The following is a 116,878-nucleotide window of genomic DNA, read 5'->3' on the forward strand; positions in this document are numbered from 1 at the left end:
AGGAAACTTGGCATAGGACAAACCAAGATGTATGCACTGAAAGAAAAGATGGCTTATATCATCAGCAATCTCAAAGGCATGGTAAAAGCAACGGAAGAAGTCTATACTGACCTGTACAGCACCCAGAGGAGTCAGCATACCTCCATTCAAAGCAGTAATGAACAGGATGCAGAAACTCCTTCTGTAGCTAGCGATGAGGTCAGAAGGGTCTTGCAAGACACGAAACGGGGAAGAGCGGCCGGAGAAGATGGAATAACAGCCGATTTAATCAAATGTGTAGGAGACATAAGACTTCGAGAACTGGCGGCTCTCTATACGAAGTGTCTATCGACTGCAAGGGCCGGTTTGTCTGCTAAGGCAAGAGAAGCTCATGCATGCTATAGTTACTGCCGCACCGAAAGGCTACGCAATGGTGCTTCTACGACCTCGTATGAGTTGACATTGCGCAAGTTTCACGGAAAACGACCTGAAACATCTCCAAATGCTTCCGCACCACGCGAGCGCAACATATTCAAGCAGCACCACGCCGGCTCGCACAAGCCAAAGTAGGAAAGGCTCACCGCGCGGCCTTTCGTCCTAGCCCGATGAAATGGTCAACACACAACGCAATAAAAAAAGTGAGAAAAGGACGGCGCAAACGAATGGTGCTGGTTCCTTTACGACGTATATTTATGGTGTTGGGCGGAGTGTCTTAGTGAGAACCCTGTAGATATTGTAGCGACTTTATACGAAAACCTAGGCGAACGTGGGTTTTCGTGTAATCATGGTACCATTATCCGTGGGTAACAGTGGTATGAGCCTGGCCGTGATTTCTGGGAAACCTTGGCATCCACGATCTATAATGACAGAGGATGCCACATATTGGATACCTCGATTGGCACTGCGGGGCGTGGGGGGGGGGGGGGTATTCTGTAAGAGTCCAACTGTCCATTTCGGCCACCGCTGATTGGCTAGGGCCGCTCGTCTCCACCTCGTTCGTATAGCTGCATCCAATCAGCAGCGGCTGAAATGGAGTCTACTAGGTGGACTCTTGCAGAATACCTCCCCAGTACTTTTTGAATAAGAAACTGTCCGAAGCTGTCACGGCAAAGAAAAAAATAAATAAGCCGAATGGTTACATCTGCAGTGCGTGGCAGCTTTTATAGAATAGAAGCAAGGAAAGCCTCCGAAACAACATTGCCCACGAAAGGTTGCCATCTGGCTGGGAATAGTAGACTATCTTCTTATTTTCTGAGTGTGTACAGACGAAAAAGTTAACAATTGAATTACGTTCGGGCCCTGCCTTCGTACGAGCCCAGTCTATAGCTTTCTATCGCAATATTGCGGTGCAGTAAATAGCTGTGTTTCCAGCAGTAGCTTCAAATCATGACTTCCCATATTCAAACAACCGGTTTAAGTAGATTGAAAACATTGATGAGGCCTGGCTGGTGACTGTACATTTCTATTAATCACGCGTCGTCAGTTCTTTGTCGGCACAGTGTTGCTGCCACCGACGCAAAGCGGTTTGCGCAGCTGGTCCCGAAATGCGCTAAACTGCCAACTGCGAAATGCTGGTCACGTTGTCCGCAGCCCACTCCGGAAATTCTCCCACGTCGAGAACGAGATGACCGAGGGTGCTCGTAAGCAGTACGGTGATGCTGACGCAGATGACGGTCAGCTCAAACCCGGGCCAGATCTGATAAGTGAGAGAAAGGATTGCAGACACTTTTTTCACTGAGTTCAGCTGGAAGTTGGGCTAATTGACGTTGGTGGATCTTGTAATGCATTGAGCACTGCTCAGCTGACTTGAAAAAATACAAGGTGACTCGCAATATTTGTGTTTTAAATGAGGAGCTAAGCAACCTGGCGACGTGTAATGATATGCTGTATTGATTTCTCGTCGCCCACAAGTGCATTCCTGTATGCCGATTTTTTTTTAGTTTTCTTCGCTTTTAAACCTTGGTAAATGAGGCATCTACACATACTTTATTGAGTGCTGCCCATATGAGGGGAACGTTTCTGCGACCAAGGGCCGCTGACACCAAAATATGAAACTCGAAATGTTTGTATTGTTTAATTTCTTTTCTGCAAGGACAGCTACCTCTGATCGAGTACCAATGGCGAACGTTGCCTTGGACATATTTTAATATGGCGTTAAAGTGAGCGGAGCGGCTCATTTGAGCAGGCGGCGCCACTCCCCATCCCCATCAATATGACCCGCTTAGTGGCTGCTCGGCCTCTGTGGGACGTTTTGACTGCTCTGCAAATATTGTCGGCCTCAATAGACATCGAGCGCGACGGGTCGCTGCTGCCTCGCTTCCACGTCGGGCTGACCATCGGTTCGCAAGAGACGCGCGGTACGATCGGGCGACCAATCAGCCGGCCGCCTTGTACGAACCACACAGCACCCAACCAATCACAATGTTACGACAGAACGCGACGTTGGATTGGACGCCGTACGAACCGACGCCCGGAAGGCGAGCGCTAGTTTTACGGCTTGAAAAGACATACGCGAGCCGAGACGTAGTGTAGTATAGGATTAAGCAAAGTAGATGTGGTTGGTTCGCATTTTTTTTTTTTTTGGCAAGCACTAGCCTTTTGAAAAATAAAAATAGAAAGGTCAGCGGATGGGAAAAATCGCTTCGTTCTGGTTACTCTTTTTTTTTTTTTTGCCTGCTCCTTTTCTTCAAGCTTGAATCGGCCACATCGCGGGAACTGGCTTCCGGCGTGCCTCCGGCGGCCTTGCCTCCGCACAGCGTCGCCGAAGGACAGTTCGGCTCGCGCCCGGTGACCTGTCTCGCTTGTCGCGTTAAGTCTGAAAATGGGGGAGATGGGACAGAGAAGTTCGACGGTTTTCAAGGGCGGGAAGACGAAGGAATGCAACCCAACCGAGCATGAGACGAACATGGGTCAAATACCGGCATCATGTGCGCGGCTCTGTGGCGTTCGAGCACCAGGAGCTGTAGTTCTGAAAAGTTCTTTTGGAGTTCTGAAAGACCACAGGTAAGCGAAACTCATTTACGAATACTGTCAGCAGGTACTCGTTTTGCACGATTCACCGGTAATGTTCTGCGAAAGGATTGAGTGACATAAGGGCGCTGTCGCTCGCTCAGTTCATTCATCATGACGGTCACTATATAGTACGCGTGTTGCCGGTAAAATACTTGTAATGACGGACTTCAGTTCGAGTTAGTTCAGCTACACTTGTCGTTCGCAGTTAGTTTCGTCCACGTATATTGTCTAGACTGAAATCGATAAAAAAAAGCACGAACGACCCATTTTATTTATTTTGAAAATCAGAGACGAGGAAATTGTTACGCAAACGTGATTGCTAGCTCAGTTTTCATGTACCGAGACTGCCGAAACGGTGCTGATGTAAGTAACACTTTTTGCTAATTTTGTAACGCTGACGGTTGAGGGGGTCATTAAACAAAAGACAGCTTGAGCAACTGTTATCGATAGCTACTGATTGTCGCACAGCGTCTTTTTTCAGGCTGTAGAACGTCGAGAAAATTTAGTGTTCGCGGGTACATTCCGGCAACTTTGCTTTCTATTCGTAGCTCTGCACCAAAAGTAGACATCGCACTTCTGTCAACTGAATCTGCTAGAATATATAAAGCGGACATATTTGGTATATAAATTTACACCTTACAAGAATTTATCTTAAAAAATTATTACAGTTTTGCAAAAGTGGTACTTAGATAAGAACAGCAGATTGCAGAACGATGTACAATAAAACAATTTTCTCCTCTTTGGATGTAATATTACATGCATTTCGCGGAATTGCGACATTTTTTTATTGCTGAGTTACAAAGATGTAAACTTGATAGTGCCGTTTTATGAAAATTTGCGATATTCCGTAATATTTATTAATGCGACTGACAACTGGCCAGATTGTGTTGAGACGTTGATGTAAATGAAGTGACCATGATTTATAGTGATAGAATCTTTTAAATTGGCAAAGAAAGTCAGAAAAACAAATGAGGCTTGTCGGTGAAATCTTGATACTTCGAAATGTAGTCAAGAGATTACTGTACGTAAGTCGACTGTCATTAAGAACAGTATGGGTATTGCTTAAAATTGCAGATAGTATGTTATCACAGTCGGGCTTTATTCTATGCGTATTACGAAGTAAAGAAAGTCTACGCTAACGAGCGGCGCTCGCGTCTTCCCATATGCATGGTGGCGCACACGGTGTTGCACGTGCGCGAGTATAGCACGCGTTTGCAAGTACCCAGAGCTCTATGATCTCCCTGTGATACAAGATGCCATCGACGAGTTCTGCCCTAAATGAGTGCGTTTTTTTTTTTTTTAGCTTCGTGTCGGCGCCTCTGTCACACTGTACCGACGCCGAGCTCTCCGCCGACCGTCGGCAGATTATTCAGTAATAATAATATTTGGGGTTTTACGTGCCGAAACCACTTTCTGATTATGAGGCACGCCGTAGTGGAGGACTCCGGAAATTTTGACCCCCTGGGGTTCTTTAACGTGCACCTAAATCTAAGCACACGGGTGTTTCCGCATTTCGCCCCCATCGAAATGCGGCTGCCGTGGCCGGGATTCGATCCCGCGACCTCGTGCTCAGCAGCCCAACACCATAGCCACTGAGCAACCACGGCGGGTGGAGATTATTCAGCGTCGGTACTGTGTGACAGAGGCGCCGACACGAAGGAAAAAACGCTGTCGCCGACAGTCGGCAGACCGAAATCGGTGCACGGTCGGCCTACTGTGAGAGAGCATTTGCCAGTCGGCATTCTCCAGGCGCGCTGCTTGCGACGGGGACGGTGGTCTATCGTGCAAGTCGGATTCGTCGCTTCCGCGGCCGCCTTCGTCCATCGAAGTATGACGTTCGGGTGCTACTTCGCGAGGATCTAAATTTTGAGCGCGCATGCGAGCCAAAATCCTTTGTTCCACCTCGCTCAGGTCTTCGAGAGACGACAACGGAAATCGGAGACACACGCTTGGCTACGGCAACACGAACCACGTAACACGTGTAAACGTTTCGTTTTCGATGCACTTGGTTTCGTTTGACTAGTCAAATACCAAAGCATTTGGACAGGAAGCCTCGAAAACACGTAGCTATTATCGCAGAAATACTTTAACGCTTTGAAAACATGAATCGCAAGAGCATCGACTCACTAAACAAAATAATACTTTCTCACACCTACGGCCGCACTTGTCGTCTGCCTCCCACTATAGTGCCTGCCTATAATCGCTATCGTGCTCACTTATCACAGTTTTCAGCATGCTTCCTGTGAACGACTTCATCCTTACTGCAGATCAAAAAATTCTGATAAAAATATTCCGCGCCGTTTTTCGCGTTATTACTTCATGATTAGACGCTCTGGCCGGTAAGCTTTCATTGCACTAGAAAAAGTGAGTACTATGAAAATTGACCCGCCGTGGTTGCTCAGTGGCTATGGTGTTGGACTGCTGAGCACGAGGTCGCGGGATCGAATCCCGGCCACGGCGGCCGCATTTCGATGGGGGCGAAATGCAAAAACACCCGTGTGCTTAGATTTAGGTGCACGTTAAAGAACCCCAGGTGGTCAAAATTTCCGGAGTCCTCCACTACGGCGTGCCTCATAGTCAGAAAGTGGTTTTGGCACGTAAAACCCCAAATATTATTATTATTATTATTACTATGAAAATTGGTTGCCAGTCTCTTTTAAAAACATCAGTGGCATAAATCGTAAATTCGCTGCCATCAGTCACTCGAATATAACATCATATCATGAGAAGCCAACAAACACTGACACCAAGGACAACATAGGGGAAGTTACTTGTGCTTAATAAATGAAATAAAGAAACCATAAATTAATGGAAAATAAAGTGGATAATAAAACAACATGCCGCGGGTGGGAACCGAACCCACAACCTTCGCATTTCGCGTGCGATGCTCTACCAATCGAGCTACCGCGGCGCTGTTTCCCCATCCACTTCCTTGGGTATTTATCTGTCCTAGTAGATCCCTGGGAGTGGTAGCCAGCGCCACCACTCACAGACCTTGGCTGCGGACGTGGAACGTCCTTTTTGCCGCAGGCGTCACGAGAACGTGATCTTTTTGGGTGAAGGAAATTGGTCAATAAACCTCGATATGCTACCTGGAGGCATCAATGTAGCCGGATTCGAGACCCTCGTTATGTAATGAATGAGAAGAAAGGGGGTTAACCGAGGCGCCCGATTTTTATTAGTCATATCATGAGAAGCCAACAAACACTGACACCAAGGATTGTTTGTCAGTGTTTGTTGGCGTCTCATGATATGACTAATAAACATCGGGCCCCTCGGTTAACCCCCTTTTTTCTCGTTCATTAGAATTGAAAATGTTATTTTAAATGCGAGAAACCTCGCCAAATTAAGTGCAATGGTTGCCGAGAAACAGAAGCTCTCCTTTTCAATGGGCGTAGACAGGAACCACTGAGCCAAAGCTTCATTTTGGAGCCCTGCACCACTTTTAATGCGATAGCACTATGGAGGCCGTGTCGCCGAAAATCCGGTGCCTTCCCCGAACGTCGCTTCGGCAAAAAAGGTTTTTAGATCATTCATAACCAGGCCCTCCATGAGGCGCAAGGAACTTACAGAACAAATTGTATTTCTCAACCTAAAATACGTATAAGAATCGTAAAGTACAACTTGCACACAACCTACAGATATGACAGCTCACGGATTGTAATTTTAATATACGAGAAAATATAATTATCTGATGTGAAAGCTCAAACAAATCCCTTTTCCAGAGTTTCTACACGACATAGACCGCCGACGGCGTCTGCGATTTGCGCATGCTGGCGCGTTAATATCTCAGAGTCCACATGAGGGCACGTACGCTTCCTTGAAACAATTCCAGATGGCGCTCGGCTCCGCCGCATCGCGGCCCACGCAAGACGCCGTGTTTCTACCAGAAAGCTGACCTTCTTGCATAGCGTTCGGCACGTGCTTTTCCCGGTGAACATTAAGGTTACATAGGCTGCAGTTGCCGGGAAGCGTGAGAAGGAGTCAGGGATCTTTCAATGCTATCGCGTTCCACTCTGAATGGCGAAACTTAGGCGTCCTCCAAATTTTTTACTTAAGTCGAGAAATGAATATGACGTTAAAGAAATCCACTATTTCAGGAATACTTTGCTGCGAAGAGGACTTCGGCGAGTTAAGCGGAGTTATTGGCAATCAACTCCCCTATCCGGTGCTTCTGCTCCTTTTCTATGACTTGCACTGCGAAGGCTATGCCGGAGCGTGGTGTGGCGACAACCCTCCGCCTACTGAACGTCACCGTCGCGAGCAGTTCAAATTTTATTTGGATGTTCACGTAGAATCTGGTACTTCCGATTTCGGCGCCCACAACACGCCAATCGCGCTTGTCCTCAGTGAGCAGCAATGCGCTCAGCCCAAGGAGGCAACGTTGGATATAACCTCCTTGGCTCAGTCAGCGGACTCGCCGTGGTACCTCGCGTATCTACGCAAGGTAGGAGACTGCAGCTACATGCAACTGTAGCGCGTATGCGCAGCATTTGATTTGTACACGACAGGGCTGGAGTGCGCGCTCGCGCTCACGTGCTTCATTGTAGAAGTGCTACGTGGTGTGGAGCGCTTTCCTCCTGCACCAGCTTGACCGATGGATGTTGCAGCCACATCAAAGTTGCGCATTTTGATGCCCTATCAACAGCTCAATACGAACCGAAGTATGCCAAGGCGTCTAAACAGCAGCGGCCAGAAGTGAGCGCGCGCTGGCAAGCGTGTGTGTATTCTAGTTAAGTGTTAAGTTAAGGCTAGTTAAGTGTTCAAAACTAGCCGACATAAGCGAGACCCAAAGCTATGACACCGATGAGCAGAGTGGCCAAGGTTTAGCTCGTACGCGGGCGACGAGGGCCGGGCATTAGCAGACGATAGTCGGCATCTTCCAGATGTACGTAATTATCATCGAAATTGGAAAGGAGATTTTCGCTTTCTTCAGCCGGTTTAATAAACGTCAATAAATATACTCAGTAACAGTAAGAAGAAGCGCACTCATCCAGACACCCTTCTTAAATGATGTCAGCTATTGGCCAATAATGTTGTCGCGGTACAACGCGGACAGAACACAGGGAGACGTTCTTCACGAACAACAGGACAATCTCTTCAAAAAGAAACAGAGAAGAGACACATCTTCTTCGTCCTCATCCAATCTCACTCCGACCCACTAGGCGGAGTCCGTTAGTGCTCCCATCCTCGTCGTCGTCGTCTGCATAGAATACAAGCGTAATTTGTCCCTCCCAAGGAGAGCATCGTCCCGATGCTGGACCAGAAATGTCTCTTGCGGAAGAAAAGGCCGCTAGCATAGTTATTCGCTCACATACGGCTTCATGCGGACAACGTGCACAAGTTCAGGACGTTGCGTGCGGCGCCGCATACAGTTAGGATTATCGGGAACGATCTCGTAGGTAACATCACTGAGTCGCCGCAATACCCGATATGGTCCGAAGTATCGCCTTAACAGTTTCTCGGAGAGGCCTCGTTTTCGTATGGGTGTCCAAACCCACACTCTGTCGCCGACTTCATAGGTAACTATTCTACGGTGAAGATCGTAGCGGCCTGCGTCGTAGTCTTGCTGCTGGCAGATCCGCAAGCGCGCGAGCTGCCGAGCTCTTCTACGCGCTGCGTAAACACATCGGCGTCCGTATCAGTGTCGTCAAAGTCGTGTGGAAGCATGGCATCTAGCATTGTTCTTACATCTCGTCCGTGAACAAGGGTGAACGGAGTCATGCGCGTCGTCTCTCGTTTCGCCGTGTTATACGCGAAGGTAATATAAGGTAGAATGTCGTCCCAATTTTTATGTTCAACAACCACGTACATTGATAGCATATCTTCAATGGTTTTGTTTAGGCACTCTGTTAACCCATTGGTTTGTGGATGGTAGGCGGTTGACTTTTGATGGGCCGTTCCACTTAGCAGCAAGACGTGATCTAAATGTGCAGCCCTAAATGCGGTTCCTTGGTCTGTCATTACGATGGTTGGTGCGCCGTGTCGCAACACCACATGCCCAATGAATAAGCGCGTTACCTCGGCTGCTGTGCTACTATGGATTGCCTTTGTTTCAGCGTAACGTGCGAGATAGTCGGTTGCGACGATAACAAAGCGATTGCCTGCAGTTGAAGTAGGAAGCGGGCCCAAAATATCCATTCCGATTTGATCAAATGGTCTTCGAGGGACCTGGACGGGTAGTAGGAGGCCGGCTAGTTTCGTCGGAGGCGACTTGCGCCTCTGGCAGTCGAGACAAGTGCATACGTGATGTTTCACGGCGGTGGTAAGTCTCGGCCAGTAGTACCTTTTGCTGCAGTCTGGCTAATGTTCATGTGTAGCCTAAGTGACCAGAAGTCACCTCGATGTGGCAAGCTCGAAGTACTTCCGCACGAAGAGCTGCAGGAATGACAAGCAGATAGGGAGACCCGGTCGAAGAAAAGTTTTTTTTTGCAAAGGACCTTGGCCAGTAAACAACACGACAACAGTCCTCTTTCGAAAACTCTAGGTGGTTTCGCAGACCTTCCCTCCAAGTAATTAATTAGTTCAAGCAACTCAGGGTCGTCCCGTTGTTGTTTCGCGATGGCGGATGTGTCCATAACACAAAGAAATGCTGAGTCTTCTTCTTCTGGCGCAGCAGCTGACTCTATCGGTGATCGAGACAAGCAGTCAGCATCCGTATGTCGTTTCCTCGACTTGTACGTGACAGTCATGTCAAACTCTTGCAGCCTTAGGCTCCAACGCGCCAGTCGTCCAGAAGGATCTTTAAGGTTTGTCAACCAACAGAGTGAATGGTGGTAGCTGATAACCAGTGGCGGCCATACAAATATGGGCGAAATTGCATAACCGCCCATACCACGGCAAGGCATTCTTTCTCAGTTGTGGAGTAATTAGCCTCTGTATGTGAGAGTGTTCTACTTGCATATGCAAGCACTCTTTCTGTGTCGTCTTGCCGCTGCACAAGAACAGCTCCCAAGCCAACATTGCTGGCATCAGTGTGGAGCAATGTAGGAGCGGTCTCATCAAAGTGAGCAAGCACTGGAGGTGTCTGGAGACGTTGCCGCAAGTCGCTGAATGCACCTAGCTCTTCGTCGCCCCATAAAAAAGTAACGTCGTCTCTCGTCAGGTGAGTTAACGGCGACGCAATGCACGCAAAGTCTGCAATAAACTGCCGGTAGGCACAGAGCATGAGGGACCGCCTGACAGCCTTTTTATCGGATGGTACGGGAAACCGTGCGACGGCTGTAATTTTTTCAGGATCCGGCCAGACACCTGCGTAGCTGACGACGTGACCGAGAAATTGCAGTTCCGCGAACCCAAAGTGGCACTTCTGCGGCTTCAGGGTTAGACCGGCGGACCGTATGGATTGCAGAACCACTTCAAGCCATTCGATGTGTTCTTCAAACGTTGCGGAGAAGACGATGACGTCGTCGAGTTACACCCAGCAGGTTTTCCACGTCAGACCCGACAGTACAGTATCCATGAGGCATTGGAACGTAGCCGGGGCAGAACACAAGCCGAAAGGCAAGACTTTAAATTCGTATAGGCCATCTGGCGTAACGAAAGCAGTTTTTTGACGGTCTCTCGGGTCTACTTCGATTTGCCAATATCCGCTTTTTAAGTCCATTGAAGAGGAATAACGTGCCTGTCGAAGCCTGTCGAGTGAATCATCTATAGGGGAAGCGGGTATACGTATTTCTTTGTCACCTTATTTAGCTTTCGGTAGTCCACACAGAAACGCAAGCTGCCGTCGTTTTTCTTGAACAGAACTACAGGAGATGCCCAGGTACTCATTCATGGTTGGATCACGTCGCCTTCCAGCATTTGTGTCAATTGTTGTTGTATGGCATCACGTTCTCTAGGATCCACACGATAAGAATTTTGGTGAACTGGTCTTGCCGTATGCCCTGTAATTATTCGGTGCTTTTTTTAGAGGCGTCCGACCGACGCTGGACGTCGACGCGAAGCAGTCGTTGAACTTGGACGATAGCGTACGAAGGCGCTCTCGTTCGTGCTGCGACAAAGCAGTGCTAACGTCAAGTACAGGAGATGGGTCTTGCGTAAGCGCTTCTTTGAGCACTGAATAGCAGCCACGAGCAACGCCGTCAAAATAAGCCACAGCCGCGCCCTTGGGAAGGTGCCGTCATTCTGTGCTAAAATTTGTTAGCAACAGGTTTGCGCGCCCGTCGGTAACATTCACGATTCCTCGTGCGACCAAGATACCGTGAGTAAACAAAAATGTGGTTATTTGGTCGGCAACTCCTTGCATGCTACTCACATGCTACCGAAACAAGGGCACACGATCAAGGGGGGGGGGGGAGGTGACGACGTCGTCTTCTGTTAGACGAAAGGAGTTGTGTTGCGGCGATAAGCAATGGACTAAACCGGAGCTCTTATAAAACGTCACCGTGCGGTCCGGGATGTTAATTACGGCGCCATATTCTTTTAGGAAGTCCAATCCAATAATCAAGTCTTTGCAGCATACAGGAAGGACGATGAAAGCGGCCACGAAAGAAGAATCCCCGATGTTAACTCTAGCAGTACATCTTCCAGTAGGCATCAGTCATTGGCCGCCTGCCGTCCTTATGTGAGGTCCCGTCCATGGCGTCTTTACTTTCTTCAGGCGGAGGACGAGTTCCTGACTCGTCATGGAGAAGTCGGCACCCGTGTCGACTAACGCTGTCACCGGCTGCCCATCCACGAAAACATCAATGTCGGCGCTCACAATTTCTTCAGTGTTTATCGGCTTCACGTCGTTCTTCAGCGAGAATGTTGGGGGCTGTTTAGTGTCTTGCGGAGGGCCTGCAACCTTGCCCCAGAGGTCGCCGCCTTCAGTTTCCCCGACGGGGTCTGGGAGACCTTCGTCCTCGGAGCCCCGCAAAAGCACGTCCAGTAGATGAAGCTATCTGACGTGCATAGAGGGGTTGGAGAGCGCGACCGACGGCCGAAATCGGACCGATCATTCGGCACGGATTCGTCACTCGGGTGCGCTATTGGGGGTCCCTGAAAAGCAGCGTCGTCGCGGCGTAGCATGGCGTCGTCATTTGCACGTCGACCATAGGACCACGGACGAAGAGGTCGAAATGATGTGTCACGATGCCAGCAATGACGCGAATATGGCCGGCGCCTCCGCAGTGAAAACAGAGTGGGCGCCTATAGACAGTGCGCCATACGTCGGTTCTCTGAAGTTGCGGCCGTCCCGTAGCACGTTGTGCGGAGGTGACCAAGACGCGGCGAACGACGGCTGGCGGTATGACTGAAGCGGCATAACTGCTGCGCGCTTCGAAGCCTCCTCTTGTGGCCGCGACCAAGGAGCGGCTGTCGGAGGCTGGTGGTACGGCGATGTGGTTGCAACCGGTGGTGGACATCGGACAGCGGCGGCGTAACTCAGGGGTCGCTGGTGGTCTTGAAGATCGGTTACCGGGAACGCCTGCCGGATTTCGCCACACACCACTTCGGCGATTGATGCGACGGATCTATCTAGTGTCGGTGTTAGAATCTTTTGAATTTCCTCTCTAATGAGATCCCTGACCAACTCATGCAAGGAGTTCTGATACTCGGCAGTCACTGCGGCGGCATTGATTGTAGTGCTGGTGGACGGTCGATCGTATTGCTTGCATCTTTTAAGAAGGGCCCGCTCAACAGCCGTATCCTCTATGACAAACTCAGCGACAGTGACCGGCGGATTGGGCACAAGCCCCGCGAACAAGTGCTCTTTTGCACCTCGCATGAGGTAGCGCAACTTTCTTTCTTCAGTCATGTTCGGGTCGGCTCTACGAAAGAGGGAGGCCATGTCCTCGGTGAACATTGTGACCGACTCATTAGGTTGTTGTACCCGTATCTCCATAATCTACTGGGCGCGGTCGCGTCGGTCGGCACTCGCAAAAGTACACGTAATTTTCTGACGAAAGTCATTCCATGTCATTAGGCTAGCTTCGCGTTTCTCGTATCTAGTTCGGTCACTGCCGTCAAGGGCGAAATAGACGTGCGAGAGCTTTTGCTGCTCAGTCCACTGATTAATCTGTGCGACGCGTTCATACTTGTCCAGCCAGTCTTCAATGTCTTCGAAGACTGCACCGCGATAGCGATCGGGAACCAGATGATACAGAACTGTTACCTGTTGTGGACTGGGAAACCGACTGCTTTGGGGTGCTTGTGGTGGACTGGCTTCGGCCATTGCGAGATGTGTGCAGCTCCTGGAGAGAGGCGGTTGAAGAGCGGAAAACTCCGGGACAAGGCCTAGCAGTCGACGATTAAAGCGATGCACGGGTGTCGTAACTGGTGACAGTGTGTCCGGGCTAGATGAACGACTCCCAGAAAGACTTCAACGCATCAGACGCGGTCAGTACACAGCACCTCCACCAGTGTCGCGGTACAACGCGGACAGAACACAGGGAGACGTTCTTCACGAACAACAGGACAATCTCTTCAAAAACAAACAGAGCAGAGACACGTCTTCTTCGTCATCATCCAATCTCACTCTGACCCACTAGGCGGAGTCTGTTACTGCTCCCATCGTCGTCGTCGTCGTCGTCTGCACAGAATACACGCGTCAATATGCTATATCACGAAATAAGGCGTCTAGAAAATAGCGAGTAGCAGGCTTCCGTTGAAAAAGAACGTTTGAGAAAACAGTGACTTCGCGCTCCATTTTCGAGCTGGGCATGCCGCGCACGACGGCAAAATTTGGCTAAGATGTTCACAGCAGAGTATGTTACTTGCGGACTGTGTTCTTTCACCAAGCCCGAAAGTGGTTCAGGACTAATTTAAGGTCAACCTTCAAGTGGTGTTAGGCTGCTGAGTACAAGGTGGTGGGATCAAATCCCGGCTACGGAGGCCGCATTTCGATTAGGGCGAAATGTGAAAACACCCGTGTACTTAGATTTAGGTGCACGTTAACGAACCCCAGATGGTCGAAATTTGCGGAGTCCGTCACTACGGCGTGCCTCGTGATGAGAAGGTGGTATTGGCGCGTAAAACCCCATAATTCAATTACAATCTTCAAGTAAAGGCTACCGCCTTGCCAGCTTTCTAGCATAGCCTTTATTTTGATCCCAATATGAAGACGGTGGCATTCAGGTGTTGAAGATAAGGGGCGCATATGTACCCATGCTTGAAAGCTATGAATGAGGCGCACGCAGTAAATGACGTACCATGTCGCGAACACCCATGCTTGCCATGTCGTAGACGAGCGCGTTGGGTGGTGTGGATGCCGGTAGCATGAAGGAAAACGAGCACGACAGCGTCACGGGCATCGCCAGTGACATCGGGTGCATCCTGAACTTCACGGCCTGCATCGTGGGTGTACAAGGCCGTGCTATCTCAGGGCAAACGCCTCGTTCGCTATATATTGAAGCACTCACAACCGCATAAGTTTGCAACCAAGGCCGAGAACTCGACCTCTAGAATATCAGTGTTACGATCTAGTCTATCCCTTGTAAATAAACACTCAAAAACACATCAGTTGAGCTTACGCTTCTGGAAATAGCAAAAAAAATCCAATTTCACGTGAGGAGAAGCTTTATAAGTGAGAAAAAAAAGCACTAAAACAAATGACGGGTGGCGACGCCGCCTTTAAGTTGCCGCACCAACTCACCATGACGTCAGTAATTCTGACAGCGTCTCTTCGGCTCTAGTCATTTGCTGATTGGTGAAATTGCACACGCTTATACATTAGAAATGAGCGAAAGAATAAACCCGGCTAGTTTTCTGTACGTTTTCGGCGCCAGCAAAGCAGAAATACAAGAAAAGAATGCTTCAACTGTATGACGTTACACTGACGTACTTACGCTGGGGTTCCGGCGCGAAATTAGAGAAATGCTCGCTTGATCTCCACTTCCGCGGCAATCAGTCGCTTTGCGCAATATTACCGAAAAATAGATTTTTCAAACACTACTTTCATTACTGTGAACTGACTGAGTGTTTTTCTTTAGAGATGTATCAGGTCGAAAAAAAAAAGATTGACAGTTTCGCGCGAACGACGAATCATTGCAGGCGAAAGAAAAGTCTAGCGTTGCTGTCGAGTTCCTCGGGCGGCAATCGCACGTGGGGACGACATACTCGCACAAGGCAGCATGCAAGGCAGCTGCGGCTGCGCGGAGGAAACAGTGACCCGACAGCTGCGTCTCAAAACGCCGCCGTTAGGAGGAGCACGGCCAGCGGTGTCGCAGTCGTCACACGGCGATGGTGCACGAGATGAGGCCAACGGAAAAACGTCGGCGCGTTTTGAGTACTGCTCACTGTAAGCTGGCACGCAGTTCTTACGTCTTGCTGGCTTAGAAGAGCCTACTGAAGCCAGAGACGCGAAAGTGTTTAATTACATACACTGAATGGGTGGCGTTGCGCACGCAGTAGTTGCGTGACTAGCGTTACGATTCTCTTTGTGCAGCAATGGATGGAAAGAACTCCAAACACGTGGGACACGGTGCGCCTAACCGTCGCGCTCGTCAACGTGAACAGACTTGTCCGCCACATGTGTGCGACGGGATTATGCGCGGATAGTGGAAAGCGCGCTCCCCTGTTTAGGAGGCTCAACCCCTCCACGCCAGGAGGTGCATTCCCTTTCATACCCCGCCCTCTGGGTTGACCCGACGTGTCCTGACAAGGCCCAGGGGCAGCAGAGAAGGTGGATGCCCGGATGGCGGAGAGTATGAGCCAGGGACCACCACGTGTGGTCGTATGTTCTCTGTCCTTGCGTCCTTCTCTGTCCTAGCTGCTGTAGCTGCTATCTAGCTATATAGCTGCTCGCATGCTGATCTTTCCTACATCTTTTTTTTTTCCTTTGGGCTCACCATTCACCCGCAATGATGTATTAAACTTGCGTTGTTTCCTTTTACATGTCCTCGTCTTCCCTGCCGAACCCTCTCCGATGGTCAACCTCGTTCAAGCTCCAAGCTGACGCTGTTGAAGGTTCACTAAAGCCCCCTTAACACTAGCGGTTGTGCCTCATAGCGGAATTAAATTCACGGCACGGGATAGCACTGGTCATAAGTTTAGCGTGGCCGTGCGCCTTGCACTTCTTGCGCGGTCGCGAGCAAAGGATTGCAGCTATAACCTGCACTGGAACAAGGCCCTTATGAATACATACTGTTTCCAGAACAATAGGTATCAGCATTGATGCGACAGCCGCATTGCTGAAGAATTCGGTGACTGTTGCCGCCAGCAGAGACAGAATAATCACTATCAAAGGTTGGTCGAGGCCCTCGAGTTTGTCAAGCCAATGCAGTATGACCTCAGATAGCCCGGATGCCTGCGAGAAAACCAGGGTAAGTAGGCAAGAATTAAAAGTGATCTCAGCATCACTCTTATCACCCGAACACATGAGCGCGCACGCACACACGTTCATATTTCCTTTATGTGCAGGGCGCTTTTAAATGCAATTACAATGGCAGCAGCGCCCTTCCATTACCATACTTCAATATTTTCATTTCGTCTGCACCCAGAAGAGTTCTTGTACCCATTAAGCACCGCCCGGAAAGCACCGACAGCAAGCTTCATGGACACGTAGGGCACAAAAAGCAATGTTTTTAGATAGGCACAGTAACAATATAACCTAGGGACAGTAGTAATATCTTAGCTGTAGCACCTGCGTGACAAGCTACACCTATAAAAAATAAAGGAACGCTACCTTTCTTGAAGGGGTTTAATGCCACCTGGCGATAAAGGTTGTAGAGGGCTCAATAAGGTCACGAGCTACAAGATTTTTTTTTATTTACAACCCCGAAACCTAAGACAGAGTGAAGCCAAAGAAAGCATAAGGGAAATTTCCGTGTTTCCAAATAAAATGCACAATTAATAAAGTCACATGACATTGGGCTAAGAGACCACTTGCTGCCGGAGGTAGCCGAACCCCCATCTTCTACATTATGCGTGGGCTGTTGCAACATAAGCAACCGGCGGCGCCATTTTACCGTCGACTTTCTGGGGTATGTGTGAACGCGCACTAAATATATTCCAGGCACTGTTCGCCAGCGCCCCTCATGGCAGTGACGGCGCATGAGAAACCTCCTCTTTATTTCCAGGCGTCACGCAGCACGTTAACCTAAAGGTAGACAATTCCATGGCTAATAAACAATTTCTACGCATCACGCGTGAATCACCTTCAGCTGAAAATTTTTTCTAACTCCGCCTCCTCAGACACCGTGATCTTCTTCGAACAGCAGGGCGCGGCCTTTTCAGTTTTAAAATATTTTCCTTTCTATTTCATTTTATGCTCGTTAATATTGTCGCAGTACAACGCGGACCGTAGACAGCGAGACGTACTCGAAGAACAGCAGGACAAGTTGTTCAAAAGCAAACCGGCCAGAGACACGACTTCTTCGTCCTCGCCGAATCTCACTGACCTACTAGACGAAGTCCTTTAATGTCTCTATCTTCGTTGTCGTCTGCATATAATACACGCGTCATTTGTCCCTCCCTAAGAGAGCATCGCCCCGATGCTATACCAAAAGTGTCGCTTTCCGAAGTAAGGGTCTCTCGCATTGTTATTCGCTCACATACGGCTTCATGAGGACAACGTGCACAAGTTCATGACGGTGCGTGCGGTGCCGCGTACAATTGGGGATATCGGCAATGACCTCGAATGTGACATCACTGAGTCGGCGCAATACGCGATATGGTCCGAAGTATCGCCTTAAAATCTTTTCGGAGACGCCTCGTTTCCGTATGGGTGTCCAAACCCACACTCTGTCGCCGATGTCTCAGATTACTACTCGACGGTGAAGATCATAGCGCCGTGCGTCGTATAGTCTTGCTGTTGGCAGATCCGCAAGCGTGCGAGCTGCCGAGCCTTTTCTGCGCGTTGCGTAACCACATCGGCGTCCGTGTCAGTGTCGTCAAAGTCGTGTCGAAGCGTCCCATCCAACATCGTTCGCACGTCCTGTCCGTGAAGAAAGGTAAACGGAGTCATGCGCGTCGTCTCTCGTTTCGCCGTGTTATATGCAAAGGTGATATAAGCTAGGATGTCGTCTCAATTATTCTGTTCAGCATCCATGTACATGGAAAGCATGTCTTCAATTGTTTTATTTAGGCATTCTGTTAATCCGTTGGTTTGTGGATGGTAGGCGGTTGACTTCCGATGAACCGTTCCACTTAGCAGCAAGACGTGATCTACATGTGCAGCCGGGAATGCGGTTCCTCGGTCTGTTATTACGACGGTAGGAGCGCCGTGTCGCAACACAACATGCTCAATGAAAAAACGCACTACATCGGCTGATATATGCTTCTATGAATTGCCTTTGTTTCAGCGTGACGTGTGAGATAGTCGGTTGCGACGAGAACAAAGCGATTCCCTGCAGTAGAAGTAGGAGGTGGGCCCAATATATCCATTCCGATTTGGTAAAATTCTCCTCGAGGAACCTGGACGGGTTGTAGGAGACCGGCTGGTTTCGACGGAGGCGACTTGCGCCTCTGGCAGTCGAAGCAAGTGTCAACGTGATGTTTCACGGTGGTGGCAAGTCTCGGCCATTAGTACCTCTGCTGCACTTTGGCCAACGTTCTCGTGTAGCCTAAGTGACCAGAAGTCACTTCGTTGTGACTTCCGTACGAAGAGCTGCAGGAATGACGAGCAGATAGGGGGCCCGGTCGAAGAAAAGTCTTTTTTGTAAAGGACCTTGGCCCGTAAACAAAACGACAACAGTCCTCTTGTGAAAACTCTAGGTCGTTTCGCAGATCTTCCCTCCAAGTAATTAATTAGTTCAAGCAACTCAGGGTCGTCCCGTTGTTGTTGCGCGATGGCGGACGTGTCCGTAACACAAAGAAATGCTGAGTCTTCATTTTCGGGCGGAGCAGCTGACTCTATCGGTGATCGAGACAAGCAGTCAGCATCCGTATGTCGTTTCCTCGACTTGCACGTGACAATCATGTCAAACTCTTGCAGCCTTAGGCTCGAACGCGCCAGTCGTCCAGAAGGATCTTTAAGGTTTGTCAAGCAACACAACGCATGGTGGTCCCTGATAACTGTGAAGTGGTGGCCATACAGATATGGGCAAAATTTCAAAACCGCCCATACAACGGCGAGGCATTCTTTCTCATTTGTGGAGTAATTAGTCTCTCTGCGGGACAGTGTTCTACTTGCATAGGCAAGAACTCTTTCTGTGCCCTCCTGCCGCTGCACAAGAGCAGCTCCTAAGCCAACATTCCTGGCATCAGTTTGGAGCAATGTAGGAGCGGTCTCATCGAATTGAGCAAGCACTGGAGGTGTCTGGAGACGTTCCCGCAGGTCCCTGAATGCACCTTGCTCTTCGTCGCCCCATACAAAAGTAACGTCGTCTCTTGTCAGGCGAGTTAATGGCGACGCAATGCGAGCAACGTCCACAATAAACCGCCGGTAATAGGTACAGAGGCCCACGAAGCGCCTGACAGGCTTTTTATCGGATGGTACGGAAAACTGTGCGACGGCAGCAATTTTTTCAGGATCCGGGCGGACACCTGCGTGGCTGACGACGTGACCAAGAACGTGTAGTTACGCGAAGCCAAAGTGGCACTTCTGAGTCTTCAGGGTAAGCCCGGCAGACCGTATGGACTGTAGAACCGCTTCAAGCCGTTCGAGATGTTCTTCAAATATTGCGAAAAACACGATGACGTCGTCCAGGTACACTAAGCAGGTTTTCCACTTCAGACCCGAAAGCACAATATCCATGAGACACTTAACCTAGCAGGGGCAGAGCACAAGCCGAAAGGTAAGACCTTAAATTCGTATAGGCCGTCTGGTGTCACAAAAGCAGTTATTTCACGGTCTCTCGGGTCTACCTCGATTTGCCAATATGCGCTTTTTAATATCCATTGAAGAGAAGTAACGTGCATGTCGAAGCCTGTCGAGTGAATCGTCTATACGGGGAAGCGGGTACACGTCTTTCTTTGTCACCTGATTATAGGTTTCGGTAGTCCACACAGAAACACAAGCTGCCGTCTTTTTTCTTGGCTAGAACTACAAGAGATTCCCAGGGACTCGTTGATGATTGGATCACGCCGCCTTCCAGCGTTTGTGTCAATTGTTGTATGGCTTCACGCTCTCTAGGAGCCACACGATAAGGATTTTGGTGAATTGGTTTTGCCGTATGCCCTGTAATTATCCGATGCTTCGTTAGATGCGTCCGACCGACTCTGGACGTCGACGCAAAGCAGTCGTTGAACTTGGACAATAGCGTAAGAAGCCGTTCTCGTTCGTGCTGTGACAAAGCAGTGATGACGCCAAGTGCAGGAGCTGGGTCTTGCGTAGACGCTTCTTCGAGTAGTGAACAGCACCCGCGGACATCCGTAACACCGTCAAAATAAGCCACAGCCGTGCCCTTAGGAAGGTTCGGTTGCTCTGTGCTAAAGTCTGTTAGCAACAGGTTCGTGCGCCCCTCGGTGGCACTTACGATTCCTCGTGCGACCGAGACGTATTGAGTGAACAACAACGAGGTTATTTGGTCGGCAACGCCTTCGCAATGAAACCGTATGTCACATGCTACCGAAACAAGGGTACATGATCGAGGTGGGATGACGACGTCGTCTTCTGCTAGACGAAAGGAGTTGCGTTGCGGCGATAAGCAATGGAATAAACCAGGGCTCTTATGAAACGTCACCATGCGGTCGAGGATGTTAACTACGGTGCCATATTCTTTCAGGAAATCCATTCCAATAATCAAATATTTACAGCACACAGGAAGAACGATGAAAGCGGCCACGAAAGAAGAAACCCCGATGCTAATTCTAGCAGTACACCTTCCAGTAGGCATCAGTAATTGCCCGCCTGCCGTCCTTATGTGAGGTCCCGTCCATGGCGTCTTTACTTTCTTTAGGCGGAGGTCGAGTTCCTGACTCGTCATGGAGAAGTCGGCACCCGTGTCGACTAACGCTGTCACCGGCTGTCCATCCACGAAAACATCAATATCGGCGCTCACAATTTCTTCGGTGTCGGTGTTTATCGGCTTCATGTCGTTTTACGGCGGGCCTGCAACCTTACCCCCAGAGGTCGCAGCCTTCAGTTTCCCCGGCGTTGGCTGGGCGACCTTCGTCCTCGAAGGTCAGCAAAAATACGACCCGTAGGGGAAGGCATTTGACGTTTAGGGGTTGGAGAGTGCGACCGACGGCCGAACACGGGCTGACCATGCGGCACGGGTTCGTCATTCGGGTGCGCTATTGGAGGTCCCTGAAAAGCAGTTTCGTCGCGGCGTAGCATGGAGTCGTCATTTGCACGTCGACCGTAAGACCACGGACTAAAAGATCGAAATGATGTGTTGCGATGCCTGCAATGACGCGAAATGTGGCCGGCGCCTCCGCAGTGAAAACAGAGTGGGCGCCTATCGACGGTGCGCCATGCGTCGGTTCTCCGAAATTGCGGCCGTCCCGTAGTGTTTTGCTGCGTTGACCAAGGCGCGGTGAACGGCGGCTGGTGGTATGGCTGTAGCGGCATGCCGAGTGCGCCCCTCAAAGCCTCCTCTTGCGGCGGCTACCAAGGAGCGACTGTCGTAGGCTGGTCGTACGGTGGTGTGGTTCTAATGGGTGGTGGGTATCGGAGAGTTGCTGAGTAAGTCATGGGACACTGGTGATCTTGAAGATCGGCTGCCGGTAACGTCTGATTGATTTAGTCGCGCACCACTGCGGCGATTGACGCTACGGGTCTATCTACAGGTCTGTGTCAGAATCTTTTGATTTCCTCTCTGACGAGTTCTCTAATCAATTCACAGAAGGGGTTCTGATACTCGCCAGTCACTGCGGCGGCATTGATTATGTTGTTGGTGGACAGTCGATCGTACTGCCTGCATCTCTGATGAAGGGCCCGCTCAATAGCCGTAGTCTCTTTGATAAAATCAGCGACGGTGACTGGTGGATTGCGCACAAGCCTCGTGAACAACTGTTCTTTTACACCTAGCATGAGGTAGCGCAACTTTCTTTCTTCAGTCATGTTCGCGTCGGCTCTACGAAAGAGGCAGGCCATGTCCTCGGCGAACATTGCGACCGACTCATTAGGTTGTTGTACCCGTAGCTCCATAATCTGCTGGGCGCGGTCGCGTCGGTCGGCACTCGCAAATAACACGTAATTTTCTGACGAAAGTCATTCCATGTCATTAGGCTAGCTTCGCGTTTCTCGTATCTAGTTCGGTCACTGCCGTCAAGGGCGAAATAGACGTGCGAGAGCTTTCGATGCTCAGTCCACTGGTTAATCTGCGCGACGCGTTCATACTTGTCAAGCCAGCCTTCAATGTCTTCGAAGACTGCACCGCGATAGCGATCGAGAAACAGAGGATGCAGAACGGTTACTTGTTGTGAACTGTAAAACCGGCTGCTTTGGGGTGCTTGCGGTGGGCTGGCTTCGGCCATTGCGAGATGTGTGGAGCTCCTGGAAAGAGGTGGTGGAAGAGGGGAGGACTCCGGGGCAAGGCCTAGCAGTCGACGACTAAAGCTGTGCACGGGTGTCGCAACTGGTGATAACGCGTCCGGGCTAGATTAACGACTCCCAGAACGATTCCGGAGCATTAGGCGCGGTCAGTACCCAGCAGCTCCACCAGTGTCGCAGTACAACGCGGACAGTAGACAGCGAGACTTTCTCTAAGAACAGCAGGACAACTTGTTCAAAAACAAGCCGGCCAGAGACACGTCTTCTTCATCCTCACCGAATTAACGAAGTCTGTTAATGTCCCTATCTTCGTTGTTGTCTGCATATAATACACGCGTCAATATGTGTAGCTACGTAGCTGGCTTCCTCTGCATTTTACGTATTCATGATATTGCTTCAGCGTTTCCCAGTTTACGTTTAAAACCTTACTCTCTGCCACTGACGACTACGTCTACGTAATCTTGTTGGTTAGTTAATAGTGTCTTGCTGTTGTTAGACGCATGCTCTCATCACAAATAACTAGACATGTCGGCGGCTTTGCATCACGAATATATCTCATTGTTCGACATGGACAACCGTCCCCCGAAGGTTTATGTTTCATTTTTGCGACCCTAAAAGTCATGGTCGAGGTACCGGGTTATCCCTGTAACACACAATGGCTGCTTGTAACATCTCACTCGAACCCTCGAAAACATGCTTCGGATGAATTTGCCGCCTGATCAGGGCCACAAACAATGCCAAGTGACGTTCAAGTCAGGACCGTAGGAATTGTGAAGAGCGTTGCTTGCGTAAACACACGTTCGGTTGCATAGCTGTGGCTTATAGGCCATGCGAAAGAGTAGTGCGCAATAGGTAGTGCCTAGACCATGTGGTCTATGACGTGTTTTAGGCTCCCGCATGGCTTCCGACGTGTGCAGCCATCAAAAGCACTGTTGCTGATTTAGAGAAAGCCATTGCTGGGGCGTGTATTTTATTCGGGCACCACGTATAAGGCTGCTTAGCACATGAATAAGCTCATGCTGCTGAGGCTACGCCTTCTTTTCCAACATAGGAAACAATCCCCCTCCCCCCCCCATTCCCTCCTCTTCGCTTCTACAGGGAACCAGCGCTGCCCAGGAGACGCTACGGCATCTTGAGTCTGTAACTAAAATATGCTGACACCGTATGGTAGGGAGGCCACGAAGAGTGCACGGCGCATTTAACGATAACAGAAGCGCGCCTGTACTAACGTTTGCTTTGACCGATGCGCCCAGCCGAGTTCTGTGCATGACTATACGGATTCCGAGCAGCGCGTGCGCTGCTACGTTCTAGGACGTCAGGGTCCAGACAGGTCACAAGCTGGCCACGTGTGCTTGGAAATGAGCAGTGAATCTGCTGATGCAAAATCGTAGCACGTGTTACTCTAAGCTGCGTCCACGGCTCGCTAGGTTTTGTGTTACGGCGCTGATGTTGACACGCGAAGTAGCAGCGCTGGTTGCCCGTAGACCAGATTTGTTGCATTTGCGTTTAGGCCAGGTCTTCACAATCTCTCAGCGCGGGCTGTGCAGAGACTGCAGAACGCGCGTGTGACAAGAACATGCTGAACGGTGCATAGTTTGCCCCCATTCGCCTGTTTCCGCAGTCCCAAGGAGAAGTCCCTATGCAAGAGCTGGAAATTCTGGTCTCTAGTGGCAGCGAGCTGGAAAGTGCTTGGCGCTGGGGCTGCAACTGGCAAGTCTTGGGACTTACCCGCGACGCCTTGGAAAACGTCAGACTACCGGAGATGAGAAGCATGAGATTCCAGTGGCACATGGAACTTATCTCCTTCCACGACAGTATAGGGTCGTACGGACGCAGCGGGTTGTGGCGGGCAGAACGCTGTTGGGTGCGAGGGATGGCGAACAAGGGCAACACCACCATCAGCAATGCTGTGCTCGCACTGGGTTTGCTGCGGGGGAAAAAGAGCGAGAAAACATCGCGACACTGTGTTCTGTGCCCGTCAGCACTGCATTGAATAAGACGGCAAGCAAACTACGAATAGCATAACCGCATTTCGATTGTTTGGTTCTTCCATTCGCACCTTGCATGCGCCCAATGTGCGAACTGAATGACATAAAATAAAGGAAAAATAAGCGATCGTTTACGCATTCTATGCAAGTCCAGGCGCTGTTGCAACAGTTATAGATTATGGGTTCCACAAGTAACGTGCTTACAGTAAGAGGCCTAATAATTACAGCGCTTACAAACATTCTGAATTGATTGGGCGTAGTGTGGCAAGACAAGAGCTACAAGAACGGCCGTAGCTGACGTTCTTTGGATACAGTTTCACCATCGAGAATTTTTTTTAATGCGCAGCTCAAGTCTGGTGCACGAACAGCATAACAAGCCGCATCATCATCATCATCATAATCATCATCATCTAAATCATCATCATCGTCATCATGATCGTCATCATCATAATGATAATCGTCATAATCATAATCGTCATCATAATCGTCATCATAATCGTCATAATCATAATCATAATCGTCGTCGTCGTCGTCGTTGTTTCATTGGGTCCCTATCACAATGCTGCCACTGCTTCTGTGGTTTCAGTAAAGATTGGACCTTGTGCAATACAGCTTGTATTACACAGATAGCGTGCTGCAGCGGTCGGTATTTAGATAAAAAAGCTCGCGACGATCTCACGGAATGGGGGTGGCGGTCGGCGAGAGCACTCGTGCCAGCGAACACTACCATTCTCCTAGTCAAGGTTCGCAGCTGCGCGGAAAGTTTAGCCGTAGAACGCCAGCAGTGATCACTCTGCGTTCCCGAGTTATATCACATCAAATACTCATACCAAGTCCAAGGCTACTCAGAATCACTGATCCAATGAAAATTACAAAGGAACGACGCGTCATGGGCGACAGCCATATATCTACTTAGGAGCGCGCTAATATCGTATAGCCACATCAAGCCATGCGTCGTAAACCTAAGAATATCCGTCTGTTATGACGAATCTTGTTTTGAGCTAAAGTCAGTTGTTCATGTCGAAAGGGACGACGCTGCGGAAAACTATGCGAGCAAGAACACACATTTTGACAAGGCGTACGTGTGCGCGCGAGAGAGAGAATGGTTGTATTGAGGGGAAAAAAAATTTTTTTTTTCGTGAGGCGACGTCCTGTCGCTCTGTGCTCCCGTCTTTGTAACATTCCGTCGCCCAGTGTCTCCTCACTCCCTGCCTTCCCTCTGTTTATTCTCTTTACCGGCTGACGTGCCTACTTACGCGTCTAAGGGAAGAAGCTTCGTCCAGCCCAAGATGGAATCGCGGGACTTGAAAAACCAGAGGTAGACCAGCAGCACGAGCAGCAGCATTACGGCGATCTCGCCACGTCTGCGATCAAAGTGGCGCACGGCGTCATTACAGCAATGATCAAAAAAGTCAAACATACTCAGGCTTCATTCCAAACTATGTAGGCAAACCATGCGTCCTTGAGCTTTACATGCGTCGTCTGTTTTAAAGTTTAGTACACAGCAGACGCTCCTATAGGAGCATGGAATTTCGAGGATCTACGACTCTTGTTGTAGCTGCCCTCTTTTGGTACTGAAAATGCTCAAGAGGGATAGAAAGAGACAGAGAGAGAGGTTAAGCGGAAGCGAGCCTGCGGTTTGCTACCCTGCACGTGTGTTGGGGAAAATTGCATAATTCCTGCCAGTATCCGCAGCATTTTGCACAGAGTCCAATTACTGCTGTACTCAATTAACAAGTTCGGCCACCAACCGACTTTTGTTGGAAGAGATCAAACTCGAACATAATAAGACTGGTAAAGCATACTTGTGCTTTTTGTAATCTGCCAGATTCAGTAAACGCCTATAGTACTTCCTGTATAGATGCTGAACAGGCTGCACAAAGCTCCCATGCTTTCAAGTTAGGGCGGTGTCATAAAAGCGCCAAAATCGCTATACAGTGCGTCAAATGCTCTCCCCCCAAGGCCAGTGGCGGCCTCGCAAGACCTCTAAGGCCACGGACGCTTCGAACAAGTGAGCGGATATTGCCAGTGTTGTGTGCTGGTGACAAGTGATGATGGTTAACTTTCATGTTCATATCGCGCACCATAACACAGCGCCTCGCCATTCTGAAGCAAACCTGTAGGCGTTGGCTGATTGACTGGTATTCGTTTGCCTCTTATGGGCTTTTTTTTTCTTCATCTGCTTCAACAGGGCTTTCTTACTTTTCAGTCATAGTTCATTATTCTGCCTAACAGGAACCTCGTCTAGCCCTCTGGCTGTGCGCTTAGGAAATTTGTCAGCACCAGCTCCTTTTCCATCTCGTTCTGTTTCGCCCTCTTTTTTTCCCTCAAATACAATTACGTCATTGCTTTAGAAAGATTCGGCTGTTATTTCTCAAATGTAATTAAATGCCGCTTCCCTTTCCAGTTTGTTTCCATCGTCGTCTAGGATATGTTGTTGTATTGTTCTAGACTTTCTGCCTAACAAGTTTATATGGTTACAAACTATTGTGGGTGCGGCGTTCTTTTTCTCACGTATTCGTGAAAACCAACGTTCACTTTGACATTTTATTTTTGCTTGAACCCGTACTGAACCATTGATTCTTTGCTCCCAGTACATTTCCCATTTTCCTGCTACTTTATCCTGCGGCAACTGCGCTTTTTTTTTTTTCTTACCCGCCTGCGCTCTCGTGATGCTTCCTGTCGTTCGGCGATCGCTTCTCGTGCCTTCCTTTTCCACCGGCTTTTTGATTTGCTTTTTTTCCTTTCCAACAAGAATGTCGCTTCTTTTACCGTATTTCTTTCCTAATTACACTTAGAAGCTCACTATATTCCCTTTCATTGCTTGCCAATTTGCAAAGTTGTTCCTCGACTCTTTGACTACATTTGTTATTTGTTCAGCGTTCAAATTCGGACTGGCCCTTCTTCGCTCCATGCTCTCTTTCCCAACTGCACATCCCACTTTGAAAATGATGCGTTTATGGTCCCTCCCTATGCTGCTATAGCCTTACTCGTTAATCATCATTTCTCTCAACGTATGTTGAATTTCTCCTGTCATCAGGCATTATTCAATGGTCGATTGCCGGTTTCCCACTTCCCACGTGGTCTGACCACCTCACTAAGGTCCTGTATTCACGATAGCGAGGATATGTTGCCCATAAAGACCTACCATTGACTTCCCGTTGTCGGTATTGCCATTTAGATCCTGTATGTGGGCATTCATGTCACCTAATAGGATAATTTGGGCGTCATCCCCGAAACCCGCAAAATCAGCACTTTGGAATTCCACAAATTTTTGATTATTTTCTCTACAATTATTTCCGGCCCACAAATAAGTTACGCGAAGCCACGTTTTCTTTCCACTCATTGTGCATGATAAAAAAAAAACACTGACATATTGAATTTACTCTTTTCCATTTGGCTCTCTGGGAATGAGCATTCCGACTCCCCCTCCCTTTCTTTCACACTTATTTCTGTTGCACCCTTCCCAAACATAATTCTCAATCAATGGCGGCTCCTCCGAATCTCTTTACCTCCTTACGCTTTACCGTCTTTCTCGCCATTTTTTCGCACTTAGCTTTTTTAATGCAAACGCCGAACCTTTAGGAGCACATGCCTACTAGCGAAGGCCTGTACGCATAGAACCCAAATCCTACAAATGCCGACACGCAATTATCACCAATGTTTTAAAAGAAACGCATGCCGTACAGACTTAAGGTATGACACGTATTCGTACGTGTTCAAACACGCGGCCACGTTCTGATTGTCCTACCAAAGCAATATTCCTGTTAGGAATGCACACACACACACGCACTAAAACCACTAATAGCTAATAGTCTTGCCACTTTCAAACCATTATTTAAAAGCTGTACACATTTGAAGCACCACACGGTTGCACGTATTGAAACACGTGGTACGAACGGACGCTCTGACTAAACTGTAAAGGCAAACTTACACGAGACATACCCGCGCACATGAAAAAAGAAGAAAAAAAGAAAACTAGCAAACTGCAATTTAAAGTCTACAAAAATAAGCAAATCAATAAACAGAAGGAAGCTCAAAGCATGCAAATAAAGCTTGTTTTCGTCGCCGCCACGGAGCCCTGCGAGAACACGTCCGTTCGCCACAAACATCAACACCTCAAACCACCTCTCCGCCATCACGGATGTTTAGCGTTCCTGTATATGCTCCCGCTGCAAATACACAGACACTATACGGACGGTACTCGGTCGCGCCATCTCGCGGATGATTTGCTAAGCAGGCGTGTCACGCTGGTCCTGTTTGCGAATGGATGGCGCTGCTTACAACATGCCTACTGCTGTGTACAAGCTCAGTGCGTCTTTAGTTTACCCGGAAGTCTCTTAGCGTTGAGCAGAAGTTCATCCGGTGCCACTCATATTCTCTCAGTGGTTTCCAGCAGTGGATTGCTCGCAATAATTGTAATCAAAGAAATCAAAGTGTCACTGGAGTCTGGCGATAATTTTTCATCAGGTGGTAGATCCGCCAACAACATTTTTCCGACCGGGTGACCTGAGCTTTCAGCAACGGCACATGGCTTCCAGAATAAACGCCTAAATCTAAAAAAATATTTGAGCTACCGGGAGAATTTCAGGGCATGTACCTCAAGAACCCGACAGCCGTCTTGCTATCACTGTAGCTATGCAGAGGGGCGTGCGCGTTTCGCTCAAAATGTTAGAATAAAACGCAATTTTGCTCTTACTGCTACTTTTTTCTTGCTTGCATTCCACAGAAAGACAGCATTTTATGGTTTGGATCGTTCCAAGTAACACTTGGCACAGTTACTTGCCTGGGTTTTAAGGATATATCCGAAGTTGCTTTCGTCTGTGGAAAAGCCAATAGGATAATTTCATGCTAATAATCATGCTATGCAGCCAAGGCGCGTAGCATGAACTAGTGTCGCCGCCGGCCAGCAGCTGCGGGCAGCAGCTGTTCTGAGAGGGTTTCCGCGTATTGCCATCTCCTCTATAACACGCAACAACCTCTCAGAGCAGCTGCGGACAGGTGGCGACACAAGTTTATGCTAGAGAAGTCTTGCAAGAAGCTAGCTTCGGCGTAGACGAAGACAACTTGGCATTTAATGGCGTTCGCATTCTCGGGGTACTTCGCGCGCTTTCTAGGAGTTATCTATCTATCTGTGTTTGTTTCTATGTTTGTATCTAACCGTCGTTCCGCCTACATGTGTCATTGGGTAGTCCGTAGTCGAATGGATAGTGTATCCTGCGGCTGTGCTGAGGTAAAAGGGTTCGAAACCAACTTGGACCTCTGTGCATGCGGCAATGGGCACATACGCACAGCTTTTTAACGAACGTCTTCCACGCCGACATGGGTTACTGTAAGGTGCGGGACCGGGGAGGTACCGCTGTTCAAAAAAAAAAAATGGCAGTGGCTTAGCTCGGCTATGTCAGGATATACGTAGCGAAAGTTAAGGCATAGCATGGTTAGCCTTGGTTAATCTTGATTGTAAGTCCAGGCTAGTCTGGTTGTGTAGCTATGTTAGGGCGTTTAGCGAGTCGTTCGGCGCGCTGTTCGTCTGTTTCCTGGTCGATTCGTTTCCTCTTCATCTCGTTCCGATATCGACTCCAGGTATCATCCTGCTTATCAGAATTGTCGCCGTCCCTACTGCCGCCTCAACTGTGGTTGCGGCACACGTGAGCTCTCCTTTTCAGTCCTCCGACATGTTATCAGGCATGCGACGCAGCTGGCGAAGCGAGCGGAGGAGAGCGCAACGACGTGGAACGTGGTGTGACGTCATACCAAACGGCGGCGACGGAAAGGGGCTGCGCTGCGCAGCAGCGGAACACCTGTGGCTCGGTGCTATAGTGGTGCATGCGTAGTAGTGACTAGGGAGCGAGCGAGAGAGAAATATTCGCGGCAAGGCGCGCATTGTGACGTCATGTGCCTCCTCGGAGCACCGCCATGGCGAAATCGCAAGTTCGCGGCCAGTAAAGCTTTCGCTTTAAAACTATTTCACTCTGACTTGGAGCTCTCTTAATATGCCACTCGGTCTGTGCTGGAATGAACATTTTTGATGCAGGCTTGGCTTACCTGGTATCTGCCAGAAGGTATGTGCCGCTCTATAATGAGCGTCTTTGACACTAACGTAGGGAACTAGGTATGTGCCCATGGGAATTTGCCGCTCTACAATGAAGAAAAAGATCCCTTAAGTTTATCTGATCATGAGCGGGATCAAACCCACGTCACAGCGGTTCCTCAAGGACAGCAACCCTACACGGTAGCAGACTACGGCGCTATTGCAATGCATATGTGCCGCTTTTCAGAGAACGCCTTTCAAGCCAACGCTTTAGCGAGCTGCGTCATGAATGTACTGGTTATGTGCCACTCTTCAATGAACATTTCGCCAACTTGAGGCACGGGGCGGCGGCGCTAGATGGCGCCGAGTGTTCTTAGCGAATCCCGCTACAGTACACGCATCATGCATTATTCATTTCGACGGGGGCAATACTTTGTGTAGCTGCATTAATTCAATGCTAACGTATTTCCGATGACAGGCATCGCGAGATACGTTCTGCCGCACTTTTTTGTCTTTAAAACCGGCAAGTAGCTATCCTAAATGTTACGCTAAACGATTGGCATTGTGAAATGCCATTTTCTTGGATAACTTGAGACAGGTCAAAGCAGTAACAAGAGTAAAATTGTTTTTATACAATTTTAAGCGAAATATCCGCGTCTGTGTGAAGGCGAGGAAATATAGTTTTCAAACCATAACGAATGGCCTTGAAAATGCTTGCAGTAATGCATTATGATACGTCTCAAGCCTGAAAATGACGATAAACACAAGATTGTTCCTACCCGATCCTACCCAGTTCCCGGTTCCGGCGTTCCACCTCGCGTTGAGTCTTTTCCTGCGTCGTCTTTAAATAATCTGCCTTGTCGCATCTGAGGAGCAGCGGTAAAAAAAAGTTGGTGGTTAAATGCACTGTAAACAAGAGGGACGTTAATGGGAAGATCGAGGCTTTAGGCGATTCACAATGGCCGAACAAGGCACGTTGCTGGAGCCAACGTTTCGACACGCGAACTATTCTACAGAACACCAAGGGCATTTCGTAGCTGCACGGGTGTGTGAGCCTAGCTCACTCCCTCTCACCGTCAATGGAAAAAGGGGTGGAAAATAAGCCGGTGCGTATTGTTAGGCAACAAAATTCAGTGCTCCAAAAAAAATAGAGAAATATGGAGAGGAAAAAAAAAGCAGTTTCACCCTAAAGGCGAAACAATGGATGAGATAGCAACATTTTAGAATATTACAAGTGTAAGACTCGTATATAGCAGTAGCGGCAACATGAGTTGCAGTAAACGTAAGATGGCCAACTAAACACGCGTGGTGTGGCTTGTGTAGGAACATCAACAGAGAAAATTCGATGACCACGAGCAAGGTCGGTTAGAACTACAGGGTCTTGCCGGCGTTGTCGCCTTGTGTTGCCCTCGCAATCTCGTATAGTGCAGTGCGCCCACGGTGGGCAAGATGTGTGCGCCCGCTTCGGGCTTTTTAACTCCGTCGGCGTTGTCGCTTAGCCTCATGATCTCCTGTTCCCGCAGCGTCATGTCTTGGCGCCTCCGGCGTGGAGCTACAGCGTGCGCGGCACACGCAACAGAACGCTGTTTCTGCATCCGATTACACCGTGGTCTGAACTAACGGAGTGGTCTTTGCGCGCATACGTGACCGCCTTGCTTCTGTCCGATTAGGGTTTCGCAGGACCTTCTCCGCCGGTGCGGGTGCATGTTTGCGCCATTTGAGGAATGCGGTGCTTTGCTGCGCAAATCACGCATTGGCAGATACTTTTCTAGCTACCGTACGCTGGCTAGCACGCGTGGGAAAACGATGTCGCAAGCCTACAGGGCCTGCGTGGTCTGCTTAGTCTGCGTAGGCTGTATTGCAATTCGTTCAAGCAAGCGAGGTTTTTTTTTGACCTGACGTCTTAAAATACAGTTTCTACTCTGCACCGATGTCTTCGATTGCAACATGAACAGGCCTAGACATATATCGCGCCCTAGCGTTGATATTCTGAGCCAAAGGGAAGTCGTGCAGTTAGTGTGAGTAATGTCCTCCAGAAAATTTAATGAAACTGAATGAGTGAGGATATTTATGTGTCACTATTGACGACGGTGAAAAATCGCGCTCAGTTTTCGTAGGAGGTGCCAAGCATCTCATCACGTTGGCTTGCACGGGGAAAATATATGTACTTAAGGATGCTATATATCGTTTACTGAGGCCCGCTCCCATGGCCTAATGATCAGATAGTCGTGCTGTTGTGCTAGACATCCACTGCTTGAATACTGCCGTCGGGCAATTTGAGTTATGTTTAATAATTAAATATATCATCTTTGTTAGCGACTTTGCCACCACTTTTTCGTATCATGTACGTTTCAAACCTATTTCGTGGGCCGATGTTGGAGATAGTTCAGCCCATCCCGCCAGTAAAATTACATTGCTTTCAAATATGAGCCTCGATATTCCTTCGCTCTTTTAATATTCAGTAGCCTGAGAAGATTTAAGACAACAGGCATGCGCTCTCAGTGCTATGTGTCATGACGTCTGTTTGCGGGCTGCCATTCTGAAAATTCTGAGGAACAGTGTCGTCTACCACGTAATACCTGGTATGAGCATCTTTAGTGATAGAATAGTTTTGCGATATAAACCGCATATAAAGCATTTCATACAGAGTGCCGTGACATTTCGTATACATGTACCTAAATATATGAGGAGCCTCACGCCGACGGCGACGGCGGAAAAGTCGCTTGGAGTTTTTATATTCGCAATAATAGAGGAGCGCTTTGGTGTTGCGATAAAAAATTATTTGATTCATTATTCAGACGAAATGGTCGTAGCACGAAAGTGAAACCTATGTATTTACGAGCCGTGACATATTTATTGCACAGCCACAAACATAAGTCCCTAAATTTGAACATTCTATTAAATGCAGTTTCACTCGAAGGGCGACGCAATAAAAGCAGTAGCCAGCAGGTCAGGTCCGTGCTGCTGTGCAGCATAAACAGCACCGCGGAGGCTACCGAGTGTCACAGGTATTTCTGACACAATGTCGAGCGTGTATGTGGCAAAACTGCGTCGCGACAGCTTCGGCGGAATCGCGCGCGCGTAAGCACACGCGCGTTCGGCAAGCGCGCTTATCGAGTTAACGTTTCTGGGTTGCAAAGCGCGCGACCGGGCGGGCGCAACGTTTGTTTGCGCCGTCCCCTTTCCCACTGCTCCTCTCGGTCCCCCACCCTCCCACGGGCGACGCCTCCCTCTCCCCTCCGTGTCGTCCGACCCTTCTCCAGACGTCGCCTTTAGTTCCTACCGCTTCACGATAGAGAGCTTTTGAATAGGGGCTCCAAAGAAATAGCGTCGAAGCCACTGCGCATGCGCGAGTCGCAAACAGCGTTTGGGTTTTGCGTTGGGAACGCTATTTCACCGATTTAGCGGGAACCGAAATAGCGGCCCCAAAAGCTTTGCGTCGGCAAACATGGCGGCACCCATCGAAGCGGCGGCTCTAACCTAGCACAAAACTGTGTTCGATTCGCGGTAACGCGTGAAGTTCGCAAGCTAGGAGAAGTGACTGCGGTTATCGCTTTCTCTCAACTAGCGTGTGTTATGAAGATTGACTCATTAGACGCCGCTGATTTTGAATTCGATTGTGGATTTTATGGCTCGTAGGCCTAACACGGCTAAGCCTGGCTGGTGAAGGCTAGTAAAGTTGGTTTGCTCAAAACTAAGCGCAACTAATTGTTTGTTGCTTACAGAATAACCTCTAAATCGTAATTAAACGCGAATACACGCAAGGCAAAATTACTATTTCTATCGTAAGACAGTATATTTTATTTAATTATTTCTAATAGCTTTTCTTTGACGCCGTAGTGGCGCTTTCGACCCAAGTGACGCTGTCATCCTCAAGAACCCCCCCCCCCCTTTTTGTCTTCTTGTCTTTCTTCTATATTTAAAGGGCTAAGACTTCAGTTACCCTAATCTACGCACCGGCGCATTTTTCTCCAGACATGTTGAGAAAGCAACGGGTGGGGGGAGTGACACTGCTAAGGAAAGTAGCTCATGCCATGATGAAGTCGAGTCCTCGTGTTGAAACATCGGCTCGAGCAACACTCCTTGTTTCACCGCTGTTCATGACTGAAAAGTACGCTCTCGTTTTAGCTATTGGTTCTGCCAGGGCGAACATCTGTATGATCGAAAATAAAGTTCTCCCAGTTTACACAGTATATAGCACTCGCACCACCTCATAAGGCACCTAATGACAGCAAATAATGCGGCGAAGCACTATCGGTGAGGAAAAGTTTGTCTTATTCTCCACTCAATAGTTAATCAGTATATTTTTTACAACTTGACAAGTATGGACAATAGGGAACCAAGTTATTCTTGTCGCTTTGCGTATCGTACTGAACCTATAGTACTCAGAAGTGTTGAGCCTCCTGGAAAACCATATTTTGATCTTTTGGTTCTTCTCTCCTGGCTGCTGCATCTTCTTTTTCTTTTGCGGCCCCGCTGCCCTATGGACCGTTATTGAACTTAACAACTTTCTTGCGTTGTAATAAATACTGGCAGTCTTGCAAAGTGCGGTAAGCTATGGCCGCCCAGATGAGGTCATCTAAGCTAATTAACGTTATTCTACTAGTAGCCTAGTTACAACACTCATTCCCCAGCCGTTCTGTGCCGCCGAGCTTACATTATACGTTTCAGTCGCCGATAGGAACATAACCAAGCTCCAAGCAAGCAGGCGAACATCGTAGGTATGTTGGCCAACATCCATGACACTGGTGTTAAGCTAGGAGCACTGGGGAACCGACTGCGAGACACACGAAAAAACAAACAAAGCGACACGTGCTTGAGTAATGGAACAATATTAAATGTTTATCTTTTACTGATTTCTATGCTTTGTGGCATTTAGCGGTAGACGGGGCAGTGATATTAACCATAGGTAAGGATTAAGCAAATAAAAGAGAGAGAAAGCAGACAATATATGTCGCGACTGTATAATTTTTATAGTCCTAATATTATATAACTCCGTTTGGCTAAATTGATGGTGTTGAAGACCGGAAAATTATTCTATAGGAGAAAGCGTGGCGGATGGCTATATATGTATGCGTGTATGTACCGATGGCTACGTGTGACTATGTAGTCTAGTGCTTGAGGTACTGATTCCACCTCTCGTAGTCGTTACTAGTTAGCTTGAATGCGTGGATAACTGGTGGCGCAATCCTCTCCCCTTGCAGTTTATTCAGTTGAGAAAGAGTCCATGCATCGTCACTCTGGAACCAAAATGGACATTTTCCTGCTTTCTCTAGCCTTGCTAAGCTAAGCTGTGCCTAGATGTAGTCTGAACTGGTGTTGGCAGAAATGACTGGTCTAGATAAGCTACAATTGAGCGAGGTTATTGCGACACTCCCGTTTACTACTACCTAGTAACTGCGCTCCAAGCTGCACGCTTAAATGGTCGAAAATATTAACAAAGCAAGCACTTCGTAATAAGTTTTCACGTGTGCGCAGGTCCGCGCGTACGCATACTTTGAAACAAAGCTCTGTTAGAGTAGCTACCTTCGCAATGCAAATGCATGGCAACACGAGAGACCGTTTGTATCAAGAATTTCGCGACGACTGAGCAAGTTTGTTGGCGTTCTTGTGGAAATTGGCGCAGCGCTCACAAGTTGAACGAAGAACAAGTAGTACACGTGACATACGCTGCCTATCAACTGACTTTGATGCAGTAACGCAAGAAGAAACAAAAATAACTGGACTTATTTAAACCACGTGACAAAAACAACACAAAGAAACACGTGAAAGAAAGACGTACTTCTTGTCACGTGTTTTAACTAACCGCTAAAAAATGTACATTTTGTCATGTGTTCAACTAAACGCTATTAGTTCTCTTTCTTCATATATATAGCGCATATCCCGTGTACTTTTCATGTCCTTCCTCCAACTATGAGCACTTTACATACTTAATAGTTATTGGCATGCAGGAAGCAGGAGGAACTTCATTGGTAGATTGAGGAGTGGCATATTCATTTATTGCGCATTTATTTATTAGTGGATGCCTTGGAATCGCTCGTCGTCAAGTGCTTGAGAGGAATGATGAATCGAAATCAAACAACTCGACATCAGACAGCACAAAAGAATCGCAATGAAAAATAGTTCAAGACCGATTATGTGCCCTGCAATAACAATTATCATAACGTCGTCTTTTATGTGCAGTATTACGGTGAAAGCGAGGAGGAAAGGTAAAAGATGCCGCAACCTTCGTAACAGAACCTCCTGTAGAAAGAGACTGTGGCAACATCTCGACTAGGCTAATGAATTGTAGATTTAAAGCAAACGTTATTAATTAACCTTCGTCATGACATACACAGCCATGTGTGGAAGCTTTCAGACCTTTCGGGCAGCAAGAAAGGCCCGCATTCTGGAAGAAACAGAAGAACATGTTCCGTCATGCGAGTACGTTTTCAACGCTGCTGCTTCGATACAAAAGCCTTAGAGACACAAGTCATTAGTCGCGCCGTTTCCCTCGCTAAGTCATGCTTGCCTCTAGAATGCTTGAATACAGAAATGTACCAGTCTGTAGCCAGATTTAGTATTTGCCTCAATTGTGCATCACGTGCTCCTTAGCTCCGCGCTCGAACCTGTAAGTGGTCACTTTGCCTTGTATCACGACTGCATACCTGTAGGGATAGCAACTCCGTAGTGTCGCGCCTTTACTGAGAGCTAGAGGTGTCCCCGGCGTTTCATATAAAGCCGCGCGAGGATATTGTTTTTCAAGGAGGAATTGAATACTTTCGCTTCAAATCCGAAATAATCAATTGGAACATTGTTGTTCGTCATGTGAAACATTAGGTTAAATTGAAATGTTTTTCGAAATTCGATGGGTAAATATTGTTTGACATTTTATAGGAGGAAAACCCAGGAGAAGTGGAAGGTTTTGTAGTCAGCCAGCCCAATGCTGGGATATCTTATAGTCACCATTAAAGACAATTGCGCCAGCAATGGTCTCCATTCGCACGCAAACAGTGTATTTAAAGAAATGAAATTGCTCACAGGAACATGAAATCGCAAGTAGAGCTGCGAGAAAATATACATCTCTACGGATCCTCGTTGCGACACATTAATCATAAATTGAAATGAAACGCCACTGACAAAACCAAGAAACAGAGACGGCTGGCTGTCTTGTGTTATTGAATGTCGTTGACTTTTTTACTTTGTGATCTTCACTTTTTAGCATAACGGTAAAACAGCACGCACGGGCATGCTACAGGAAGTGTGGCTCTCTTAGTAACCTTACAAGTCCTTGATGACGTACGTTATTATGTGTATTGGAATGACTCGGTGTCTATCATGGGGAGGGGGAGTGGAAGGGGGGGGGTAAAAGTGACCTGTCGAGCCGACCGTGCTTGTCCATTGTCCTCCTGCTATACTGGTTCTCTATTAGCTCCCTCCCAGAAAGATTAATCGAATACCAACTAGGCCAATTATCCGGTCTTTGAACGTAACGTAGTTTCGTAAACATCCGCTGCACGTCACAGCTACTATTTGCAATACAGACACACGTCAGAGCTGCGTTAGGCCTCTTCCTAATACATGACCGTCGTTTACATGAATGAGACGTGCGGTACATGCAACGCACAGCGCGATTAATTGTCGTATTTGTGTAATATCAACTGCTAAACACTATGCAGCCATATTTCGTTCACTCAAGGCTGGCAAGGGCTGAATATATTTTTATAAATTCCGATTTTCGGGCGAGTCCTGGGTAAAAATGAGGGATATTTTATATTATGCCAATAACCAACATAATATAATATTTCTTGACCGCTTGCTCTCAAACAGTGAGCAGCCTTCGTTACTTCTCAAAGACCTGCATTCATCTTTATCTTTTACGAAGGGTGAAACTTGCGGGGAGAAATCTGGTTTAATACAGTTTTCATAAATTTTGCTCGGGGTACAAAAATAGGGAAATGTCGGGTTTATCGGAAAAGAAAGAAGCTTAAATATACAGCATTACCCCGTTTCAAGTTATATGAAATGTGCTGGTGCCCACCGCCTGGCAGCCACTTCAAGGGCCGATTGCGAGCAAACCGGAAGATTTGGTGACACTTCAGTTTCTTGCTAGTCTACAAGACGTCCATCAAAATGAACTTTTAGGCACCAGTGTGCTACTTGAAAATTAGGTTGAATTTTGTGCAATACTTAATCTTCCAGCACGACTTTGCTTTTGTTCATTCAAGTTTTTAGTTTTACTCGAAAACATAACACAAAGATATGGCATAGTCATAAGGGTCTTCAGCAGCATTGCTATGTCCCTCGCCCATGACAGACAACGTTATAGTTATAGCAAATAGTGCAGCTCAGGGAGACAGATACAAAGAGAGATTATACAAGGCATGAAAAATGTGCGGTGAATAAACTCAAGAACGACAGAAAGCTGAGCTAGTTGGTAAGGATTCATTATGCAAAATAGAAGTGAGGCGTGCAGACAGGACACAAGAGTAGAGAAGTGGCGTTCGTGTTGTCCACTTCTCTACTCTTGTGTCCTGTCTGCACGCCTCCCTTCTATTTTGCATAATGAATAAATTCAATCGGGAACGTTCACTATCAAACACCCTGCAGATGCAGTTACAATGGGTGACGACAGAGAGCGGGAACGAGTCATCGTCTCGCTTCCCGGTGAACGGCGTCGTACTTTTCGTACAGCTGCTTCATGATGATGTTTCCCGGCGTACCCGCCAGGGTACCCGTGCCCCCGATGCTGGACGCGTAGGCCACGGACACCATGATCTCTCGGCGCAGTTCTGTCAAGGACTCGTCCCCAAGCCTGTCATGAGCGGAACGTAAAGATAGGCTGCTGAACACTTCATCCGAAGACATTCTAGCGCGTGTGTTACGCGTAAGAGCTGCAGGGCACGCTAAAGTTGACGGAGGGGATGGTTGAAGAAGACCTACTGCACGTGACCTAGGTTGTACTATAGTGTGCTCACAAATTAGCCTTAATGAAGCTGACACTCAAGAGTGCTTCCGTATTTTGAAGCTTCACAAGAGCACACAAGATTTGGCGGAACTTTTGTGTAAACAGACCTAGGCAGTGTGTGTTATAGACTATAGACAACTTACAGGCTAGTAATTGCGTTTTTCAAATTATTCATTCGGTCGGCATAGGGATGTAAAAGCATTCAGAAACGTTACTCTATTAAGCTTCATGCCCGTATGTCCATAGACTGTCCATAGAAGCAAAGGCACTTCACGAAATCTATGACCGCATACTATAACGATTTCTATTCAAATTTAACCTTTTTTTCCCGTTTCGTCAGTTGCTTGATTGGTGCGCTTCTTGAGTTACCATCAAGATCGTTGGCTTGTGAAAGTGGATGATAATTGAATCGAATCAAGCAATAGAAACTACTGCATTAAACGTTGCCTAATTTCCCTTGATTTAACGTAGTCTGTATTATTGTAAGCAAATACGTTTATTGGTTCGTTACAAAAATTACAGGCGTTAATAAAACTTGGTGCTGGGATAGTTGGTGATGCATTCTTTAAAAGTGATGGTAGCGCTAAAAGGAACGAACACTCGGTGAAAGGCGGCACGACGACCAGGGAACGCCACTGACAACTGGTTAATTTTTTAAAAGGGTTCAAATTTAGGACAATCACAACACATGCGCGCAACCGAACTGCGCCAGCTTTCTATTACAAATAATGATATCGCAGTATCGCAAGCAGTCACGGCAAGTGAAATGATAAAAACCAAGCAGCAAGAAGTGAAACAAATGACCAATAAAGGACAGCAACAGACAAAAGCCATATGTTACGGTTTTACACATCTCTGCAGAAGTGTGCGCTCAGCAGAATACAAATTTATCGAAACATCGCTGATGCACACACCCGCCTTTCTTTTTTGTATGTGAAATGCTTCCAGGAACACTCTAGCTTTAGCGCTTGCATTTCTGCCAAGAATCTTTGCTTGTTTGAACCGTGGCACGCACTCGCAAGCCATCACATGCGAAACTAAATTCCCAAGCTTGTCTTTATTTGTTAAGTTTTGAGAATGTTCCCTTTAACGTTCCCTCGTCGTCGTGTCGTTCTTTCACCATGTGTTCGTCCCTTTTAGTGCTACCATCAGTTTTAAAGAATACAGGCGTTAATTTACCAGAGCCTGAAGCTACTTCTCTGCAGTTTCCGAAGGGGCCCTCACCAGGAAGTCACCAGCGGCAGACGTTGGCGCCAGTGAAAAGATAACTATTTTCAGTGAACTTTCCGAGCTGGCTCCTAGGCTCATAAAACGACGTCAGCAGCCCTAAATCTTGTCAACGTCACAAGTATCTTTCAGCCAGGGTTGGGCGTCGATTCAGATTGGGCCGATTAAGCTTGACCCCATGCCGTGCACACGCTTTAGGCATGCCACTTGCCACTATAGGACAAAGGAGACATCCCTTTCGCGTACTTCTCGACGTCGACACGTAGAGCATGAGCACCACTTTCTACAAGATGCTCAGAAAATCAGCCAGCCAGTCAGCGACCGCCAGCAACACAATGTCATTACATGGCAATGGCAGTTGGCTGACTCGTAAAACTTACAACAAAAGTTACTAGAGGGAATACCGACGCTAGTGCCTTCGGGAGCTGCAATTATTATGATGCAGGCACCATTTAAAGGACCGGTAGTGGATGAATTTGCCTACATGTTGAATTTCTGCCTTCCAATGGCTTTGCGACTTCGCGAACCGATGATTTGAAACAAAATATTACTTTACAAAGTGCAACAGCTTCCAATGAATGTCCGCATGCAGAGGAACATGTTACCTTCGTCATTTAAAAAAAGATGAGAGCTTCGTTTCCCTGCATTTTGAAAGCTAAAGCGCAGTAATTAACGCAGCATGAACGTCTGAAGCCCATCGCGCGATGATTAATCAAATTCATGTAGCCGCAATCATCCCCTTGGAAGTTCAGCGAATGGAGACCTAGAGTTTACTGTTGTAATTTTGCAGGACTTACCGCTCTGATTCGGGGTGCCTAGGCTTAAGAAAAATAAACAGCGATCATGTCTTTAGACTTGCATAACGTGTAAACATTATATGTGAATGCCTCCCTTCGCAGGAAGTTTATGCTTGCCTACCAGAGCAGTTTATTCATGTTGCCAGAGGGCCGCGATTCTTTTTTTTTTTTAGTTCCAGTGGAGTCAGTTATGAGGAGGACGGTAACCCTCGTGAGCCTGAATACGTTGAGGCACTAGAGCGAAACAATTGTGGGGTTTTACGTGCCAAAACCACTTTCTCATTATGAGGCACGCCGTAGTGGTGGACTCCGGAAATTTTGTCCGGTTCTTTAACGTGCACTTGAATAGGCACTAGAGGGAGCCTTCGGCAGCTGCAAGCGCTGGCAGTGGGCCATTCATTACAGGCAGCACCTGCCGAATGTAAAAAGGCTTACCCGGGAGCTTACCCAACGATACTAGCCTTCAATCTTGCTTCAGCTTTCCTGTAGACTTCGGCGACAGTGCGCGGACTACCGCATGGTGATCCGGTGGCAGTACCTGCACACAGTTACACCGCCTGAGGCGCTCTTGAGAAAGCAGTGCGCAAGGTTTTCGAGAAGAAAAAGTTACGATCTGTGCTGCTTTATGAAGAGACTTATCTCTAGTTGAAGCGAAATTCTTTCGAAGATATATATATATATATATATATATATATATATATATATATATATATATATATATATATATATATATATATATATGCTGTCTTACGTAACTTTAGCCCAAAGTTGAAGGTATGCAAATGACACGTAGCTGGACAGAACAAAGCTCACGTTGTTCGCTTGGAGACACTCAAATTATCTTTTCATTCCGCCTGATTAGATAATTAATCTGAATTAATTAATCAACTTGTCAAATATTATAATTAGATGAAAAGTGTCAATGACAAAATTCTACAGCGACCTGAAAAACTCCCGATACGGTTTTCTGTTGGTCAATACGTCCTACATAAAAGGTTTTCCAAGCGTGAAAGAAGCCTGCAAATGCGCGCAATATTGCCGTGCGACTGGCCGCTCGACATGAGATCACTCAGCTTCTTAGGCTCGGTCGTGCTGGGATCTGTGCGGCGATACAAACGTGCCATGTCTTCGCCAAATATCGCGGCACCCTCATTTGGCATTTGGATACGCGACTGAAGAAGGCGCTGAGCGTTATCCCCTCGTTTCGTATTTCCCAAGGTCTTACGTAACCGACAGCAAAACTCGTCTAAGTTTGGCAAGTTTCCCTCGCGGTTCACGAACAATCTTCCTGCACTCTTCTCGAGGGCGAAGTACACGTTCGAGAGCTTCTGGTCAGGACGCCAGTGATTGTGGTTGGTCGCGCGTTCATAGTGGTCCAGCCAGTCTTCAGCGTCTTCATGCGCGCCGCCATAGAAGCTCGCGGGAATTCAAAGGTCTTGAACCGTGACCTGCGTCGAGCTTGCCAACGCCATTCCTTGAGCAGAGGTGGTCGTTTAGAGGGCTGGTTCTTGCAGGATGCACAGGCGTCTCAATGAGGAGATGCCTCACTGGGCTGGATGTACGGTTGCTCAGAGGAGTCATGATCAACGGGCGACGAGAGCAGCACCCAGTGCACACACACACATAATATATATATATATATATATATATATATATATATATATATATATATATATATATATATATATATATATATATATATATATGTGTGTGTGTGTGTGTGTGTGTGCACCACATCACCAGTCGTCCGAGAGGCGCGAGCTCGAGATTGCCTAGACTGCTGTGCTGGTAGAAGCATTTATTGACAATAAGAATGGTAAAGGCGAAGACCTCTACATGGCCCTTCGGTGCTCCCTTAGTGTCAGGGTGCACCGTTACAAAGTAAAGGAAAGCCCTTGGCGCGCATTCCATCTCATAGCACTGCAAATGATCTGGCGCTGTTCTTGAGCGGAAGTGCTGGTCAGTAGAGTCTCCCAGTAAGACTTCGCGACTGCAGATGATGGGGCATGAGGGAAGGTGGGGCATACGAGGAGGGTGTGTATAGGAAGCCCCTCGTTCGCTGCAAAGTTTGCATGTTGAGGGTATTGGTGTGGGTATCGGGCATGTAGTAGTATGGGGTATGGAGCAGTCCGAATTTGTAGTCGTCGCCAGTGTGCGGCCCGTGCTATGCTGAGGGATGGGGATGTGCATTCCTTTCGTTTTTCCCGGTACTACGAGAGGATATCTCGGAAGGAGAGTAAGCAGTCCCGGGCCAGTAGAGGGGGTTCGACTCCTCCTGCCCGGAACGTGAGACTTCGCGCCAGGGAGTGAGCCTCCTCGTTGCCAGGGAGGCCGGCATGTGCTGGCGTCCAAATTAGGGTTATGGGTCGCCGGGCCTGCCAGAAGCGTACTAAGCACGCAGCGGTGCAGGACATGGAGCAATTAGCATAGTTGAGAATGACGGATTGGGAGCCAGTGATAATTGTGGTGGCAAATGTAGATACGAGAGCAAGCGCGATGGCTGCCTCTTTTGCCTCTGTAGTGCAAGTGGTGATGATTTAACTAAAGGGTAGAAGCTTTGCTTGATTGTCGGCTACCGACAGGACAACGCGGGAGCCTGACGTATATTCCGCTGCGTCCACGTAGACCACCTCATGGTCCTCGCCACGCTTTTTATGGAGGGCCCGAGCCCTTGCTATTCTGCGGTTCTCGCTCAGGGTGCATGTTCTTGGGGATGGGGGGAGGGGGGGTATGCTGAGGCTAAAGCGGAGGATAGGACACCCTCGGTAGCGGAGGAATTAAGCGGAGGAATTACACACCCTCGGTAGGGTGTGTAATTGGCGTTAGGCTTAATTGGGATAATAGAGTGCGGCCAGCCTCTGAGTTAGACGGGATATTTGTGTCTCAAAGGTGGCTTCTGTGAGTTCCTCACCGGTGTTGTGGACACACGGTATTGAGGACTCAGGCGTTGGATGTGCCGGGAGGAAGGTGTGGAGCTGCTTTCGTGCAACTCCGTAGTAGCGCGTTTATCCGGTCTTTCTCCTTCTGTAGGAGGGGTAGGTATGGAAGAGCATACGCGCTGCGGCTTATAATGTAAACCTGGGTGAGGCAAAGCGTGTTTTGCTCGCGTAAGCCAGCCCAACGGTTCGCTATGCGGTGAATCAGTAGGGTGGTCTGTGGAGCGTGCGTTTGTAGAGTCTTTATGACTTCTCCGTTCGTACCATGAAAGTGGACAACTAGCCCTAACACGCGGATTTTGAATACTAATGGGACGGAATGGGTACCTAGCGTAAGGATGATCGGAGGAATGACTGAATCGTGAGGCTCGTGGTGATAGAGAAAGAGCTTCGATTTTGAAGGGGAGCAGGTCAGGCCACCCTCCTGTACATATGTGTCGGCGGTGGTTAGTGCCAATAGTAGGTGTTGTTCTATTTGGCGTCACTGCCTCGGTTTGTCCAGATAGTGATGTCGTCGGCATGGAGCTGAAATGGATGTTGGGGATTTGAGCTAGTTGTTGGGATAGGTGAAGGAGTGCTATGTTGAATAATACAAAGGAAAGGATGGTCACCTGGGGCGTACCTCGTGCCCCCAGTATACTACCTGGGAGGCGATGGTTGCCGAAGTGTGGCTGTGCGGTGGCTGAGGAAGTCCCGGATGTAGTTGTACATCCTGGCACCGACTTCCAAGGTTGTAAGGTTCTGTAGGATAGCTGAGTGTGTAAAGTTACGAAGTGCCTTAATAAGATTCACACCTAGGATAGCTTTGGTGTCGGCTTGAACCGCTGTGATTGACACACTGCCAACGCAGCGTATTGCTCTCTTGTCGTGTCCTTTGTTCGCATTAGATTTTTCCGGAGGTGCTGCGGTTTTCCCACACGATGGAATTACGCAACCGATTACTATCGTCCGTCATGCTTGGCGACGCCAGCCAGACATACCCACCGGTTTCACCAGCCATCGTGTGTGCCGGTACTCAGGGTCAGCGGGATCCTGACATCTTTAGCGCCACCGTTGAGAAAGACGTTGAAAATTGGCTGGCATTGTTTGAGAGAGCGAGCACCATCCACAGATAGGAGGGTCCCCTAAAGACCAACAACTCTATCTTCCATTTATCGGGCGTGGCCCAGCTGCAGTTCAAAAACCACGAAGCCGATCTCTGCACGTTGGCTGCCTTCAAAACCAGCATCGCGGAAATTTTCGTCCGCTTGGCGTGCGCAAGCTTCGCGCTGAACAACGCATACAATTTCGATCCCAGCAAACTTGCGAAACATTCACAAGCTATATAGAAGACATCGTCGACCTTCGCCGCCATGTCACCTCGACTATGGCGGGGGCGGACAAGATCGGTAACATCATGCAGGGCATTTCCGACGATGCCTTTCATGTGCTGCTGTCAAAAAAAAACTTGGCACTGATTCTCAGGTCATCGAGCTTTGGCAGAGCTTTGGCGAGCTCTGCAGGCAGCGTCTTCCCAAGCGGCGTCCACTTGTGTCCGACGACAACTTCGCAAGCATGGCTACCGCTCCTGACACGGACTCCCCCTTGGCCAGTTCAAGCGGTTCTTCTGTGCTGAGGTCGATCGTCAGCTTTCGCTGCTGCCCTCAGCTGTGCAACCACCCTCGCCATTGCCTGCCAACCTTCGCAAGGTCATACAGCAGCAAGTTTGCGTAGCTCTGCCTTCTACCCGCGAGACTCCGCCGTTGCCGACTCCCGTTGCCTTCACCAAAGTATATATATGCACCTCTCTGCTATGACGAGGCTATCGCACGGCCACCACCTCAGCCTGTTGTGTCATTCCCAACATCCGTGCCACTGCGTCCAGCTCCTCAGTTCGTTCAGCCGAGGTACCCACATAGCAGTGGACAATGGCGCGCTCCCGACAACTGGCCAAAATGTTTTGCGTGTGGTCTACCTGGCCACAGTGCACGACTTTTGCCGTCGCCGCGCAACATCCTGCTGCCGCAGCTTTCACTCCGATCCACATGTATCCCTGTACCCTTTGTCTATTGCATTTCCCGACCCCGGCTAGATGTCTTCATACTCGGACCCCCGCCTTCTTGTTGACCGCCGTCCGCTATCGCCTCGATGCCGCTCGCTTTCGCAGATGCGTCACCGTCCTTCTACACCCGAATGGGAAAATTAATCGCCGCAGTCCTAGAGACAAGAATTGCGTCACCCAAGAAAACACCAAGGCATCTCCATTCTCCAAATAATGTGATTGATGGATGTGTGGAGGGTGTCACTCCGCTCGCCCTCGTCGACAGTGGTGCCGCAGTTTCAGTTTTTAGTGTCAAACTTTGTCACTTGCTCAGAAAGCTCACGACGCCAGTGTTATGTTCAACGTATCACTTCGCAATAGCAGCGCAGACCGCATCACACCAGCAACTACATCTATTGCCCGCGTTGTGATTAACGGCCTCCACTACATCGTCGAATTTTTGTACTCAATTCTTGTTCCAACGATCTTATTCTGGGCTGGTACTTCCCACTAATAATGCCGTCATCGACTGTTCTCGACTTCTCGTGCTGTAGTGGAATTTTAAACACTTTGCGACGCCTCGTTTCTTTACGCATGTGAAGCTGAAGATACATTATTTGTTGCAGAAGACATTGCAATACCACCACACTTCTCAGCCCTTGCGACAATGTCCTGCAATATGGCCGCTAATCCAAGCGCACTTTTTACGCCATTTGCTATCTTCGTTCGTCACAAATGTTCCGCACTGCCTTTTGCTCTCTTAGAAGTTTGTGACGGCATCAGCAGACAGCTCGTATCCAACCAATTCTCATATCCCTCACTTTGCTTCGTGGGGAATGCATTGGCCGCGTTCAGTGTGTCGACCCTGGTGCCATCATTGACATGCCAACTAACTCAATCACCACTCATGAGGTCGCCGGACTGATCTGTGCCCCCGCGGAAGAGTCCGCTTCCACAAATGTCCTAAATAGCTCCATCGCCGACACGTTGACTGCTTCCCAACGCGCCACGCTTCTACGCCTTCTCGACAAGTTCCGTTATTCTTTTGGCTGCGCCAGCGTGTTTGCTTGGAACGTACGTCAAATGCTTCTCATCGCATCATCCCGGGTACCAGTGCGCCATACCAGAGCGACAGAGCGCCATGTTATCTTTGACCAGCTTTCCGATATTTTCGAGCGCGGCGTCATCCAGCCTTCGAATAGCCCCTGGTCACCCGCAGTTCTTGTTAAGGACAAGGATGGATCGATTCGTTTCTGTGTCGATTGCCGTTGACCTAACGAAATCACTGGCAAAGATGTTTACTCTTTGCCGAGAATTGACGCACTTGACTCCCTCCAAGGTTCTCTTCTATCGACCTACGCAGCGTCTATTGGTAAGTCCCCATGGCAGCAGACAACCAACTTGAAACGGCGTTTGTCACGTCAGACCGCATATATTAATCACTTCGTGAGAAGCCAACAAACAAAGAAGCCAAGGAAAACATAGGGCAAATTTCTTGTACTTAATTAGCAATTGAATTAAAGAAATGATAAATGAGTGGCAATTAGTGGATGAATAAAGAACTTGCCGCAGGAGGGGAACGATCCCACGTCTTCGCATTACGCGTGCGGTGCTCTAACCAATTGAGCTACGGCGGCGCGGTTTTCGCATCCACTTTCTTGGGTATTTATGTGTTACTACTGGAACTAACCTTGGGAGTGTTAGCCAGCGCCACCACTCACAAACCTTGGAGGCGGATGTAGAACGTCCTTTCTGCCGTAAGCCTCACGAGTACGTGATCTTTCTGGGTGAAGGCAACTGGTCCCAGAACAACGATCCACGTCTTCGCGTAATGCGAAGACGTGGGATCGTTGTTTTTTCATCCACTTTCAGTGCCATTAATTTATCATTTCTTTAATTCACTTAGTAAGTACCATTTCCCTATGTTTTCTCTGGCGTCTTTCTATGCTGGCTTCTCATGATTTGATTAATGAAAATCAGGCCCCTCATTTAACCCCATTCTTTCTCGTTCTTACATAATGAGGGTCTCGAATCCGGCAACATTGATACCTTTATGTAGCATGCACGGGTGTACGCCTCGTGCACCGCCTATAGAGGCGCCACTGAAAGCCACCTAGCGGGCGCTTCCAACGGTACGCGCGGGAGCAGTAGCAGACGACAACGCTTTGCAGCAAGGGCGGCTGAAGTTCGCGGCTGTGATTTGTCCTTTGTTCGGGCGCCAGACTGCTTCTTCTGCGGTGACAGCTGTAGGGAAGACGCAGACCTTTGTGGGAGCGGGTATGAACACGACGTTACCGGTCTTTGGGACAACAAAGTCCACATACGTGCCAGGTGCGTCCCGCAGACAAACGCTATGAACTCCATTTACACGAAGTGGAGCTCATGTGAACTAGCCGACAAATTTTGTTGACTAATGCAATGTCTCGACCGTGTTTTTTTTTTTTTAATTCTAGCCTTGCCGCAATGCTGCTTCTGTAACTCAATAATAAGCACCCGTCGTTAGTGCAGACTTAGAAAACAAATCCGGACGGTGCGATGTCTGCATATGCCGTTGTGATTTTTCTGCCGATGAATAGATGTGACCTCGCCGAATAAGTGTAGTCAAAGTTGCCTGAAGAAGAGTAATTGGGAATTTATTGATAGATGCATGGTTTAATAAAAGCGCGTGTTAGCGCTGTACCGCCGATAAACTGCCGTTCGCGCTGCAGTTTTTGCAATTTTAAATTCCCCATGGGAGCTGCAGCTTGGAAATGCACAAAACTAAAGTCTGACTAACTTTTCAGTACTTTTTTTTTAATGTTACTAGAGGAAGGTGCCACATGATATATTTAAAGGCAGAGCAGCGCCAGTCAAAGTAGCTGAGCGCTGGCGGCAAGGCAGGGTTTAGTCCTCTGCGGCGTAAGCGTAATAAGAAATAATTCAGTTGAGTACAAAATTCACTTGCAAGAAGCGACTACATTGTGAAACAAACAAATCACTCTGCGTGTTAAGTGTGCTCAGACAGCATCAAGGTGTGATGACTTACCAAACTTGACGCGAACTATTCAGCGAAAAATGGAACAAAAATACTATATGCAACAACTATTAGCAATTCTCACCCGCAGCTACCTATTTTCTAAACACATTTCCCCAAAAACCGCAATATCTAAGATGCCCTCAGGCGAAATGAATAAAGCTGTTAAAGAAGCACTTGCTTGGTGTCATTCCGATAAGACACAGCGTGTATTATACCCTTTACAAACGAGGCAGTGTGAAAACCTCGCAGCTCAAAAGAATCAACAAGAGTTATGCATGAAGCAACTAGCAACAGTTAAACATGTGCGAAGCCACGCATAAAATAGATATAAAAAAAAATGAAGTGCGCGAGAGCTGGTGCGAGAATTTACCTGGCCACATAAAACTAACAATTTCAGATCTTGCAAACTTCTGTAGCTTTAACATACAACACAATGCGCTCGTGCAGTCGTGCTGCCTAGCTAGCCCAACGCGGTAAAGCGGAAAACAATATAAGGGGCAAACGGCATTCCGAACTTTAGCGAAATGCTTCTAAACCACATGCTGCACTGCAGACGAACTTCGTCGCTTACGCGCTAACTACGATCGAGTAAAAAAAAAAAAACACCCAAGCGACAAAGGAAAGGATGAGAATAAGAAATTTCCCGCCGAATCGACGACCCATTGCTACCATTGCTCCTGCTGATGAGGGTTTGCGGGGAATGATTAGAACCGTATCGCCGGCATGTTTTCGCCGGTATTTGAGCCCCTCACCCTGCAACAATTCTCCTTCGACATTCCTTGAAGCTTTGGCCAACGCCTCCTATATTATACTATGCCTGGAACGTGAGCCGCAAACGCGCTGCCCTTCCCTCGCCTGTACTCTCCTCCTTTTGGTACGGTGGCGAGCGCCTCTTGCGGCCAGCCCTTGTAAACACGCCGGTGGCGCGGTCATAGTTGTAGTGAGAAACTCTATATATGGGCGCGGCTACCGGGAGCGACGTCGGCAGCCAAGCGGCTGGCGCGTCGTGAGCTTTCGGCGGCGGCGGCTGTGGTTGTCATGGGGACCGGTACGGTGGCGCGCGCCGTCCTGCGGCGCATGGTCGAAAAACTCGGCAGAGAGCTTCCTATGGAAAAGAGAGCGACGTTCCAGGCATATAGTTATAGGAGGCGTTGCTTTGGCCATCCAACACATGCGAAGGGTGTCGCCTGTTTTGCTCTGAAAACACGAATAAGGCGGAGAAGCACCATCAGCGACACAACAAACTACGGCGTGCTACGGCGCGCGGCTCGCTCCTCTCCCGTGCGTTCTGCGTAAGGCCGCCACCAGTGGCGCGGCCATCGGCGTGCACTACGCATATATTGCCTTCACTCAGGAAGGAAGGAAGGATGGATGGATGGATGGATTATTCCGGCGCAAGATTCCGACGCTCCAACTATTACACGACCTCCCGCACACGTATAGACTCGTGCAAGGGCAGCCCGTTTTCTGACTAGGTGCGGCTCTCACACGGCAGCGAAACTTTTGGTCAAAATGAAGATGGCGCAGGCGGCGGCTACTGCACAACCCGGATGTACCACTGCAACAGAGGTCAACGCGCAGCTCGCGCCATCTGGTAGCGACACAAGCAAGTACGTAGCGCGCGAAAATTCACCGACGCGCGTGCGCAGCATCGGGACACCGTACGCGATTGCTTCTCCGACGCAAATGTTTTGTCCACATTTTGAGCTCCCAAGTTGAGGGTACGACTCTCAAGCGGGTGCGGCTCTTACACGAGTCTATGCGGTATTTGTATCAGGTAAGCGTGAAGTAGCTACTTTATACAATACGCATGTGCGCCTAACCGCGCAGCATGTGTACCTAAAAGCACGCAGGTGTGGCAGTCACGTGGGCACACCAGTATTCGTTAGGTCCAATACGCTGAAATGAATAGGGTGAATCGTGAACACCACAAGTTTCTCTCGAGGCGAACTTCTCTCTCGCCGTACACATATCCTCAGCATTCTTTCTTCTACGAACATCAATCATTCGTCGCCGCTGCACCACGGCGCCGACGACTGTGTGGATTTGATAGAACTGAATTTCGCATTTTGGCACAGCTTGTGAATGGTGTAATGCATAAACAAACATTTCATCACCCTAATGTGCGGATCTGTCCGTTACGTGAACGTAACCATTACATGAGATTACACGTTGCATAGACTGGCAGAAATCCACAAGAACACCAACTATTACATGCATTGCATTTAATTTTACACCATTTAATGAACCAGTTCGAGAAAGCTTCGCTTCACGGACTCCAACATGCGCATTGAATGAGTTTCATATTTAAATAATCCTTTCTTTCTGGCTAAGCCAGCATTTTTCCAACATCAAATACCAGAATCTTCGAAAACACAGGCCGAACTTGTTTATTTTCTCGTAGTATCTTGATTTCCGTTGTTTCTGTTGTGAGCGAAACAGTTACTGAATGAATGAACGAGTGAACCAAAAAATAAAAGGCAAGTTTACATCAACATCTAAATAAAGAACCTGCCTATTGGCCACCTACCCAAGCAAAGCTGCACCAAGGCCTTTTTTCTCAATGAAGTCGCACGAATGCTCTTCGATGCCTTCCACACAGAAAATGCTTACTCACTCATGTGTCTCTTGATTCTTGTCTGGCATTTCATTTGTTCGATCAGCGCCGCAACCACGGGAGCTACGATGGCAGTGGTGGCGGTGTTGGAAAACAGCATCGACAGCAGTGCGGTGGCCACCATGAACAAGAACAGCAGGCTGGAACACAATTTCAAGCATGCATGCAAAGACTCACGTAAGCCGCAGATGATCAGTAGGGCACGGAACATGCGCAGTATAGGGAACGGAATTTCATTGCACACCTAAACGAAACAAGACAAAAAAAGTTCACAGGAAGATGGTGGCATTATTTAATATTATATTCTGGTGTTTTACGTGCCAAAACCAGATCTGATTATGAGGCACGCTGTGGTCGGACACCGGACTAACTTTGCCACCTGGGGTTCTATAACATGCACCCAACACACATTAAACGGGTGTTTTTTTTTTCCATTTCGTCCCATTGATATATGGCCGCAATAGCAAAGATTTGATCACGCGCCCTCGGGCATACCTGCGTCTGAAATAGATAAAGGTGGTTGTGAAATGGTTATTAGTGACAAAACAAAGGATGTCACCGTAGCCACCTTTTCGGCAAGAATACTTGTCTTCGTCAGGACCTCACACATGTGGCTGTGGCAACTAGATTTTATAGTTTGTGAATCAGAGTTGCCACATTCACTATATTAGACAGAAAAAGGCCCGTGTGGCACGGTTATTAACGACTCAATAAAGTGTCATGTAAGGCTAATGATAGATATATAGTCGCGGCTTACTTGCTTAGAAGCATTTGCGTTTCAAAGACGTCTCACCACCCTTTTTTAACTAAATTCATTCAAAGCACGTTCATACACACGAAAATGTGTTCAGCTACTCTTCAGCTAAAGTCGAAAAATCCGAGGACACCTAAGCACTTCTTACGAGTTGTGAAAGCCAAAGCATTAATGTCCAAATGAGCGCCGCTGAGCAGCCTTTCGTGCACGGAGTAAGACATTTAGGAGGTGAAACTCCCGTCAGCGCGAGGGAGCGCGGGCGACCAGATAAGGTCAGTAATTGGGCTTCTTCGATTTTACACTTCTGGCTACCCGCGGGCTGCCAGAGCCAGCCAGAGCGCCTTCGTTTTTCTCGGGTTGCTCCGCCCACCGCGCGACGCACTTCCGCCGGGCGTTCGTTTTGCTCGGGCTGGACGGTTCTGGCTACCCGCGGGCTGCCAGAACCTGCCAGGACGATTTTGGTCTGGCTGCTCTCTGGAAGTTCTCTGGCTAGCAGACGACTAAAAGAGGCGATGGGCGCTCGCCGCCATCTTTGCTGGGACTTCACGGATTGCAACGCGGGCGCTTGAGGACTTACATTTACCTCGCTCAGCCAACTGTCTACGGTCATCTTCGGATTTCCTTACTTCTAGCGTTATCTTTTTAGGTGCTAACGCTCCGTTGCGCATCGCGAAGCGGTGTGATACGAGCTGTGGTGAAACGCTTGAAGCTTTTGTGTGTGTGTCCCCTGATTGCTTCTTCGCGGCGGTGAACAGAGCGCCGCGCTCTCATGCGTGCATGTTAATTAACTGCATCGTGTTCCACGAAAGTTGTAGACGCTCATCCACACATTGCGGTACATTTTGGGTTCGTCTTTCACTGGTGGCGTTCCTTCTCACATATCTCGCGTATTTATATATCTCTCCTTTCTCTGCAATTAGCCAAGGCTTTGCAGCTAGCCCATGTTCGCTCCGTCTGTCCGTCGTATGCTTAGGTGGCAGCTCGAAACCAATGTGTTCGAACTGCAGGCCGTTGATATAAGAATACACTGATTGCACTCGGTACATTAGACACACACGTACGTACATTGGCTTATTGCTCTCATGATTGCGACCAATGTTTTTCGTGTGAAACGTTTCGCTGGTCACAGGCGACGTGCATTTTCATGCGCCAGCCGCGTCCCCAGCTCCATGGGGTCAAAATGAGAAGCACCACCAGCCACAACAAACTTTCTGAAATCGAAGCCCGTGCAAGCAGGTAGGCGCGAAATTTTATGCGTATGAGACGTACCCGATAACCTGCTTTTTCATGTCTTGTAATGACACAGCGCCAACTCGTCAATGTCGCCAGTGGGCGACGTGATCGCCGCGAACAGGGATCCTCCAACTATCGCTTTCGAGTATACACAATCACGATTTCGCGTCTTGTCATCCGCCGCGTCGGAGGCCACCTATTGCGCTGCGCAAGGCGAGGTTGGCCCAGTACGCGTCCTGCGCCGAGTCGCGCGAAAGTGATCGTATTCCTGAATGCAACTATATATTTTCAAGCTGGTAACGCATAAATGGGCCGACTACGCCGAGCGCGCGCCGGCCTCGCCCGGCGCTGCCATGCTGGTAGCATGTTTACATTTGGCCAGCTGTAGCGGCGTTCGATTTTGCAAACTTCGGGCAGGTTCGGGTTGTCTTGGGATCCCAGCCCACGTGACTTCCTGTCAGAACCGGAACTAGCTGGCTGCCATCTGGCTGCCAGCGGGCTGCCAGAACTCCGAAAATCGAAGAAGCCCATTGTTGTATGCGCCGACGGGACCACATACAGTGGCGGCGCCATGTGGCGCGTCGTAGAAGCCGCAGCGAAAAAAAAAATTCAGCGCCCGGGCAGGCGGCTTCGGCGCGCTCTCAACGGCGGTAATTTCTTTCCAGGCCGCCAGGCGCCGCCAGCATGATAACGGCTCCGCGGGCATGTGACTTTTTCTGGTCGCCGCAAACAGCGGCGTTTCCACTCCTAAATGTTTCTTGCTCCGTGCTTTCGTGTTAGGATCTTCTCGCGGGCACACGAGCGCGTTGAGGCGCTTGACCAATGCCTCCTATAGATAGCACAAGGCCGATGCACTTCGACCCGTGACGTCATGCTATCTTGCCCGACCGTCATAGAATCTAATGGGGACGCTCGATCCCGAGTAAGGAAGGAAGGAAGGAAATCAACTTTATTCAGGTCCTGCAGGCCACGAGAGCTGCGGGCTCTCATGGAGTGGGCGTCTCCCACGACGGAACCGGGAGGTTGAGTTTCCTGGCGGCGTCGTGGACCTGCTGGACGGCCCAGAGTTGGGGAGCGAGTTCTTCGCTCCGGATTGCCTCTTCAAACTTGCGCTTGTCCTGTTCGTAGTTTACGTGAGCTTGCGAGCACGGCCAGAGTAAATGATAAACGTTAAGGGATGTATTGCAATTGGTGCAATAAGACTTGCCATGGGGATTGTGATGTCATCGTTTCATCATGCCGGGATTCGCATCGGAAATTTCGGCCCAAGTAGCATGATATCATAAAGCAGAGTGCACAGGAGTGCATATATGAGGCGCTGGTTTAGCCCAGTGGGAAAGACACTCAGCTTCTGATTGCGCGGTCGCAGGCTCGAATCGGCCTAGCGCTAAATTTTTACAACAAAGCTGTTCTCCTCTAGTTTGTCGGAATTTTTCCGTGGCTTGTTCACAAAAAAAAAAAAAAAGAAAAGACACAAGCGGCTGGAAAAGGGGATTGGGCTTGAGTTTTCCCCGCAAGAGAACCATGTTTTCTCGTAAATTGGAACTATCAGTACGCTGTGTGTGTGTGCCGCATTTTACGAATTTTCTGACACATTTCATTTAGAGTAATGCAATTAGTTCAATAACACACTTGCGACAGGCGGAGGGCCTAAAGAATGAGGACATACCTCAAACGGCAGCTTGAAAAGTGCTTTGTCTTTCCGTGTAACCGAATTATGGTTTCTGGCATATTTGTAAAAATTAAATTATGGGGTTTTACGTGCCAAAACCACTTTCTGGTTATGAGGCATGCCATAGTGGAGGACTCCGGAAATTTTGATCACCTGGGGTCCTTTAACGTGCACCTAAATCTAATTACACGGGTGTTTTCGCATTTGGCCTCCATCGAAATGCGGCCGCCGTGGCCGGGATTCGATCGCGCGACCTCGTGCTCTGCAGCCCAACATGCCCCATAGCCACTGAGCAACCACGGCGGGTAGGTACACTTGTATTACATTCCGAAGCTATCGTGCCTGCAGGTTGTGTGTAAGTCATACCAGAGTCCTTCCATGTTTTTCTGGTCACGAAACTCCGCCGTCACGCTATGGGAGAGGTTCATATGCTGCCCAAAGGTGCCGCGACGCGGCGCCACTGTGCCACAGAGGGCATCGTTCGCGTACCGAAATGCGTGCGCAGTGCGAGGCGAGCTGACTTTTCGGGTACGTTCTGTGCATGTGCTGTGCTATTTTTCGAGTGTTGGGCTGTTTGGTTGAAGTGGTGGGGTGGGACAACGATGACGAACACGTGTTGCGCGCCTGGGTGCCGTTCCGGCTACAAGGGCACGACCGAAAAGGTGTCGTTGTTCTGTTTACCTAATAACAAGGAGCAGCGCGAGAAATGGAAGCGGGCCATACCGCGGCAGGAAAGTGGCGGTTTTAATTTCGAATCGAAGTATACACGTGTGTGCGCGAAACACTTTGACGCCTCGGACATCGTCACTGCGTACAATTTCAACATCAACGGCGACGACGTGTCCCTGGAGCGTGAGAAGCCGACGCTGAACATATTTGCTTTATGCTTTGTTGCAACGTCAATTTGTGTTATACCAGGATAGAGTAGTTCACAGCAATAGCGCCCTTAGCTCGCGACCATCTATGAAAGGTATAGCATTAGAATTCCTATAAATGCAAGTGTTAAAACAGAATAATATGCATTGTTTTATTTTCCATTGTCCTTTAGTCTTGGCTAATGATGGGCTACAATTCTTCAATTGCACGTACTTTTAAGTCTATAAGCTGCTATGAGTGAGAAGGTTATTAGCACACTGTTAGCTACATTTGTATTGTGATTTGCTGAGCAAGTTTTGTCTGCATGTTTAAGTAACAGCTGAAGAAGTAGAAAGGTGGTATCTCTAACAAGCCATTTAAAAAAAATTGCTGTATTTGTGATGTGGCTACTTGTGTTCGTTTGAGAGTTCTTTAGCCGTGTGTTATGAAATGCTTATGCTTTACACTTTCTTGTTTATAGAAACAATCGACTATGCATTCTGTACTTATTGCCATTCGTTTGCTGGTGTTTGTTTCCTGCCTCCCAATGCATACCTCTCACGTTTGATCTTATTTCTTTATGCGTATTATATCAGTGTCATGCTTTTAACAAACTTCTTGCATTGTGAATGGTGGACCATTTGTGACCGGACGCCTCCGTGCTATCTGTATTTCGCTCCGCTTATTTTACATGATAAATAAATGATCGTGCTTGTATTTTGTTTTTGCACCAACACGTTTTATTTATTTTCTTAATCGAATTATAAAGTTTTTTTTTTTCATTTTTCGACCATGATAAGAATATCAGGACCGGTGATTGCAACATTTTAACATATTGTAAATAGTTGCGAATTAAGAACCAAAATACCTAGTCTCGTCGTTTCTGCGTCGAAACCACGAGCAGTGAAGTGCTGGGCTTACTGACGCTTCTAAACGGCTGCTTGCTAAGGCAATTGCCTAATTACAGCTAGTTTCAACTGTGCAGGTCCTAACACTTCCGGTTCGCCTTAATCCGTTGTTAAAAGCCGCACCGAAGGCATTTAGCAGGATGCGTTGTTGGGCAAGTTGGTTCATTGTAATAGGAAACATTGGTTGCGCTTTCTAGACAATCACATGTAAGAAGACAGGACAGGTCTGTCTGTCTGTCCTGTCTTCTTACATGTGATTGTCTAGGAAGACATTTAGTAGCGAAGTTCGTCTTGCATTAATTCTACCTAAATCTTATTCAGAAATGACATCGCTTTGCAAGAAATCTTAAGCGCATGGAGCAGCTCAGTTTCCTTTTCTTTGTCATTAAGTATTCTACGGTAGCAGCCCTTTGCAATAGCAATTTCATTCTTTTGATCTCGTTATAAGATACTGCCCACAGAGTCCTTCTATGCCACAGTTTAACAGAAACTGAACAGCTGTGCTCGGCGAACAATCTGGCGCTATGCGCAACGGAGAATTGGCGCTTACTCCTCTGGTGATAAGTGGGACCACTGGCGTTTTGTTGCGAATGCGCGGTGTTTAATTTAAGGCAAATATTAAAAAGCGGAGCCCACCGAAGCGTTGAGGCGAACGGCGATGACGAAGAAATCCGGACCGGGACCGCCCGGCCGTGTACAGCGACGCACTTCGACGGGGGCGAAATGTAAAACACCCGTTTATTTAAATTTAGGTGCATTTTAAAGGATCCCAGGTGGTCAAAACTAATCCCGAGTCCCCCACTACGGCGTGCCTCATAATCGTATCGCGGTTCTGGCTCTTAAAATTCCAGATCTTTCTTCTTTTTGGTCTGAGACCGCCGCAAGCTCCATGTTTGAGCGGCTTTTTTTTTTTTTTTGTCCCGTGCGCTCATATCATCTCAGAAGACACGCTCAGGCAGTAATTTAATTATATTCAATGTTAAAAATAGTTACGTGAAACTAAAGCGATCGTTGAGGAAGTTGAGAAAGCTAGAATACCGAGGCTGCCCCACACACAACCACTGCGGTAGCGGCGTTCGCATGCCCTCTCATGCACGGTTGCGCCTCTAGCGGCGGGCGCTGGCGCTATATGAAACTGAAGCGGCAGTTTCGTGACCAGAAAAAAACATGGAAGGACTCTGGTCATACTTTACGCATTTTGGGCCGCAATTTACTTTTAAACATTAATGTAGATCAATAGGGCACTTAGGCTTGACGGAAGGCAAAAAAGAATAAGGTTGTTTGCTGCACTTCTCCACATGTGCGTGACGTACGTCGCTTATGGTTGTGGTGCTTGTGTGACGTCGTCTTACGTTAGGCGGGGTGATGTTAATTGTCTAAAGTCCGCACCAGCTTCACCGTAGAAGCACTTTCACAGTGTGGAATGGAGGCGAATTTCCTTTCGAACTTATTCAGCTTATCTTATACAACAATGGTCCTCATAGCAATTAGTGAGGTGATGTTAGAATGCAGGGAAGAACCTGCGCGGACAAAGAACGTGTGGATAACACAGGCTTCCGACAGCGAGGGTCACGTGGCGTGGCTTCGATGCCCTCTCCCCTCGCGCAACACATTGGCGTGGTAGCGGGTGCTGCGCCCTCCTTGCTCCCTCGAGACGCGCACGTGACGTGACATCGCAGCCAATGCCAATTGGCTGCGACCCTAATTCCGAGTATGCAAGGCTCGCGCATTGACTACACGAAAACCGAAAGAGCAATGCAAGGGTGTTCACACCACCTGGAAAAGCTGGCGCCCACGAAGTACAACAAGCGCAGGGCGACCCGCGTCGCTAGGCCGGTCTTCTCCAGCGCTACGGCGAACAGCACGGAGGCAAACACCACCGCTCCCACTTCCTGGAAAAGGTGCACCACGTACGACACTCGCGGCGTAGTGCACACTGCTTTATTGCTCTGCGTTAGATGTAGAGCTCAGAAATTTTGAGGAGCCGTAATACGTGATCCTTTTGCAAAAACTAGCAGGCGCACATTCCCATGCCACATGCACACGAAGGCGAGATCACCGGGCTGTAGGAGAACACCTATCATCCTGTCGATTACTCCAAAAGCCATGCTCCGCTGGCAATGGTTGTTCGCAAACTCATCTTCTAAGCATTGTTCTAGGCGGAAAATTGCAGGTAACGATGTGAAGCTTTACAAATGGTGAGCACACCTAATACATAATCTAGCGAATATTTGGTGGAATAGATAGTAACATTCCGAACTCCGTCATTAACAAATTTCTCGGGTCCTTATAGAGTGGTGGGGCGCCCTGGTTGCTGGCATGAATCCTTGTCGAGGCTTCTCAGGTTAATCTTGTGAACATCTGCCAACTTTAGTGAATTCTGAGCCAATAACACCATGGTAAAAACACTGCGATCGCAAATACTTTTCAGCATTGAAGCTGACATAGTGTGCACAGACAGGTACGTAGGAGATCAACGCATTCCTTCAAAAATGGCCGTCTTGACATAAACAACTCTATACCGTAGATATTTTGCATCCGCAGTCCTGCCACCAACATGTTGCAGTAAGTTTGTGCGCTCTCAAGAGCACTTTTGAACGGGATAAATCTAGATATTAATGTCACGTACAATACAAATTGAGAAGGCTATTTCCTCCGCACAGAACGTTCAATGAACTGTAGTTTAGAGAATCACAACAGCTATTTTGATAGGATCAGCATTCGATGGAAACTTGATGCATTTTAGTACATGCCTTTCAATATGAAACTTCATGCACGCCAACTTGGATTACCAGATGTGCCACTGCCAACTAAGAACACAATGTTGGGCATCTGGGCACATCACACTAAGTATGTAAACATTTATGGCCAATCTTCCAAAATTGGTATATGCCACTCGATAGGTTCTGCTTGCCCGGATAGGCAAGCATGATAGAAGCCGGATGAGGTCGGCAACATAAAAATGAAGTCGGCCTCAAAAGCAGCCGAGTGTGGAGAGAGACGTCGTTAGAGTGAGAACACAGTGTATATTGAGCGAGGAGAGTTGAGCGGCAGAGAAGGTAAGACGTTGATGGCAACAAAAATGCTGCACAAGTCTGGAACAAAGAACTGAGTAATTCGGCCGTATGGTGTGTCGCTACATTGTCTCAATGCTAATATCATTTGCCTCGACATTCACAGCGACAAGGGTTCTTCCGGAATATTCGCTTCTGAGCTATAGCGCTGTTGACGAGATCACTACATTCTTAACAGCTTCAGTTTTGTCAACATGTTATAAAGCAGGCGAGGACATAAAAATTTTTTCTCGAATAGAATGGAAACCTGTTATTTAAGCTAGCTTTCAATTACTTAACATGCTTTCACATGGCGAGAGGTGCCCGAGATAAAGCTGCTTAGAAATTGCCCTGGCAATATTGAATGATTATATCTAATAAGAATTTCTGATCACTTACGGATGTCGCAAAGGCGCGTTTGAGAGACATTGCTAACCTCTCGGTAATATTAATCTCTAGTGGTCCTCTTTGGATTAATTACCTCTATACAGAAACATAATATGTTAAAACCGTAGCCACACTCTATTGAACGGAGCAAATTTAATCCATCTGAACGTGTTGACACAAACTCACGTCGAAGTATGCGGTGGCAGTTTCCTCGGTGGAGAGAATGTCGAGTAGCGGAAAGAGAACAAGAGGCATCATTGACGTCACCGGAAGGGGAAGTACAGCTGACAGCCAGTACATGGCCATCCAGAACATCACGTAGGCGCAAAGTGACGGCTGGAACGAGCACGACGGAGATAAAAATTTATTCATTACCCTGTACGCACAACTTCATTCATGAAACGATGCTACTAATAGTTTGAACACATAGGAGAACAAATAATCAGAATCAGAAGACGCGTATGATGCTTCAGAATAGTTGAAAATATGCTCCAGAATAGTTCGACCATTTTAGAACCACCGGTACTATAGTTTTGTTATCCCAGAGATTGCTCCCTTTAATTCCTTCCACAGTGGCTGCTAAACCATGCGCTTTGTTAATCTTTCAGGGTGTCGCTTATCACTTCATTTAAAAAAGGCCTATGGCTAGTAGCTTTCTGAACATGCCTGAAATATCCTTGTGATTGCACGAGGCCCATTTTGCATAAGGTATCGATTGTTTTTTTTTTCTGATACCTTCCAACCCATATTTCTTCCTTTTTCCTTTCATGTTCATTCGAATTGCTTATTGTGTTCTGGGGTTGGTGTGTGACAAAATTTCACCGATGATTACGATACTCCCTAATGCGAAACTTGAGCCAGCACTTTACGTGTTTTCATTTTGCAATCTGTTGGCTGGCGCGGATTACCTGTCTCGTGCGGCACGTTGCAAACGGAGCGAAGTGTGGCGCCACTGCCTCGCTGATCTCGAGATCGCGAGAGGCATCACGTGGGTGGCACGTGTGCGTGATTCACAGCAGCCACCGCAGACTGACCTCCACACATGCAGCGCTTTATTTTTCCTTGTATATGTGGCGTCATCGGTGAACAGACGACGCTCGCTACTCTGGCGCCCTCTCGTAGCCATCGTCGCCGCAGAACCCGTCTTGCGCGCTACAACGCTTTTCTTCTCGCGCTCTCGACATATCCTCTTCGTCCACTTTCCGACTCACGGTTCCGCTGCACCCTCCTTCTCCGCTTTCCTTCTCGCGCTTACTTTGCTATCTCCGTCTTTCATCAGCCGCTGCGCTCCGTGTTCGTTCTTTTACCCTTGGCTGTGCTCGTTCCCTCATTTACGAGGGACGCCGACGCCGATGCTCGTAGCAGGAACGGGCGCCTAAGAGATGTGCTCTAAGAGTACAATCAGATTTCGAGGCGTGCTTTAATGGGGCGTTCTTCAAGTTGCACCTAATGCACGCGACATATGTGTTTTTGCATTCCGCCCCATCGCAAGGTGCCCACTTCGGCCGGGGTCTTTTTTAGAGCACAGTTCTTAGGCGCCAGTTCCGGCATTAAGTGTCGGCATCCGTCAGCGTAACAATGCATACGAGCGCAGTGAAGATTGACGGTGCGATCGCAGAGTGCGAAAAGTCATCAATGACGGCTATAGCGAAGAAAGCGCGAGGAGGAAGGCGGAGGAAGCCACCTTGTAGCAGCACCAGATGGCGCTCACAACAGCGCATCCGCGGCAGCGGCAGCATTGGCCGTGCGGGGGAACAAAGAAGAACCAGAAAAAACGCCTTCGCGCATAGTGTGTTTGCGGGAGCGTTTCTCGATAAAGATTACGGTTGCATAAGCTGCAGTTTCCGGAAAGCGGCAGTGGTGCGGCCCGTCTATGTATTGCGCTGCGCGTAGCGTTTTTTCCAGTCGGGGATGTGGTCGGTGCGATGCCTGAGTTTATCGCGAAATGAAAACACGCATAAAGCTGCGCAAAAATTTCGCGTTAGAGAGTATCGTAAAAGTCAATCAAATTTTGTCATACGTAAATTAGATAAAAGGTTTGTGCTAGTTGCGCAGCAGCATTGCAACAAATAAGCTAGTTTTTGAAAATAATTGGATTCTTAAAAATATTGTAAAATAATCAACGTAGGCACTTTGAGAAACTATGCAGGATACAAAATGTGGTATCTCGTGGCCCTGCCGTAACGATTGGCTCCAAGGATAGACGTCTGTAGACGTGTAGAATTGATGCGTTTGCACAAAACTTGGGTAGAGCAGCAACTGCTTACGTGTGGTAATGTGAAAGTGTTATAATGCCTTTAGTGAAATAATCTAAAGAGCAGCTATTAGGTGGCCGTTCCTGCATTGAACGTAACCCTCGGCGTAACCAAGCGAACGAGTACAACGAAGCATGAAAGAGCGAACGAGGATCCCAGCGGGGAAAGGAAGACGGCGTTAGCGAAGGCAGTGCGAGCAGGAAAGCTGTGGAGGATTCTGCAGTAGAACCGTGATGCAGAAAGTGGAGGAGGAGGGTATGAAAAAAGCGCTGGACGGAAAGCGTATTGCCGTGCAAGACGTGTTCTGCTGCGACGATCGCTACGAGATGGCGCCTGATTAGCGCACGTCGATGATGCGATCTATAAGACATGCGCTGAGCGGCCACCTGTACCATAGATTTTAAACAAAGCGCTTCATGAGTGTATCTCTGTCTGCGGCGGCTGCTTTCAATCGCACCCACGCATCACCCACGTGCTGTCTTTTGCGATCTCACGATTAGTGAGGCAGTTTCACCCCACTTCGCTCCCTTCGGAATCTGCCACACGAGACAGATTGTGCGCGCCGGCCGCTATATCGCGAAATAAAAACACGTAGAGCACTCCGCAAATTTTTTTTTAATCGTGACTTCGAGCTCAACAGCGTTACGCCGTAGCTATTAAGCTACCGCGGCATATCACGTTCCTTGACTACAGAGCATGAAATTAATCGGCGTACCTCATTTTTATTTCGTGCCAACCGCGACCTGCCACGATGGTGACTGAAGCACATATTTACGGCTCGGCGCTTGCATGGAAAGGAAGCATATAAACGCACCTTGCTGCAAAAATAGACCATGGGCGCGAGGAAGAGGAGCGGTATGCCCATGAGGATGTGCTTCGACCATTTGTTCACTGCCGAGGGTATCATTAGAAAGCCTGGCGTCGCACGGCATCCGGCCTGTTTCAGGACTTGTTCTTCTTCTACCCGTCTTCTTCTAAACAAGTGGCGTGTAACGATGATAACGATGATTTCCGTGCTAACGACATATAGCTGTAACGGTAGATTGGCCAAGAAGAGGTTGTTGCATATGAAATGGAATAAAAATGATTCAAGAATACAATGCAGTATGAGAGTTAATGAATAGAAATGTAGTGGCTGATATGAAAAAAAAACAATGTTGACAGTGATGGTGATGATGGTGACAATATTGTTAGAAGCCAGCTCCTTGACCTAACGATGAAGACGACGATGGACGGGACGTTGTGCGTGTTTATTGAGTCATATTACCACCCGATTCGTGGCCTATCCCCTTCAGTGGGTTTGTGCCATTACCTGAGGCTTCATCATCATCATCATCATCTTGGCGATCTTGGTTCAGTTTTTTTGCTAGCCGAACCTTTCGGTGTTCCATCGGTGCTAGCTCTGCGCTTAGGAATTGCGTTACTCGGTTCTGGCTTCTCCTGCTTTGGGGGCTTAGGTCAAGTATCGGGTGGTATTTTTTTTGCTCAGCTTGTAATTTCACATTACACTATTATATATATATATATATATATATATATATATATATATATATATATATATATATATATATATATATATATATATATATATATATATATATTTTCTGCTGTGTTTTTCTGTTAGCCTTGCTTAATGTCTGTAGCATCACCTGGCTACGGCTTCCCCGTGGTCAGCCTCGGTAGCTCCTCAGGAGCTGCCGCTTGAGTTTTTTCTTCGCAGTGGATCCGGCACTGTTCCTGTGCCCATGGTGCCGACTGACGGCAGTCCGATCAATATGAAAAACCCAAAAACGATTCAGGGCGAATTACAGAAGGCCTCACCCCACTTCCGACAGATCACAGCGGTCTGTCAGTTCGGCAGAGGTGGCATACTATGCTTCACGCCGACCACACCTGTGACAGAGAACTACTCAATTGTTCCACATTTGCTTCCCATCCTCGTCGAAACCTCAGCAGTCACGGAGGCATTACGGAATCAGGGTGTAGGCGAGCCCTATGTAAAAATACTGAAAGATATCTATAGCGGCTCCACAGCCACCGTAGTCCTCCATGAAGAAAGCAACAAAATCCCAATAAAGAAAGGTGTCAGGCAGGGAGATACGATCTCTCCAATGCTATTCACGGCGTGTTTACAGGAGGTATTCAGAGACCTGGATTGGGAAGAATTGGGGATAAAAGTTAATGGAGAATTCCTTAGTAACTTGCGATTCGCTTATGATATTGCCTTGCTTAGTCTCAGGAGACCAATTGCAATGCATGCTCACTGACCTGGAGACGCAAACAAAAGGGTGGGTCTAAAAATTAATCTGCAGAAAACTAAAGTAATGTTTAACACTCTCGGAAGAGAAAAGCAGTTTACGATAGGTAGCGAGGCATTGCAAGTCGTAAAGGAATACATCTACTTAGGACAGGTAGTGACCGCGGATCCGGATCATGAGAGGGAAATAATCAGAAGAATAAGAATGGGCCGGGGTGCGTTTGGCAGGCATTCTCAGATCATGAACAGCAGGTTGCCATTATCCCTCAATAGAAAAGTGTATAATAGCTGTGTCTTACCAGTACTCACCTACGGGGCAGAAACCTGGAGGCTTACGAAAAGGGTTCTACTTAAACTGAGGACGACGCAACGAGCTATGGAAAGAAGAATGATGGTTGTAACGTTAAGGGATAAGAAAAGAGCAGATTGGGTGAGGGAACAAACGCGAGTGAATGACATCTTAGTTGAAATCAAGAAAAATAAATGGGGGGCATGGGCAGGACATGTAATGAGGAGGGAAGATAACCGATGGTCATTAAGGGTTACGGACTGGATTACAAGGGAAGGGAAGCGTAGCAGGGGGCGGCACAAAGTTAGGTGGGCGGATAAGATTAAGAAGTTTGCAGGGACGACATGGCTGCAATTAGTACATGACCGGGGTTGTTGTAGAAGTATGGGAGAGGTCTTTGCCCTGCAGTGGGCGTAACCAGGCTACTGATGATGATGATGGTGATGATGATGATGATCATGACGACGACGATGATGATGATGATGATGATGATGGTGATGATGCTTCCCCTCCGGTGAGCTGTTTCGTCCCACCACATCTAGCATGCTCTAGAGGCATTGTACGAGGCGTGGATGTCACTTCAACCCCTGAGGAAATTTCAGAAATGTTCTCGCTGTCTGGCGTCATCTCCGTTTACCGGTGCAGTCGAGCGATAGACAATAAGAAGATACCAACAGAGTCAGTCATAGTTACATGTGCTGGGACGATGCGGCCAACAGAAATTAAGGTCTGACCCCTAATTTACAAGGTAGAAGCACTAGCTCCACACATTCTACAATGTAACAAATGTTGGCGATTTGGTCATAGCGTCAGGGGCTGCAGATCTGCACCCCGCTGCCGTGCTTGTGGAGACAGCCACAGTTTTAGTGATTGTTCCTCCAAAGAAAAGAAATGTCTCTGTGGTGGTGGTCATTCCGCCAACTACTCGAACTGTCCTGCAAGATCACAGGAAATGCAAATTGTAGATTTAATTGAAAGGAGACGTTGCTCACGCCGTGATGCTGTTGTTGAGGTCCAGGGGAGGTCTAAGGGATATGCAGGAGTGACAGCCCGTCAGCAAATGGCTGCAGACTCAGCCCTTTCTGATTCTATTGCGACAGCGGTCGAAAGGCGTTGTCAAAAGCTATGGAACCATTAACATCAAACCTGTCGGAGACTCTAGCTCAAGCGTTGACGTCACAAATGATTCAGCTTTTCAGTCCTTTAGCGAGTGCTAATGCTAGCTCGCAGATTATTACACAGACTATAACATCGAATGCTGAAGAACTAACGGATCCTTCATCAGTTATTGTACAAGACGCAGACAATGCGAGGCCATCAACTTCAACTCAGCAGACCGACAACGGATGCTTCTCTGGATCAGTGTCGGAAAACAACCAGGATGTAGAAATGGACCTCCCGACTCTTAAACGCACAAGATCACCTAACGATAACTCATCGATCTCTGTCCCGCACTCAAAAAGCAAAATGTTTCCGAAAGATAGTCTTTCCAAGTCAGATTGTAATCTTAGCTCTTCCAGCTGTGACCCTCAATCAATACCAACAAAGTACGGTAAAGACAGTCTTTCGAAGAAAGATTTTTTAAAGACAGTATTTTAGAGCAAGCGGTGTCTAAAGTAGGCATTAATTCATCATAGGTATTACAGTGGAACTGCCGTTCCATTATTTCTGCAGCTACCAATTTAATATATTTTTGCTGACAACTTACTCCTGACATTGTTCTTTTGCAGGAAACTTGGCTCTCCAATGGCCAAGATTTTCATATAAAAAATTATCGCTTATTTCGATTGAACCGTCCATCGAGAGGCGGAGGACTTGTTTTCTTGATAACTAAAATATGCCACAAAGTAAAAATTTCCTACCAGTATATGTCTGCGGACTGTGAGAGACTAGCAATAGATGTAACTATTCCTGGTTGTTCCCCATTTTCCTTAGTTAATACATATTTTCCCACAGGCGTGCATGATACTCGTTTTCTCGATACAGTTGTCAAATCTTGTAGGAAAGAAATTGTGATAGCCGGAGACTTTAATTCGCATCATGTGTCTTGGGGTTTCAAAACGGACTCATGTGGAAAGCGATTGTCGGACTGGGCAATTAATCAAAATTTTTGTTGCTTAAACACGAAGTCAGCTACCTTTATTCAGGATCTTTCTAAATCGACATTGGATCTAACATTTGCAAGTTCAGGAACTTCCGTAACTTCCTGGTCTACTGTCGACTCAGCCTCAAATAGTGACCACCTACCTATTAGGTTTGATATTGTCTGCCCTGTTATTCCCCTGGAGACTCCGACGCGTACTTTTGTCAATTACCAGAAATTTCAGAGTATCTTGAAAACGGTCCTCAATTCCCAGAAAACAGTACCCAATGACATAAAAGCCATGAGGTTTTGCGCTGTAGTAAAAAGTTCCTTTAAAAAGTCCCAATTTAATGTTAAAATAAGCAAAAGTACTACCTCTCCTTGGTGGAATTTGGATTGCTCGCGGGATTATAGAAGACGAAAAGCCGCGTGGAAGAAATTACTTTACAATCAGTGTCCGAGTAACTGGAGTGATTATAAATTCGCAGCTGCTACGTTCAAGAGAACAGTATCGAATGCCAAACACGAGTATGACGAAAAACGTCATGAATTCCTCTCTAAGCCCCGCAACAGAAATGCTCGGTTCAGATTCCTTCGATATCGAAAATTCATACCAACACCAGTGAATACTGAATCGCTAATACTTTCACCACGCGAGTTATCTGCTTCTTTAGCATTCATAGGAAAGGGCTTAGCGCAACGCTTAACATCACGTTTCCCGAATGGGCCATAGTGCCTCCCATCGCCGATGACTTTGTGGAAATCACAGTGTCAGAGCTCTCTGATGTCCTTACATCTCTGCCTGCCTCAGCTCCAGGTCCTGACGGCATTTCCAATGCCATGCTAAAAATGTTGTTTGAAATGTCTTCTGATGACATTCTGAACACAGTAAATTATTCAGTAAAAAAATGCTTCCATTCTGGATTCCACCAGAATGGAGGACAGCCAAAATTGTATACTGTACCTACCAGGATATGTATTTACATTTTTCCCACATGGCACGTTGATAACTCTTCTTTGCGCATACTCTGCTAGGCCTGCCTTCTGAGCTTTGTCACACCGCTGGGGCAAATCAGTTGAGGATAGAACTTAAAAGCTATGCTTTGCATGTATGTTCAGGAGCAAGTCTACCATATCCTTGCATTTGTGTTTCGTATAAAATAGTCAGAAATAGTCAACCATGTGTTAGCCTGGAGAAGTAAACTTCGTTTCTATAGTTGAATAAGCAAGCTTGTTGTCTGCTTAATTCAATTTCAATAGTAGTATAGTTAGCTTGAGCAAAAAATATATACATAGTTATGCATACAATATGTGCGTAGACTATGCAGACGCTAGGTGAAAGCGGAAATTCAGTTTTTCACTGAAGTAAATGCTTTTTTTTTTCGATTAAGAACACGCGTTCATGCCCTGCTTAGCAACTACACGATGTGGTCTCCACTACTCGGCCCTTGATCACGACCTCGCGGAGAGAGAGAGAAATAAACTTTATTGTGAGACCAGGCTTCTTGAGCCCAAAGGTGGGTGGCCTCCTCAGTCCAGGTAGCCATGGCTCGCTGCCGCCGCCCGAGCCCTGTTCACCAACCGCAGCTGGCTGTCAGGGTCTTGCGCCACCAGCAGAGCCTCCCACTGGTCTTCCAATTCTTAGAACGTTTATTTCAGCTGTTTGCAGCACAAAGGCGGAGAGAGGGACTTTGTCCTCATGCTGTTCCTTCAAGCTCTGTGTTCGAACGTGGTCAGCCTTGCACACGGCCTTTCCTTATGTTAGCAGTCGTGATGTGCTGAACTGCAGGTCAACGAATTGGTTGATGCTTGAGACCGGCAGAGTCACTGAAAACTAAATATGGTGATCGTAATTAAGATTCGAGGAAGTGATTCACACTGAGCTGGCAGCGTGCTCACTTGATATCACATCAATGAAGATACCCTGCACAAAGAAGCGCAAATAGTGGCAGCATGGATTGAGGACAAAAAAAAACGTAATCGGTTGAACTTCCACTTATTAAAATATATCGGTGATAAACCATCGTCACGCAATAATTCTGGCGAAAGTGGCACGCCGCACTCGCGACGACAAATGCTGCGAACAGTAATCTTACAGCGCCAAGAGTGCGCAGGGCTACCTTTATTAAAGGTCATGCGAACTTAACAACCAATATCAAGGCATCATAGGCGTCGCCACTTTAATAGCGTGGTCAAGACTAGGGCGAAACGTTGCCGTGAATCATGCACGGCAATCAACGCAAGTCTAAATCCTACCTCTCGGCCGCGCACCGTGCGCGCAAAAGCAAGAGATAGGTGCGCGCAATCACACTTGCCTCAGAAAACATAAATGTACACGAGATGTGTGAGTGCTTCGAGTTGTAGAGTACTAGGTAAATTTCACAACATCTCCCACGTACGCGAGTGGCCTCTTCACATTGGCCTCTTTTCGGCACCGCATGCATCACGATCCGAGGAGAGTGGACGATGCCGTGTACATTGACTCGCTAAATACCTTTGTTGGCCTGCACACCAGGCTGTTTTGCAGCTAAGACGCACACATTCAACGCTTGTAACACGAAAACAACGGCGGCTGAACGAGCTGAGCCACTAAACACGTCGAACACTTCGCAATCGGCATCACGTGATGACGATTTCTACGTCACGGAGAGATTCTGGCAGACGGCGCCACGCTACATCCCCGGCTAAAGCCAGTTAAACTTCGTAAAGTAGCAACACTCTCCTCCTCCGCCTTCTCTCCTCCTCGTTTCTCCTCTCTTTCACGCTCCCTCCTCGACCGTGGCGCTGCCTACACCGCTCGAGCGTAGCAATGGCGCCAACATGCGTTCCTTACCACTCCGTAGGCGCTTCTCGAGCGAAAATGGCGCTGAAGCACGACGCGAGGGCCCACGTGATGCTATTAGGCCAATAGCGATGCGGTGTCGGCCAGAGCGCGCGAGGAGGAGGCGGCATTTTTCAAAGCCCGGCACTACTTTACAAAGTTTAAGGGGCTTTATCCCCGACGCCAATATCGCTCTCGCTGGTCCGCCCCTTCCCGCAGTCTGGGCTCGAAGCACACGCTAGCTCTGAGCGCATGTTTGAGGGGAAAAAAATGCTAGTCTATAGCGAGCTTAAAAGATAACTTTTCAGGTATGTTGTTCGCACAACCACGACAAAGGCACGTGGCAAAGCACTCGGTGCATACTTGCTTCACATTGACAAGTAGTGAATGAACGAGGAGCTAACGTAAACAATTCTCACCGCACGTATGTGGAAAGCTTCACAAGTCTCCGAAAACCCCTGGTCCTTGTACTTAGCCACAAGCACGCACTATTAAAAAGTACACTAGTGCACTTAGAGCAGTGCATTACAAGCTGCCAAGTGATCTGTCTTCGTCCGTTCGCGCTCTACTCCAGATGTACATCTTGTACTTGTCATTTCCTTCGGGTAAATAAATTTCGAAATGCTGTAGACCTTCGTAAAAAAGAAAAAAAGAAGAAGAGCAGTGTGTCCCGTCGCCCTAAGCATTCTACTGTGCTAATTTGTTTCTATCAACCGGTTTGGGTTTCGGCGCCCGGATGGTGACTGTCGGGCCGTCATTATTCTGCATTGTCTCGCTCGGTTGCTGCGAGCGCGGTCAGAGGACACACGGAAAACACGCTTGTTTATTATTTATTAGCGAAGTCGTCATACCTATAACCCCAATGTTTGCTACGAGAGGCCATTCTCTGAGTTATGACGTCAGAATAGAGTTGGACAAACGTCGTGGTGGCGTAGTTGCTTTGGCGTTGCGCTGTTCCGAGCGCGCGGGGTCAAATCCTGACTGCGGCGTCCGCAATCCTCAGCGAGGCGAAAGGCAAAAAAAAGAGAATGTCCCTGTACCGTGCATGGACATTAAAGAACCCCAGGTGGTACAAAACCAACCCGGAGCCCCCCCGCCCCCTCCCCCCCGCTTCAGTATGCGTGCGTCATAATCATATCGGGCTTTTAGCACGCAAAACCCCCGAATTTAAATAATTAATATGAGAATAATGCTGAGAACGCACGTCTGGCATTTCCAGACCAAGAGGAATAACAAAATGAAATATCTTATGGATGTTTCTCCAATTTCGTACTCGCTGAATGTCCTTTTACACGCTCAAGCATATGGTAAAATTTCTACAACTTCGGTAAACGTGCGCCTGCGGGCCGCTTGTGCCTTGGCAAGGGTTCAGAATAGCGGCATTTCGGCCTTTCCACTCGGCCGTCTGACAGGTAGCTTCCCCATGACACTTTAAGCGATCATGGCGCGACTATCGAGTGTAGTCACTGACCTCCGAGATCTCTGGTGTACAAGGCAATGAATGCCCTTTGCAGGAATTTTCAACGGTGATACTGCTCGTATAGCTATCTTATAACATTTGCAGTGCTTAAATAATGTGCAGTATCAGCTTTAAAATGGAGTACCTGTCTGTGACTTGAAGCAGCCAGGCATGTCTCTATAAGAAGGAAAACATCTTTCGGAACATCCGACGTCCTGGCGGTAAAAACTTACCAGAAGGCTGTGGTAGAACGCTATCAAAACTCATATTCTCTATAATACAGCGAGTTTTCATTGCATGACGAAATAGTGCGTCGGAAAATTGTCATGTTTCATTTAGTGCTTCTGACCGGTTTCTCTATATTCATATATTTTTTTTTCTGAATTCTACGCGTTCTTATCCCATATTGTGTAGATACAGTGTTACAGTTTCGCATTTTACGTAGTTTATTCTACTACCTGGGCAACCTTAATCTTGGTAAACCTTCTCCACATTCCTTTACCTTCATAGTCTGGGTACATTTCGAGCACCCACCGAAAGGTTTTGAACTTACGGTGCGCAATGGTAATCCGCTTTTCCAATCAAAATATCTTAACTACAACTACTCAGGCATATCCTTCTTGTGCCCTCATTATACGGTACTTGTCGCAGCTTGCAGAGCACTGGTTTTAATAAAAATATTGCCCACTGAAGTACACACTTTCATTAGCACACATGTATACGGTGAAAGGCAACACTCTAATGCACGGCTCCCACTCTGCGGGTGCTGTAGATGGGAACGCCCGCTGCAGCTATGTCATTGCACTGCATTCAGGTGTATACGGAGATTGGAGCGCCAGCAGCCACATATCATCTACTGCAAAGCCAGTCGAATTGTGCACTTACAAGAGGCAAAATTCGCACGTTGCCCACACTCGCGTGCTCCCATTAACAGTATATCGTACTGTACATACTCAGCAGCTTCCAGAAAAGCGTAACATTATGCACGTGCTGAATATAGCACTTAGACTACTAAAAGCCACTCGGAAGAAAACCCGCCTTCTATCGATTATGCATACCGTAAATAGTGACCTGTGAGAAACGCAGTACATTGAAGGCTACTAAAGTGATTAGAAACTCACGCCGAATTGCTCGAAGGCAAGGGCGAGAAGAAGAAGAAGAAACAGAAGAAGAAGAAGAAGAAGAAGAAGAAGTAGGCTCGAAGCGGGACCGTCTCACGCTTGCACTGTGGTTCTGTATTATCGGTTCGTAACAAAGCACCCTGAAGTCTTCGCCGTCTCTGCCGACCGCAGTGATCACCGGAGAGCATGCCTCCACGTGTGCGAAAGAGTAAGCAGCCTTGCACAATGGACGCGGAAATTACTCTCAGCCGAAGTCGGTTCGCGCGTAGTAGCTACAGATGACGAATCAGAGTGCGCTGCACAATCAGCCCAGCTAGGGCCGAAGCTATAGAGTGCACATGCGAGGGGCTAATGGCCTCAGTCCCGGAGTCATTCTGGATTCGCTTTTGGCGATATCTATACCTTGCTGGCGGCCGTAGTTGTGATGTGCACGATTCGGTGTTGCCTTGCTCTGAAAAAAATGTTGCTCGCCGCTCTGTCGGCATAGAACGTAAATACCGATGTATGGGGCGGGAGCACAAAATGCCAGGCACAGATTAGGAGTTCAAAATTGGCCCGACCACTATACAGGCTCCACACTAATTCGCCCCCAACCATTTTCCCTTCTTTTCCTTCTAGTAATTCCTTCCGAAATCCATGCATTGATGCTTTTTAGGGGCCAAAGATTCGAATAAATGTTTAAAAGACGAGGTGAAGCACGAGTTAGGGCCCCCGAGAAGAACGAAGTTACTAAGACTGAAGGGGCGTGAGGTTCTGACTTAGTAAGTGAAACAGTAGATTACCTATAACTATTCGCTTCCGCACCTGCAGTGACAAGTCTCGTCGGCCGGGCCACGTAGCCGGCCGGCCGACGAGACAGGGTGCCGGAACTGGTGTTGCACACAGTGGCACAAAAGCATCCACAGCAAAATCACTCGGATTGGACTATAAATTTTGAAGCAAGCACTTCTATGGCCAAAGAGAGCGGGCGCCCTCACTTTTATTTTCTAAAAGGCCGCATCGAGTGCATCAGGCAACGCTGAATGCAATCCCCGGCATAAATGTATAGGAGCGTAAACATACACAGCGCAGCTGTAAACAGTGACGTTTGACTTCGCGAACGTGGGTGACGCGCAAGCGTGTGGGTGCTATTACGCACACGACGCTATCGGCTCTCGGTGCGCCTAAATGCATAGAGTTTCATACAGTAATCGCTAGAGGAAACTCTGGCGCTAGTGTCTACGGGCCGGAGCTGCAATGGAAGCGGTTGACCCATCATGGGAATTATAGAAATTACGCGGATTTGCCTGAGCTTCATCTTTATGGCTTCAAACGGCTTCGTGGCTTTGTAATCTCGTCATTTTCAACAATGTACTGCGTCATACGTAAATAAATAAACATTATTAAAGTTATCCTACGGCAGGATTCGAACATAGGACCTCAATAGCACAGAATTCCGATACTGAGGCCATTACACCACGGACGCAGGCATCGACAAGCGATGTGAAGCGCCTTTATGAATTTATTGCGGTACACACGTACACTCGCTGCTCTTCGGGGTCCTCATTATACGTGGCCCTACCCATAGCGCTATCACAACCCAAATGCAATGCCTCACTTATACGTTATATACGTAATGCAGTGACGTCACGTCCTGTGTTAAAAAGTGTGCTGTCATAAACCTCCACTTTAGTTTGCAGTTTATTTGGGTATTGACGTTAAGTTGCAAGTGGATGTCATTATCAGACATTGTTTGCGTCCTATTGTTAACGATCACCGTATCATCCATCATGTTGACACGAGGCGTGTTTATTGCTTGGTTTTCTTTATCGGAACGACCAATGTGACACGAACTGTATGCGGGATTCGAAATGATTAGCACACTTTTAACCTACGATTCCACTGCCTCCCGGATCGGCCCACGAAAGAGGTTATTACCCGCGCACCTGATAAATGCTTGGGGGATGGGGCGGGGGGCAGTAATGGTATACAGCTTCGCTGTAAAAGTGAACTGTCAGATTTATCGGAGGGCCCTTCTAGCGTAAAATCAGCCTGTTGTACCACATCTGGTTGAACCTTCTCCGTGAGCTTGAATGGACCCAGACGACTGGCAAACACAAGTCGAGCGCTTATACTATCAACTGAAAGAATGAGAAAGGTACGTATGTGCATTGCACACTACGAGATGCGAGCCAGTTCAAAGTCTAGCTAGACTACTGATGTTTGCACCTGACAGTAAGGTGCTTGTCTTGTGCTCTTCAGTCGTCTCTTTCCCTTTGTGCTTTCCTAACAATTAATCCACAACTAGCCCATTTATCCATTTTGTTACATTAACGTCCTCGGTAAAGAAACTGTTTCTAGCCGATCGTTTCTCTTTACGTAAAGGGTCGCTTTCACAGGTGAAACTCGTTCAATTACAACGCTTCCATAGAACGAGAGAAGGCTGAATGTGCGATACGTGCTCTTCTTGTGTGAACTCTTTCTTCAGCCGCCACGAGGTGGCGTACAGGCTATGGAGTTGAGCTGCTATGCCTGAGGATGCAGTATGAACTCCGGTCCGCATTGGGTGCGCGTTAAAGAATCGGTCCCACCAGGTGAAAATTGATCCGGAGTCCCCCATTACGGCATGTCCCGTAATCATATCACGGTTTTGCCTCGTAAAACCCCAGGATTTAGAAAATAAACGTTGTTTCTGTCTCTTCGTCGCTAGCTTGCCGTGCCCCTGGTCATGAATAACAATCCCATACGTGAATGAGCTCACAGATGCGCGCTCTTTGCCTACTTTAATACCTAGTGCTACCTGGTTGCGAGCCAGCTTGATTGTTAAAAGGGCAAGAAATGCAGCCCCTGTAAAGCAGCACACGTCTTCGATTGTGCATCGAGCACAGGGGTCTGGATGATAGTAGCTTCTATAGTTTCTGTTGCCCTAGTGCGCAAGTTCTACTTCGTAGTTAAACCAGCTTCAGTAATGTAGCAAAGCTGTGGTTCCTTGCTAAAAGAAGTAAAGCAAACTCCGTGATTGTTCAGCTAACACAGGATTGATAGCGCATGAGTTTGTCTGATCTTCGGGCCTAATGCTTGTGATATTCTTGTGGATTTATTTAGTCCGTTCTTTTTTCTCTGGCCTTATGGGCCTAAATCTTGAAGTGATTGTATTTTTCTAAACGGAAAAGGTGATAAAACTCGGCACACCAGCATAAACGTTGCGAATGCTTGCAGTTATAACGCAATATACAGTCGAAAATGTGCAATTTGCAAAACCACAAAGCGACTCAAAGCCAGAAGCACGAAGTATAGGCAAATACATGTGTTAACAATATACCCTTGTGTATTGCAGAAACTCTATTGTGTAACGTACAAGCATCCACGACTTGGCTTGACTAATAGCTTAAACCACAATGTGACTACGCCTTCCTAATTGTTCTCGCCTCACTTTACGCTTTCTTTTCTTTTCGTAAAGAAACCCCACCAAGTACGCTACGAAAGAAAAAACGCACCTGATGTAGTTTCTGAGCAGAATTTGTCGCTAGCTATGTATACGCTTCACTGACTGCAAGTTGCCTGGTTATGTCAACAATCAATGCGATCTTCGTGAGATCGCATGACAAAGTCAACTATTGACAGAACCACCATCGCATTACAAAGTTTTTGCACAACAGCGGAAGCAAAAATAAAGAGAAAAATCACCGTCGCGCGTCTCACCCGCGAGACGCGCGCTCCAGATCAGTCGCGACAGAGCACGAGTCATCAAAGTTTTGTCCGAATCTTGCAATTTTTTATATTTTCACGTCTGACAGGCCATGGTAGCATTTTTTTTTCGTATGATAAACATCGGCGAAGCTTTATGTTTATCTTCTTGCTACTACAGTCATGGGAGTGAGGTCGGTGTCAACCTTAGGTCCCCTACTTCCGACACATGCTGCAGGAAGACAGAGTCCAACTTTTCTTTCTTTTTCTTTTGTTAGCCAAATCAACGCACGCAACGACAATGCGGTCTTCTACCGCGCTATCGTCCGGCGACCGATCGACGCAGCCGACAAGCACCATTCGCTCTTCGAGTACTGCCGTCACTTCGCTATTGGACACTCTGAATTCAGGTGAGTGATATTCCGCGACCACTGCTGTAAACGTTGCCTTAGAGCTCCCCGACGAACACTTGGAGTGTTGAGGCCTGAGCAAAGCCGAACCACTTCGTTTGAACGATAGCACACGTAGGACACACTCACAGGGCACCCGCTGGCACGCGCGGTCAAATCACAAACACGAGCGCACAGAAGAGCTAAGCATGCACACGCAAATCACACACATTCACGCAATCAAAGCGCACACGAACGCTGCGCAGTAAAGTAATGACGCGAATAATGGGCTCACACTTTCTAGCTTATCTTTGCCTCATTGACCTGCCTAACCGAGGCCCCTGCTTACCGCCCTTCTCCGCCGCAGCACTCATCTCTCACGATGTTGGTCCATCTCTCTACTTCCCTCCCCCTCGCCCCTAAGAACACGTGCCCTTTTCCCATGGCGCGTTTACTCGCCTACCCTGCCCCAAGACCGGCCTACCATCGTACCTCCGATTACCACGGAACGGTTCAATATAGCAAAACAAGGAACAATCGCCAAAAGAGCCAAATATTTCCTTTAAAATAAAGTACACAACGTACACATGCCCGAAAAGGGTCAATAAACTAGCGCACGCAAGCGCTTGAGATGCTTGGCACGCTAGGCACGCTAGGCGCGAAAGCTCGCGCTTCTTTGAGTTGATGAAGAAAGCAGTTACGAGGCGCGTTCGTCCTCAAAATTCGCGGTAACTGTATACTGCCACTTTGCGGCGCTGTGGAGTGAATCTACAAGGTCACCTTGAATACGGTGAAGTGCAATATACAGGACCAAAAAAACAGGTGACAGAAGGTCGTTGCCTCGTGTGTATCGTGCTGTTCTCCTTTTCGTTGATACAAAAGCATCAAATATTCTATTGTGTGAAAAAACCGGCTGCTGTCGTCTGTAGCAGCGAAACGGCACCTAAGTTATCATGGACTGCGACGCCACGCCTCGAGCGCGCTTCGATGGAGCAGAGCGGGGAAGCGGAACAGCTGCTGCCGTGATAGCGTGCCAGGCCAGGTTTGCATGAGGGTAGAGGGAATCGCCGCGACGCCACGTCACCCTCCCTTTCGCTCTCGGAAGACTGCGCGCGGTCTGTATGTCTTCCTGACGTCGGTGGCATGCGGTGTTGCCACCGAGGGCTGCGCCTGCTGCTGCTTGCTGTCTCGGGCAGCATGTACGATTATGGTACATTACCGGCAGCGTAAAGCTCGGAAGTACCGTACAGCGGCGTTCAATACGACGATAATGATTTGGCATTCACAACTAATATGAAGTGCGTAAGTGTCGTCCAATTTTCTTGTCCTACAAGGTCAGAAACATCGTGTCTTGTAATTGAATACGCTTTCATAATTGAATAATAGTGTCAAGTAGTACTGACTGTGAATAATACAGCGGCAAATCTGTGAATGACGAAACTAAGTTTTATTTAGCGAACTTGTGCCCGCAAAAGCAGGTTACACGCAAAGCTCAGGCATAACCGCGAACACGGCTGGCGATCGTCGAAATTTTATCTGAGGGGCGAGTGCGTCGGCTTTTATACATGAGTCATCGAAGGTTCCAGAATAATCGCTGGTGCCCGCGTGTCTTCCAGAAAGTACTAGACAATTCGCGTCGCGCACACATGCGACCAGATTACAAGGTAGCCTAGCCTTCGCTCAGCGACTACGGTAATCAGTGTGTTGAAGATGCCAATAAAACAGAATATTTTGCAATTTCAAGCGCGCTTCTTCATTTATAATATGTATTGCAGGACTCCTAATGGTACAATCAGCCCAAATGCAACTTATTACGCATCTTCCGAAGATGGGTGAAACCTGCAACAAGCATCGGCGAAGAGGCACTTAATGCAGCCGCTACGGCTGAAGACTTCAGCCATAGCTGTGCTTCAGCGCTGCCATGATCGACCACAAAACACGCGTGGCACGCCGGTCACTACGCACGCAGCTTGCACGCCGCGTGAATAGTGGTTCTGTAGGTAACGTTGGCTCGCCATGGTCACGTGGCGCGCATCGCTCGGCTGGCGGAGATGGCAGCTTCTGACGCGAGCATAAATATCTGGCAGTGCTAGCAGCGCTATGTCTCAACGCCACCACGCGTCAACACGCGAGGCGGCCTCCATGCCTGACGCCGTATGCGCCTAGACGCGCGGCGGCGCGTACGAAATCGTCCCAACGCGTATGTATGGTTGGGGAATGTTGGGGTCCTAGATTTTTTCGCCGGCGTCCGCCGATCAGAGCTCGCTGCACGGCACGCCCAGCTACCAGGCGTCCGGCGATGGCTGCCGATGCGAAAAACCGATCGAGAAGCACGATAATAATGCTTAAATTTTCGTGGGGCGGCGGTGCCGACGCGACCGACGACAGCGAGCCGTTTTACCGAGACATTATTTACTGCCTAATGGCAACCACGCCGAAATGCTCGCCCTCTGACCGTCGTTTCACCAGACCGTGCGAACGGCTATGAGCCAAAGCATTTCACCAGTATCGCGGTTCCCACAACACCTGTGCTTGCATATTTATTTAGCCACGCTCAAAATGGTCACATGCTTCTAAAGTTGAAATGCACAGAACACAGGCCTCACCAGCCACACAGTTTGAGGCGCAGTTGAGCCGGTTTCGATCGTGTTTCGCCGACACTTCCTAGCACTCGAGCCAATGCGTCTGCCGGTGGACTGAACCTGAAGTTTAAGCCATTAGGATGAAGTAAACAGCCTTCATAGCTTAGTTTTTCACCGTAGGGATTTCAAATCGACCATTCTTCGATTCGTACAGTCACACACAAAACGCACGAAGCAGCGACTCGGTGCACTATGGGCGCCGGTATGTTGCTGCAGCGTGCTCGAAGGCTGTCGGTTGCGCTCACTCGCGCCTCCCTGAACGAAACGAAACTGTACGTGGTGTACCTGTACGTATTGTAATGCTGACATATCGTTTCATTTACGAGATGGGTTGTTTGCCTGTTAACCTAAACGGGTAGCAGGTGGCGGCCCCTTCGATAGAGCGGCTTAAACGACCCACTCGTTGAGCTGCCAGTGGTGTCAGTATACTCTCATTGGCGTTTAGGCGATGAAACTAAGTGCTCTGTGAGCCATCACACGTACAATTTCTCGAACTGCGTATTATGTCTCATTTGTCTAAGTCATGAATTATGTGCATGAAAACAGCGAATTCTGTACATTTTTCCCGGCCGTCGTTTCCGGAGATGTCTGGTTGCTCAAACCAGCGAGATCCAAGTAATGCAACGGTGTTTAAATGTGCACATCTGAGTATTTTGCGGTGACTTGATGTTACTTGATGTAACCGAGGTATGGTCTGTGCTATATTTCAAACCCGCGAGAATATGAGGTGCTTCCTAAATGGAAATTGCTGGCTGTTTAAAATTGATATACAGATGAGCAAAGCCACGCTCCAAGACATCTTACAGCGAGTATGCGAAACGTTGTCTTGAGAAGAGAGAAAAAACCCATAATATAGAAAGCAGCGCATCGCGCCGCAGCGAAATAATGCTAGACAACGTGGGTGTTTGCACTCTTCGCCCGCCTGGACCGGTGCGACGCCGGTGAAGCGCGGCGCGTGCTGACTGACGCCTGTGTCTCGTTGGGACTTAAGGATTCAGCAAGTCTTCATGCTGAATTAAACTTCCACTTGCTCTTCGAGGTCCTCCATGGCGGCTCAAGGACACTTTCTTCGCTGGAATATGACACGGGTCTCATGACATAATGCGCAAGCTATCGCTTACATAGATAGCAAGCAACCCATGGTTGGCTGTGCCGGGATTTTCTTTTTTTCGTGTGTGTGTGTGTGCGTGTGTGTGTTTGTGTGTGTGTGCGTGCGTGTGTGTTTGTGTGTGCGTGCGTGCGCGTGTGCGTGTGTGCGTGTGGTTATAAATATTGCTATTGTACTCGTGCAGAGTCCTCTTCGACCTCAGTCACGAAGGCATCAAACAGAGTCCTGCCGAAAGGTGAGAGATACTAGTTTAGGTGGCGGTGTATACCCAACACTAATGGCTGAGTGAACTGGGACCAGTGTTTTGCTGCATTTGGGGACACAATTCCTACACCTGAGGCCACCGACTTCGAAGGAGCCCTAACGAGAACAGTAATAATTTCAGTCATATAATGAATTGGCCTTCCACTATACGAGGAAATTCACTGTTACCGTAATGGAACGTATAGCACGCAAAAGGAAAAAAAGAAAGAAAAAAAAGGGATCGGTAGCGAGCACGGTTTGAAAATCCCGCATTTTCTCACAGTGACATCATGGGTTTTGGTGGTGTTTCCTAGGGTTTACTTCACTTTTATGAGTAGTCATAGACTTCCGGGTATCTCAGATAGGCAAAGGTAAAACTTCAAAGTCTAAATTTTAAAGGAAAAAAGAATACCTCGAAAGACGTGATGTAACGCTCAGGTACTCGCATTATAGTTACGGCATTATAAGGTCTTAAAACGATTTTTACTTTGACATTCACTTTCTGCTCTAATAGATAGACACAATATTCTACCCATTCCTGCCAGATTAACGAAAAGGCAAATTTTAAGGAATAGTTTATCACTGTGTAATAATTAAGTGTTGTTCTTTAGTGGAACTATATATGAAACGGCTTCTTGAGATGACAGCAACATAAATCTATATAAACTACATAAATAAAATAAATAGCACTGTTCTTGAGAAGCAGGTGCTAAAAATCTGCAGCGAAATGTGTTGCAGTTGTAATTTGTAGTTTTATGCGCTGCGGAAAACTACAGCATGAAAAAATGTATAACGGGTATGGCGATGCCGTTTTAGTGCGTCTTTTAAGTTTGCCTTTCTACAAACTGGGGCTGGGAAGAACACCCTAGAATAGTGGCATGCTTTGAAGACTGGCTGGCTTCTTTAATTTGCAATTATCTTTGACTTACAGTGCATACTTAGGGTATTATTCTGTAACTCTTTGTTAATGAACACATGCCACATGCTAATTATCGCGTTATGTGCGATGCCCGTCGCTGCTTTATGGTTTCGTTAATAAAAACAATTCAGTTTGCTTTATATAAGCTTTCTTTTATTCTGAGATGGCCGTCGCAAAAGCACGCAATGCACCTCGGTTATATCCTTATTTCAACCTCGGAACCACGACTACTTCACCGCAATGCAAGCCGATGACGGTTACCGAAAGGTAAAAGAAATAAAGTAAAGAAGCATTTATAGTTTTGGATTTTACTAGTATTTATTTTCGTAAAGCGAATTTACTATAATTAGGTCTAAATTATATCGATGAGGTTTCGGAAACGAAAGTGCACTCATTGACATGGTGGCACATTACCTTCACTAATAAACCGCTAGAATTTGCTAGAGTGTTACGTCGTGTCGGTTGTCATCCCCAATCGGTTACCCCTAATCACCACCTGCGAACGTTACTGGTCTCCATTGAGAAAGGCGAATGCGGAGATTCACGACTAGTTATCAGGTGAACGAGCTCAGGCGAATGAGTTAGAAAGCTCGTTTATACCCGTAGTGTGCCATCTGAACGTTGAGAAAGCTTCAACGAACGCAACTCCGTGCATAGTGCCGCACAGAAATAGTCATTCAAATACATGGTAAATTGCTGCTCATGCTGTCATCTATGTTGTGCGGTGTAATAGAACAACTTCTTTCTGCTCTTTCGGCATCCTTACCTCGTGCACAGAAATATGCTATTATTTATCGTTTATGCAATTCAGAAAATATATGCACGCATGTGTGCGCAGTGTCTTACCCCTTTCTCAATATGTGCACAGTGTATCTATTTTGTATGAAAAAAAAAATGGCAATATCACGCTTGGTTTCGCCACGTCAAAAGCGTTTTATTTAGATTACCGTTATGCACTTGGATGCGCGTTTCCAGGCCGATTTTATCATGGTCGGAACAAGACCGTGCTCTGGTCGACCAATTCTCAGTGTTTATTTGTTATTTATTTTCAGCGGACGTGTAAGTACCTGTGCTATACTTTCGCTCTACACGTAGATTAATGCTGGCGTTGGATTTTTGTGGTTATACACGCACACGTTTCCTCAGGTTGTATGTCGCATGTCAGCGTTGACGAAACCTGCAGTGCGAGCAAGGCTGGGAAATTATTTAAACCTCTTATTGATTGAGCTATTTCTGCGTTCTCGCGCGACATCGTAGACTGCGTGAGTGTCTGTTCAGTCTTGGATAATGAATGTCGATTAGGGGTGGGCAGGCACAAAGAGTTTCTCTTCGTCGCCATCGGCATCGTCCTGTTGAATGTTCACTGCAGGGCAAAGGCTCCTAGTAGTGATCTCCCCCTATGGAGCTTGCGCCAGTGTTAGCAGTGGTGATGCACATGAATACTTATGTGTTGCACGAGATCTTCTGTTGTGAAAAGAAAAACACAGAAACACTTTCGTGGCAACTTACACGTTCGCATCTACCACACAGAATGCAGAGGCTATCGTGTTTTCATGTTTAGCGTTGCCGCTTCGTAATGCCATCACGACCTTCCTCTATGGTGCAATGGTAAGAACAAGAATAGCTGATATCTTTGTTTCAAAGCATCTAGAGTATCGAGTTGATAAGCTAAATCTGCATATTGGATACGTAATCAGGACCCAAAAGTGAAAGCGCCATGTGACAGTATTGTATTCGCTCCAGCAGAAGTCAAGGGATGAGCGTAATAGGATGAAGGCCTCCGCCAGAAATCTCGAATGCCCCTGCATTGCGCTAGCTAATTGCAATTTGTGCCCGAAAATTTCTTACTTTCATCCCACCACTTAATTCTCCGCTGGCCTCGACTACGCTTCCCTTCCCTTGGCATCCATTCTAACACACGAATAATAATAGAACAGCGGTTGTCTTCCCTATGCATCGCACGGCCTGCCCAGCTCCAGCTTTTCCTCGTAATGTCAGTTCCAATATCTGCTGCTCCTTTTTTGCTCTCTGATCCACACTGCTGCCTTCCTGTCCCTTAACGTTACGACTATCATTTTTCGTTACAGTGGTAGTTGCGCGGTCCTTAGTTTTTTCTCGAGACTCTTAGTTCCACGTTTCTGTCTCATATATTAGTACTGGCAGAATTCAATAATTGTACATCTTTCTTTTCAAAGATAGCGGTAAGCTGCCGGTCATGATTTTGACAATTCCTGCCGCATGCGCTCCGCAAGTGTCGTAAGGCTGCAGATAGTTGCAAAATACTACACCATTCCTGTTTTAGTGAGGGAGTGTCTTGCTTAAGTTCAGTTGGCCTTTCTAATTCGGCTACACCTGCACTGATATAGCCCCACAAGCTCTCTGCATTTCTTTATGGTTTCAGGTGCAGCTAAAAGCCTGAAATATGTAGTGGCCCAGACGAGTAATTCGCACTTAGGACTTTGGGAGTATAAAGCAGGCGTTCTACCTCTAATTCACGCCACCGCACTGTGTACAACATAGAGACCACCCCTGTGCGTAGGGCCGGAATATAATTCAGCCTAAAGTTTGATATTCGCACAGTATATCTAACATAATTATCGTCAGAAATCTGGATATTTTATTCTGTGAAGCGCAGTGGCACCGAAAACCACTCCACCTTCGTAATAAGTGAAACGCCTGTCTCGTCAAGGTCTCAGAGGGTTAGCGCAAAAGATCATGGATTGTGCGTGGGTCATCCCATCTTTTGCTGGTCAGTGCACCCATTGCAATGTGTCGATCGCTTTGGAAGGTTTGCTTGTGCAGCGTGTAGATCCAGTCCTATCCCACGGTCGCAGTAAAATTCTGGCTCCCCATATTCCGCATTCCAATAAACTTGAAGTGACACAATGTCCGTTTGTCAAAGTCAATAATCCAGCATATTTCCGAGCGAAATACTGCAGCTGTACCAAAGGATAGTTTATTCGTAGCGAACGTTATCAGGAATGCAATCCACTGTGCAATCAGCTGTACGTTACGGTGCAGAAAATCAGAAAAGGTCACCTTAAAAGGGCGCTGAACCACTTTTTATCGAAGTGGAGACAGACATTTGAAGTGAAGATAGGCTATTTCAGAACCACTTTGCCGCAAAACGTACTTCAATGCGTTCAGTAGAAGCGGAGTTATCGGCAATCAAACACAACCTCACCTGTGCTCCACTTACTCCTCCAATGCCTTGCACTGCGAAGGCTACGGCGGAGACGTCACCATGGCGCGCAGTTCGAATTTCCGATTTGGTGCCTATGCCGCGCTAAGCGTAAGCCAAACGTGGTTGTCCTCAGAGAGCCGCAGTGCGCTAAGCCACTGCATTCGTGGCGGGACCTCGCGGCGGCCGCGCAGTAGCCGAGCGCAGCGACCAATAGCAGCCGCGTATTGGAGTGTGCTTTATGACGAATTAGAGCACACAGAAAAGACCGAGGAGCATGGGGTTTTTGAAACGAGAGCGTTTGAGAAAAAGGTGACTTCGCGCTCCGCTTGCGAGCTCCACGGACCGCGTACGACAGCAGAACTTGGCTGAGATGTTCACAACAGCGTATGCTACCTGCGGACTATGTTATTTCACCAAGCTCGAGGGGTGGTTCAGGGTCCCTTTAAGAAGTGTTCTGAGGTATCGCTGGTGCATGAGCTGCTTCTACTAGATTTACAATTCAAGTGTTATCCACTGGTACGCTACAACCACTTGTTTTGTGACTGGTAACACTCTTTAAAACATATGGTAGCGCTAAAAAGGAGGGACACACGATGAAAAGACGACACGACGACGAGGAAACGCTCGTCGTCGTGTCGTCTTTTCATTGTGTGTCCATCCTTTTTAGCGCTACCATCAGTTTTAAAGAATGCATCACCAACTAGCCCAGCACCAAGTTTTATTGGTAACACTAATGAAACATTTTTTCCAGCACTTGTGTCTGCGTCGTCTTTTGAAAACATGTTGAAAGGCTGGTATATCAGATAGGATAGTTACCAATAGGTAGTCGCTGAACATGTGCGAGACATGTGACCTGCAAGACATATAATCATACATGTATATAGCTTACAGTGTGATACGGTCATGCACTGCTTTCCGTATTCATGCTGCCCAGATAAATTACGGATCTTCACTTTTCTTTGCTTGCGTGTTTCATTGCTCGGCCTTTCTTGCCTCTAACCATTTTGCCTGATTCATGCGTGTTTATACTTTGTTTTGCATTTTTGCATTGAGGCAATAAAAATGCGGAAAAGAGGTGCTTCCTGTAAACTTCAGCAGCAGCCCCCCCGCCCCCCCCCCCCCCCACACACACGCACACCGCGCAAGTCTATTCGTGAAGAAATTGGCTCACGCTTTTGTAAACACTTCTACTCAATTAACATTTCAGCGTCAATTGCACATTTTGCTCTACCAATCCTATTCCCCAATCGTTGGGTGGTTTGAATAAGACCTATCCATTTTGCAGCCCGCCAACTGACTATCTACCCGCCGGCGGAACATCGTGGTAAGCATTCCCCGGCCCACATCAGAACTCAGTGAACGAACAAGGCTTTGCTGCCTTATTCGAGGCAGCTGCAGAAGGCATTCTCGTACTTAGGTGTTATATGTCAGTAATTGCAAAATATTATGTGGTTTATTTTTCTGTAGCACCTTATTGTCACCTGCTGTCAAAAAATGACCGAAATTTTCATGCTATATATGACACTCCAGGGGATAAATGGAAGACTTCTGATTCGTCCTCTCACGATGAATGCTCAAAGAGATAAGTCTTCTTCGCTTTGCTGATGCTTCATAGAGCCGCTGGGTAATTGAACTATAACTACCATTTGGTAAAGCATTCTCTAGATAGAAAAAAGGTTATTCCAAAAGTGATGAAAAACTATCTCTTCGAACCGTAAACGTTGACTTCTTATGGAAAATGCGTTTCGCCACATTATGACGTCTTTTGATATACGTAGTAACTGTATGCAGAAAATTTTTTTCCCTAAAACTGATTCTTAATAAGTATTGTTTTTTTTTCGTTACTAATAAATGTCGCAATGAACGCAAGTGAACACGTTCGAGAACATCGCTAATAAGACCGAACAATAATCCTTCAAGTACGCCACAATGTCGCTTTGTGTACGCGGAGACATTGCACCGATTGAACTTCGGCGCTTTGCATGACAACCTTCTGTGACCCCCCCCCCCCCCCCTCCCCAGTTTCGATCACCAGGTAAAGCTGCCCATCAAACTCAATTGTCTCGTGGCCGCTACACATATTACGATGGGCTTTCCTACGACGCAACTGCAAGCAGTCGGCATAAGCATGAACTAAAGCGATAAACACTGCATCTTGCTGCATTCCTGAAAATGGAACGCCAGATATTTCACATAGCGCGCGCAGAATTTCTCCAGACGTAGCATCCACGGCCCAGCTCGGCGACCTGGGTGTCCTTTAGTTTGCAGACGCACTCACACTGCCAAAAGGAGCAGACGGTTCATCCTTGTTTCCTTGTTTAGTGACTATGTAGTGTGCCATTACTGCAATATATGCAACCGCTTGGCATGTCGAGTGATTTGCCAGTGCTTGAGACACTAGCCACTCTGCCCCGAAGGTAAGCTGCCGTGCTTTATCGCCAAACCTGGATAGACTAAAAGAATTGGCGTTACGATCGAGGTAGTTAGATGGAAGAATGAGTGAATAGGTTGGCCACCTCTAAAATTTTGCCTATAGGGGCCTTGCTACAAGTTTTGTTTTTTCTTCGCAGCCAATCATTTGCTATTATAGCTAGCCCTGGAACAAACGCTGTGCGCAATAATTATTGGTTGGTTGCGAGCAGTGCGTAAATGTATAATAAAAGAAGCCATAACACAGTGCTGGCCATGTAGATGAATTTGGGGAATCTGCTCGAGTTACTCAGACTCCCCATACGGATGGCACTTGGCCTACTGAAGAAACAACACTTATTAGAGAAAATGAAGTCGGAGAGGGGTACGTTGGTAATCAGGTGTGCTAATCATTCTTTTTGTGCGCCAGATGGTACATACAAAAGTACAGACACATACAAACAAAAGGCGCCTTCGATCGCGACTCCACCAACATGCCCAAGAAGTAGTTCTATTATGCTCAAGTCGTCTGCGCGTCCTCAAGCAGTAAGATATTCCTACCCATCTCTTCACATTTACACCTGCTATATGTAAGGTCTGCATTCGGCCTAAAAATAGAAAGAAAATAAGGAGAGACGAACTACAGCATGCAGGCTGGGCGGCCTGGTCCGCTTTAAGTGCTTTAAGTGTTTATGAAGCTTTCATAGACTGGTGGCAAAAAAAAAACATTCATTTATACCAAGCCCTGCTACGAGAGCCTCCTGCCATACGTCATGCCTAAAAGACAACATGGTTGCACTGTGCTTGCTTGATTTTCTGGGTTTTTTTACGCACTCGAAGTCACGTGGTATTGCCTTCGGAGTGGCGCAGCTAAGCCCAAGGTAATGCGATCAAATCCCGATCACGGCGGCTTTATTTCTAGGAGCAAGAAATCCAACAACAAAAAAATGCGCGTGCACCCATGCTCTTGATAATCGTAGCATGGTTTTAGCACGTGAAACTACCGATTTCTGTATTCTTTCTTACGCGTTAAAAATACGGGAACATTTTATCGGTACAAAACGCACAATAAAAAGCATCCGCACGTCGATATCCCTGTCATTTGAGCAGACCAACAGCTTTCTACGCTGGGAAACAGAGGAGCGCTTGTCCAAGGCCTCGCATCGTTTCAACGTTAGACTCTATTTAAACCAAATTATGGTTCGATACACATTTCTAATGCATGACAGCATCTCAAGATGTGGGGAAGTGTGCAGTTCAGCCTTCATATACGGCCAAGTAATTTTCACGGGAAGCCAGTGACGACCCATTCATTGTAGCGTACAATCAAAGGAAACGGTGAATCATCGCGAAGAGAAATGATAATAAGCACGGGTCGCAGAAGGTTACCTATGGTCTCGTACGTTAGTTTGGGGTCTTGATATTTTTATTTTATTCAAAAGTGTCAAATGGCTCAACGAGCGAAAACGCCGGCGTCCGGCGTCTGTAGCAGCGAAGCGGCACTTAAATTCCCATTGGCCGCGACTCCACGGCACGAACTCGCCTCCACGGCGCAGAGCGAGCGAAAGGGCACACCAGCGTGTTTATTATGCACGCGTTCCTCGTGCGCGCATGCGTTGGCCTGCGTTCTAACTGCCTCCCAGTGAGGCCAAATCAAAACGCGCCAAGCGTCTCAAGGCGCTTGCTTCGCCGCGAGAAGTTCGCAACTTCAAGGACCGCTCAGCGGCATTAAATAGACATTAATGCCTTCGCATTCAGAATTCATAAGAAGTGCTTCGGTGTCATCGGATATTTTTTATGCGTTGCATATTGCAATCACTCAGTTCAGCCCTTGGGCGCGGCCGGGCAGCCACCATTGACCTTTAGCGCAACCACGTGACGTGACGTCACGACAGCCGGAGGAAAAGCTGGGCCCCAACTCGCACGATCGCGCGCGGCCGCAGCCACCACCTGACTCCCGCTCCTCCCGCTAGGGGCGCTGCGCCGGCGCGTGATGTCACGGAGGAAAAGCTGGGCCCCAACTCGCGCGATCGCGCGCGGCCGCAGCCACCACCTGACTCCCGCTCCTCCCGCTAGGGGCGCTGCGCCGGCGCGTGATGTCACGGAGGAAAAGCTGGGCCCCAACTCGCGCGGTCGCGCGCGGCCGCAGCCACCACCTGACCACGCAATATGCAACGCATTCTTGGCTTAACCAAGCTAAGCCTGGCAATTTTTTACCCGCTTTCTTTCTTTATTGTAGGCCAGCGTCATACTTTGTTTTAATATCGCAGGAAAATCAAGCTTGTCCTGATTCTCCTGTTCGCCTTCCTGATCATTCTCCTGGCCGCGCTGTGCTACGCCCTGTTCAACTTTCTCACAGGTGACCTGAAATATTTGTACTTCTAAATGCTCTGACGCAGACGACACGGAAATGGGGATGCTGGCACGTTTTCACCTGCCACCTGTTCTCACCCAACGTGCAGTGCTACGCTAGTTAGTTCATATTTTAGGGAATTTTAGTTATCCCAGCTAAAATTTGTAAAGTATGGACTAGTCTAGCGTTGCCCGTTTAATCGCGATAACTAGGACAAGACCAGCGAAAATCAAACAGGACGAGTGTAATGGTCCCTTGCGGCTTGTTACGGTTTAGTTGCTGTGGTGTTGTCCTCGCAAGCGCAATACAAACTTGTAGTTCTTTTGACCTACTTAGTAGTTTGAAGGAAATCGACCATCATGTCGAAGAGCACTGAATTTAAAGTCAATGGCTCAAGTAGCATGCAGTTTACGATTAATGCCGAGTTCAGTATTCTGGACACTGCTATAAAGCAGCGTAGAATTGTACTATGTGCTGTTTCTACGGGGAGTGCCCTCTCGACGTTGCTACCTGGAAGTTGTTGAAATAGGGGTGATCTTTGAAAAAAATTCTCATTTATTGATAAGTACTTTTATTTTTAAATGCTGCCCTCTAAGTTACACTTGTGCATTTCGGAGAAGTTTGGACAGATGGACGAAGCGGCAATGTCCGGAATGCCTAGACATGTAGCATACCGATTCCGGCGAGGCCGGATCTCTTTAACGAAGTTCTCGTTGCCTCCTGCTCCCAATTTCCCGGCGCTCTTTTGCCAAGTAGACGACACTATAGGTCACTACGTGATAAGCCACTGGCCACGTGCTCATTCTTGACCCGGAAAGGACACGCGTCACTGGCCACGTGGCCGTATGGACGACGAGAACAGCAGCCTAGGATTGAAAAACAAAGTCGGCAACAGAAAACTGAAGCTTCAGAGAAATAAAAAAAAACATGCTTAGTGTGAAGTAAATCAGTGCGTTTGATGCACATTTCGGTTGCATTGAAACTGAGGCCTCACCTGTATTGACACTGGTATGGGTTGCGCTTCCTAAGTGACGGACACAGTGAGGCACAGGGATAAACAAACGGGAGCGCTTCTTGCAAGAGGTATTGATTGAAAAGTTCTGTCTTCATATACAAGTTGTCCCACGTAAGTTGATTAAAGGCTTTAAAAGTTCACTCAGGCTTCAGATTCACTTCGTATGCGAATCGAAACGAACGTATACTCCTGGCAAAAGCCTACAGTAACTCAGCCGATATGTTTCTTTATTTTTGCCAGAACTAACTAATCATTTCAGGATAATGTTTGCCTGAGCTTTTTGGTTGCATATAGCATAAATGGTTTCCTGTGGAACGCCTCGACATGTACAGAAAGGGACGACGGCACAGTGAAACACAGTGACGTAGTCCCTTCCTGTTCGTTTCAGTGCGTTCTGCTGGAGACCCTTCGTGCTAATTATTTATTTACATTTAGTTACCCAACTGCTTACTTAATGGCCTAAAACCGCAAATGTGATTCGCAAAGATGTAGAGCACCATCAGAAGCCACCTAATAAATTGTTTTCTACGCGATATGTCTCACGTAGCTCTATTTAAGTGCATATAATAAGCACGGCCGCAGCCCGGCTGTGGCCACGGGAATGTGACAGGGCATTACGCCGGTTGTAGGCATCTGGGCCTCCGGCTCTTGTCGCATAAGGAAGGAAATACTCGCAAGAACAAAACTCCTGCTCTAGCGGACATCTTTTTCTTCTTCTTTCTTTTAAGAGCAGCTAATGCATGTAGCGACGAATACGCGTTCTTCTGTTTAAAACGGCATCACTTTATTTACTTATTTATTCGTTTCTTTTTTTCTTTTCTTTGTTGTGTCCACCGGTAGCCAGTCGCCTAATTAATAGTGCGCAGTTGAATTTTACCATAAGAATATATAAATTTAGAGGAGAAACTAACTTATCAAATGTGTGCACATCGTATATGTACTTAACTATACGGAGTGACAAGAAAGTCGGATATAGTGGAAAAGTCGGCACATGGGAAGCGAATATGCCAGTTTCGTTTGATGTGTTATTACCGCATGACTGCTATTAAAATTCCAACTGTTACAAGGCCAATAAAAATTCAGTACGATATTTAGGAACCGTGGGACCACAACACTGTTACATTGAATAAGTTATGGCGCCTTAGTGACGTGACAGACACAATAAAACAATCGTTCCAACAACTTCCGCGCTATCAATACGACTATGTAGGCATTTATCGTAAAATAAATGATAAAGTTTCATTCGTCCTGATTTGACGTCCTGAAATTTACACTTGCGTTAAAATCCTAAATACTCGTGGGAATATTACAAGGCAGTGCGTATAACAAAAACCACACGTGGCTTGTGCGACAAACCAGACAAAGATATCAGAAGCTTAATAATGGTATTGACATGCTCCTTCAAATATGAATTGACAGTTCACATACACGCCATGTTCTCGACTACTCGTCATTGGTTTCACAGTAGCACCTGAAGACTGTAACTCGCTTACACTGCGTCATTTTCTTGCGTGTGAATAATAAAACAACGGTTTTCAAAGCATTTAAATTAAGAGTAATCAACAATGACTACGTGTTACCATCTACATCTTCCGGAAGTAGCGCGCACAGTCTCTGTGCCCTGAAAAAGTTGCGGTGAGTCCCTAGATATTTCTATTACAGGTGGAAAATCACCCAAAAAATATTCAGAATTAAGGTCTCAAATAAAAACCTTGCGGAACCACCTGTATAGTAATACAGTGCTTACAGAGAGAGCCCGAAAGGCGTGCGTAATTCTTAAGTTCACGCATACAGTCCTAAAATATGCATATAATGCGTCACTGACGCCACAGGTTCTGTTATTCCCAAATATGGAATGGCTTAAAATGTCGAAGGCTTTAAAAAGGCCAAAATATTCGCAATCAATCTACCTTTTGGTTCCTACTACAACAGCTGCACTGAGAGAAAATAAACAAGCTTTGACTCCATCGATCTGCGTATTTTCCAGGTTATTGAGTTCTCGAAGCGTTATTTTCCAAGTAAAAAAGCAAACGGGTTTCCGAACTACAATGTCGAATAATTTTGTCTAAGGTGACGGCAATCACAAAGGTCGAAAATCCATAGCGTCACGAATGCTCTCAGCTTTATGCCCGGCAGTGCCAACAGGTATGCCTTCCACTTTCCAGGTATACGCTCTCTGCGACAACCACAGACTGAATACGTGCACGAAAGCTTGAGCACAGGAACAGGCACATTATTTGACAATAATGGAGGGCACGGCATCATAGCCAGCTGATACGTGTGGTTTTACACAGCCGACCGCGTCCGCAGTCCCTTGTGATTAAGTCGCTGCAGAGAGCGTAATGCAAACGGTACAGGAAGCGTCCTCAGAGGCGTGCCGTAAACAGGGACAGTGCGAAGTTTCTGAAAAGCATTCAGCAAAAGTTTTAGCGTTATGCTTGGGATTAGGTACGTGTTTCTTTTTTAGAATTATCACACACGTGCCATCATAACATGTAATGATATGTTATTGTGGACGTGTACTGCCAGAATCTGCATGTTTCGTCCTTAAATTGCAATTCAACATTCCGCTTGTATCTGTTTTTATCAATCTAGTATATAACCTTAGCCTACGCCCTTACTCTACTCTAGCGTTCATAGTCAGTTACAGAAGCACTAACTTTGTATGTTTAAGGAAGCCGCGCTTTTGATGCATAGAGACGACCGCAGTTCTATACAAAATCGGAAGGGCTGACGCTCCTTTTCTTTTTTTCTAACTGATTTAGGAACGAGCAGCTGCATAGCCTGATTGAGGACACTTTTACATTCATGATTGTATAGCGCTTGGTATTACTTTTGGCATTATTATTAGACGCATGCCCACTTTGTTTTGTCTTTTACGCTCCTCCTGCAGCTCTCCAGTCAGTGTAACACCAAGCGCAGTATAATCGTGAACCTGTGCCAACTAGCCCCGTTCATTGCGTTACTAAAGATACTTGTCACGCTCGACACAGCCAAGGTGGCACCTTTGTGACTTTCCCACACGCTACCTGTTCGCAGTAAAATCTTTCCTCCTCCTTCGCACGCATCCACCACCAGCGGCACCCGAGCCGAACACTCGTGCCCCCTGGGTCGTCACCGCTCAGGGAGATATCGACTCCGACGACGACATTCCCACAGTGGAATCAGCTTCTGAGGGGAGCCAGGTGGACCCCGTGTCTCCTGCGGTCACCGTGCCTGCGGTTAGACGCACTACTTCATCTGAGGAAGTGACTGCGGGTGACTCGATGAGGGCTACGACTCCGCTGGCCTACGACGACGAGGCTTCCTTTCCTAACCGGAACAGTGACTCAACCATGGCGGGCACCACGACCACGGGTACGACTTGGGGGACTGCTCTCGCGACTCCAGAACTTAGCGCCGCAGCTACGAAAGCCGGCGTGTCCTCGACGGCTACGCCGAGACGCGTTGTTACCGAGAATAACAGAACGACAACTGCCAGCATGTCTATGACTACGTGGCCAGGTGCCGCGACTCCGAGGCTTAAGACCCCGAGTAAGGTTACCAATATATCTACGACTCCAGGGTCCACTACTTCGCGTCCCGCGCCTACCATGCCAGCAAGTACGTTAAATAAGATTATATTTTCCATTGAATTAAGGTTGGAACCCTTCACCTTACCGAATGGTTATTTGGCTAAAGCGTCACTCCGGCGTCCATTTCTTTTTTCTTACTGTGTTTCAGAAGTATTAATGCGCCTCCTTTTGCGCGTAATGCCCTTCGATCAGTGCAAGAGCGAGTAGATAAATTCTTATTAGCACCAAAATTTTACAGACTCAACAGTAGTTGGCACGTACGTAATGCGAAGGACTGCGCAAATCGTTGCAGCATGAGATCGACGCGGGCGAGCATTGAGTTGGTGTGATCTTAGCAGCACAAAACACACTTGTTCGCTTATCTATTGTCCGGTGTTTTGAGACGTCGAACGAACGAACGAACCAACGAGCAATCCAGTGGCCGAGAAAACAAACGAAGGCGTTTCTTTTCTTGTTTTTCTTTACCGTCTTTTTCTCCCTTTCTCTGCTTTTTTTTTTTTTTTGCAGAGCCATTCAATTACTGCCTCTAAACGTTGCGACACATCAAAGCCACGACGAGCGGTAGCACGCCACGCCGGAATACGATGGCTCCAGAAAGAAACTTAGCGCTCACTTTGTGTCACTATTGAGGACCGTTCGTATTCAACTATAGCTTGGATGCTACTTACTCCCCCGCCAGCCGAAACACCAGCTATTTCTCATCGGTGACTGCGGACGACAGTATTGTCTGCTCGTTGACCCACCAAAGCGACGGGATCCAGAACACTGGCTTAACTTGGAGAAAAAGAATGCTGCGCGCTAACAATACTCCAAAACGAGAATAAATGGCGCAGATCAAAGAGCGGCTTCGGTCTCGACAGCGGTGACGTGACAGCAGGCGCGCGCCGCAACCAGAATCGCCAGTGGCCACATCTTGAAACAACTACACCTAACAGATATATTTGAAAAAAGAAACGCATTTCTAAAGATTCTCTGAAAGCGTAGTTTTTTCTTGGCAGAAAATGATAAAGAAAGAAGACACTCATAGAATCATAGAATCGCTAAGCTATTGCCGACTCCTTTACGCCAGCGGATAAGAGGAACATAGGGTGTGTCCCAGTTACAGGCAGCATGCGAGACAGTCTACGTAGACAGCTAAGGAGACAGCTTCAAGCAAATGTGATAGAACGCGTTTGTAACCGTCTGGAAGACGATGGGAAGGCTGATGATGACCTCGCGGCGAGAAGAAAAAAGCTAAGAAAAGCGTATAATATTTCTGTATTTTAGGTTTTTTTTTTTTCGCGTGTGAGTCTACAACAAACATAACCTGACTAACATTATGCGCATGGGAATTCGTGGCTACGTTTTCTTCTCTGAAGGCGACCTTCCCGTCGAGCTTTCAAGCTTCCTGCTTAGCCGCCCTCTTCTTTGGAGAACAACGAAGCCTGAATTATTTTTTACTTCGATATTGTCTTCGCGAAGCTGTCTTCTTTTGACGTCTTCGTCAGAATTGGAAAGAACTGAGTTGGCCGCTAACCGCGTATAGCCGTCTACTTTGCCATATTCGGCGAGTATTGGTACTCTGCCATAGTCGTCCATGGCAGAAAGATCCTGCAGTCAAATACAGCTTTGTAAGACGGTGGCAACTGTCGTGCGCAGCAATTCTTTTCGCATTAATTTTTGCAGACAAATTCGAAAGTGCAAACTGATTTGCGGTTCGTAGGATCGTGGGATTGGAGGCCTTCTATCGCTCGTAGGGCCAAAAAAAGACGTGTCAAAATGAGACTTTAAATAGAAACGAAGAGCTATGTACTGAGCACGGTCTAAGATATATTATTTTTAAGTGATGACAGCGCGCGTTTCACGGCTCCCAGATAAAGGCTCTTGCAGCCAAGTGGCTCGTTGGTCAAAGGCATGAGGCGGGTGCTCTTTCATGTATCTCTATGGGAAACATCCTCGCTTTCAAGCTGTTCTTCTTGTGCGTTCTGTGTACTCAACAAATGTTCGCGTGTAGCAGGCATGTTCAGTATGCATAGCTTTTGCAGAATGTTTAATGCTGCGGCTCTATGGCTAAAAGTGAAGCTATAGCCCGAGGCTCGACTCCAATTTTCCTGTTCAAACACACGTAAAACGCAGATCTGCTTTTATGAGAGAACCGCTTGACTCAGTTGTATGAAATTTATTTCAGAGACGAAGTTTAATTGTAACAATCAGAGGAACCAATATTCTGATGTAAGGCTTGCGTGTTTTGTTGAACTTAGAAAAATTGATGTGTTTAAAAGTATAACAAGGCAGTTCACAAAATCCTAACTATACACTAGAAACACATGCTGCGTTCTGTAAAGCAGGCAAACCCAGTTTAATATTGTACACCTTACTTGAAGCTGCAGTATTTACGAGGGTTCTGCAAAAGTCATACTCACAATTCATCGCCAGATTTCACAGTGGTGCATAACACATCAATTTTGTCCGCTTTCGATTTGCGATTAGGCGCAGTGTGCAGAATTCTGATGTCATCTTTCATTGCCGAGTTATAGAGTTCTAAACTTCATTTGTCAGTTTTCCGCAATTCTGCGATTCTCACTTCAAGCGGCACCAGGGAAACGCGCGTCTCTGCGAAATCACACAGACGACGGAACGCGCCTCGCGGCTCTTTGATTCAAACCGCCAGCAAAGCGGCAGTTGCTACACAGCAACAAGGTATTGGGTCGTGATCTCCAAGGAAGGAAGGAAGAAAAAGTGGAGATGGAAAGGCAGGGAGGTTAACTAGTTTAGCTTAACCGGTTTGCTACCCTACACATGGGAGCGGGATGGGGGGGATGAAAGATGGGGAAAGGAGAGAGAGAGAGAGCACACAGCACAGCACACACATCATCCGTTAGAGTCCATCACTCTTGCCTGGTACGTGATATCACTGTCACAGCCGCTTGTTCAATCCCGTCTCTCTCAAAAACCGAAGTAGTGCATTCGTCGCCTTCAGCTGCGATGTCTCAAATCGCCGATGCGCTGATACGGCCTGTGAGGCGACGTTTTGGCATGAAGTTGTGCCACTTCGGCGACAGATTACCGCTGCCAGCGGAGGGCGGCCGGTGCGTGACTATAATACACTATCTGGTCGATCGCGCCTTGCCAATGGCCACGGGAAGTGACCTTACCTAAAAGACACTATATCTTACACTGTGGCATAGAGGAGAAAGAATACAGCCAAGGCACGAGACCATGGCGAAAATTCTCGGCTGGTCTTGATTGGTGCCGGGCAGCAAGTCATTGTAATATATTTGCATTTAATTTACTGGACAATCGATGATACGCGGTCTGAGATCGCACGCACAACTAAGGGCCATAGAATCGGTCGTTGGGATCAGCGGACGACTATACACTCTAAAAAACGTTTACACCCTTTGGGGTGTACATATCTGCCACACAACAATAATCGTCATCCGCCTTCCTTGCGTTTCCTTTCTTGAAAATTCAGTGCCTGCTACTTTCCTGTCGGCAATGTTATGCCATGCTGATAACGCGCATGCCGTTCGTTACTGGGAAGTGCCGGGCTCGCAGCGTTAAAGAAATGAAATGCGGACAAGAGAGTGTAAACTTTATGTTCAAATCAATAAGATTTGAGTCCGGCGTCCTTTTAGTGGGTCTGGGCACCCGCCGCGGACGCGGTTCCGAGACCTTGTGTCGAAGCGGCTTCCTCCGCTCGCTGGACGGCCCAGAGTTGTGCTGTCGGGTTCGAGCTGAGCAGTGCGGTCTTTCAGCGCGAAAGGAGGCTAGCGATGGAAGAGACGGAGGGGTCGGCACTGCCCGACTTGTTTGTTAAGTCCCGACACTCCCATAACATGTGATTTAGTGCGGCATCCTTCGCCACGCGATGTGCATCTGTTTGTAGTGTACATGTCTGGATATATGGCGTGCATGAGTCTGGGGTTTCTGTAAGAATCTGTTTGTAATTGTCTGAATTGTACTGTTTGCATCCTGTCTAACTTAGCGTGAGGGAATGGGTATACGCGTCTTTGTAACTGGTAGTGTGTCGTGATGTCGTGGAACCTGGACAAACGATCCTCCCGCGCCCAGATGTTTGCAGTACCCCGCGGGGACTCTTCCTCCGATGATGCTCGGTCAGTGAGGCCTCGAGCAACGCGGTGAGCCGCTTCGTTGGGGGTGCTGAGTCCAGTCTGTGCCGGGATCCATAACAAGTGCGTTCGGGTATTGAAGTCGGCCTCTCCCTGGTGTATGGGATGATACGCCTCTTGCGAGACGCGCCCATTTGCAAAATTGCGAATTGCCGTTTGCGAATCACATATCACGTATGGTATGTTGCTTTGGTTTGTGTGAGGGCCAGTGCTATGGCCGTTTCCTCTGCCGCTTCGGCATGTGCCATGTTCGCGGTGACGCTCGTGAGGTGGTTGCCTCGGTGGCTAGTAACTGCCGCCACGCAACTCTTCCTCTCTCGATAACGGCCTGCATAGGTGAAAACCGCCTCCTTGTTGGAGTAACTTCGGTTCATGTGTTGCGCTCTGGCTTTACGTCTCCCCGTGTGGTGTTTGGGGTGCATGTTGCGAAGCAATGGGGGCACGTATAATTGCTCGCGTATGGTTCTTGGAATTTCTACTTTGATGCCGTGCTGCGTGTGGTACGTGATGCCGAGCTTTTCGAGCACGAGTCTGCCCGGGCGGGTCTTGGATAGGCGTTCGCGTTGGGACACTTGTTGCGCCTCCACGAGTTCCTCGAGCTCATTGTGTAGGCCTAGTTCTAAGAGCTTGGCGGTGCTGACTCCGGGCGCAAGTCCCAACGCACATTTGTACGCCTTGCGTATGAAGGCGTTGAGCTTATTCCTTTCCGCTACCGTCCAGTTGTGAAACGCTGCCGTGTACTTTACTTGAAATATGACGAAGGCTTGTATGAGTCGTATGACGCTACCTTCGCGCATGCCCGCGTGTTTGTTGGTGATGCGTCGAATGAGCTGCATCGTGCTGGTGGCCTTTGCCGTTACCTTGCGAAGTGCTTCGCCATTGCCGCCCTTGTGTTCGATCACCGTTCCTAATACCCGGATCTTATCTACCATCGGGATGGGTTTATCTGTTGAGAAACGCGTGCTCCATCAACTTGCCCACGCAAGACGTCAGGAAGATGGGGCGCAGGTTCTCCAGCTGTAGTTTCTTGCCGGGTTTCGGTATCAGTGTGATATTTGCTTCTTTCCATTGCTGGGGTAGCTTACCGTGCGGCCAACACTCGTTAATATATTTGGTGAGTTTCTCGATCGATCCGCAATCGAGACAACACAGATGACGATTATTGTTGTGTGGCAAATATACACCCCAAAGGGTGCAACTGTTTTAGAGTGTATATACTCTGAAAAAAGTTTACGCCCTTTGGGGTGTATATACTGCCACACAACAATAATCGTCATCCGCATTGCTTGCGTTTCCTTTCTGGAAAATTCCGAGCGCGCTACTTTCCTGTCGGCAATGTTATGTCGTGCGCATGCCGTTCGTTACAGGAAAGTACCGGGCTCGCCGCGTTGAAGAAAGGAAATGCGGACAAGAGAGATGACGTTTATTGTTGTGTGGCAAGATACGACTCAAAGAGTGTAAACTTTTCATAGAGTACAGCCGACATTTGCATCAAGTGTGCCTACTAAGTTTGTCTCGCCTACTTGACGCGACGGATTAAACTCGCGCGTAGACAGACGTATGGCACCGAGCTGAATATTCGGAACACAGCCTAAAATGACAGCGTCGCACAGTAAACTCTGCACTTCGCGACATCGCGATGACGCGTGACAGGGGAACGGGAATGACTCCCGCGGCATCGAGGATCGCGATCTTTCATGTAAGCTAAACAACAACACCCCCTGTGGTGCTGGAGTTTGCAAAAAAATGTCAAATTTGCGTTATTTCACAAAAATATCGCTGAATTACAGCGCTTCTAACAAGGAAGACAAAGAAAAGCTGATCCCTGAGCTGAAACCTCTTCCCATCTTTGCGAGTATATTTTTTTTTCAGGTTTGTCCATTGAGCTGCTACATTAAATATTCATGCAAATCCCACAACTATTCGCTTCGAAATTATTCGGCACCGTTACTATTGGCGTTGACGTTGTTTCGAAAAAAAAAATGTCATAAACGCAGAAGCCTATACACTTGCGATATTTTCCCACTTGCCTCTCTAGAGATTTCGTTAGTCCGTGCACCGACAAGTACCACTGGTTGGCACAGTCACCATCGACAACATATCACTGACGACCTTTGCATTTGAACACGCAATTTAATGGCCTCGTTGCAGCACGACCCGGAATTTATCCCATGGGCAGAGCTCCCCTGTTCTGCACGTTCGGCGTCCATCGGCAGGACTACGGCAAGATCAACGTCGAAGCCTGCGACTACGCCTTCATCCCGTTCTACGTGCAGGGCAGAGACAGCTTCGTCGACGACAGCAACCCGATCACGCAGAAGTTGATCTCTGGGGCGGTCGCATCGAACAAGACGTCGTTTGCCATCAGCGTCCCCCACGCGCAAGTTTTGTTTGGCTGTTTTCCGTCAGCGTTCAGCCTACAGAGAAAACGTTTACACATGCTCTGGAGGACACGTGCAGGCTTATCTTTTTGATAGTTTGAAGTGGCACTAAAGATGTACTATAAGTAACGTTGTACTAGTTAATTGAGTTTCAAAAATAAATGAGCTACTCGTACCGTACCGCACCGTACCTCTGCTAGTGCCCCCCTCCCCAAAAAGAAACATAGAAAGAAAAAATGCAAGAGCGAGTAACTGGTAACGGTATCGTTTTTAAATTTACCCACCAGCTCCCGATGATAACATTAATCTTCTATTCAAATCTAGGTAAGTCTTTATTCGGAAAGAATAACTACACATTATTCTAAACGAATAAATGACTCAACATATCAAGTATAAAAATATATGATCAAGGCCAGAATCAACCAAACCTGATAGACTACTTTGAAATCCCCGCTATTATTCTGATGTAGAAGCGTCGAGATGTCATCGTCCAATTAAAGAAAAGCGGTTTCGCTTTCCTTTTACCCGTATAAATAATCCCACCGATCAGCGCAACAACAAAAACGCGAACAGGCTTTGCATTTATAGCATCTCTCATGCGGCATAAAATGTTCTTTACTAAGTGTAAAAAGAAGCAATGAAATAGAGATAAGTTTAGTTTCTCGTCTACAACTCGTCATACAAATTGAATTGCGTTCTGTTTCTTATCACGAGATAAGAAAGCATACAGGATGAAACAAGAAAAAACGTCATAACTGCTAAGCAGATAGAAAGATCTTACGCTCTAAATATTGTGTTTTCCCTGGAACATACTTGGCGTCAAGCTTACGAACTTGAAAATTCAAGTTTATTTTTACCGAGAGCAAGGGGTGCTACCGCATTGTGGACACATATTTCAATGTGGGTCGGAAATATACGAGTATAATGACGTAATACTTCTGCAGAAACGCTCACGGTGGAGAGAAGTAATTAATTAAGGGCAAATGAGACATTCACCCAATCGTAGCAATTGCTACAATGGAAACCCATACGGGTTCCTGGAAAGAAACGCCTCGCAGTTGAAAAATTTGTCCTGGTCCGGGCTGAATTTCGCGAAACTCAGAACTCTCAGAAAATAGCACGTGCCATGCATAATTTGGTCGCTCAGTAATCGAGCGCTATGCTATCGAGTTATGTATTCACATAACTCTATCTACATTAGAGAACTTCCTATCAAACGGCGTTCAGGCTCCCGCCATTCACAATAGCAATCGGCGTGATAATGACATAATCAGGCTTGCGCAGTCGCCAATCACGGAAGGCGCTTAAGAAATTAGCATGCGCGCTCAAACTAAGAATACAGAGGATGTGAGCAGTTGAGATTTTAGCGGTGCGCGCTAATTTACGCAAGCGTCAATTGCAGCGGCGCCATCCTAAGCTGTCAACGCTGCCGTGTTCCCTCCGTAATTACCAAAAGCGCAGTGCTACAGATTTGATTCGTTATGTGTGAATACGGTGGTGCGGGTGAGTGGGGTCTTTCACGACCTTGCTAATTTGCTCTCAGGGCGCAGAAAAATTAAAAATTATTTGTGTAAGAGCCCCACATATGGTAGCATTAATGAGTCAGTCAAAAATATAATCGGCCTTACTGCGCCACCTACCAGGACACACGGTGCATATGGGGAGTTTCAATACGTCCCCGTATACTCCGTTCAAAAGTGTAAGAAACTAGAAGGAGCGCAAGCGGATGCTTCTTTAACCCTTGCATGGGCACAACGACAGTACAGATCACTCTGGAGCTAAGGTGTTGCGAATGTGTCCTTGATGAGGTATTCTTTATGGAGATAAAAAAACGGGACGTTGATGTCTCACTGGCTACCTATAGGCCATATTAAGGAAGGTGGATAGTACATGTCGTCGTTGCCGGTTTCATGCTCCTCAAGCTTGCCTGTAAAATGATCAGGAACAGTCTTTGTACCATATAGTGCACTATACAAGCGGTACGTTCATGTTTCACATGTTTTGTTTGCGTTTGCTGCGCACGCACGCCTTGTAACTGCGTCTGTTTCCGTGTCTTACCTTGTGCCACGGCATGTTCTGAGAATCAACTGCTCCTCGAAAATCCCGAAAGGCTATACATACCTCACGTGTAACACTGTGATGTGTCACTGAGGCTGACAAAGGGATAATTTGTAGTTGGTAGGAGTGAAGATGGCAATTTGCGATGCCTAAGCTCACCACATTGAAGTACACCGCGGGCGTCTTGGAAGCATAGCGTTGTGTATCTTTAATGCACAAATAGGGGAGAAAATGGTCTTGGGCTATTTCTGTCTCTTTATTGTGGTGAACTGAAAAAATTACTCAGAAGAAACATCATTGGTTGTTGTGGCGGTATATGACAGTAAAAAGAAAAAAAAAGAGCGCGATAGAAATAACTAAATATCGCGACAAGGAACAAGCAAAAAACAATCGGCTCAACCATTCCGCCTTGTTGACCAGAAATAAACGAAGAAAGAAAATATTCCAAGGTGCCCAGTAAAAAAGGAACTCAAAAAAAGTTCAATCGTAGTTTATACTTCGCAGCTGAGATTCAGTAAAGTTGCCCCGCAATATGTGCCCCTGTTCATCAAAGCGTTTAATTATTGATCGGTTTAGAGCAGACAATGCGACCTGTGTGTTTCTACCGCTTGCACTCTGCAGGAACCGATCACTCGTGCGGCAGCATTTGAACAGCAAGGCGGGTCAGGACAGAATCAGGCAGTACTGGACAACGAAGAACATCTACCACTACGCCGTCTTCGATATAGGCATCAGGCCTAGCGAGCGTTCGCAAAGCGAGAGCATCATGAGAGAATCGTTCGACTTGCTAAAGGTAATTAAGTTTGAGCCTGTTAATTTGAAGTGTAAAATAAGGCGTAGGTTCTTACGCTACGCCTGTATAGTAATTTAATAGCGTTATCATGACTGGCCTACTCATATCGTTGGTTAAATATCTTCGATTACATTTCAAACCGTTTTAAAATGCTCTGGAATAGATACTGTGCACTGATATCGGTATCTGCCACCCAGAGCTATAGCTCTATAGCTATACGCTACTTGTGGCATTGGCGGGAATTATTTTTCGTCGGCACCAAGAACAGAGGGCGCTGATTGACCTGTATAACGTCATTGCGTGTAAAAACAACTAAGCAGTGCTCGAGAGTAGAGCAGTGTGAACCACTTTCGATGTTCTATACTTGAGGATTACCGGGCTTTGTTCCGTGGTAGCGTATAGTCAGAACAGTCACTTAACCACGGTGGTCTTAATGCACAGTGCGAATCTATCTTGATAGATTCTCCTGAAGCAGCATTCATAATGCGATAGAATTTGATAAGGAAGAGTTGTGAATTTGCTGTAATGCAGCTATAAAGTATTTCGGCGATGGATAGGATCAAGAACGCGGGGAACTGTGAGCAATAAATACCTGTCAGAAAGGTAGGGGTGTGTAAATTCAGTAAAGGCAGATCTGGAAAACCTGTTTCAGCTGGTTTCAAAGTACTTATTATGAACCACTCAAAAGGTGTTCCGCATTCGATATGAAATGCTCCAGAAGAGTTTTCTGAGTATTCATTCTGTCGCACCGTCTACGTTAAGCAATGTTCCTGCTAATCACGACCTGTACCACTCCAGTAATGCGGAAGATTCAGCTAATGCGCCATTCAATATTCTTGTATATTCACGTGAACGCATAGAAAACAGGCAGCTAAAAGTTTCGTGGGATGCGTACTACATATTTCCACATCATGTAAAAGCTTATTTTTGACAATCACTAACAAAAGAGCCGATTTATCTGGATGAATATGTGCTAAAATGTTAACACTGTACGAAGAGGCCGTTGACCTATTTATGGGATTTAACGTCCACAAACAACGTTGGGCTATAGGAGATGCGGCATATTGAAGAGTCCCAGAGCGTTGCTTGATTTTGACCATCTGACAGGGTTCTTTGACATGCACGTAAATCAATGTACAAGGGTATTTTGTGAACCCCGTGTCTTATTCCACGAATAACTTTGTAATTATTGTCCAAAGTGCGTGTCATGTTTTTTCTTCTTGTTGTTAGGCCACAAATCACGATTGTATTTATTCTGTGTATTGCAATAATAAATAAATAAATCAGTCAAATGTTTATTATACTGCCCATGAACAGCTACGGGGCCGTTGTACTGGTGCACTTAAAAATCAATACGCAGGACAAGATTTGCAGACATGACAAGTGTGGTAGACAAAACAACGTGAGATAGAGAAAGAAATATGGCAACAGAAAACGAGGAGACAGGCTTTAAAGGGAGTTAATCATACAACGTGATTATCTACGTATATACAAAACACAGGAAGTTAACTCTGAAATATGTCAATGCTGGGAGAATACTTGTATGCTTTTTGGAGTCGAGCCATAGTGCTGCCTGGTATACTATAATTTTGCGGCGCAGATAGTCGCACATGATCAATAACGTTTGGACAATGTATAGTGCCATGGGACCTCATTACAGAGGAAGAGCAATTCGAATTTAATAAGTCTTGAGTTTTCGGGGTGTAAGTTTATAGTTGAGAGAGCTGGACTAAGCTCGGCAGAACGACAAAAGCGGTGCTTCGAATTAGATATCAATTTATTATGGACGCATCCAATGAGGTCAGAATTAGATTTTTACGTTCCGCCACAAACTCCAGAGGTACACTCTAGCAGTGGAAGGGCACACAGCAGAACACAATTTCAGAAAGGACACATGTGAGTTGAAGCCATGCTATGTGCAACAAGCAATACCAAGCGCAAGAAAGGCGGTCGTTTCGCATATTTAACATGCGAAGAGAAACAGCGTTTTCTCGAAGTACACCCCAAGACCTTTCATTTTATTGACCGTGTGCAATGTAGCCTCCCGAAGGGCGCATGAAACTTGCACGTGGTCTGTTTTCCGCGTATAACTTTATACCAAAGTTTTGGAAATATTAAGCGTAGCTCATTTTCCCTGCACCATTTTGAAAGCGCAAAAAAAAATTTGTAAGAGGCCAAAGCAGTCGTGAAAACTGATGACAGTATTAAATAGCTTTAATTCGTCGATGTATAGAAGGAATGAAGAGTGTTGGAATGCTGACGAAATGTTATTTATGAACAGTAGGAAGAGAAGAGGGCCAAGAACAGATCCTTGAGGAACTCCGTTAGTGAGCTCATAGCTAACAGAGCTCTGTTCATTAATGCCAACGAAGCACGACCTATTAGGTGATTAGATACTATAGGGCGGTGACGGAACAAGGTTTGTCCATTTGTGTGAACTCTGCATTGAGGATCTTAAGGCAAATTACATCAAATTATTTACTTAGGTAAAAGTAAAGAACGTCTAATTGGCTCATACTATGTACCACGCTGGAAACGTGGTTCGTATGTGTTACCAAGCTCGTTATTGTGCAGGACCCTGATCGAAAGCCCCATACTGTTAAATTATTCCGAACACTGACAGAAAGCAGGGAATACAATACAGAATCAAACACTTGATGCAGTACAGATGAAAGATACAGGCTAATAGTTAATAACTGAACTTCTATAATAATAATAATAATAATAATAATAATAATAATAATAATAATAATAATAATAATAATAATAATAATAATAAAAGAGGCAATCGCTCGTTGCCGCCATCATCGGTATGCCCATCCCGTTTGCGGTGTTTTTCGCTATGACGAAGGGCAATCCGTACACTACTTTACGCGGTGTTACACTGCTAGAAGATATTTGCCCCTAATTAAAATTCGTGAGTGGCATGTAGAAATGTCGCAGAAATATTTGGGCACGTTATAGTGCAAATCACTGCACATGTTATAGCATGTCGCAATATCCATCTATCAAACGCCACGCGATGGCGTAGTTATCCAGCCTGTGCTTTTATTGCGATAGAAATTATATGGGCACCTCAGGTGCATTTCTGCCATCGACGTCGCGGTGAGGTTCCGTATAAAGTCCAAGGCCGAGAAAATCGTTGCCACACACCGTATGCTGTTTGTGTGAGTGAAAGCGTGCGAAGGTGAGCCGGCGGCCGCATCTCAATCTCGCGCACTCAACGAAGGAAACTGGGGAGGAAGCGCGCCGTCTTCCGTCGCGTGCAATGCTTCGGTTCAGGGCAGGAAGAGGGTGCGCTCTACTCTGGAGAGCCCGGGCGGCTGCGCGCGCCCGGCCGAACCGTTGTATCCTCAAAGCCATCTGGGACGGGTACAGAGTCCGCGCTCCGTTGAGTTATCGCGCCTTAGTTCGCGTTGATGCTAGCGGCAGCACGAAGGTCAATTCTCTCGCTGCTGGTGCCGCATTTCCTCACCGTAACGTTTTGACAACGAGTTTCCGCGGTCATCGAGTGAGATGTGTTCATGTGTGCTTGTACGCGCGTTCGACCATGCATGTTAATTTAGTTAATATGCCCTATGTTTACGACTTTAAACGGCCGATAAGATCACTATCCTTTCTTCGAATAGCTGCCCACTAATTTGCTATCGCAATCGATGCTTCGCTTTTCGGGCGGAACTGCGACTTCTTTTTTATTGTCTTTCATTACCATTACAAATATGCAGTTGGCCAAAGAGCCCACGGATAAAAGAAAGTTTTACGCACAAGCCAAACTTGCCACCTAAGCTCAATCGGTGAATGTTTGTTCGAAGCCGCGAAGGAAGCACAGGAGGAAGATGCCTGGAGGGGAAGAGAATCCCGCGCCGGGGAAAGTACGAAAGAGCGCACTGAGCGCACGGCAAAGCAGCGCCAACTAGGCGGAAGCCAAGGTGACGTTGAGCCAAATGGAGAAGGAGAAACGAGGTGAAGCATCGCGGAGGAGGAAGGTAGGCGGAGGCGCGCTGGTTTCGCCTCCTCTGACAGTTGCTACAGGCTTTGTTTGCGATACGGACGTGAAGGATTGTCCTGTGATAACGTCGTCCTCGCGCGCTGTACGCTGTGTGTGCGAGTGAAAGCGCACACACAGCGTGCGCTTTCATATATTTTTTCATATATATTTTTGAGAAATGATGTACAAAGTTTGAATTCTGATTTATGATTGCTCATTGAAGTGTTTATGAAATGTATATGTTCTTCTTCCCTCCCTGTAACGACTTATCTTTATTACGATCTGTGAGGCGGCCAGGGTAGGTGTCTAGGCGCACCGAGGGCAGATAGCTTCATGTGCGCTATAGTACCTATACGTTTGTACGTCACCCGCGTTCATAAAGTCAAACGTCACTAACTTTTCAAGCGAAGCTTCTATTAGGTCTATTCGATTCAGCCAAGCTTCTCTGCACCTTCTGCACCTATTCACGGTGCACTGCACCTAGACCCTCAATTCCCCGAGGTGCAGCAGCGCACCCTGCACCCCCGTGCTCGATTGAACAGGGTGCAAGGCAAGGTGCCACCGCGGTGCACTGCACCCTTGAACCTTGCAGCGAGTGGGTGCAGCCCGGCACCCCCTGCACCTATTCGTTTGTGGTGCCGTGCACCTTTTTTTCTGAATCGAACAAACCTATAGACACAACTTTCGGTGGTGAGCGTCGTCATGCGAAAAAACCTAGTTGCTCCCAAAGCAGAGGAGCTGCGGGAAAGCGCACGCAATAGGGCGGGTCTATCGGTTGCGCGCTCACACCACGCGCACAACCAGTCAGAGCCGTTTCGCTTCCACCGGGGAGCGAAAGGGCAGGAAAGGTTCTCGCGCGTGGTGCGACGGCTTGGTTTCCGTTCAGTTCAGTCTCGGAAAAATTGGAGGACGCTTAAGCTTCGCCTTCAAGAGTGGAACGCGACAGCGTTCCCCTCGACCCGCCAAGGGGTGTAAGACAATGGGCCACGGCGCAGCGATCACTTACGAGGCGCCCCGCATCGGACGCGGTGAGCGTCGAGCAACGCAGCGTTCGGCGCGGCAACGAAACGTGCGCCTGAGCAAGCGGAACGAACCAAAGAACTCGGTGTCTCGGAGGGGGAAACGATGCACGCCAGCCAAACGTCGTCGGCACGGGCAGAGAGATAGACAGATAGCGATCTAAAGAAAGGAGGACGCTTGATTCTGCAACCCGTGAGGGAGAAAGGCGACGCGGCGTCACGGGAGAGGGAGTCCGGGCCACGACGCGCCTCGCACTGGTCCCCGCACAGCCCCAATGCGCGCGTGGCGCGCCACCTGTCGGGGCAGCGCCGTACATTGAGAGGAGGTGGTCTTCTGTGTTTGCCGCAAGATGGCTCTGCGTGTGCGGAAAGCGCAGAAGAAATGTAGCGGAAACACACTTCGCTACTCGTGTAACTGCGACTTCTGTAAGTTACATGTTCATAATTACCAATGTACACCGCAGTATAACTTTCTACAGCTCGTTTCTAAGGCAACACCGCATTCACTAGAGGCGCTTTTGTATCGAGCTCGTGGCAGAGTGGTAGCGTCTCCGTCTCACACTCCGGAGACCCTGGTTCGATTCCCACCCAGCCCATCTTGCAATTTGTTTTTTATTCATGAAGTGCCTGCCGGGATTTATCGCTCACGGCCAACGCTGCCGACGCCGACGACACCGGCTTTTCTGCGACACGAGCTCCTTAACGCTGTCGCGTTAAAGCGGCTGGGACGGCCACTCGTGCGTTCCCCGAGGAACGGGCAGCCTTCGACGATTCGCGGCCGTGCAAGGGCTCGCCGTCGGAGCACCGATCCAACCGTTGAGGGCTAAATATTGTCCGAAGTACCGTGAGCGCGTGCAGACATTACGTCACGTCGGCGAGAACAACAGCGTATATTGTTCGACCGATGGTTCGACGCATTAGCGCAACCAAGGTAACCGGACGCCGCCAAAGCAGTCCGACGCGCCCAGCGTCGAGCTACACTCGCGCGCATGCCGATAACGTCGGACTATAAACGCGCTTTTAGAGCCGCCCGAGCCCAGGTAATCCCACAGCGACGAGAAGATCCCGAGCTCAGGGAGCGGTAGGCCAAAGCAATCCGGCACTGTTACCTGTGGGTTATCCGTGACGAAGGTCAGGTACACGAAGGGCAAGCTTCACTTACGCCCCTTTTCCACTGAGGGAAGAGTTGGTCATTTATTTATTCTGCGTATCAATTAAATCTGCGCCTAGCACGTTTACAGTGGGTTGAAGGTTCATAGGCAACGAGTAGACAAGCGGCAGTTGACGTACACGTTTTCTTGGTACTTTATAGCCTTGCTCTCGATTTTTTTTTCTTCTGGCGCCGTGAATTAATGTATTAGAGCCATCAGTCAACTAGCCTAGACCAAAATTTTGATCCCTTGGCTTCGTTATTTTTACGGAAAGGACTGGTGCCTGTCGCACTTAAGCCGTGAATTGTCACCGCTGCCACTCCGGGGACGGGTAATAACTGGGCTATTGGCGCCGAATTCGAAATTCCTTTCGTTCATAAGTGCGGCTGAGCCACTGACGCGTCGAATTAGTTAATATATCGAGCATAAGAATTTTCTGCTATTGCTCCTAAAAAAATCACCGACAATTACGATACTCCATAATGCACAATTTGAGACGCAGCTCTATACGCGTTACCATTCCGCGATATATTGAGGCAAAGAATTTGAAAGGGACGTGTAGCAGAGTCGGCAGATGTCGACAACCTGATCTGCGGATCAAGCACGTCGGCTTTATGCATGACTCTTCAAAGGTTCCAGCGTAATCGCTGGTGCCGCGTGGATTCCAGAAAATACTACAGAATTACCTATGTAGCGGTTTCCACAAAGTACTACAACATCGACGACGCCGACGTTCGCCGCAGGAACGGCCGCCTAAGAGTTGTGCTCTAAAATGTTTTATCGTGAAACCTCTTTTTTGAACACATATACGGTCTTTCCTCGCCAGGTGTTCAGACGCCGACAGGAGGACCTTACGGTGAGCGATCCGGGCCAGAGTACTAGCCCCAGGCGTGGCTTTGTCGTGGCGAGCTTCTACCTTTGGCCGCACACCCAACGGCCCGCCCTCTCGGAACTCAGCAAGAACCTAAAGTAAGTGCCTTTAGGAGCTGATGGCCACGCTGGTAACTCACAGTTGTCAGGTCCGATTTTCACAGCCAAGCTTGGGGATGGCAAGTTTCCAATTTCGCCGTTAATCAATTTAGCAAACTATGAAACTATGGAGTGTCAACTCCCTCTACGTAACAACAAGCATCACAGGAAATAATCAACAAGAGCTTAAGTTGAACGTCTTTAAGGGCTCACGGCCACGATGGTGACTAAGTGTCGTCAGGTTTCGATTTCTTCGCCAAGCTTGGAGAAAGCATCTTGCTAATGACGCTGTTAACACTTTTAGGAGACTTGAAAGCTATGACGCGTGCACTTATTCTTTGTAACTGCGATTGTCATGGGAAATTACGACGCGAACAGAAAGGAAGGGACTCTACACAAGAATATACATAAAAGGCAGTCTACGTATAAACCAACAAACCCGTCAAGATGTTCCTCTAAGGTAATACTGATTTACTGCCGCTGTATTGATCGCGCGGTGTATTTTCGTTTGCAAGGTCGAATGTGGGACTTAAGGGTCGCGAATATTCCAGCTGGAACTTATTTTTCCCTTTGCTTGAACTTTCAAACTTTTGCGTTGGTTAACGTAAGCTGCTGTGTTACTCACCACAGATGCGTTTACTCTTATCTTTCCAAAATTCAGATGAGACATCTAGAGCATCAATTGTTGTCTTGAGAAATTGAGTCCGTTTTCGTAAATGCTTGTCACTCTTGCCATCACCTAAACTGTGCTTCATGGTCGTTCGGTACTTCTGGGATTCGGGATGCAGGCCGACATGCACGTGCTGAAACTAGGGTTTCATATAGGCCCTGGATTTACACGCGCTAGTTCCGCATCGGGCCAACATAAGCTCCACTTCCAGTGCTACGGAAATTATCATAACCGACCATCACTATGTTTATCATACACACTTAGGTTAATGCTTTTAGGTCCCTCAATAGCTTAAGGTGTCGGTCGGTTGGCTATGTTTAATGTCGCGCAGTACAACTTGCACCCATTATATTCATATTTATCTGGTTATATTCAGTTTATAAACGCACTGCCTGTGCAGGTAGCGCTGTAAGAGATATGCGAAATTCGGCACGTTCGCTTTCTCAAGCACCTCGTTAGGCCCCAGCAAGGTCTTGAACCTCGCACAAGGATTCGGAATGAAAAGTAAGAGCGCTGACTGGTACAACCACACACCATTTGATGTCCTTCGCACTCCGCGTTATCGAAGCTTATGGAGAAAATGTCGACCGAAATGCTACTCGCGGAACGGTACGGATAACGGCCGTCCCGTCATTTAGTTGTACTGCTTGAAGACAGCAGGCATTATTTACAACGACCAATTACGATATACATAAAGTATTTACCAGAACACCATCAATCAACTGTTTTTAGCTAGTGACTTTAGGTCATTCGTATTTCGACGGCGAATCCGATCAGTACATAAGACGCACCCGTTTAGCACGAATCTTATTTGAAACTTACGCGGTTTTCAAATCCTATGCTACTCAAGTCCGTGTCCGTTACATTGAGGGCATAAGGTCATTTCCACCCTAAAAACAATCAAAAACGCTTGCCTCATGCACAGGTAAACGAAACTGTGAAGGAAAGGTAGTGTGTTTCATGGTCCATGTTTTTACATGTACGCGTAGAGGTGTGCAGACTAGTTGCTGCAGCGTCGTCAAGGATGGAATAGAATAAGGCCCGTACATAAAGCAAGACAAGCAACCCGAGCGGTGACTTGTAACTAACCCTCACTCACTGTTTCAAGCAAGCATGCGTGCGTACATGAGGACGTTTGAGACAGCAAAAAGAAAAAAAAACAAAAGATCTGGGAGAAAGATTTATGTGCGCTTGCGTGGCGGTTGGACAAAGCGAGAGTTTGCCAGAGTATTTTTAGTTGTGAGTTGGCGATCGCGTTGCTTAGTATTGCCCAATGTCCTGCGTATTGACCAATTTTAGTCTTGAATGTGAAGGAGACATCGAAATTGGTGGTTAGGACTGCTACGAACTAAATGTTCCCCAATTAACGACGGCAATCAAAGCCTCGATTGTGGCGCGTACCGCGAAGTATTTATATTGCGCAGGGATTCGCAGCATTCTATTTGCTATGTAAGTGGACAGGGCTGCACCACGGGCCCCGTGACACCGCTGTCCTGAATATTCTCATGGCACATATCAATAATGAAACCACGAAAAGCATGGGCGAAATTAGCTGTTATTTTAATCCATATATGGGAACTGTAAGAAAAATGGAATTGATAATGAACGAAAAGATACTAGTGGCTGGTGGCAAATGAAATCACATCTTCCGAATCAGCATGCGATGTCACGGACATATGTATATCAAAAGTACGTTTCACATACGCCTCCATGGTCTTGAGCGGCGCCAGCTAACCCTCCCAAGATGTGATCTAGTGCGCGAAAACGCCAGATAAAAGAGCACGCGAGGACGGGCGCCTCGGTAGCTCATCGGGAAATTATCGCACGCGTAATGCGAAAGATGCTGCTTGTCGAATGCGAGCTCGATGCAAAAGCCATGCGAAGTGTGAACTGTTAACAGATGACGAGTCTTGCGGGTATGATACTTAAGATTCTGCGCTCTCCTCGCACGTATCTCCTGATGGTGGACAGCATAGAATCGTTTGAGTGCACTCGACGCGTTTCATTGCTACAAAATCGGCCGGTGCCGATAATTTCGAACAGCCGCCGTTTACATTCCTGTAGGTTAAATAATAATATTTGGGGTTTGACGTGCCAAAACCACTTTCTGATTATGAGGCACGCCGTAGTGGAGGACTCCGGAAATTTTGACCACCTGGGGTTCTTTAACGTGCACCTAAATCTAAGCACACGGGTGTTTTCGCATTTCGCCCCCATCGAAATGCGGCCGCCGTGGCCGGGATTCGATCCCGCGACCTCGTGCTCAGCAGCCCAACACCATAGCCACTGAGCAACCACGGCGGGTGCCTGTAGATTAGGCGGCCCTATATCAAGGCTGGTGCTGCTGCCATGTTGCCGCCTGTAGTTCAATCTCGCTACGAATACTGTATGGCTTGCGAAGTCCTGCACCAAAAAAAGCTTTGCTCGTGACACACCGCCGCGTTGGAACGTTAGGCGATCTATGAAACGTATCCTTAAGTGATTTGTATGCAAAAGTATTGTGGCTTCACTAATTAATTGGTTACGTTCATGATACGGGATGTCATAAATTGTCATGTGTCCTTCACAACTCCACCTTAATCCACCTTGCTTTAATTTATGCCAACCTCAATCCACCTTAATACGCTTTGCTCTAATTTGTGCTAACATTAATCTACCTCAACCCACGTTCATCCACTTTACGCAAGCTTAATTTATTTTAATCCACCTTGCTCCAATTTGTAACAACCTTAGTACACATGAATCCACCTTGAACAATTTAGAACCAATCTTAATTCACCTCAGTTTAGATTAGCCCACCACAATCCCCTTTAATTCACCTTCACTCACTGTATTTCACCTCAATTCACTTTACCCCACCTTAAGTCACCTTACTCAACTTGTTCTAACTTTAATTCTGCGTTACTACTACGTCGTACAAGACGTTGATGACGTTACTCATGAAGATCTTTAATACCACTCGTTCCTATAACACAGGCTTTTCTGCCTTATGGGACATATAATGCTTTCGCAGCAAAATAGCTCTGTATTGGTTCTACTTTTCTAACATTGATGTTGTTAGTGCAGCTTAGTAGACAGAAAAAGGTGACTATTTCACGTGAAATATTGGCGCTTTTCCCATTTCACCTTCTGACTCACGCTAGCTGACCTATAAGATGGATGAAGTGAGTGGAAAGTAGATTTATGACCACCTGTCTGTCATCTATAGCAACCGATAAAACAGTTCCAACATAAATTTAAACAGATTTCCTAGAGAAAATACTTAGGTTCGGAACGGTATCTTGCAGTTTTGAAGAGACATGTTTTGAATTATATGAGCGCTTTGAGGGATGTCATCCCATTTTCTGGCTTTATAATTTGATGGCACCAAAAACGGCGTGACGTTCTCGGCGCTGGATCTGTTGCGGTTTGCATTGTTCCGACGAGGAACAGCCACGATTGGATTAAGGTTAGTACAATTTGAGCAAGATAGATCAAGGTGGAATTTTAATTTAAACTGGTGACTTAGACAAGTCCTTATGCATTCGCCTTCAAATCACGTAACGATCTTAAGTGAATGTCAACCTATTGTTAGCTACAATCTGAAAAAAAATTACGGTGACGTTTCACTTCGCGAACGCGGCTGACGCGCAAGCGTATGGGTGCTACAGCGCACACGAAGCTATCGGCCCTCCATACTCCTAGACGCCTACACTGTCCGCGTCGCAGATTACTCAAGATAGGGCCCGCGCGGCCGCGCCATACGCAACAGCCGCCAGAGCAGAAGGCCCCGTTAGGAACATTCGCTTGCTATCTAAATTAGTTAGCGTGGTGTCAGCGCACACGGGCAAACATGAACACTTCACACTCGATGACCGCCGACACTCGCTGTCAAAACACTGTCGTGAGGAACCGTGGCAGCAGCAGCGAGCGAAGTGTCCTTTGTGCTTTCTATGGCTTCAACGAAAACTGAACGTTGACACACAGCGCACGCAAAGCTACGAGCCGTCGCCCCACCTAGACTGGGCCCCAAAGCATATGACTTTGAAGCTAAAGCACGCGCGACCATGCGCGACAGCGCCGTGGGAAAGTACGGTGGTACCACTGGCATGGTGGTACCGTTCACTACCACATGGTTGCGCGGTGGTAAGGGGAGCGTTTGGGAGAACTTTAGAATGGCTTCAGAATAGGTAGGCGTTTAGATGATAACGTATTTGTTCTTACTCGGTGTATTGAAATATCAAAAGTAGACAGCAGACCGTTATATGTGGCCTTTTTAGACATTACAGGAGCCTATGACAACGTAGACCGCTACATTTTGTGGGGATATTCTGAAAGGGGAAGGCTTATGTGACGATTGTCGACAGCTTTTGAGAGAGATTTACCTAGAAAATACCGTTTGCGTTGAATGGGAAGGGATGAGAAGCGAGGAGAAAGTTCATATCAACAAGGGACTGAGACAGGGGTGCCCTTTATCCCCGCTGCTGTTATGATGTACGTGGTGGGGATGGAGAGGGCGCTAGAAGGAAGTAATATCGGGTTTAATCTCTCATACAAACAGGCGGGTACAGTAGTAGAGCCGCAGCTCCCAGGTTTATTTTATGCGGATGACATTGTGTCGCTAGCTAACAAGCAAAGTGATTTGCAACGTATGCATTGCATTTGTTATCGCAATCGGTGCTTCTCCTTTCGGTCGGAATTGCGAAAGATAAATATTTACCTACGCCAAAAGTACACGGTGCTCCCAAGATTGACTTCGATATAAAATTCACGTTGAATTCACTAAGGAATGTAGTAGAGTGTCATGAAACACGTCGAGAACGAATGATCTCCCAAAGAAATAAAATGAACATGAAGAGAAACTATATTTGAAAAGTAGCAAGGAGTGTGGCGCTAAAGGTACTGACAACCAATTTTCATGGTACCCACGTTCTTTAGTGCAATGAAAAGATTACCGAACAGCGCGTCTAATCATGAAGTAGTAACGCGGAAAACGCCGCGGGACATTTTTTATCAGTATTTTTCTATCTGCAGTAAGAATGAAGCCGGTCACTGAAAGCATGCTGAAAACTGTGATAGGTGAGCGCGATACCGATTATAGGCCGGCACTAGTAGGAGGCAGACGACAAGCGCGACGTGAGAAAGTATTGTTTGAATCTGTTGGAAATAAAGATATATTCATATTATTTTGTTTAACGATTCGATGTTCCCGCGATTCATGTTTTCCAGAGCGTTAAA

At 47.4% G+C, this 116,878-nt stretch overlaps 1 protein-coding gene across 1 annotated transcript; it reads right to left on the reverse strand.

Moving 5' to 3' along the window:
- Positions 1–1,528: 1,528 nt before the first annotated feature.
- Positions 1,529–61,047, reverse strand: LOC142574689 (Na(+)/citrate cotransporter-like). The gene is made up of 10 exons (XM_075683722.1): positions 60,919–61,047; positions 59,066–59,241; positions 51,871–52,010; positions 41,729–41,819; positions 38,973–39,104; positions 25,536–25,643; positions 24,020–24,218; positions 16,058–16,219; positions 14,124–14,261; positions 1,529–1,675 (listed from the first exon to the last, which is right to left on the reverse strand). The coding sequence occupies exons 1-10, from the start codon at positions 61,045–61,047 to the stop codon at positions 1,529–1,531; spliced, it is 1,422 nt and encodes a 473-aa protein (XP_075539837.1).
- Positions 61,048–116,878: the final 55,831 nt, after the last annotated feature.

Source organism: Dermacentor variabilis, chromosome 3 (genome assembly GCF_050947875.1).
Source record: "Dermacentor variabilis isolate Ectoservices chromosome 3, ASM5094787v1, whole genome shotgun sequence".
NCBI lineage: Eukaryota > Metazoa > Arthropoda > Arachnida > Ixodida > Ixodidae > Dermacentor > Dermacentor variabilis.

What these genes read in the sequence shown, in the direction of transcription:
- LOC142574689 (XM_075683722.1), bottom strand. Translation starts at nt 61,047, where the DNA reads ATGTTCTGGATGGCCATGTACTGGCTGTCAGCTGTACTTCCCCTTCCG. An exon ending in GGCGCCAGCTTTTCCAGGTG is followed by an intron (nt 52,011 to 59,065) that starts GTGTGAACACCC and finishes ATTGTGTTCCAG; the next exon opens with CCTGCTGTTCTTGTTCATGG. An exon ending in TTGAAGGCTAGTATCGTTGG is followed by an intron (nt 39,105 to 41,728) that starts GTAAGCTCCCGG and finishes CGCTCATGACAG; the next exon opens with GCTTGGGGACGAGTCCTTGA.